The 128,771-nt window shown below is 43.0% G+C and overlaps 5 protein-coding genes and 1 non-coding gene across 6 annotated transcripts; 4 read left to right on the top strand and 2 right to left on the bottom strand.

Moving 5' to 3' along the window:
• The first annotated feature begins 7,367 nt into the window (after positions 1-7,367).
• On the top strand, positions 7,368-12,652 carry LOC131286160 (WD repeat-containing protein 19). The gene is made up of 11 exons (XM_058315052.1): positions 7,368-7,382; positions 7,481-7,638; positions 7,710-8,432; positions 8,514-8,994; positions 9,058-9,186; positions 9,252-9,828; positions 10,229-10,511; positions 10,592-11,856; positions 11,931-12,217; positions 12,285-12,361; positions 12,425-12,652. The coding sequence occupies exons 1-11, from the start codon at positions 7,368-7,370 to the stop codon at positions 12,531-12,533; spliced, it is 4,104 nt and encodes a 1,367-aa protein (XP_058171035.1). The 3' UTR covers positions 12,534-12,652.
• Positions 12,653-17,471: 4,819 nt separating this feature from the next.
• LOC131287169 (tetratricopeptide repeat protein 39B-like) lies at positions 17,472-28,348 on the top strand. The gene is made up of 9 exons (XM_058316195.1): positions 17,472-17,760; positions 23,891-23,922; positions 25,785-25,889; positions 25,976-26,317; positions 26,406-26,571; positions 26,649-26,977; positions 27,047-27,553; positions 27,620-27,760; positions 27,832-28,348. Exons 1-9 carry the CDS (start codon positions 17,680-17,682, stop codon positions 27,941-27,943), a joined length of 1,815 nt encoding a protein of 604 aa, XP_058172178.1. The 5' UTR covers positions 17,472-17,679; the 3' UTR covers positions 27,944-28,348.
• A 2,536-nt stretch (positions 28,349-30,884) lies between these two features.
• LOC131287847 (cholesterol transporter ABCA5-like) lies at positions 30,885-38,442 on the top strand. The gene is made up of 9 exons (XM_058316932.1): positions 30,885-31,786; positions 31,868-32,054; positions 32,117-35,302; positions 36,181-36,367; positions 36,461-36,735; positions 36,817-36,969; positions 37,057-37,727; positions 37,797-38,131; positions 38,201-38,442. Exons 1-9 carry the CDS (start codon positions 30,885-30,887, stop codon positions 38,305-38,307), a joined length of 6,003 nt encoding a protein of 2,000 aa, XP_058172915.1. The 3' UTR covers positions 38,308-38,442.
• Positions 38,443-41,369: 2,927 nt separating this feature from the next.
• LOC131286893 (polyserase-2-like) lies at positions 41,370-44,653 on the top strand. Its single transcript, XM_058315900.1, has 3 exons — positions 41,370-42,113; positions 43,518-43,938; positions 44,033-44,653. Exons 1-3 carry the CDS (start codon positions 41,378-41,380, stop codon positions 44,628-44,630), a joined length of 1,755 nt encoding a protein of 584 aa, XP_058171883.1. The 5' UTR covers positions 41,370-41,377; the 3' UTR covers positions 44,631-44,653.
• A 2,665-nt stretch (positions 44,654-47,318) lies between these two features.
• Positions 47,319-111,593, bottom strand: LOC131289073 (uncharacterized). Its single transcript, XM_058318271.1, has 13 exons — positions 111,429-111,593; positions 104,619-104,636; positions 68,517-68,642; positions 65,363-65,694; positions 62,910-63,078; positions 61,758-61,952; positions 61,322-61,388; positions 56,791-56,982; positions 55,391-55,922; positions 55,092-55,293; positions 53,614-55,020; positions 53,132-53,535; positions 47,319-49,667 (listed from the first exon to the last, which is right to left on the bottom strand). Exons 1-13 carry the CDS (start codon positions 111,591-111,593, stop codon positions 48,692-48,694), a joined length of 4,785 nt encoding a protein of 1,594 aa, XP_058174254.1. The 3' UTR covers positions 47,319-48,691.
• Positions 111,594-119,750: 8,157 nt separating this feature from the next.
• Positions 119,751-119,823, bottom strand: Trnak-cuu (transfer RNA lysine (anticodon CUU)). The gene has a single exon. It is a non-coding gene; the product is annotated as a tRNA-Lys (tRNA).
• Between the last annotated feature and the right edge of the window lie 8,948 nt (positions 119,824-128,771).

Here is a 128,771-nt window from a genome sequence, read left to right as displayed (position 1 = left end):
ATTAATTATGCCAGTCTTCAAGCACAGTATCTTTAACACTAGAACTACCGGACCAGTCATTTTGACTACCGGACAAGTCATCAGTACTTTTTCAATCACATTTATTTCTTAAGGCTGAACAATTCTACCATATGTTAATGCATAACTTAACAAACAACTAAACTAACCAGATATAATCAATTGTAGGCGAACATATAAATAACCATTGCATTAAGTTTGTTTAGCCACAAAAATCTTTAAAATAGGTTTTACTTTCCGAAGATAGGTGAATGGTTTATCTTAGCTTAACTATTTTTCTTTGGAACATGGTTGACAATTGAGTATTCCTTCCTGGTAGTGGAGTGTAATATCATCTGAACACATCACTAGCATACTTCCTTTAAATGTTTTAATTATATCTTTGTTTCCTCCCTTTTTGGGGAAAGTGTGGAAGACAGCTTGATGCTCAAATATCGCTTCTTATAGCTCAACCAATATTTCCAATGCTTGACTCTTCTTCGTTATCGTCATTCATCTCATCTTCCGAGAGTGCTAGAAGGTGCTGAAAATTAAAAAAAAAATCACAAGATTCGGTCACAAAATTCACTGTATATTACACCACTTACACCTGGAAGACAAATGTTTGCTAAACAACGATTGCTTGTCGATTCCTCTGGAGTGTTCTGCTAGAAGGGTATGAAACTAATTATGTAAATGCAGAATTTCTTTCTACTTATTTTTTTTTAAATAGGCATACTTACGATTGGTGCGTCGCAAGTTGTTTGAACTGCAGGTAAGTTATTCTGGCGTCATAAAACAAAAAAATGTCTTTATAGAACCGATATGATCGTGCGTAATTAGGAATACTCACAAGTGGTTTGGAATTTGATACCGTAGTTAGCTCTTCATTATGCTCATTCAACTCATCATCAGAGAGTGCTAAAAAGTGCTAAAAAATAAGGAAAATCCTGACAATTCGGCCGCAACTTTAAACTACACCACTTACATCTGGAATAGAAATATTTCCCAAACAACGATTGCTTGCCGATTCCTCGACTGTGTTGGGCTAAAAGATAAAGAGGGGTTCTATATTTATGTTAATGCTTTCACGTTGCAAGTTATAACTGAACTCAACTGCTATGAACTGGCGTCTTGCTTTTTTACATTAAAAAGGCTAACCTAAGCTTAGTATGATTTTTACAATATGGTTAATTAACTTCCTATTGTGTACGCCACAAAAATATCAAAATAATTATGCTCGCGCACAATTGCATGCAGACAAAAACACACTTACGAATGGGCTGCAAGATGTTGGATCCCCATTAGCCGAGGGTATGCTGTTGTTGTAAGTCTCATTTGCAACGTTTGTTGCAAAACGCCATGTTAATAGAATCGATTTCATTATGCAAAATGAGGAACACTTACGATTTCATTCTGTTTGGAACGTGGTACAATAATTGGCTCTTCTTCGTCATCCTCATTCATCTCATCATCAGAGAGTCGTAGGCACTAAAAAGTAAGAAAATACAGAACATATGGCCACAGCTTTCACTTTAAGTTAGACGACTCACTTCTGGAATAGATATGTTTGGTAAACTGCAATTACTTGTCGATTCCTCAGGTGTGTTGTGCTAAAAAAACATCGAATTTACTATGTACACAAATATTTTCACACAAAAAGTTAGCAAACTTACGATCGATGAGTCGCAAGATGTTGGATCCCCAGCTACCGAGAGTATGGTGTTGCCATTAGTATCAACTCCATCGTTTGTTGTTTGATCTTCAACAGGCAAACGACGATTCTGGAATAAAAAAACCATCGTATTTATAGAATCGATTTCATTATGCAAAATGAGGAACACTTACGATTTCTTTCGGTTTGGAACGTGGTACAATAATTGGCTCTTCTTCGTCATCCTCATTCATATCATCATCAGAGAGTCGTAGGCACTGAAAAGTAAGAAAATACAGAAAATATGGCCACAGCTTTCACTTTAAGTTAGACGACTCACTTCTGGAATAGATATGTTTGGTAAACTGCAATTACTTGTCGATTCCTCAGGTGTGTTGTGCTAAAACACATTTAATTTTTAAATTGCACGCACAATTTCAAACAGGAAATAGGCACACTTACGATTGATGCGTTACAAGATGTTGGATCCCCACTAGCCGAGGGTACGGTTTTGTTGTAACTCTCATTTGCAATGACTGTTGTTTGGTCCTCAACAGGCAAATTATCCTGATGTAAAATAAAAACAAAACACCGTCTCTAAAGAACTGATTTGATTATGCAAAATAAGGAACACTTACAATTTCATTCGGTTTGGAATTTGATGAAATGATTGGCTCTTCTTCGTCATGCTCATTCATCTCATCATCAGAGAATCGAAGGTGCTGGAAAGTAAGAAAATGCCCAAATTACGGCCACAACTTTCACTCAAACTTACACCACTTACATCTGAAATATAAATGTTTGCCAAACCACGATTGCTTGCCATTTCCTCAAGTGTGTTGTGCTAAAAAAACATCGAATTTACTATGCACACAAATATTTTCACACAAAAAGTTAGCAAACTTACGATCGATGAGTCGCAAGATGTTGGATCCCCAGCTACCGAGAGTATGGTGTTGCCATTAGTATCAACTGCATCGTTTGTTGTTTGATCTTCAACAGGCAAACGATTCTGGAATAAAAAAACCGCCATCTTTATAGAATCGATTTCATTATGCAAAATGAGGAACACTTACGATTTCTTTCGGTTTGGAACGTGGTACAATAATTGGCTCTTCTTCGTCATCCTCATTCATATCATCATCAGAGAGTCGTAGGCACTGAAAAGTAAGAAAATACGGAAAATATGGCCACAGCTTTCACTTTAAGTTAGTCGACTTACCTCTGGAATAGAAATGTTTGGTAAACTGCAATTGCTTGTCGATTCCCCAGGTGTGTTGTGCTAAAAACATCGAATTTACTATGTACATAAACATTTTCACACAAAAAGTTAGCAAACTTACGATCGGTGAGTGGCAAGATGTTGGATCCCCAGCAACCGAAAGTATGCTGTTAGCATTAGTATCAACTCCATCGTTTGTTGTTTGATCTTCAACAGGCAAACAATTCTGAAATGAAAAAGCGCAGTCTTTGTGGAATTGATTTCATTATGCAAAATTAGGAACACTTACGATTTCATTTGTTTTAGAATTTGGTGCAATGGTTGGCTCTTCTTCATTATCCTCGTTCATATCATCATCAGAGAGTCGAAGGCACTGTAAAGAAGGAAAATACTTTAATTACGGCCATAGCTTTCACTTAAATTTACACCACATACATCTGGATTAGAAATGTTTGCCAAACTACGATGGCTAGATTCCTCAGGTGTGTTGTGCTGAAAGGACATCGAATAAATTATACACATGCAAAGTTAAATACAGAAAATAGGCATACTTACGATCGGTGGGTCGTAGCATGTTGGATACCCTGTAGCCGAGAGTATGGTGTTGTTGTAAGTCGCATTTGCATCGTTTGTTGTTTGGTCTTCAAAAGGCAAATGGTGCTGTAGTGATTAGACAAAGCGCCGTCTTTTGTAGAACCGATTTGATTATGCATAAATAAACCCACTTACAATTTCACTTGTTTTCGAATTCGTTCCTATTTCATGCTCTTCTGCCTCATCCTCATTCACTTCGTCATCAGAGACCGTAATAATGAGCTGTAAATAAAAATAATACATTTTACAGCCACAAGCCACAAGACAGCCGAGTAGTAGCGCCGGTTAGAAAAATAGGCCCATGAGTGCCGGGGCTCACCACCTCGATGGCGTGGATTCGAATCCCAATCGAGACCGGACCCTCCCCTGTACGAGAGGACTGACTATCCACGAACACATAGGGTAAAAAGTCTCGTAAGCCCTTAACGGGGCAGGCATGACCAACAAGGTCGTTACGCCAAAAAGAAGAAGAAGCCACAAGTTTTCATTTGAAATTTCCTCATACATCATATCAGCCAGATCGGCCAGTTTGCCACAATTATGTATAAAATAGATGTTCTATACAACCAACCGATTTACCATAATTAATAACACTTACGATTTCATTAGGTTTAGATTTCGATTGCATTGTATGCTCACCTTCGTCGATCTCATCATCAGAGAGGACAATAATTTGCTGCAAAGGAGGAACGCACATATTACGTGACCTTAAGTTTTTACACACAAAATTTCCACTTACATCTGGAATAGAGACATTTGCTAAATAGCTATCGTTTATCAACTCCTCAGCCGTGTTGCTCTAAAATCACATCAAAATAATTATATACATGCAAAATTTTTGGAGTAAATAAGTGTACTTACGAAGGAAGCGACGCAAGATGCTGGAGCTTCATTAAACGAGGTTGCTGTGTTACTATTTCTACCAGCGCTATTATACTAAAATGATAAAAAGCACCGCATTATAAAACCGAATGATTACACATATTTAGAATTTGACGCAATATGTTACGCGAGTGCCGAAAGTATTGAAAAGTAGGTCTTACTTCTAGGATGGAGGTGTTGTTTGCTGGATTACATTCCTCAGATTCTGCTATTTGAGTTTCCTGGTTTTCTCTTGTATCGATATTACCATGTATAAGTTCCATGACTGATTCAAGGGGGTCGGCTTGGGAAAACTGTTTAATGGTTGCATTATAGGAAATTGAATTTTCTAGGATAATTTCTTCGATAGGAACATTTCTGGTTTGGCTAAGCTGTAGTAAGATTTCTTTAAATTGTTGTGTATTTACGTTGAGTGATTCGTTTTCCAGAAGATCATTAGGAGTGAAAGTATTAGATATTGGCGCGGAACAGTTCTGAAAAATTAAAAGTTATGAGTTTTTAAAATCATACAATTGCGCAAGTAAAGAATCGCATTTCATCCATTTTTCTACAAAGTCGGATGTACACAACATACCTCTATTTCAATGGGGATACCATCCAACATCACTGGAGATGGTTGCAGCGGAGAAACATTCGTCGATTGGGAAACAGTAGCAAGCTCATTTGGTGCCTCCCCCTCAGCCGACTCTGGCAGCTTCTCGGCACATTCTCTGCAAATGGTACCGGCGGGTTTCTTTACCTTCAACAAATACTGTTGCACTGACTCTGTCAGTGCGTACGCAGGATCTTTCACGTTGATATTGATAATTTTCTTCGCCTCTGAACTGCACCGTTTAAAAGCCTCTTGCACATCCGAATCGTATCGACCGTCCATTATGTACTTGATGAAGAGTTTATTATGCATAACGCTCGTAGCATTCGGCGGCTTTGGTCCATTATCGGTGAAATGGATTTGTACTTTGTTTAGCTTCTGTAGATAAGGATATTGTAGTCGATTTATTGTCTCTAAATCTCCCGTGTAGTTGTTCAAGTGGAATATTATGTGTCGCTTGAAGTGATTGCGTATCTCCTTCCACGGACAGGTTTCTCCAGTGCGTTCCTACGAAAAAGGTGAATATTAAAGGTCACATAAAACTTTCTCCAAAAAACGTTTTCATCAAATACTCACCATTATTTCGGTTCCAATCTTTTGCCATAGTGGGTCTTGGTTCGCGTAGTATTCCTGTAAGTTCGACGAAATTATCTGTACCACAATTCCATTAAGTTCGACCGAAAATTTGTTCGCATTCTTTGAACGACTGGAAACATAGGAAGCAAACAGAAGCATGATCATAGGATAACCTGTTAATCCCAAAACTGGGTCGGTAAGCCATATATGCATACCTTTTGGGTCCCATTTGTAATGCATCTGATAATTTCTTCTTCTTCTTCTTTCGCTATGCGAGTCGGGGTATATCCTCCTACGCTAAGTCGAACGTTTGTTCCCTTACTCGTAATCAGAGGCGTACCGACTCTGTCCGAACTCCTATGAAGGGGCTCGTCCTTTAGGACCGGCTAATAATAGCCATATGTCCACCCGCCGGCCACGGGAGGGATAATTCCTTCCGTTGTCAGGACACAAGAACTCGTGGTCCGCTTGATTGACTCAAACAGAACGAGATGTGCGGCAGCTAGGATTTTTCTGACCTGAGCTCCAGCTCGGCGTGACCACGCGGTCGTGCCGTAACCTTACTTTTCCGCTAACCCTTTCAGGAACTGCACTGCTAACCTCCGCTCTGATTCACTGCCGAACTGAAACTGTCTGATAATTTCCTACTCAAAAAGCGACTGCAAAACAATTCAAGCGTTCGCGCCTGAAATTTCTGAAAATAAACAGTATGTCAAAAACAATTTGACAGTCTTTGGCGCTGGTGATGTACACTACAGTAGAGCTCTCACGACTAGAGATGCGAGGTCGGAGTTAATCCAATAGTTTCATTGATCCAGATCCAGAAATCCAGAAATCCAGAGATTTGAACGTTTGCATGTTTTATTTTCTACACTTATATCCTAATACGGTCAATACTCAACCAACTTTAGTTCTTCTATTATTCTTCTTTTATCTTATATGTATTTTGGTGAATCAACAGCCGAAATCGAGCGTGCACGCTCACCTTTTTAGAAGAGAAAAATCAAAGACAGGAAATCCCACACGATGACAGCCTACGTTATTCGGTCTCTTTCGCTCGGACATCATTCGATCATTTCGACAGTCCAGCGAATTCACCTCGACTCCATTGGTGAACAATAAGATATCAACATAATGGTTCCATTCTTTGTCTACAAAAGGAGGGTTTTATTGATATTTCATCCATATCAATAAAAGGTTTTGCAATAAGATATGTTTAGTTCAATGGTTACTCGACATTCTGAACAGCTAAACAAAAAATATAAATTCACTAATACTTACAGCTACAGCTCATTTTCTTCTCACATGTCAGATAAAGTATGATGCACATTCAATACAACCTGCTGGTAAGAAACAAACCTGTTACCTGTTGTTTACATACTGCTTGCGTCGTTTACGTTTTTTTTAACGTCAGTGTTTGCACCTGCATTCCCGAAACGTATCGTAGCGTCGCATGTTGATCGAAATCGACTGAACTGCAAATACTACAATTTAGGAAAACGTTTTAACGTCTGGTACATTGCTTAACATATTGCTGGTGGTCTATTCAAACGAATTTCACGCCGTATCTTAAATATAAGAATCGAAGAAATCGCATGTGCGAACTGCAACCATAGCAACCGGGTTCGGTGTTAAATAGTAAACATAAATTTTTCCATTCTTTCCAATCGAATGACGAACCAATATCATATTTGTGACGATTTGATGATAGTTTGAAGTCCTTAAAAAAAAAAATATGGAACAATGGTTGGAGTGTAAAGTTAAAAAGAGTTCGTATGCTGCGTGATCGTACAACCATGGGCCAGCTCAAGTGAAGATCATTAATTGACCAGCGAATCAAGCAGCACAAGATGAGCAGCGAAAAGGTAATTACGCATCCGGTTATTTTGAGTACTAGATTATCGCCGGTAGCTTTTAGGTTCCTGCAATGGACCATTTTCATCTGTTCCTCCAATATTGTTAGGTTCTTTATCGACACGAAGAACCTCACGGTCAGGGAGATGTATACTGCCTGTGGCAAACGGGCGCCTCAGCGCAATTACTGGCCAGCACCGGTAGTGATGGAACGGTTGCTATTTTTAACCGGCAAGGCCAACTCCAAGAACGGATTGTACTTCAAGGGTATGCCAACGAAACGGTAACGTGTTTCTGGGCTTGTCTGATGCAGTTTTTCCTCCGATACATACTTACAGACTTTGCGCTGGCTTTGCATGGGATCGAGATGGCGACGTACTGGCAATCATCACAGCGAACTCGCCACAGCTTATCGTTTGGGATTCTAATTCACAGAAAAAACAGACAGTCGACATTGGTCTGAGGGACCTTCCGAGTTGCATTATCTGGTCCAAAAAGATAGCATTGCTGGCTGTGGGTACCACGCGGGGAAATCTATCGATTTACAACCACATTACTACCAAACGTATCCCCATCCTGGGGAAGCACACGAAACGCATCACTTGCGGCGCTTGGTCGACGGAGAACATTCTGGCACTCGGTAGCGAAGACAAATATCTCACGCTAAGTAACGAAGAGGGTGACACGCTGCGATCGATTCAGCTGCGCGATTGTCCGAGCGATATGTACTTTGCCGAAATGAAAACGGACGAGCGTGTGCCGGGTGAGAACACGATTAGCATGATTTTGGGCAAGCGCACCCTCTTTCTGTATCATCTTCCCGAGCCAGATTCGCCGACGGAGCTTGGGTTTCAGCAGCGCTACGGATCGCTCCTGCAGCATAAGTGGTTCGCCGATGGATACATTCTGCTCGGGTTCAGCTTGGGACACGTCGTTGCCATTTCGACGCACCCGCGCGAGGTTGGCCAGGAGCTCTGGCAGGTGAAAAATCATCGCGATTCGCTGAATAGCATTGCTGTGTGCAAGGAGCTGGAGCTCATCGCCTCCTGTGGCGATAATAAGTAAGGATTTCGCCGGCTATCAGCCTACAAGGCAGTTTTCATTTTAAAATTATCCTTTTTATCAAATTGTTTTCGCAACAGCGTTAAAATCCATTCCATGACAAACCTGCAAGAGACTGTAAAAATCCTCAGTCTACCGGATCAGGCCGCACTAAAGCACGTGGAGTGGAGTGCCGATGGCCAGCTGCTGGGGGTAACAACTTCGCAAGGGGCGATATGCGTGTTCGTAACCAAACTTCACTCATTGTACGCCGTCACACCACCGAGGATTGCCATATTATCCAGTTTGGCCGAGATCGCAATCTATCATTACACTCCCGACCGTCAGAAAGCTGCTCCAGCACTGGTAACACTCGAAATTGAACCTTCGTTTCTAGCAATAGGGCCGTACCATATGGCTTGCGGTATGAATAACCACGTGTGGTTCTACGATTTGGGTCGAACCCTCACCGATAGCCCTCTGTTGCTTGGGGATCGCGAGTACATGTCGGAAATTAAACAGGTAGCCTTAAGCTCTGAGTACTGCGCGGTTCTATGCGGTGGACAAATCATGTTGCACCCGGTAAGTCCTTCTACTACTCCGAATGTTTTAGTTCTTCATTGGGAATCCTTTTTTTATCGTCAGGTCGAATCTACAAATGAAGTCACACTACATCGAGAACCAAAAATATTTCCTGATGAAGTTCGAGGCTTGGCCGAGTCAGTGATCACGTGTCTAGGATTGACAAATGAATTTTTATGCTTCGCTACAGATGTAAGACAACTAGTTAACATCAATTCAATTTCTCGACAATGATCCTTATTTTCTCATTCCAACAGCTCGGTAATATTATTTACTTTTCGCTAGAAAATTGGTGTACCGTCGTACAGTACCGCCACCAGGCAGGCATACGCAGCATCCACCCGGACGTCGATGGTACACGGACGGTGTTTATAGACGACCATAGCCAGGGGTATCTATTTGTTTCCGCTAGCGAGGAAACACTCCGAATACCGGACTTCCCGAAGCACTGCCCCGGCATCCTGTGGGACTACTCTCAGCCGCACGTGTTTGTGGCCAACGATCGGACCACCTGCACTACGTACGTTTTCGTTCGCGGGTCCGTTCGAGGCAAGCTAGTGGAAAAGGTGGGCACGACCAGTTTGATTAGCGAACAGACACCACTGATGCTGTATGACGGTGATTTATGTCTGCACGGTAGCGGCGGCAAGCTTACCTCGATCGTGCTAGACACGCACGCCAACAAACCGGGTCGGGACGCGAAGGAACAGCTGCGGACCGCGAAGCTTCTCCGGAAGTACGCGGATGCCTGGGAGTTGTGCAAACTGATGAACGATACTGACGAGTGGAAAGCACTTGGAATGGCTGCAATTGCGGACTTGAATGTACCTTTTGGTAAGTTAAAACATAGTTCATAAAATGTTATCTTTTTAATTCATAAAATGCGTTTCAATTCGCCTATCCAACACCTTTTACCATTCATTATAAATTAGTCAGATTTAGGTAAAGGTAAACGAATTTCGTTACGAAGTTTTACCAAAACTGCTAGTAGGCTCAAGTTAATAAGTACATTATTTAAAATCCTGTGAAAACATTCGTGATTCAACTGATTTACTAGTGACCACAAGTCAAGTCGTAAGAATAACAAATCCATTACGTTATTTTGGTTTTAATCTATAACAAAACTATTTTTTATGGATTAATTGTTTAAATTATTAAACGGATTACATGAATATGAATAATATTTTTGAACACCAGCTTTACTTACATAATTGTTTATTTGCATCCTCCGCAGCGACCAAGGTGTTTCGCAACATTGGAAACGTGGCCATGGTTTACGCGCTGGAAGAGATAAGCCAGATCGAGGATATGAATACATTGGCAGGGTTTTGTGCCGTACTGCTGGACGACATTGACGAGGCGAAAACGCTGTTTGCCAAAGGAGGCAACCCGGCAGAAGCGTTGGAACTGTGTCGGGATCTCCTGCAATGGGAGCAAGCTATGGCATTGGCAAACACCCTCGCACCCGAGCAGTTGCCTTTTTTGGCCCGGGAGTATGGAGCACAGCTAGAGTTTACGTAATGAATCATTTGTTTCAAGCCTAAATGCCTAGAGTTGTAGCTAAATGAGACCTATTTTAAACATTTTTATTCGATAGTGGAAACCATGCTGAAGCGCTGATGAACTTTGAACGTGGGTTGAAAAACTTCGATGCTGTTAGTAGTGCGGCTTTGAAAAAGTCTCCACCCGACGTCAAACATCTGCAGGATGTGCATGTTAAACTTTGTAAAGCGGGTATTGCACGAACAAGCATAAAGTGTGGTGATGTGCGCCGTGGACTGCAGTTGGCCCTAGAGCTGAACGATATGCAATTGTTCAACGAATGCGGCGAGGCGATGCTAACTGCGGGCCACCTAAACGAAGCGGCCATTATGCTAGAGCGAGGTGAAAACTGGGACAAAGCAGCGGAGCTCCTGATACAGCTGAAACAGTGGAAAAAAGTGGATCACATTTTGCCGCACGTCGTCAGCCTGAAACTACACGCATCTTACGCCAAAGCGAAAGAATTAGAGGGCCACTATGCGGACGCTATCAACAGTTACCAGTTGGCCGGAGATTTAGATAGCGTAGTGCGAATCTACCTCGAGCACCTTTCCGATCCGCACTCGGCATCGGAAATTCTACTTGAAACGCGCTCGATCGAAGGTTCGAAGCTGCTGGCGAAGTACTTCGAGCAGCATGGTGACTACGAGTCCGCCATACAGTTCCTCGTCCTCTGCGGTTGCGTGACGGAAGCGTTCGCAATCGCCCAGAAGCAAAACAAAATAGTCTACTACGGGGAGGTGCTCGAGCAGAGCGCATCGGCCAAAGCGCAAGATTTCCTTCTTCTTGCCAGCTATTTCGATAGTGAAAAGTATACCATGCTTGCCGGCAAATACTACTTTCTCGGTAAAGAATACTCCAAATCGCTGAAGCTGCTGCTGAAGGCGGCCTCGGTGGGGAACGAAGAAAATGCTGCCCTCTCGCTGGCGATCGACTGCGTCGCATCGGCGGGCGATGAAAAGCTGTCCAATCAGCTAATCGAGTACTTGCTCGGGGAGTCGGACGGTGTCCCAAAAGATCCGAAGCTGCTGTTTCGCCTGTACATGGCCAAACGGCAGTTCAAAGAGGCGGCCAAGGCAGCCATGATCATCGCCAATCAGGAGCAGATCGCGGGGAACTACCGTAGCGCGCACGATTTATTATTTTCCATGTACCAGGAGCTGAAGCGGAACAATCTTGCCATTGCTACCGACATGAAAAGTACCCTAGCTTTGTTGCATCGCTATACGCTAGTAAGAATCCACGTGAAACGCGGGAATCATTTGCTAGCGGCCAAACTGCTGCTCCAGGTGGCGAACAGTATTTCACAATTTCCTTCGCGTATGTATAGGCTTTGTTTACCGCACCGTTCCTTCGCATGTTTTACCGATCATTGTGTTTATTTCTAACGATAGATGTTGTCCCGATTTTAACATCCACCGTCATTGAATGCCATCGGACGGGATTACGAAAGTCTGCTTTCGAGTACGCGGTAATGCTGATGCGTTCGGAGTTTCGTGGCCAGATCGACAGCAAGTATGCGAAGAAAGTGGAGTCAATCGTGCGCAAAGCATCACGTGGACAGTTGGAAGATGAAGGCGTTCAGGATTCCAGCCCCTGTCCAGTGTGTGAAGCACCGCTGCCGAATATGCACATAGTTTGCGGACAGTGTAAAACCACTTTACCCATCTGCGTGGCCACGGTAACAAAAGAGACACACACGTGCAACATTTGACGCAAGTTAACCAAAGAGCATTCGTCCCTTCCAGGGTCAACATATTGTTCGGGATGATATTGCTGCCTGCCCGGAGTGTGACTTCCCAGCCATGAAAGCGGAGTTTTTGAAGTAAGAAAAATTTGAAAAAAAAAACTCCCAACATTCATATTAATCAACGTGTTCTATTTTAAGGATATTGGAAACAACTAACAACCAGTGTGCAATGTGCGGCGAGGAAATCGATGCAGGACGTTTGGTTGACATCGACGACATTCAACCATACATCGATTCCGGAAGTTAAGATCTCGTAGTGGATTAGTAACGGCTCTACTGTACCTTATTGCCTTTAATTAGTATGTGTGTAAGTTGACCACAGTGCTTTAAATGTTTAATAAATTATGAAGATCCGTCCAGTTTGTGATTCCAAACTTATTCTTGGGATCGTTATTTTACTCAGAGATAATATTATTGAACATCTAAAGTTTTACCAAGACATGGCTTGTCCAATTAATTGAATTGGTCTAGTAGAGTATGTCCCATTTATTATTATGTGGCACGACATCCCCTAGTGGGACAAGGCCTCTCTCCGAAGAGAGTTTTGTTTGACCGAAAGACGGTATATTATAGATCGGTGGTCAGCCGTTCGTAATACCGGAGGGTGCCAGACTCGAGATTCGATCCCACACCTGTGGTGTGGTGTTTCCTCGCGCTACCGCTGCGCCATGGGCACCCCCCAAAATGTCCCATACATGCTGTTTAATGAATTCAATGTTTCCAGTTAATTTTTTAATTTTTTTTCTGCTATCATGTAGTTACAGCAAGAGTTCCAGCAATCTACCATGGAAAAACTTGACCGCTGCAAAAAATTTGAATTTTTGTCAACCGAGTTATGTACTCATTCCAGTCCTAGGTCACGTATTCGTTGAGATAACGAGGCTTAAACTTATTGGTGAATTAAATGGGTGACTGTACGAATAACTTCAAAAAACTCTTGCAATCCTAAATCTGTTTGGTGAATCGACTCTACATCTTGCAAGTTTTCAACAAACGGATAAAAAATTCCCTCTTGATATATAATCTCCTATTTTGATATTTTGGATTGTTTCAGTATTTATTTACAACTTTTATACAAATCTATAAATTTGATTAGAAGCCATTGCGTTTTCTTATTTAAGGATGCTATAAATGGTTGAAAATGGGGAAATTATTTGTTTAAATTGCAAAATAATTAAGTTTCATAAGAAAAAACAAACGAAAAGGTAATATAAGAGTCATGAATCGGAGGTTGAAGAGCGGTTTACACCAGGGATTGGCACACGTTTTTCGAAAAGGGCCAGATGATTAAAGAGAAACCGAAGGCGCGGGCCGGATACTTTAAACGATGCTTCAATGTTTTCAAAGTAATACCCTTTGTAATGGAGAGTGGAACTTTCTAAAACGCAAAGTTGCATAAAAAGTGGTAAAAAATAAAACATTTAAAATGTTATCGATGAACATATAACAGGAACACCTCGTTAAACAATTATCATCTTCATTTTTAGGAAGAAAATAAATCCGACATCGTGAACAAACCCTATAAAAATTGGAATGGGTTTTTAGTATGAAGCACCTAAATATTCTTACGGGCCGGATAAAATCATTTGGCGGGCCGCACTTTGCCGACCCCTGGTTTACACGATCCCTTCCCATAATACGAAAAGCGTCTTCACATATCACTGGATTGGGGATGATAAACAGAGAAATGATAAAAGCTACGTTATCAAGCATTCGTCACCTGAAGCACAAATGGAAAGAGAGAGTCTACCCATGCTACCCCAAGAGGCAAAAAACGCAAATCCTACGGGTTATGCTTCTAAGGAAGAGAAAAATACTATCTTTTAAACAGGTCTCTCGCACTCTCTTTTTGATTCTGTTACCGGCACGCGTGTTTCTCTTCCCCGTGGGAAACGTAAACAAAACAAAACATCTTTCACAATTATATCTACTATTAATCAAAGGAAAGTGCGAGGAATGACCATGGTAATTCGATTTTGAATGCAATCACATTGATTAATATCGCCTGGGAATGGCAATACTGAGATGGAAAAGTATTTGAAATCTCTCTTCTTGAACTAGGGGTAAGCGGTGGGACTCATCATCATAACTCGGGAGAGCGCTTACGTAGGAAAGAACGGACAAACAGAGAGGGCAAATTTCAAAGCAATTGCACAAACCCGTGCGGCATTATTCTACGAGATTTGGGTTGTACATGAAGCACAACACAAATGCGAAAACTAGAAACGCTACGTGTAACGCTTCTCACTCGGTCTTTGTGTGAGAATAGTCTTTGCAATTGTGACTACAGAAGTATAAAAGTCTCTAAAATTAAAAAAAAAAATTGTTGGATTTTTTACGAATAGTAACTTTAGTCTGTGGGAGGCAAAACATAAATGCAAAAGTGGCGCTTCTATACAAAGCTCGAAAACAAGTTAGTTGGAATTGACTTCTATGCATTTTATGAGGAGTTCATTGGGATTATTCACTTCTTCTTCTTCTTCAGCGAGGATTTACTCCAGTACGGCTATTGAATCCAGCTTCCTGGGCCTTCGCAAGCTAACCTAATTTTTTCATTTAATTTATTTTATATGAAAATTGTCATTAAGTTAGTTGAGTTGGATAACACTCCGATTCATTGTCAAACTTAAGGAAAGAGTAGAAATCCACTGCCTGTTACTGCATGATCTGGCGCAACTCGTTTTGCTTTGCTGTGAACACAATCGCGATGTCCGAGTACCAATTATCAAGGAGTAAGAGTAGGACTGCATTCTGTTTTAACGTTTGCTATGAGTACTGAAGAAGTGATCTCGTTCTACAGCACTGCTGCGAGAGAACACAACATGCGATCTCTAAATGTCACACAGCGCTCTCCCGGGAGAGCTGCTGAAGGAGACCAGCACGCCATCTGTTCAAGTGGGCCAGAACGGGATCGCCAACGCACAGTCATAATCTGGGAGCGAAAAATGCGGGTATTGCTAGCACACTCTTTCATTACTGATCTACTATCGTTTATCTCTTTCCGATTCATATTTTGCGACATCCAGGAAGGTGAATGCATAAAAACTTTTAAAAAATAGTAAAATTAATTTAATTTTCTTAAAATTTGAAAAATTACAGACACATTGCCGGATATGACGACCGATAAAATATCGTACGACAAAGCACTGCACTGCACAGCACTAAACCTCGTTACTGTGGTATTTTAACGATCGCTGGCAACCGCGCCGTTTAATGTTGTATGGGAAGCAGCCTGCGCGAACGAGAGAACACGAAGTGTGCATTCAACGGCAAAGAGCAGCTGATGTTGCTGATGAAAATTTTCATTTCATTATTCCCTCATTGGACGTTTGCTGCGTCGGTTGGTGGTAAATATTTACGTGTTGTGCTTCGGAAACTGAATGCTGAAAATGGTGTGGCAGTTAGTGCAGCAGTTTATTTAGAGTGCTTCCATTTCTGATGTGATCAGTTACAAAGCATAGAAAGCTTTACCGTCAGTTTTTTGTTCGTTTCTATCGGAGGAAGTGGTCAGACGTGACGAAAGAGGTGCTAAATTTTGCGAGCAGTGGATTCGTCAAACCGCGCAAACAGAGAGAAATTGGAGTAAGGCCCCGCGGGGGAAAACCAATATTTTCTGGGTGTGTAGTGTGCGTGCATGTTATTTTCACATTTTGCTTGGCCATGAATCCCACATTGGAGTATTATTGCAGCTGCGCTAGTTACATCGCCCTTACACCAAGGGACTCGTTAAAATGTACCGACAACTCAAAGATCCTCGCTTGTTTAGAAATGCGACGATTGTATCCACAAAACTATCTTCTATTGTCGCAGATTATAAGAACCATGTAGTTTCCGTGTTTTTCACGCAATGGATTTTTATAAAGTTTAAGTAACTTTAATGGGGAACAACGCAAGGAAATTATGCATCCCGAACAATGAAGCTTAGCTTTCTTTGGATACCTAAGTGGGCAGAAGGACCACACCAATATCGATTTCGGATCTCGTTTCTGACTTTGGTTGTGCATTCTGCCGAGAAATGGGCTTAGCACTGAGAAATGCTGTTGCTTAATAATGCAAAAAGGAATTCAATCATGAGAAGGACAAGGACAACCCACAATCAATATGCCACAAAACAATGTACGTAGTATTGAATAGAGGGAAGTTCTTGCTTGCCACCTTTCGAGTTTAAACTTCTTACATATATGTAATGGCTATAGCCACATTAAAAATCGATTGGAGATGAAATCATTCACATTCGTTGTCGCACAAGGAAAGGAAATGATTGATAACTATGCCGTACTCTGCTTTATTTTCTCTTATTTTTATATGTTATCTTATCAGTGCCGTTCCAAGAAAGCGAGCTAGTAATTGTCGGTTCGTTCTTTCACGCGTAAAATAACCTGGACAGCGATTTCCTCAATCGAAATTATCGCATAGAGCAGATTTTGTTTGCACACGTGTTTGAATTTTTAGATTTGTCGTTTTGTTTTTATTTTGATTACATTTTGGCTTGTTTTTTGTTCACATGCGCAGATGGAAGAATCCTATGGGAGTGAGTGTGACATAGCAAAACATTGAGTTTAATCTTCGTACATAACAGTTAATTCATTTATTTGAACGGTAATTTCAAAAAAATATATTTTTTTCAATAGAAAAGAAGAATAATTCAATAGAAAGAGAACAATTAATGTACGTGGACGGAAAAACCATGCCTAAAAGAGCAACCTTCGTGTAACGCTAACCTTCGAACTCCCCATTGACAGGGAACACCTTCTTATCAGGAACAAAACAGACAAGAAAATCCCACTAAAAGGGTTATGTTATGTTTGGAAACACGTTTTAGAGAACTTCTTGCTAGTAAGTAGTGTGGCAATGTCGGAAGTTGTTCAGTTATCTGTAGAAAAGAAACAATCTTCACCCGGGGGAGCATAAATGTTTGTTTTATCGCTATCGCGTACGTATGTCAGCGGGTGTCGGCGATTTTTATTGGTGCGAAGCTAAAAACATGTTTTGTTAAGTTGAATCACTGAGGCAGTGTTAGTTCCTAGGTCATTTTGTCAAACTTTCCCCCAACTGCATATGCTTGTAAACTCTGTTGCCCGTAATGGCACATGAATTGAAATAGCAAACAAAGCTGTAGTAAACCGGATGTATCGTATTCACATGTGCTGTATGTGTCAGCAAAAACAGATTCTTGTGCCAGTTTCAGTGCGGTCAACACCGGTCATGAGGCAGCAGCGAATGGAAACGGTAACTTCTGGTGGACTTGTTAATGTTTAAGAAAGTTACCTGGCACCAAAGGGGGTTAAAGTAACCGCCAAGAGTAAAGCGCAAAAAAAAACGATCTTCTTCCCTGTTGGTACTGCTTTGCTTATCTTGCGAAAACATTGCGGATAGTTGACGTACCGGAAACCATGGCTACAGCAACGGCTACCACGTCAACAGCAACAGCTAACAATCAGCAAGAGCTGCAAAACTACGACGACGATGATGAGGTAATTTTTATTGACTTTAAATCGAAAATTTTAGTGTTTATGCCATTGATTTACTGCAATTTACTAAAATTAGTTTTTGCATTGCACTTTTGCAATTTAATGAAATTGTTTTCAATTTTCCTTTCGAAATTTCTGGTATATAAAGTTGGGAGAATGAACAATTGCAGTTCTGTTCACTTTGTCTATGTGAAGCCATTTATGAATAAAAACATGCGGCTGCGCTTATTTATGTTGTGTATAAATTAACGTTAAAAAATTACTACTTACTACTAATGTTTTCCTATTGGACTGAAGTCAACAATTTCGCTTGAACTCATAGTAAAGTGAAAATACAAAAAAAAAACGATTATACAATTGCAAACGACCTGGATGGAAGGCCGGTCTCGTTTTTAGTTGGGTTTAATAATAAAGTAGACAGAGTTAAATGAGTGCATTTTGGTTTATCTAAAACTCAGAATGACTGATGATTATCCAACTATTGCATAGATTTCTGAGAGGCTGATTGAAAAATTATTGTATATACAAAGTAACCTACAGACAAGTTTGAAACAACTAGTAAAATCAATTCTAGAATTTTTACACACAAGATATAAGGAATAAAGTTCGATAGACATAAAGGGGCAGTTTGTTGTCTTTAATATCTCCCTTTTACCTAATGCCACCGTGTTTTCATGTAGGGTATCCTTAGTTTTGTTGTATATTTTAATCAAAACCTAAGCTAGATTTAGAAATTACTACAACATTATGAAGTGCACATATTTACATGAATTCTCAATACATGATACATTTTTTGTATATCATCATCTTTAATTTTCTGTTATTTGGAAGTTTGACAGAGTTCAATAAAAGATTTATTGTTCAGACACATGCCACTATCGCATCATAAATAAATATGAAATGCAGTTTCCCAAGACACAAAAACGAAGCGGAGGATGAATGAATAATTCAATTTACTTTCGATTTGTTTGCTCTGTCAGTGTTAATTATCTGTAAATGTAGACTAACCTCTATTTATTGCAGAACTAGGCAAAGTGCTATGTAGATATCGATATTAGCAGACACACAACACTCGCCATCATGTCTTCCAATGCACCCCATTCAAATGGTACAAGGTGTCAGTTTCGGACACGTACAAAGTTTCGACCATTCGTCTGCCGACTACATTATAGATTACGCAGCCCCGAAAGCGTACGTAGGAGGGAGAACACGTGTTTGCTTGTATCCACCCGAGCCCTCGAGGTTGGCATATTTATTGGGCAGGTTCACCACCCTTGTACCTCGTTTTGGATGCAACTCACGCGATGACAACCGACGCACACGGCACGAGTCACGTGTTTCGGAAGCCACACGAATGCCATTTCTTAGTGCTACGAATAGCCTTTGCCGTAGGATGAGAATTAAGGTCCAGGGACCGACCAACGGAGGTGAAATTGCTACGTTATTGATTAATGCTACGTAGGCAGGCCTCCTTACATTTTTCTCCCCAACAGCGTTCAGTTACTGTCTGTTGTAATATAAGTTCACCATTCTCTACTACTTTATCAAAGGTGAATTTTATTTTTGCAATTATTATCCAAGCTGTAACCGCGGTTCAGTTGTTACTTCATCGAATCTTGTAATAGTAATTCCTACTGCATCATGTCCGAGATTGCAGTCTGCTATCATGTCACGGTACATGGGTACATTACGTTCGGGGTGCATCGGACACTTGTTGCAGGGTCGGACAAACTTTCTACTGCCCCACACCCGGAACTGTCACTCTTGCAGTTGGTCTTTTGTTTGTCGACGATAATGGTGGACAAACGGGGACGGTGATCGATCGAAGAAAGAGTGTCGACCAGTATGAAGCAGAAGAAATGCATATGTTGCCACGCGGTTAGACACCACCACCAGAGTGTTCCTCTTCCAGAGTCAACAGAAATTCGGTTTGCCATTGCTCTGGTTATGGTAGCAAATTGCAATCAAAGCTATGTGGTCGGCAGTTCGCGTGTTGCTTTCTATGGAGGGACAGTTCATTTTTTTAAAGAAATGTTTTTAATTTACCCTTGAGTCAGCTGGTTGCAGAGTAAAAACCTAGCTAAAATTAGCTGTGAGTCAGCGAACGTTTCCCGCTGTTCGACTTTAATTTTTTTTTTTGACAAGTTTGCGCAGATTAATTGCACTACCTTTACTGTTCATCTCCACATAGCGAACTCATAGGAAACTCTGGTGAAACTCCTGTCAAAATTTTATGGAGTTTCGAGTTTCCCGAGTTCGCAAAGTGGACACGCATTTGTTTCGGTCTTCTTCGCTTCTTCTTAATCCGTCAGTTATTAAACGTCAGAACGAGGGGCTTTGCTAGTGCTGTCAAGAGTTTCCTACGAGTTTCCTACGAGTTTCCCAGCTGTTGCGGGAACTGAGTTCGACAGTTCGACGGAGGAGAGTTCGCTATGTGGAGATGAACAGTTAGACACATTTCTGTAAAAGGAAAGCTAATTTCGTAGTTAACATATTTTAGTCAGTGCATATCAGTTAAGTTTTTACCCTCCCATATGCTTCGTCACATTTTCGCGGCCTACTGGACGCAAATCCACAGCGAGATGAAACATGTTAGATATTGAATGTGGCTTTCTAGAACGGTAATGTTACCCTCCCATCGATGATGCATTGTTGCCATTATAGAGCGCAACTTGTCAGTTGAAACCTGGCACTTGTTAGTATTATGATGGGACTTTGTAATAAAAAGCCGGAAAATGCTGTAACACATTGAAAAAGTTGCTTGTTTGTCACATTGATTTAAACAAAATCTTAAAAAGGTTCCGAAATGGATGCAATTCAAGTATCCCTCTTCTTCTTCTTGGCCTAACGACCGTTTTTGGTCATGCCTGTCCGTTAAGGGCTTACGCGACTTTTTCTCTATGTGTACGTGGATAGTCAGTGCTCTCGTACAGGGGAGGGTCCTGTCGAGGTGGTGAGCCCCGGCGCGCATGGGCCGTTTCAATACGACGTATTCCAGTCCTTTATTTGTCCCTCTTGTCCTTTATTTGTTTCATTCGTAGCACTTCGTTTCATACAAGTGTCGAAGCATCCTTTATATCAGTTTTGTGCCAAATGATGTTGCAACTTTCTTCCTTTTTGGACAATAATTCTGCAAAAGTCTTCTTCGGTCCAGTGAACAAATGTATTCTTTCGATAAATTTTCCTTAAATTATAAATTTAGGATTAAATTCTAAGGAATTTTGGAGTTTGTTTGTTGCGGTAATTAGTTGGAACAATGTTGTTCCTATTGATGGCTGACTTTTAAGTCTGTCAACATACAGAAGTTGTAGTAATACCGTTTCGTTAGTGTAAATAATTCTTCCAAGTTAAACTGTTTCGCGAAGAACTTTCTTCACAGTTTCCATTCCTCAAAGATCATTAATACAGAGACTCCAATAGCCAAGTTTGAGCATTCTTATTTTTCGACGAATTTCCCTTTTATTGTGTTCGTATAAGATCGAAAGATGCCCAGTTTTAGTGTTATTACTAGTTCTTACATAAGAAATTCCGCAAAGTATTCATTTTATATGAAAAAAGTACTGATATGTGAAAAAAGTACTGATAAATCTATTACAGTTATTTCACATCGTTTGCAATCGTTTCAAAGCAAGTGAACGACAAATAAAATAAATGTTTTTTAAAAGTTGATATTCTGTGATGATGGTATGGTTCTTTTTTTACAAATTATATTCTTTCTATGGCGCTGCTAGTGACTGTATTTCATTTTCCACCTGATTCATTTTCCAAACGAAAACAACTATAATGTGCTGTGATGCGGGCGTCGTCGGTGTTGGTATCGGAAGTGAAGGGAACAAATCGAGTGGAAAACGAATGGTTTCCCACGTAGTGCAAAAATAAACAAGTAGCGTTAACCGATCTATTGTGTGTAGGGCCTAAATTAAAATGCAAATTTGTTTCACCCTTTGTGGAAGCTCCATTCTCTGAGGGGGTTCAAAATAACACGTTAATAGGAGAATGACGACTTGCTCAAGGATTGGAAACTTAAACCGATTTTCATCCGGCCCTTTGCACAAAGTTGATGTCATGGCGTCTACAGGATGGCATCTGCATCTGCTCTATTTGTGGTTTATTTAAATGATTGTGAATGAGATTAGTACATCAGAGTTTTTACAAGAAAGAACTCTAAAATAAGCAAATTGAAATGAGAGTTGTTTGTTTGCATTGAACATCGCCAACAACAGTGTTCGTTAGTGATCTACAGATTAGCAAACCCATCCACTTCACAGTAGTTCTATCGCGAGCTTCCTAGAACAACTAATTTTCAACGGCGCAAAGCTTTGCCATACGCTGGGACGTGTCGATCCGTAACCTTCGACCAGGGTAGGTCGCGACCACCATCCTTTCTCGATTACAAATTGCAATGTACACGACCTTAGACGTTGCACTTGAACCGCTGAGACGTAAACTGATGCAAAAAATCTCGACGCACCATTGAAACTAGCTGTGGACCGGGACCGGATCGCGCTTGGATAGGTGGTGCCGGGTTAGATGGAACGGGAGTTGCCAGAATGTGTTGATATCCACCACTCACCAACGGGTCCATTTAGCCGCGTCATATGGAACACTCGGAGGCCGCAGCCCGAGCAGTAGTAAACCTGTTGATGGTGTTGCATGAGTTGTACCTGATACCGCTCAACGATCTCCATGCTGCATTTCACTGCATTTAACAACAGGCGTCGCGGAGAGACAGTGGCGGCAGCCGCGTACTCTATCATTATCTGTGGAATGTTGTTATACTACGAACTTTAACCAACGATCATAGTTTTTGTATGTATGTGCGTTTGAATTTTCGAAACAAAGCAGAGAATTAATTAGTCAAAACCGAAACATAGCGAATCCGCGATTCTTGGTTGTTAATTCTATCGAGAATTATAAGAATATCAACGCATAATCGTTATTCCTTTTTTGTGACCGGCAGGATAAAATGTACACCCCAAGCTCATTTTTCGTACCTTGTTTTGCATTTGTTTTATAGAGGTCATTTATGAAGCAGCGAAAAAAACAGGTTAACTTTGAGAAAAAACTGTAACAAGATAAAGTGCCCATTTAAAAATAATGAGATTTTCAAAAAGTTTTCTCCCAATTGTTTATGTTTTGATAAGTTATATGGTTGTTAATAATCTCCTTGGGTATACTTGTGACATTATTTATCTTATGTTTCTTGAAACGTTTACACTTCTTTATCATTCTTTTTAGGTATCTCATTACTAGGAAATTAATTTTTCTTTTGTTTTTCAATCTCATAACATAACAATATTCTTTATAAAGCTTAAACTATAGTCAAATGTGGATATATTGTTATGACTTTTAATGCGGCACCAGTGGAGAACTGTAGAGGTTGAGACGCGCAAAACTAAGAACATCCGAAAAATGAAATAGAACGCAAAAGTAACCATCAATGACATCTCACTTCATGTCAGCTATCATTTTTCGAACGAACTTTTCGTCGCCGCCTCGTAGCACAAGGGTTGGAGACCAGATTCTGTTGGAGGCATTCTCATATTAGCAAGGCTCTCTTAACAGATCAATCAAAATGTTATTGGTAGCGGCGAGATCGTGTCGCAGATTGGGTGAGGTGCCTAACGATCGCCGATGCAAGGAAATAGAGAGGCATTTGGAACGAAATATGATGCACTCCGGCTGGTTCTCGTGGAGTGGAGTAGGAAGCTTTCTAAAATCTGATTATGTAATGACTGTCAATTTGTGTATAAACATACTGCAGGGAAATCTGAATCACTGATCCACACCCAGGCCATTGAGGAGAAGTTCATTTTTCAGCAGGACAACGTCTCAAACCATAAGAAGACGAAGTCTTTTCTGCCTGTCTTGTCGAATACAACTGCTGGAATGGTCTCCTCAGAGCCTGAATCTAAACTTCATTGAACATGTTTGTGCAATTCTGAATGCTAGGATAGACAAAAATGGCTACGAGCAAGAATGGCTATTTTGTAGCTCTGCTAATTCATAAGTGATTTTTATAAAGAATATGCAAAACAAGATACGAAAATGAACACAATGCTCAAATCGTTGCTAAACTCGTATTGGATTAACCCTTATTAAAACGAACTGTTATGTTTTTTTCTTATTACAGTTTCAAGATGCCTGTGACAGCGAATCCTCCAAGTAAGTAGCAATGCTAAGTGTCGTTGTACCTTGATTAAAACAGCTAATCGTATTGTCAAACTGATAAGTATGTTTGATGCCATCCTTTATTGTGCGGATGTGTCGGTTTCTTACCAATACTACCGAAAAATGTTGAAGTTGAGGGTTTAATTCACTGACATGTGAACACGGGTTAATACCCTTCATGTTTTGAGCTGAATTATTTAGTTTAAAGATTGGACGGTGCTAAGGTTTGTGAAGTGTTCGCTACATGTTGTGGAGTATCCTCTCAACATCCAATCCCACGATTAAAATGTTATGAAAACATGTATACAAGTTATGACTAATAATTTTTTTTTGTGTAGTTTGATCAAAATTACCCTCTGTTTCTACAAAACCTTTTAGTTGCTATTTCCACCACCAGTTTGGCATCAGTTTTGGTCACAAAAAAATGTGAAGAGTAAGTAATTCTTGACTTACTAAACCTTTTGGAACATGAGAAATGAACATGTTATGCTGGCTGTGAATAAGGTACTATCCAATCTATCAACTAAAGAAGCTCATTTATGTATTACTTTATCTCATGGACATTTTTTTGTCGCAAAAAAAAAAAATTCAAATCATTTCTTCAAATAATAATAGATATATAACCCTAACATACTTCTCCGACGACGTGGGTGCGAATCCCATCTGAGACCGGACCTTCCCCTGTGCGATAGGACTGATTTTCCACGTACACTAAGGGAAAAAAGTGTTGTAACCCCGTCATGGGGCAGGCATGACCAACAAGGTTGTTACGCCAAGAAGAAGAAGAAAAAGATACTTCTCCTTTCATTTTAAACTTTTCCAAACACACAAAAATAATATAAAATTTCATTTTCAAGTACATATTCATTATAAGAAGTTTTTTAATATTCGATAACTTTTTCATAGATCCCTCTCCTATCACTTTTTCGGAGCAAAGCCAAAACTAATTGTGGTTTAGGTTAGAATTAAATCTGTATTGTTTTTTGTAAAAAAGCATTGGATTGAAACATCTACATCACGGATTAAGTTGTTTACTTTATCAAGCAAGTTCTCTTTCGTACAGGGGAGGGTGCGGTCTCTGGTGGAATTCAAACCGACGCCGTTGAGGGGGTGAGTCCCGGCGCTTATGATTTTCTTACTGGCGCTACCGCTCCGCTGTCGCGGACCTCTTATGAATGTAACGAATTGATAAAAGTGACCACTTACTTGTTAAAGTTTACTAGTTGAGCATATTTGTCATTAGAACTAGATATATTTGATGTTTAACTTTATTCTAAATTTCCAACAGAGATTCTATTATATAATAGTTGTTGACAAGTTAATCCTGCATGCATCATTATATTATGTTGTTACGCGATACTGGGCATTTTAGTTAATTTTTAAACATTCTGTGCCTTTTTTTTCTTATATTTTACATGTCGGTGTCTTAATTAGCGGTCGGAGCTATTGTGGCTAGATCTTTGAATTGATTTAGGCTTTGTGGGATTTTTTTCATCCCATGATTACAATCGAATCGTTTTCGCGTCGGTCTGTCAGTCTCATTAAGGATCCATGTGGTTAATATCCATGTTTATGACAAATATTTCTAAAAACTGAACAAGTCTACGACATTTTGTTTTCGAGGACATAGTAGTATGTATTTACAAAAGAAGGCGCTGTTGAGTGACGAAGCAAAAGTCGGTCCAGGCCGGTATGGCGGACTGTGAAGCTTCTATAAGAAAGTCTAGTCACATAAAGCCCACATCCCCTTCGAAATTTCCATGACATTTGGGTAAATTGGTATCAAAAGCAGTGTTGGATTTGCCGTAATGTGCATAATTAGATGTTAATGTTGAGTCTATTTCTGTTCCATCTAGTGCCTGCGGTATGGATCTGGACACGGCGTTGGCGGAAGCGAAGATTGCGGTCGATCTCTTCTTCAATAATAAATTCAACGACGCGGAAGCTCTGATGAAACCCATGTGAGTGTGGCAAATTTATTTAGTAAATCGATCCCGCTAGAAGTTGACATTTACTAACGTATGTGTCCTTTTTTGCTTTTGCATAGGGCTACATCAAGCATGTACCATTCGGTGGGCCACAGTGTCTTCACGTACTTGGAAGCGATGCTCACATTCGAGCAGCAGCACATAGCGGCCGCATCGGAAGCGTTGAAACAGTGTCTGAGCGTATGTAATCGCTACCGAAAAAAGAACACTCTCACGGAGACCATCGGCAAGACCTTCAAGAAGGTGAACTACGACCAGTACACGGACCTGGAGGCGCACGCCGAACTTTGCTCGGCCGAGGCGCTTCTGCTGAAGGCGATGCTGACGTTCATCGAAGACGAAACGCTGACGAGTCTGATCAAGGGTGGCATGAAGATTAGAAATTGCTTTGCTATGTACAAGTGAGTCGCGAATTCTCTCCCACAACGAGTACCCTTCGAGGACGTTTTGGACAGCAATCTAATCGTGCATCTTCCTTGACCTTTCCAGAGAGTGCAATAACATTTTGAACCACCGACAGTGGCAATCGGAAAGCTCCAAGCTACACTTTGAAAGCGGCGTCCGAATGGGGCTGGGGACTTTTAATCTTATGATATCGCTACTTCCGGCTAGGATAATCAAGCTGCTCGAGTTCATCGGGTTCTCCGGGAACAAGGTGAGCAGAAAGCATGATGGCAATCATGCAGGAACATCAAAGTGCATCATGTGAACTAATTTATCTCCTTCGAGCAGCAATCGGGAATGCAAGATTTGATTACCGGCTCGCAAAGCGAAGGCATCCGGCAGGTGCTTTGCGTAATGACGCTGCTCGGGTACAACCTCATCGTGTGCTACGTGCTGAGCCACAAGGAGGGCGATTTACGCTTCTGTGATGAACTGCTGATGAAGCAGTTGAAACTCTACCCGAACGGTGTGTGGTTCCTGTTCTTCAAGGGCCGACTGGAGTTCATGAAAGGCAACCTGGACGAGGCCTTGATGTGGTACAAGAAGTCGTGGAAGTCGCAAACTATTTGGCCGCAGTTTCATCATCTGTGCTTTTGGGAGCTGCTATGGGTTAACTGGTTAGTATGAGTGATGTGAAAAATGTCACCATGAAACCTACATAGCCTGATGCTCCTTCTTTTCCTCAGCTTACGGTTAGACTGGCGTGAATCGCTTCTTTTCGCGACGTACCTGGTCGAGAGCAGCAAGTGGTCGCGCACGATCTACACATATCAGAAGGCGTCGATCATGTGCATGCTTAAGCCGGAAGAACTACACTCGAGCGAGGTGCGAACGATCGCGAACCTGATGAAGGAGGTGCCGAAGTACAAGCAGCGGATAGCGGGAAAATCGTTGCCGATGGAGAAGTTCGCGTGCAAGAAGACTGAACGATTTTTCGCCCAGCAATCGTTCTTGTACGTGCCAGCCCTTGAGCTGATGTACGTGTGGAATCTTTTCAAAATATTGGGAAAGCATTTCCACCTGGCGGACGGCGTTTACCGGATTGTGGAGAACAATCTCAAGCATTACGAGGAGCGCGCGAACTCGAAATCGAACCCAACGTACGGGGTATACGGGGCCGATAACAAGGCACTGCTCATGCTGCTGAAAGGTGCCTGTTTGCGTCAGATGAACAGTCCCCTGCAGGCAACTCGGTGCGTTATTTTGAAGGCTTTGCTCCGAATATCATTCTTATGGTTTTGTCATTTTTATTCTTTTAGATGCCTAGAGGAAGTGATTGCCATGTACAAAGACCTTAAAGAAGACCACTACCTGGTGCCGTACGCAATTGTCGAGCTAGCGCTTATCTTCATCGATGAAGGCAATAAAGATAAAGCTATACTAGCTCTGGAGGACGCCCGGTATGCTATAATTGCAGTGCAGTTGCTGTTGAAGAACGGTTTATGTATTTATTTCCATTTTACCGGCTTAGGAAAAACTACAGCGGTTACTCTCTCGAATCTCGGCTGCACTTCCGGATACATACGGCGTTGCTGGATTTAAAGGGCAAAAGTTACGAGAGCTTACCAGCTGGCGCCGAATGAACGGCACGACCGACGGCTGTGCATTGCCTCGAACATACCAAAACTCTTCAACGATATGTATGACAACAGCGAAAACAAAATGACCAACGAAACGTTGTACGAAACAAAATGTACAACGAAAAGCTATGAACGGGATCGGAGATCTGCCTCGGGCTCCGTAACAAACCCACAGCTACCCATGAAACCAAGAATAGGCGATAAGATGGAGGCATGTGAGCGAAAACTAGTAACATCTGCGTCCTAGGGGGATTACTTTCCTAGTCATGATGTAGCGTAGATGTATCCACCTTGTTTTGCTTTAAAAAATTCCACGCGAGCACACACGTCCAAATAGTTTGATGCAAGCACCATAACGTATACCAAGGAATGGGGTCTAAATAAGGCGTAGGTTGGGACAGGCGTTTTATTATTTGTATCGTTTTACGGTTACCGAATACCGGTGAAACCTCGGCTAGAAAAAAGTTATATTTCGCGGGTTGAAAAGATATTTTAATAGTTCCAACTATAACAAAAACCCAAAAGTTCCGGACTTTGTTGATACTCTTATTTGGTAAGATGGGATAAAAGTAATAGAAAATGGCAAAATGTACTGCAAATTGTATGTATGAAAAACGAACTTAATAAATGCGAAAATGTGGTGAGCCACTTTCACGTAAGCTTTCGTCGTTATCACATTAATTTCTGTTATAAAAGCATTTCGTCATTTTTGTTTCACGACGGTAAAACATAACCGCCGCGAATGTGTTCCATTTGTGTTTGGCGCATGCGCCCGAATCGTTCGAATAGGCTTCTTTCCGACAACTTGAAATTATCGTTTCACCGTACAATAAATAAACTGATCTAACGACTACAGTCGACTATAGACGAGTATACTCGTACGATTGTTGCATCTTTTATGTCCGATATCCGCCGGAGACAAGTTTAAACGACTGGGTAATTAGCATTCCTGATCAGTGGTGAAATTTAAAGGAGAAGAAAAGAAACGTGTAATTCAAAAAGAAAATTGCCACCAGAGTACGCCACCGTGCACCGTGTGCACCCGCGGAAGTTTTGACAAAACCGTCGTAACGGTGGTACGGGGAAAGCTAGCTTTCCCAGTGGCGGTAGGTGTGGTGATGGATGCGCCGTCACAGTGAGTCCTGCGAAGAAAAGACGGTCGGTAGTGAAAATGCACTGTACGCGAATGTTCCGTGATGTGGGAAGAGTGTTCTAGTGGTTCGATCGTCGGGCAAAGCAGTGTTTTCGACGTGCTGTGCGTCACGCCGTGCAGCTGAGCAAATGCGAGCGTTTCTTGGTTTCTATCAAGCACGGTGAGCTGCGTTGTTCGAAAGGGTAAAAAGGGTGTACGATAAAAAAAACTGCTGGACCATCCGTTTGGCATACCGTATTCTGAACACCGCCCGAGCGAACAACGGTGACTCAAGTAAAAGAATCGTGCCGTGCTGGAAGGCGACGCCAGGCAGGGGCAGATGAGCGTGCTAAATGTGTTAGCGAACGATTTGTAGCAGTGAAAAATGAAGCTCGCTGCAGCTTCAGCAGGCAGAGCCTCATATCTACGAAGGATGTAACGACGCATTGAGCAAACCTCCGTCTACAATCTACAACAAAACAGTGCATCCAAAGAGGTAAGACCGTGGATGTGAAAACCCTTTTTCCAATTAGTACTAAACCGCGGTCGGTGAATTCGGAGTGAAAAAAATGGTTCTATCCCGTGGGCGCGTTGGAGACATCCGGAAGCCGTTTGACACTTAGCGAAAAATCGATAATTTTTTCAATCACCTCATCGTTGGCACGGCTCGTACGACGAACGGGGTGACTTCGGCTTCGGCTGGTATTGGTGCGCGTGAGTGTGTGCGAATGGGGAGCGAAGAGGGTGCGTTGAATTATAGCAACTTACCGGCAGAGTCCATGGGAGCAAAAGGCACGCGCGCGGGGTGCGCCTGGGAAAGGAGCATTTTATAGCACCGCCCTCCTGCCACGTGCTTGCTCATTCCACTGACTTCCAGGACTAAACACGCTACACAACAACATATTGTGAATGTGTGTGTTTGTTTCGCTACGCTCTCGGAAAAACGAAGTGCGAACGAGAAAACAGTATGCCGCGTATTTGGAGTGTAAACAAAGTGCACGTGCACGTATCGTGTTTACTTGTTTTGGCGGTTTTTTTATGATTGCTTTGATGCGTTCTCCTTTGTGACAGAATACCAGCTTCCAGCTCATTTTTTATGTTTAATAACATTACAAAAATTTGAATATGGTAAACAAAGACTTACAAACTGACTTGATGTTTGGTTTCAACTTAATGTTATAAATAAGATTCTATGAGATCCGTTTGTCAAAAAATGGATGTTTCTGAAAATATATTAACATCTTAAAATCACAGTTACACAAGTTCTGTTAAAACCCTCGATAGCTTTACTTACCTGTGTTTTCGTAAAAAGATGTGGTACTCCATTTTCTTTGTACAAAAGTAACATTGGTTTTAAAATAAAAAAAAACTTCTCAAAAAAGTAATGCAACTTACAAACTGCTGTGATTGCAGAGCTGAGATTTCTTACTAAAAACACCTCCTCCATTGAAGGAAGAAAATATAACTAGATACAATTTTCTCTTTCCTCTTCCAGGCTCTTAAACACCACTGGAAAACGTACGCCTGTTGTTCCAAGCGTGGCGCTTTAGAGCAAAAGAACAGGCAAGCTCTGCAACACTGCACGTTGGATGTGCCTGGTTTGACTGGTGGGACATTTTTAGCGTAGCTTTCTCTATCAAAGTGACTATTTGTCACTATATACCGCAACCAGTACTAGGACATTCGCACAGTATTCCTCGGTGAACCGAAAGCAATCGTATTGTACAACTCATCAGACCTTTAAAACAGTAGCGAACTAAAAGTATCACCCGCGTATTGGGATAGAACTGAGAAGTAGAGAAAAGAGCAGCCATGGGAAAGGAGTTGTTGAACAGTAGCAACTTTTGCCAGCAGCTAGGCGCAACGCTGGTGCGCAATTTTAAGTTGAAAATCCGCGATTCTCGCAAAACGATCGCGGAAGTGTTCCTGCCCTTGTACACCCTCGGTACGCTGATCGTCCTGAAGATACTCATTCCGAACCCGAACTTCCCGGCCATCACGGAACCGCGCGGTGCAGCTACTCTGTTCGAGCACTTTCAGCATCACAAGGCGCACACTATCGCCGTGCTGCCGCAGCCCAACTCCTCCACGACGGTGCCCTTCTTGAACGAGGTGAACGAACTATGGATGTCGAACCGACGCCACCAGCCGGGCGTGCACCCGATCAAGTGGATCGTGTACGACACGCCGGAGGAGCTGCTGGCGGCGTACTGGCGCGATCCGAGCAAGATGCCGCTGGCGCTGATATTCCACTCCGACGATCCGCTGTTCGGTCCGCTGCGCTACGAGATCCGCACCAACCCATCGTTCTTCGTGACGCCCTCGACGACGGAGCTGTACGCGTCGCTGGTGACCTGCCGGCAGTCAGACAGCTACTGGTCAGCGGTGATCCCCATCGAGACGGGTGACTCCTGCCCGGTGAATCAGTACTATTACTCCGGCTTTGTCGCGCTACAGACCCTGCTCGATTACACCAAGATCCGGCTCGTGACGCAGAACGAGGAGCTGCAGATACCGCACATCACGCTGGAGATGTTCCCCAAGGCGGCCTACACCGGCAATTGGATGGTCGCCTTCCGACTGGTCATTCCCATCTACATGGTGATGGCCCTCTCTCAATTCATTACATATCTGCTAATACTGATCGTGGGCGAGAAGGAAAACCACATCAAGGAAGGGTTGAAGATAATGGGCTTACGTGATTCCGTCTTTTGGTAAGCGTCGGAACCGCTCCTCATAACATATGACTTCATGCTGTTATTTTTTGTTTTGGCTTGGATTCTTCTCCTCCTCAGGTGTGGCTGGTTCCTCATCTATGCCGTGTTTGTGACATTCTTGAGCTTTGTGTCGGTTATATTGGTGTTTTCGCTGGGGGTCTTTCAACACACCAACTACCTGCCGGTGTTTATACTGATCCTCCTGTACAGCTTCTCGGTCATCCTGATCGGTTTCATGATAACTCCATTCTTCGATAACTCACGGGTGAGCTGAGCAGTTCCCTCGCCATTTGCATGTTTCTGACCGCTTTTCATCTCCACTTTAAGACTGCCGGAATTCTTGGAAACTTTGCGGTCAACATTATGTCGCTGCTGTACTTTCTGCAAGTGTTCATCGATGATACGCATACCTCGGCCGCCCTGTGGACGGTTTCGCTCATTTCACCGACTGGGTTTGCGCTGGCGATGGACAAAATCCTCGTTCTGGACATCTCCGGGCAGGGGGTCACGCTTGACAACCTCTGGACCGGACCAGGCATCCCGATCGGAGGCTCCATCTTGATGCTTGTCGTCGACATCGTGCTGTACGCGGCGCTGGCTTTTTACTTCGACTGCGTGATCCCATCGGACCACGGTACCAAGCAACGCCCGTGTTTCTGCCTCAACCGCAACTATTGGTGTAAGAAAAAAGTGCCAAAGGTGCCCTTGCTGAACGGCGAGTCGGCCAACTCGTTTAACAATGCGCTCGAGGATCAGGCGCGCGATGTCGAGCCGGTTTCGCGGGAAATGCGCGGCAAGGAAGCGATCCGTATCGTGGACCTGTACAAGACGTTTCACTCGTGCCGCAAGCCGGCAGTCAACGCGGTCAACGGTATCAATCTGACCATCTACGAGGGCCAGATCACGGCCATCCTGGGGCATAATGGGGCGGGCAAGAGCACACTGTTCAACATACTGACCGGACTAACCTCGCCCACGTCCGGCACGATCTACATCTTTGGGTACGATGTGCGTGATCCGAACGATATGACCATGATTCGTCGAATGACCGGCGTCTGCCCACAGCACGACATCCTCTTCGAAACGCTAACGCCCAAGGAGCACCTGTACTTCTTTGCAGCCGTGCGTGGCATCCCACCGTCGCTGGTGGACAGCGAGGTGAAGAAGACGCTGCGAGACATCGACCTCTTCGATACGGCGGAGACGAGGGTCAAACATCTGAGTGGAGGGCAGAAGCGGAAGCTATCGGTTGGCATCGCTATCATCGGCGACCCGAAGATCATCATCCTGGACGAGCCAACAGCGGGCGTTGATCCGTACTCGCGCCGTCATATGTGGTCCATCCTGCAGAACCGAAAGCACGGCAAGGTGATCCTTCTGACGACGCATTTCATGGACGAGGCGGATATCTTGGCTGAGCGCAAGGCCGTTGTTTCCCGCGGTCGGCTCCGCTGCTGCGGATCGTCGCTGTTCCTAAAGAACAAGTTCGGCATCGGCTACCATCTGACGCTCGTGTTGGACACCAACTCGTGCGAAACGTCCATAACGAAGCTGGTAAACGAGCACGTCCCGCAGGCAGAGAAGGCCCGTCGTCACGGACGAGAGCTGAGCTACATCCTTCCGCACGATGCCGTGAACTCGTTCGTGTCACTATTCGATGACATCGAGAAGGAAATTCGCACCAAGCGGCTCATGCTCGGCATCTGCTCGTACGGCGTATCGATGACGACGCTGGAGGAGGTTTTCCTCCATCTGGAGACACAGCGTGAAGGAGAACAGAAGACCGAAGGTGGCGAGGGTGAGGAAGAGGATGGCGAAGGAGATGATGACGAGGAGGACGGACAGGCGGCAGGCTACCCGGTGACGGATAGCATCAGCCGAAAGGTAATGAAAAACCGTGCCCTCCCGAGGAGCCTCTCGCTGCAGGAGCGTAGCAACAGTTATCAGTCGCTGAAGAACGACACTAAAAACCTGCTGGACGAGCAGAACACCGACAATAAGGCCTCACTGCAAGATCATCGGATGGAGTTCGAGACGATCATACCGATCAATGGGCTCGGGTCAGACGGTGTCAGCCAGGGAACGGCCGGGTCGGGCATTCACCCGGCGTCGATGGGAGGTGTTGGAGGCAATTCAGCGGTCAACTCACCGCAGCGCATCCACCGCAAGAAGCACCACCGAGCGTCACGCAACGGAGTCAGCAAGAGCACCAAAAGTGTGTACGAGGAGCAGGGGCAAACGCAGGGTTCGACCTCGGCGGTGAAGCTCAACAGCCAGAACCGCACCAACTGGATGGACCTGGACGATATACAGCTTCATCCGTCGCGCTGGAGCACGATCGGGGCTCTGTTGAAGTTGCGCCTGACGATTCTCTTTCGTGATATCCAACGGTTGTACCTTCTGATAATACTGCCGCTAGCATTCACCGCTCTCGGACTCTACCTAAATTCGATACAGGTGCTCTCACCGATCATGCGCTCTATTCTGCTAGACAACACGACGTACGGGAGTAATATCACCAAAATAGCCGTGCACGACAATACCAACCCAATGGCGTGGTCTCACGCTCCCTACGTCTATCATCATCACCATCAGCAGCAGCAGCAGCAGACACATGCCGGACAGCAGACACATCCCGGACAGCAGAAACGGGAATCGCAAAAGCAGCACTACGACCCAAGCCCTCAATTCCTCCACCAAAAGCATCATCAGCAACAGCAGCAATCGAAGGAGGCATCACATCTCTACCATCGTTTCCTTTCCGAGCTGCGCCAGTCGGCCAACGTGACCGAGGAGTACAATGGGAACTTTTCTTTGCTGCTCGACATCGCTCCACACATGGCGGCGTTCAATGTGAACATCATCTCCTGGTCGAACGTGTCCATCACGACGCTGTACAACGATACCGCTCAGCACAGTCTGCCGATCATCCTGAACCTGATCAGCAACACGCTGCTCCGTGTGTACGCCGAGCTGTCACCGGCGACGCCCAACTCGCAGAGCCTCTACCAAAGGCCACCACCCAGACGTAGGAGCATTCAGTCGCCGACATCCATGCTGTTCGACTACCAGGACGACGGTAGGGAGGTGGACGGATCGGATGATATTGCGTTCCAACCGCTACCATCGAGCACCAGCACCAGTGCGACGTCTTCATCGTCCGCGTCCTCATCATCATCGTCAGCTTCCGCCGGAGTTGCGGGTGAATCGGTGCTACGCATCGAACTGTGGTCACATCCGTTCCAGCAGACGGCCCAGCCGCAGGAGTTTAACATTGGCACGTTTTCATCGGCCCTGTTCGTGGGGATGATATTTGTGCTGATTCCGGTGTCGTTGGCCGTCGACATGGTGTACGATCGCGAGATGAAGGCAAAGAATCAGCTGCGAGTTAACGGGCTTTCCTCGTCGCTCTATCTGTCGGCGTACTTTATCGTGCTTTCCGGGCTAATGCTGGTCATTTGTGCGGCTCTGCTTGGGCTGGTGTTTTTGTTCGACATTCCGTCATTCCGGCAGGTGAGTGATTTGATCATCCATACGGACTTGGCGTTCTTATTTTGTCCTGTTCTGTTCCATTTATTCTAATGAACATTTCCCAAGTTGCATCAAATAACGTTCAATGCCGTAATTCAGTAGTTGCCATCTATCTGTGCTTCTAACACACCTCATGACTGAATACCGCCTCTAACGCACCTGAGTTTGTCTCAAACTCACCAGCTTTTGTCTCGTGTTCATGTGGTTTTATCTTCTGATTTCAATGTTGTCCCTATCTTAACATTTGGTTATTTAAAATTAATGTAAATATGAAGATTATTGTTTTGTTTGTACAATATTGTTTGTATTAATAAATATTTCAAAGCAGAATACAAAAAGGAAGTGAAGGAAAATTATTTAAAAATGCAAAGATTGGTACTGGCCAAAATTAGACAAATATTTATCAACGATTAATAACAAACTAAACAAGTGACGTTTAGAAGCAATCAAAGTAAGTTTGTATCACCGAATTTACCGTTGCTGTGTTAGCAACAGACAAAAGCTGATAAGAGACAAGCAAGGATGCGTTTTGCCAGGTTTACGTTAAGCGCAAAAGATTGAAAATACACGCGCAAATATCAGTGCTGCCGTCAATTGCGTTTCGTGTAGACGTTAATCGAATTAAATCGATCAAACGCCGTGCTAAGGTATCCTCGATATCGTGTCATTGAAGCTAAGTTGTTTTCTGCCAAACATTCCACTGAGTAAAAAAGGATCACGAATAAGTAAAAAGGATCAATTTTCCTGGTATTGGGAATTATTAACGATTTGTGCCTTATGTAGCCAGGGTTTTAAAATATCGTGCTAGAAAATACCACAAAGACCTTCATTGACTCGTATATGTTTTCTCTACGTTGCAGCCACCTGCTCTCATCACCCTAGGAATGTTGGTATTTCTATACTCCCCGGCAGGAATACTTTGTTCGACGTGTTTCTCGTACTTTTTCGACCGCACTGACTCAGCGCAATCAATTTTACCAAACATTCTTACCTTCGTTGGATTAATTCCCTTCATACTGGTTGTATTTTTGGATATGCTTGGCATCGGTAAGTTGTGCGTCAGATAAAATCTGACGATCGAAAATCTTTGTCGAAATTGAATCTCAAACAATTATTTTATTTTTATCATTACCATTAAAGAGGTTAAGGCGGCGATCGCACTACATTACGTGTTCTCCTTGATCAATCCAATGTACATTCCGTACGCAACGGTCTATTTTGTCGATCGTGTGTATATTGCGTGCCGTCTCAGCTCTGCCTGTGCTGAGCTCTCGATGGCCCACTACATGACCGAGGAGGTGATCGTGATGGCCTGCGGTTGCCTGCTGCACATTCCCATCTGGGCGTTCTGTTTGCGTGTTTCGGACGTGATGAAGAGTGGCGGCCGCATGAGGGATCTGTTTCATCGATCGGCGGTAAGGGGTGGACCGAATACACCCGTGGTTGGTACACTCGGTTTACGGTTTGATGCGACTCCTCTGGTTTATCTGTTGCAGAGCGAGGAAGACGTTATGACCGAGGAGCAGTGTACCGGCGAGTATGAAGACGAGGATGTCCGCAACGAGCGTAGCAGAGTATTCCGTCTCACGGGAAACTCCCAGCAACAGCACGACGATGGCCCGCAAGTGCAGCCCGTTGTTCTAGTGAAGGTCTGTCGTGGGGGAAAGCGCTCCTTAATCACAAATTATGCATTAGTTTTTGGATTGTCAATAACAGAAAAAAAAACCCTTTCGTAGAGTCTTCGCAAGGAGTTCTCCCAGGAATCGCTCTGCGGGAACTGTTGCTGCTGTGCGGATGATGAACCACCAAGAAAGAAGATTTCAGTGCGAAGTCTTTCCATCGCAGTCGATGCCGGTGAGGTGCTGGGACTGCTCGGGCACAACGGTGCCGGTAAAACGACCACCATGAAGATCATGACGGGCGAGACGGCTCCAACGCGAGGTACTGTCCGAGTGGCGGGGCACAGTATCACCATCAACCAGGACGATGCCTTCAAAACGCTCGGCTACTGTCCGCAGCATGACGCTCTGTGGAAGAACGTCACGGTACGGGAGCATCTGGAGCTGTACGCGCGGATTCGCGGCGTCCGCGGGAAGGACCTGAATCGTCTGATCGCGACGTATCTGACGGGACTGCACATTAACGAGCATGCGAACAAGCAGACTCAGCACTGTTCGGGGGGCACACGGCGAAAGTTGAGCTACGCCATGGCGATGGTCGGAGCGCCCAAGGTGGTGCTGCTAGACGAACCGTCTACGGGAATGGATCCAAAGTCGAAACGGTTCCTTTGGGATACGATTCTTGCCAGCTTCCACGGTAAACGATGCGCGATGCTGACGACCCATTCGATGGAGGAAGCCGATGCTCTCTGCTCGCGCGTAGGCATCATGGTGAAAGGGGAACTAAGGTAATACCGGAGGGAAAGTAAGTACCCAGAGTGTCGAATGGATTGGAACGTATGTCGTACTCCTTACAGATGCCTTGGATCGACGCAGCACTTGAAGAACCTATACGGAGCCGGGTACACGCTCGAGATCAAACTGAAGCATGTCGAAAATGTGTATAGTGAGACGCCGATCGAAAGCCAACCCAGCAGCAGTCAGGAGCAGCTACAGCTCGACCAAAGCACGGACCATATCGCACCGGTTATAAGCAACTGCATCGACAACCGGTCGATGGCGTTGCGCAACTTTGTCACGGACCTGTTCCCGAGTGCCACCTTGGAAGAGAGCTTCGCCGATCGGCTGGTGTATTCAGTGCCTCAGCAGGCGGTCAGTTCCTTAGCGGAGTGTTTTTCGCGGCTTGAGAAAGGTACGTTTCTGTATGATAGCGGTTGGTGATGAGCTAGTTAATTGTGTGTTTCTTTCACTCACCTTTCAGCCAAAGTCGAACTAGACATCGAGGAGTACTCGTTCAGCCAAACCACACTGGAACAGGTGTTCCTGAAGTTCGCCCACTACGATGAGGAAACATCCAGCGTGCAGTAGTGAACCTGTAGTTATCCATTTTCTTGCGAATCATCGAACGCCGTTTTCGATCGTCCATTACGCCAACATTGCAATGCGATCTATCTTATTCTAGTCTTTGATCAGTGTCTGACGTGTACGTGAGCTGTGCACATTATGATGATGCGTGCGAGCATGTGAATGTATGATAAGTGTGTGAATGTATGAATGATAGTGTTTCGTGTTCGATCCAATCAGAAGGATCGATATAAAATATGAAGCACAGCGGGTCAATTTCACCCTGCGCTGCAATACTTTTATGTTGTTCATCTAAGCAACCATGGAAGGCGAGACTGCAACAAACCAGTTTTACAAGCATTCCATGTGAAAGTGTATTTATAAATTATGAATGAACATAATTGTTTCATAAAACCAAACCAAAAGAAAAAAAAAACTTTGCAAAAGTGAATTCGCGACGCAAGGATATCAACCACAAACTAACGAATAGATAAATGGTTGCAAAAATAAAAAAATAAACTAGGATGTGATGAACGAAATTTGGATAGCCATTAGTAACGTGGAGCGTATTATATGCATCTCATTAGACCTAGACAGAAAAAAATAAATCAGAAAAGTTAGTAACATACTACATAGACAAAGGAAATCATGACAAAGGTTAGTAAAATATTACAATAAACAAAAATCTCATGATAAACAAATGTAAACGAATGCCACTGTCTCTTGGAAGCAGTAGATGCGTCTTCTCCGTATGCAAATTTTTGCTGAGAAATCATTAAAACGTAATTGAAATAAAATAAAATTAGTCAAAACCCTAAGCGACAAACAAGCAAGCAAATAAGCATGCCAATGCAGGCAAGTGAATTATACAATAAGACTACTAAGCTGAACTTAGACTTAAGCATTTACGAAAGGATGGGGAAGTACCGGGGGGAGATAGATTCGAAGGAGGTAAGACAAAGATAGAGTGAGTACGAGATGGAACGTTTGTCGAATGAACTATGTTAAGTAAGTTAGATAAGAAATTGATAGAAGGTGAACATATTCATAGAGAGGCTATAGAGTTTTGGACAAACGTGCAGTAACTGATTGTTTTTGGAAACAAACAATTTAAAACAACAGACACAACTCAATTGTGTTGCTTAAACCATCTGGTACGAAAAGTAAGATAAAATAATGAAATTGAGCACATTATCAATGCGCGGTTATCAACATCAGTAACCACCTTTTGCAGAAAAGAGCACCAACGAAGCAGGAATCCACTTCAAAAGTTTGATTTGTAAACTGTGATTCAAATGGAAATGTGAATAAATGCAGGGGTTGAGTAAACAAAAAACTACAGCCAGATAAATTAGAACAATCCATGCAATCCTTGCCACAAATGCCGGCTGTAAATTGAGCAAAAGATGCAAATAATGCGAAAGAAACAATTTTCGGAAAGTATCCAGTCCTCAGCATCAGCAGTACATGTAGCAGGATCTTCGTATTTATGTAAGGGAAGAAAGGGAATGAAAGTAGCTTGATGACGAGTGAGAGCCGCGATTTCAAGGGTTAGAACAGATGAAACCAAAGGAAGCATTTACTTGAAGGCAATGCCCACTGACGGCCGTTAACTAAAGGAATTAAGACAATTTAAAATAAATCTTCAAAACTGAAGTAAGTAAAATGGCTTTCATTAATTTACTGAGGAAAGATAATTTTGTTTTTAAAGTAGATCGTCAATCAAAGGATAGATTTTTTATCATTTCTATACTATGCTTTTATTTCCCTTCAAAATGAGTATGTAATAATTATTACAAAACAATGAGCATGGTTAGAAATCCGACGAAACACAGACGTAAAAAAATGATTGCGACCAGTTTATTTTGTTTCCCTTCACGACTCTTAAGCCATCAAATTTATGGATGCTAAGATTAAATAAAATGGTTGTTTCAAAGACCGGAGTGCGACGTAGTATGTGTATCGTCAAATAGATATTTCCTTTGGTTTTTTCGGCATTATTTGAAAAATCCTGTGTTGCAACAAATGTAAATGTAAAAAATGTAAAACCCAAATGGAAAACATCGTTGTATTTCTTTCACTATTCATGAGTTTCTATCATATTTTTATATACCAATCATATACCAATTATATATTACCAGAATCTTTGTTGTGTGTTATCTATAGATTAGTTTTCGATGGGAAACAGTAGCAACCAATTTCAAAAATTTATGTTACGGACTCTTAAAGGCCTGAAGGGATTCAATTAGGAATGATGAATCTATGGAAATTTAAAAAGCTTAACACTGCTTCTGCAACAACACATCAATATTTCCTTGAAGTTTTTTAATCGTTCAAATAATCGTAATCCTTTCAAATTTGATTTATTTTTTATATAAGCTAATTTCAATTTATTATTTTTACAATAGCACGTAATTCCCATACGATAACGACATGGCTTCGTACAAAACTCGTTTCTAGAGGCGGTGTAAAAGTGCTGTGAATCGTCGAGATGGAAATCGCACTATCGGAATCTCCCACGAGGTCACGATGTGTTTGTCGATGATCGGCATCAAAGCTCAAAGCTAGCCAGCCCGGGGGTAAGTTCGTGGTCGCTTCAAAGTGTCAGTGTCAGTATCCCGCCCTTCCTATTCAATGCCATTCAAGGTCAGTGTACCAGGTCGACATAACTGTTTGTGGAGTAGCACGGACTAAAACTGGATTCTTGCCGCGTCCAGTTAGAGACAAAACCCCTTGCACAATTTTGTTGTTCATGTGTTAGCGGGCTTCTTGATGAACCAAAAAGATAGTAGACAACAAGAAATTTAAATGTATACAAAATATTTGAAGTTGAACTACTTTTATTTAGAGCACTCGTTTATTAATGAACTAGTATTCAATTTACATTTTTATTCTAACAGTTATAGAAAATGGAAGGAAACTTTTCGATCGCACCTGTGTGTAAAACAAGAAGATCGCCTTCACCAACACGATCGCAAACGGCGACGTATTTCCCACCATCATGGCTTGAGGTTAGCGATCGATGCGGTTAAGTTCGTTATTGGTGGGTTTTGTTTGCAGTGTGACTGCAACCGCCTTCCAGTGCGCATGCAGTATGGTGCCGCGAATCAAACTATCGCATACTGCTGTGTTAGTGTGGGTCCTTGTGGCAGTTTTCTACGCTCAGATTAGCGTCGCCCAGGATGACTTTTTGGCCAAGGACTTCAACGACGACGAGTGCGGCAAACGGCTGGCCCAACGAGAAGGGCTGGTAAAGGGAGGCTACCCGACGCGGCCAGGAGATTGGCCTTGGCATGTGGCGCTGTACCAGCGCGGTGTGAACAGTGCCGGGTTCGAGTATGCGTGCGGTGGTAGCATCGTGCACAAATTTCTCGTGCTGACGGCTGCCCACTGCGTCACGTACGCAGCTAGCCGGCGCAAGATTCCGACCGAGGATCTGCTGCTGAAGCTGGGCCGGTTCAACCTGTCGAACGAGGTGGAAGAGCACGCGGAGGAGTTCAACGTGATCGAAACGGTCGTGCACGTCGGGTTCCGGCCGACCACGTTCGAGAATGATATAGCGATTCTGCGCGTCGAAGTGCCGATCATCTTCAACGACTTCATACAGCCGGCCTGTCTGTGGAAGCGCGATGACGGCTTCGTGCTGCCCAATGTCCAGGATCAGACCGGCACGGTTGTGGGGTGGGGTCTGACGGACGGCAATGTGCATGGGTCGGTGTTGAACGAGGCTCGCATGCCCGTGGTTGACTCGCTGACGTGCCTCGCCAGTGATCGCGCGTTCTTCGGGCAACTCCTCTACGCTAAGGCGTACTGCGCAGGATTTAAAAACGGTAATTGTTGTAACATGAAAATGTGTAAATAGTCGCATAACGACGAATCAAAATTAAACCAATTTTTCTTTCACTGGATGTTCAAGTAGGCTCGTAGAAAACGGTGTTAGTCAAAGCTCTCTCTACCCGTATAATTTCATTTTGAAACTGTAACAGCAATATATTACAATAATTTTTCTATGAACTCTGTCTATCTCTTCTCAGCTTCTTTCCCAAGTGCTGATTTGTGTGCCAACTTTAAACCCCAATATTTTTTTATAAAAACATCGTTCATTGTAACTCAAGACTACCGACTGAAAACGAACACCACACTGGTTTTCCTCTTAGTCGCTGCTGCTCATTGTCACGTCAGTATAGGCAAGCTGTTGAATCAGAGTTCAGAGGCAAGGGTACGCCGAAGGCATTGCTGCTATATTGGGCAGGTAGCCAGCTATCGCGATGTGCTGCGAGTCAATACGCAGGTACCCTAGCCCCCCTCTGGGTAGCTGGGGATTCCACCCCGATTGCATGCAGGTTAAATCCACCCCGGTCTTTTGGTTATGTGATGTGAGATGCGGCAGGGGATAATCGGGAGAGTATTGTTTGTAGTTTCTCTCAAAAACGGCTTATTATATTTAAAACAAGCTTTCATTACGTTTATATTTTTTGCAATTTTATTAGATTCGCTGGGAATAAATAATTCTTTACATAATCAACTTAACCGATGGAACATTTGCTATGTTATTCAAAAACGGGACGTTGATGAAAATCTTTCTTTAATAGGTGTGCCAATAGTAGGCTTTGAAAATCAGTCAATGATCATACTCCATTTCAAACTAGATTTTAAGAGATTGACGGGTTTAACGTCTACTGTAAGAAAAATGCAGCTCGATTATCCAAATAAGGCTTACTTTCATCGTCTTAGTCCGCTATCATGTCATTAAGCGCTGTAATAATAGTCGAAACTATGTTTTCTTGGTTGATAAAATTTTTACACATTGAGAAACGAAGCTCTTTGGCACGCTTTGTTCTGTTAGAATGTGCTTAATCTAAGTTAGAATGTGCTTTAGTACTGCGGACTCCATTATTCGTAATCGGATGCGATTAACACTAGAATCCAACCACTGGTCCGTCACCCAGTGATTATGACCGTTACGCAAGTTTCGATCTTAAAATGTAGCAAACGGCAGAATATTTTTTCAACATAAAAAATGGCTCTTCTTAGAATCCATAGCTACATTGAAAAAAATTTTCAGTAAGTGTGATCAAAACTACCGATAAAAAGAATTCGTGCAAGATTCCACAAAGCAATGAATTTTAGCAATGTACACAATACTTGTGTGAAAAATAATTACATGAAGTTATTAAAATGTAGGAACAGTCGCTTAGATTTAAAACTTATTGTGTTTTACTTTCCACTAACAGGCACTGGCGTCTGCAATGGCGATAGCGGAGGGGGAATGTATTTCCAGTTTCAAAACCGATGGTACTTGAAGGGGCTGGTGTCTTTCAGCAACACGATCAGCACGACTGGAATATGCAATTTGAAAGAGTACATTGGGTTCACCGATGCGTCACAGTACATCGATTGGCTTTACGAGAACACGCCCAACAGTGGAATCGACGATCCGATCCTGGGCCATCCAAACATACGCCTCATTAATCAAGGAAACTGCGGTCGAAACAAGCAGGTCTACGGGTACGCCGAAGAGCGCAAACCCGTTTTCAACCAGTATCCGTGGATGGTGGCGATCCGGCATCCTTTCGTTGATTCCGAGTACGTGCCGTGCAATGGTGTCCTGCTGAACCGAAACTACATTCTAACAACCACCTGTGTTGATTTGCAGTGAGTATGAGTGAGGTGTTTGAACATATTATATCCTAACTTTTGTTCTTCTGATATATTTTTCTGATCCTTCTTTCAATGCTGTGGGCAAAAGGGACGAAATAAGCGTAACTCTAGGTGATTACGACACGAGCAAAACCAAGGACTGCGCCACGGTGGATGGTCAAGAGGCGTGCCGTTCTGCGTCCCAAACCGTGTCCGTTGGGCAGCTATTCCGGAAGGATAACCTGATTCTAGCACGGCTCACCATTCCGGCCGTCATCGGTCGCCGGGATCACATCGAGGCCATCTGTCTTCCGGTGACACCGGAACAGCGCAACCGCCTCTACAACAAGTACATCATGACGGGCTGGAAGGAGAGCGGGACGGACGCCCGTATCCTACAACGCGCCGTTCTCGATACCATCGATCTGAACACTTGTCGGGCCGAGTTTCAGGCCTACGAGTACGCTTCCGAAGCATCAAAGCAGATGGACGAGCGCACCATTTGTGCTCGAAATTTGGAAGATCCGACGCGATCACCACGATGCAACGACTACCAGCCCGGATCAGCCATACAGGCTATCGAGAAAAAGTCGAACCGGTACTTGCTCTACGGACTGCAGACGGACATCGGGTATTGCTCGAAACCAGAGCAGTACATTGCCATCAGCAAGTATTTGCAGTGGATCCTGGACAACATCCGTGGATGAGGATGCATTTTGCTCATAGATGGTATGATATATCGTTTGCATTAAAAAAATAGACATATTTCAACGACTTTTTATGCAAAAACGGAAAACGCTAACAACTTTCTGTTGAAAGCAAAATAAAGAGTAGCATTTCATTTTTAGAACAAGTTTAACAGCTGCACTGCAATTGAATCCACCGTAGCTAAAAATGTTAAAATATCACGTGACCAAAGATTATTTAAAGCCAGACGGCGACAAGTGGTAAAAACCCCTGGTACTTTATGTTACGTTTTAAGCTAGTTACAGTATATTGAAAATGTTTTGGGGTCCTTTAACTCCCATAGAACGCCATATCGTGGATGAAAACCAGCGAGAAGGCTATGCACAAAGTCGCTCTTTTTCCTGTCAAGACTTCCGGCATATGGAGAAGTGTATAGTGTGCCGTGCCTTCCGGAATTAAGCCTACACATGCCTGGCCACAGTAAATCATACACAAAGAGCATCGGAGGAGTTGAACGGGTCAAATATAATCGATGTACCCCACACTGATAACCCTCCTTATGCCTCTCAACTATAGCCAATCGAAAAAAACATTTACAACACTTAAAGGTAGGACCTATTCCAACATTTTAAAGTCCAAACGGAGTAGCATTTGGTCATGAATGGCTCACAACAACTGAAAAACATCCTTACATGTGTACTGGTTTAGTCGGTTATAGCTAATGTTTCGGTCAAGGACCGTAAGACTTTACTGACCGTCGGAATATTTTTTGAAAGTACTAAAAACTTTTTTTAATTTTTTTAATGCAAACGGTACGTAAATATATGCCATTTTTATCGCAATAACAACATGAACCCATTGTTTTTCTTAGTGATCTGCTTACTAAAAGCGCTTTTTATGTGGATACACAATGTAATTGATCAACTGATTGTGGAGTGTGACCTTCAACAACGATGACATCTTTCTTGAACGGTGGAGGCGCATGGTGTCCGTTGAATGGTATGATGGAGGATTCAAACCTGAAGTTGTAAAATTCAAACAATATTTTAAAAGATACATGAATTGTTTATTGGAATACATTTTATCCCTAAAAGACAATTTGTCTTGATGTTGATTACTGTGACTTAAATACGTATGAGCGAGTGAATGGCATCTATGGTTCATTACGATGGTTGATATAAATATCAACTATAAAAAAATATAGATGTTTGAGATTTCTTCGACTCAAGCTTTTTTCACGATGGGCCCTTTTTCGTGAAGCGCGCGCCGGTCCCTGGCTAAAAAGGTTTGCCAAGTTTGTTTAGCGTTTTAAACATTGTTGTAAAACCGACTCGTTCATGATAATGTAATAGGCCAGCCTGTAGGTGCGTTGACGCAGATGAATAAATCGTTCGCTACATGCATTGGTTTGGTACAATCATTAGATTGAAATTATGTTCCACATACTTACATTTTAATTCCTGTTTTGCATCTTGTATAACATAATAACGCATAACATATAATCGATGTAACTTCGGAAAACATGAAATGAGATAAATCCGTTCGAAAGGGTTTCTTTTGTCAAATGTAGTCGTTATGTACCAATATCATGTTTTATTTCAATATCATACTTATTGTGGGGAATATTCAATACAGAACTGACATATTCGTGACGATGTGTGTGTATTGTGGGGCTCGTGAAGTTGTGCCATTGTATTCGCTTCAGCGATACAGTTCTGGAAAATGCTCGGAAAGGACAACTGTGGAGGTTTTCTGTCTACGTGTTCCTTTATGCATCTAGTTTGCTGTTTTGTCGACTAATCGCTTAGCTTGAAGCTGCTCACGAACATATTTGCTCCTTTTCATCGCGGAAAGCGTTCAATACGTTACTTGATTTGGGAACGTGGAACCAACAGTCCAAAACGGAGTCTGGGTTTATCGACCATCTTTATATTCCTCCATCCTTTGTTTGTTTTTGTGTGAGGATTTTTTGCTTGCTTTTGCTATTCGATTTGATCTACTCAATTAAAAGCATAATCGTTTGGTTCTAGCGTAGAATTGGCTGTTGCTCGTGCAGGTATGTTTTCTATTATTCTGCAAAGTGAGCAAATTAGACCGCAATACTTCCCCTTCCTCCTAACCCTCGAAGACGCTGGATGCATGTTGGTTTCCGAAAACTTGAAATGAGCCTTTCACTTGTGGTTCTCCTCCTCTTCCGATACAGTTTGTGTCTTTTACCGTTGGTTAATATAAAATTTCACGACCCAGCGACTCAACCCTATGGCGACCCTAACCTTAGATTTTAGAGGAGCAGGACGTCCAACTCGCTGCACCACTGCCCACTCGCCGTTTTTCTCTGCTATAAATGTTTGTTGGATTTGGTTCGTTCATTTAAAATGGAAATTCTTCTCCCTCGCCCAATGCGGCAAGTTCGGCGTTCGTGTCCCAATACCGAGTACGGTTTTGTTTAAGCATAACTTTTCCTATTGGTATTTTGAACTAACAGTTGAAGCCAAGACGTGCGTTTGTGTGTGTATGTGATTTCGGCCGAAATGGGGCGAATAATTTATCTTTGTAGAAAATCGGCTTGCTCATTTTGGATTTTAGTTTTCTTTATGAATCATTTTTATTCTGCGTTTGTTTTCATGATAATTAGACTAAATACAATAAAACACATCGTATTGCTGCGAGATTTACTTTTCTCGTATATTGTTTCGTATTTTGGACTTTACTTACAGATGCGCGTGCGAGCAACCATTGATGATTAAATGTGGCCAATTGTTTATGCACAAGTCAGCGAGGCTGAAGGGATTCTGACGCAGAAGTGATGTTTTTGCTCAATACTTTTTCTATCTTCCTTTGCGTTCGCATCAAAATTCACTAAATGATTACATTCCTCCACTGTTGCTATTGAAGGATAGATCGCCCCTTAGACTCCGAGAACTGTGAAATTCGATTAATGATCGACGATGTTCGAAAGCTTTACATAGTATACCTGTAGACAAAACTAGCTTATCGTTATCCTAATGCTATCATTACCCTCTGTTAATGTTAAACGTACGCTGCTGTGTGCCAGCGCTTCTCCTCCGGTACAATCGCTCGCTATGATAGGGCTTGTTGTTACATTACCTTACCCTACGTTACTACTGATTTAAAACTGTTTCGGTTCTGATTGGTAAGAATAGTTAGTTTCCCTCGTGTAGCGCCTTTACTCTGCGCGGAAGTACAAAACACACTCGCGCAAATTAAAGACAACCTCGAACGTGCACAAAACGTTGTTTGTTCGGAACTGCTCAGCTACCCCAGTTCCTCTATTTTCCCTCCCACCGGCTGCAGGTGAAGGGTGTGTGGCTGGAAGAGGACGAGTGGAAGCGGATCAATTGCAAAATACAAGCCGTCTAGAGCAAACTTACAACCAAATGACTTTTTGCAGTTAGTTTAACGCACTCTAGAGACAGTTGCTCACAGGGACGACACGCCAGGGGGTGTTACGGTCACAAATGTCTTATGTACAGAACGAACTAAAATGGAGAAGTTGCACCCGGCCGATCGTCATCCGGAGCGTTGAGCACCCGAAAACGGTAAGGCAACGCAAGCCATCTCACCTTCGCGCGCATGCATTTGACTGTGTTAATTAATGTAATTAAAAGGAAAGGCGCGCGAAGGCGATAAGGATGGTCCCCGGTTGGAGTAAGAGCCTTGGCCGCTAGAACGAACGACCGGTTGGACGTACAATGATAGTGCCCAGGGCGCTGCGACACAAGACAGATAGATGACGTGCACGATACACAAGATTGACTTCGTTTTAAAACTTGTAACAGTTTTAACTCGGCCCCGTTTATCGCTAGAACTTCATGCAAGACACATCGATTAAAATCCAAACGCTTCGCATTACAAAAACTTATCTCAACGCCATTCGTCCAAGCTTACACCACACGTGAGAAGACGAATGAGTTAAAAGAAACTTTTGATACACCAGTGTGGGTTAGAGCGTGCTTAAAGTAAAATGTCCTTAAATGCTAAACTAAAGTAATGCTGCTGTGTTATTTTTACAGAATATAAACAAAACTTTGAAAGCAGCTCTCAGCTCTACCAGGGAGACCTACTGGCTGTTCATACGATTAACTTTCGGCACCGCACCAACGATTCGGACCCGCTTGCAATTCGGATTGTGGCCGAGTACCACCGAACCGCCCGGTGCCGAATGCTGATGGTGATGGTGGACATGCTGATGCTGATGCTGATGGTGCTGATGCGTATGCTGATGGGAATGGTGCGACTGAACGCTAATGCTAACACTCCCGGGGATACTTTGACTCACGGTAGCATCGCTGAACTCGGGCGGTGGCGCCAGGACCACCATTCCGGCCCCTTCGGCTAGTTGCGCGCTACCACCGGATGCCTCCAGGGGATGCGACCACGAGTCGGCTTCGTCGGAGTCGGCCTCGATCGGTGGTGGAAGCGTGGCTAGAGTTACTGCGTGCCGCTGCTGGAGGTTCTGCTGGTTAGCCTTTGCTCGGTTCGCGGCCAGCGTCGCCGCTTGCTTGCGCGTGAGCGAATTATGCCGTTGGAAGCCGGTGGCCGGCGGGCTGGGACTGTCCGTACCATCGGCATCGTCGTTCTCTTCCGGGTCGCTTCTGCGCTCCGGGGAACTATCGACAGGTTTTTCCTTTCGCCCCACGTCGGCGGTGGCTCCAAGGCGTAGGGTCACTTTCTTTGGTTCACTCATCCCAGACGCGACGGCACCAGCGGCGACAACGTTGGCGGAGGGTTTTGGTGCGGTTGCGATGATCGGTTGCTTCGGAGACGGTTGTTTCGGCGGCGGAGGGTTTACAGCGTCATTGCAGGTGATCGTCACCTCCTGATCGCTGCTTACGCCCGACGACGAGTTGTCACCTTCTTCGTTGTGGTGTGCGCCACCACCTTGTTCCGCACCTGCTGATGGCTGTTGTTGACTGTTCTGTTTGCGCAGAAAATCGTTCGGGTACGACTTGGACGATTTGAGCTTCGTGCGAATTTTCTGTATCTCCTCCACCGAGAACGAATGCGGCATGGAGCTGGACCCGGTAGAACTACCACTGTGCGAGATGAATACAATAATTAAATTAATATGGTGAAAATATCATTCCAATAAAGCCAAGCGTAGCTTCGTAGAGCTACCACTGCTCAGCATTGTGAAAAGCACATTAGTTTGCTTGCCTTGTGAGTTCATAAGATAGTTTATAATGATTTGATATTAAATATAACATGTATATATAAATGAGAACAAAAGAATAAAGTTACATCAGATTAAAAATATGACAACTATCCTCAGCACGGACTTCGGTCGAATTAATCCGATCGATCCGTTTCTTTGACGTGATATGTAGAAAATACGTACAGTCTGACAATAAAGTACCCATACAGTCACCAATTTCAACTTTAAGCCTAGTTATCTCAGCGACTACGTGACCTAGGACAACCGTTTAAACGACATATCGTAGATAAACTTCTATTCTATCCAATGAGTACTCAACATTTCGAAAAAAATACTTGTAGATCACTTTGTTCTAAAGAAACCCAAAAAAAAGGCTCAAAACCGATGACAAATAAGTATCCGTACATGATGAGTATTGATGATGTGCCATCCGTACATGATGTGCCAATATGTTGCAATCAATGCCACTTGCCTCAATAATAGCCTGTAAGTGCCAAGGCATCATTTCTACCAGTTTTTTTTTTTCGAAAGATACTGGAAATTTGTCCCGATTCCATAATAGTCTAAAGATGTCTACTAAGATCAAGATAATGTCCCGTTGATGGTAAAACTAGGCATCTTTCGACAAATGTTGTATAGAGTTCGATTCCGGACACTTTTCGAGTATCGTCAACACTTGTACGATCTCATAAAGTGGTCACTCTTGGACAATACATGGCCTATTCTTAGGATCGTTATTTTACTCAGAGAGAACATTGTAGAACATCTAAACTTTTACCTAGGGACCTAGGGTCCAAGGAATAAAATGGGCGAAGTAGACCATGTCCCACAGATGATTTATAATTAGTTCAATCTTTCCAGTTCGATTAATGGCCTCCGATTGCCATAACACATACTGTCAACTACTGTGTTTTATAGTTGTAACAACGTTGCTAGTATTGATGATTGAGTTCGACGTTTAGTCTCTATTGTTGTTCGTTTTTTTGGCCAAAATTGCTTAATTTTGTCTGTATAAAATCTGTATATAGTGTATCAAACACTGTGCCGACACGCCAATGGCATCAAAATACAGCGATTTGCAAATCCCCAGTCTTCCTTATTCGTTCCTAAGAAACGAAAAGTTTGCAACGTACAATTATGCAATGTTATTGTTATTTCCAAAAAAACTTCTTAAGAGTTGTAGTCCAAATCATATGATTGGTGATCTAGACACTTCGTTCGTCATGTTTGAGAACTCTAAGTATGGAGGACTTCATAGCTTTTCGAGCAATCACCCCCTCATAGCGATTGAATAACCACGAAAGATGTCTGTTTGCAGGGTTTAGTCTAGTTATACCCTGGTTAATTCGACAAATCATAAGCTCCTGAGACTTGACATGATATTTGCCACAGGGTTCATCAACTTGCCAAGTTAGGTTCCCTTTACATCACATAAAAAAGATAGTTGTCTATCGGTTGCAGCTGTTTGCCTAGTTTCACCGGCCATTTCACGTTAAATCTCTGTATCTATAAAAATGAATGTTTGTTTGTTCGTGATGCTAGAACTCAAAATCGGCTGGACCAATCTTGATGACGTCTTCCTATGATTTGTTCCTTTTTACCCAAGGAAGGTTTAGGAAAAAAAAGAATTTGAAAATTCCCAAGAAAAAGCCGGAAAATGGGAAAATTCGGTAAAAAAGGCTTTTTTCCATATAAAAAAAATTACCTTTTCTAACGACAACGGTAGGACTTATCCCAACAAAGTCTTCCAATGATTTGTTTCTTTTGGCTCAATAAAATCAATCCAAGTTAGAAAAATTCTTAGGAAAAGCCAGAAACCCAGAAAACTCGATAAATGCTTTTTTCCATAAAAAAATTGAAACTTATAAAAATGAGTGTTTGTTTTTAACGCTATAACTCAAAATCGGCTGAGCCAACCTTGACGATGTAATCAAATTATTTGTTCGTTTTTATTCATGGAAGTTTTAAAGAAAAGACAACTTTAATATTGTCTAAGGAAAAGCCGGAAAATGGAAAGTTTTGTGTAAAGTGCATTTTCCATACAATCAAATCAAATATACGATGTATAATTTAAACTAATAAACCGCTTGGCCAATCTTAAAGAAGTTCTGGGATTTTTTCCTTCTTACCCATACCGATTAAAATTGTGACAAATCATGAGTCCGAATTCACGGATCATCGAATAATTTCATCTCGGTTAATCAACAAGCTATCGCCTAGATCAGGTATATTTGGTTCTGATTGGCGTTGAATGTATTTTGTTAAGTGGCAGAAGAGCTTTGTTGCTAAACACATATGCATTTTGAGTATTTAAGTTCAGGGAAATCTATCAAACAAGTTTGCAAGTACGTCGCCTGATGGGATATACCGTTTTTTGGCATTGAAGGAGAGGACTAAAGTGGCTATACTTAATAGAAAGATTATATCGATGAAGCCATAAAAAGTCCCGTTGTTTGTGAGGTACGTATGAAAATGACATCTTCGAACATATTTCACATCGCTTTTGAAAAGGAAATTTTGAACAATAAAATGGAAAAACTGGAATTTTAAAAACATTCTTTGGATTTGTCGGATATGCCGCGACTTAAAGATGGATCTGTTGTTATGTGTCGACATCTTCATGCACCGAATATATGGGGCTTCCCTTGAGTTTCAATACTTTGTTATTCCAATATTAACGTATTGGTAATGTGGGACGAGGCGAAGTTCGTTCGGTCAGCTTGTGATAATATAAAATTGTTACCACCATACTTTTAGATCCTTAATAACTCGAAATTATGGCTAGGTTCATACTTTAACTACTAGAACCTCACCAAACCGGTGTTTTTCGTCAAGAAAGTCGGGTGTACGAATACTTTTTTGTCATCGATTTTGAGCCTTTTTTTGGGTAATTGGGCTGCGCAAGTACCATTGTTACCCGGTTTTATCATTAAGCATCTTTAAGCATCTAGCATCTTTATTTAAGAACTAGTTACTTTGAGAATGAATCAATGAATCACATACTTCTTCTTGGCGTAACGACCTCTTGGTCATGGCTGCTCATTAAGGCCCATAAGCGCCGGGGCTCATCACCTCGACGGCGTGGGTTCGTATCCCAACCGAGACCGGACCCTCCCCTGTACGAGAGGAATGACTATCCACGTACAGCAGGAAACAAGTCTCGTAAGCCCTTAACGGGCAGCCATGGCCAAGAGGTTGTTACGACAAGAAGAAGAAGAAGAAGTGTCACATCTATATATTTTCATCAATAAAGCTAATTCTAATAAAACAAAATAAAACTGTCAGTATGAACTCTATGATATGGCATCTTCAAGCAGCTAAACCAATCAGTTAAATTAAACCCACCTTGTATTACTGTTGCCACTGGTTTCGGCAGCCATTCCAGGATTTTGCGACGCCTTCAGATCCCCATTGGTTTTCTTCAGTGTTCGCACCAGACGCACGGAGTTGTCCTCATCCGGATCTGACTCGCTGAGACTGTAGTCTGGCTCGGGGAGTGGCGGTGCACTGTTCGGTGGTGCTTTGTACAGGGCCTGCGGTTGCGCAACTTGTTGCTGCTGTGGTTGCACGCCTCCTGCACCGGGTCGGCCAGGAAGCGCGTATTGGTTCGAAGATATGCTGCTCGCTACCACGTTTCCGCCACCAATCGTCACGGTGGTTACGTTGTTTCCAGCGCTCCCAGTGATGCTGCCGGAATTTACGCTGACCTTCGAGCTGGCATTCGAGCGAAGGGATGCCGATTTGCGGATCTACAAGGAAACCAAGGAAGGAAGATTAGCAAAAAAGAAAAAAAAAACAGAAACGAAATTCGAAGGTTATTGCAGTACCTCAACACTGGTGTTGTTAACATTGGCACCCTCCGGTGCACCGGTTGAGGCAGGTGGGGTAAGATTGTTTCCAGATGCCACGGATGCGGAAGCCCCGGTGAGGGACGGCACGGGACTGGCCGAGTTTACACTGAGCGTGCGGTAGCCAACGTTGCGAATATCCTGCGGCGAAGCATAAAGTTTCGCGTTCGAGGCCGGCTTGAAGCTGGACATTACTTCTGCCTCCAGGACCTGCGATTGGACCTTGGCTTTCTGAGCGATGTGCTTCCGCAGCGCCGTGAGACATTCGTACTCGGAGCCCCGCGAAACGTCCACCTTGACGACCTGCCCGACCGGAGGTGGCGGCGGTGGATGATTCGGTGGCGGTAGGTTCAGTCTTTGCAGCGACATGTGGAGACTGTGCATGTCGTCCTGAGATCGGTGTCCCTTGTGACCGACGGTGTTGTACCAGCCGTTGGCGTTGATCGCGAGCTGCGATCCGGCAGTGGAACCGGTTCCATGCAGCAGCGAAACCGTGCCACCGAGATTCGCTTCCGATGGCATCGTTGCAAGGTCCGGTGTGCTGTGGAACGTGCGCTTGAGGTCGGCACCGACCTGCGGTATTGGAATTGGGCGACCCTTGAGCGTGCCGACCCCCATCTTGGAGGACTTCTTGCGCTTCATCTCGGCCACGCTGGCGTACACGATCGGTCCCTTCTGTGGCGACGTAGGTGGTGTGCCGGTGCCGCTGTCGAATCCGGTCGACTGGAACCGAGAGCTGGTCATGAGCATGGAGCAGCGGTTTGCGTCAGCTCCCTGCTGGCGCTGGAACAGTTCTTCCAACTCGGCGGCCGTGATTCGACTAGACGTTGGTCGCGACTTGATGCTGGCAGTACGTGGCTGCACGGGCGTTCCGGGGCCCGCTTGCGTCGGCGTTCCCATGGCTGAGTGGGACAGCTGCTGTTGGTGCTGCAACTGCTGCTGCTGGATTGCTTGGAGTTGCGCCTGCAGTTGCGCCTGGTGAATCGATTCGGCCGAGGTGGATTTGGTCGCGTTTAGCAGCTCATCGTCATCGCCCTTTTCGCCGCCACCCTCCAGCCCGGCCACCATCGACTTGGCCCGCGCACGGCCGACACTGAGCGTCGTCTTTGGATCGCGGCGGGGAGGCATCGGAGCCGGTTGCTTGCAGCTGCTCGGTGCACCGCCATTCATACGCCGAGGCAGCGTCGAACATTGGCGGGACGATATCGGGGTGCTCATGCCTGAGCCGGACGAGTGTTGGCTAGCAATTTCCGACGATTCCAGCATCATCGAGTTGATGAGGTTCTGGGAAAGCGTCACCACGGTCATCGATACCAGTGTGCCCGAGTTCCGGATCAGATCCACCACGTGCTCGTGTGAGGCACAAGCTACATCTTCGTTATTAATCTGGCAGGAAAAAGAATAAAATATGATAAACACATTCTTTTTCATGTAAAATATACATTTTTAGAACTTACGGCCAGTAGAAAGTCGCCCGGTTTCAAGCCAGCCATGTCGGCCACACCTCCCGGATCGACGTCATCCAAGTACTGCAAAGCTGGGCACCGAGGGGATGGCTTGAGCTGCATCAACGGGGAAGATGCTTTGGCGCCACGAAGAATGAATCCGAAGCCCCGTTTGGCCCGATGTAATACCACTGTGCGTGGCTCACCGATGATTCTGCAGAAAAATATGCGTACCCATTAGTTAAAACAAACTTTCTGTTGTTTACTGCAATTATTTCTGAGTGAAACCCCAAAACTAATCTCTAACTTACGCTTTTTTCACTCGTGGAGCTGTTTGGCTGTTGTATTGCTGCTGCTGCTGTTGTTGCTGCTGCTGCTGCTGCTGCTGCTGCTGCTGCTGCTGTTGTTGATGTTGTTGTTGTTGGTGATGCTGTTGTTGTTTATCGAGAGCAGATTTTTGCTGTTGCAGCTGTTGCTGCAGATCGTGGCTGACGATTTCATTGCTGCTCGTGTTGATCAGATAGTGATGGTGCGGCGTAGAAGTGGACACGTTGATAATGCTCTTCTGCCGGAATTGCACCTCCTGCACGCAGCTGGCGGGGAAGAAGCCGGTCTTGTTCGTGCCCCGCACGAAACCCTCCAGCAGGCCGCAATCGGTCGATCCGACCACCTCAATGACGTCGCCTGGCTGTATGTGGATGTGCCCGGACAGGCCAGCGTCGTAGCCCTCCATGCAGACGACGGTCGTGCTCGGATGGCCGATCGAGCAGGCCGCACTGTCGGAGTTCGTGCCAACACCGGACGAGTCGCTGATGATGTCGCTCGTGTCTCCCAGGCTCTTATCTGTGCGGTGCGGACAATGCGGAGACGCAATATTAGTTCCACCCAAAATCCTACCATTCAACGAGCGATTGAATACGACTGCCGAATTCAGAACCGATCCCATCGCCACAGGAAACGAGCCAACGGTTCATCCGCCGGCAAACTTCGAGAATACAGGGACGCGGCCCCATCGGCGCTGTTTGGACAGTATGTTTTTATTTGATGTTTATGTTTCCAAACGTTTGCGACCATGGGTTTCAGATGGATGCAAAAATGTGTGTTTATCATTCCTATGCATGGTATTTGTTATTTGTGTGTGGGTAGGCGACAATTTGCCAGAACGAAACATTTGGTTTGCAGGCAAAGGAACAAAATATCTATATGTATGTTTTTTTGTTTAGTAAAAAAGAGCAAGGTTTTAAGAGTAGTGTTGTACTGATAAGCAGCGGCGAACGAATTAACACGTTCGAAGTAGCCAGCACAGTATGTTTGAGGAGCCGAACGAAAAACGTCCTAGAAGTGTTGCTAGAAAAACAGATCCATCTAATATAGTTATAGTAGCAAAAAACAGTTCATGCAACATGGACAAACAGTAATGATAAAGTATAAATGCCGAAAAAGTAACGAACGAACGAACGAACGTACAAAAACGCGCAAAATAGAGAACATACACAGACGTAATTATTCGGTTACAGTTCCACTAGAGTTCGTCGATCGGCTTGCGGTCACCCGAAAGCGACCGGATCTTTTATTTTCTAAACCGTTCTCTCACCTGCCACCTGCTTTGGCAAACAACCGAACCAGTCTGGAAGTGAGTCTTTTTCTCTTCTGTTTCAATCTTTCAAAGGACTGGAAGAAAGGACGCTAACGTTCTACTGGGCTACGTTACCTGTTACGATGCTGATGTCATCCTCATGGCTACGGTGGCTGGAACCCTCCGACAGACTGGAGCTGGCGGAGCTGAACGGATGCTCGGACGGGCAGGGGGACGGTGGGCCACCGTAAATGCGCGATAGCGTCGATCCCCAGCCCAGCCCGGATCGACGCCGTGGGTTATACCGTGGCGGTCCACGGAACGGGACTGTGCGAGAAGAGGTTAAGTGGGTGATTTGGGTTTTGTTCCTTCTTGGTTGGAAAACCAACAAATGCATTGCACTAGTGAAGCTTCTTTCGCAGCCTCACGGGTCTCACTAGACCATCATCATGATTGTTTTGGCAGGAGTTTTGCAAAGTTTTGCTCTAGGATACAAGTTATGGTTGGCGAAGCAATTAGCACGCAAGTGCAAACGAAGCATTGTAGGATGGTTCACAAGATGAAAGCTTTGCTTTGGGTGAAAAATAACATAGAGCGCCAAAGTGACACTCACCAGGTAAGGACATGTGTAACGGGAAACAAATCCAGTGCTTTATGATGTGCAGCTCAAAAGTAAGATTCAATGTGATTCACGTACACATGACAGTGTAGTTACATTTAAACATACGCAGATTTTTTTTTTACAATAAGTTTCAGTTAACATCAACGTTTTTCCGTTTTTTTTCCATTTCGATAGTAGCTTTTCAAACCAGTTCCAGAGTAAGCTATTTTGAGGACTATCTCGAAAAGAATAGCATCCGTTGGCTTGTCATTACCATAATGCTTCAAGGACACTTAGATACTGTACAACATATTCCTGAGAGTTTGTATTCAGGACTCCTAAAAATTTAGAATTATATGTACCCGAGATTGTGTTTTTGGTTGTAAGATAGGGCAATTTTTGATTCTTTCGAGTCAAACACGTACCATTATATATTCAAGTAGCTCAATTTATACTAAAAACATAAAACTAAGTAGTTTAGAATAAAAACGGTAGTAGCATGTTTTGCAAAAGCACACATGACGACAAATATTCAAATCGAACTCGTTAACTTACAAAGCTTCAAATGATTCACTCTTTACAATATGGAGAATTAAATTTCAGAAATGGTGTATTTTAAGTAAAGAAAATAAGTAAGAAATGTTCAGATAGAGAGCTATTGCTTCAATGGTAAGTAAAAAACTTATGAAAAAATTTCTTGTTCTAGTAAACTGACGAACTGACAATTCAAGTCCAGCAAGCTTTCAATAGGTAAGCGTGAATTGATGCGGAAATGTAGTAAAGTAGTTTGTAGTAAAATATAAGTTGCAGATAACAGTACATGTTATGTCGTAATTGATGTTTTTTTGTTATTAAAATAATACGTTAGGCATTGTTTAATACAACACCGTATACAGTTAAACCCATAGAAGCCTCCATTAGAAAGTACACACCGTGGAACTAATTTGAAATGACGATAAATAGTTCACGGCGTGGCAATTTCAGTACTTCTTTGCTTTCATTCGAAGTTCGGATGGATGCTTGTTAATTTACGCCGGCTAACCAAACGCTAACGACCACACAATTTCGATGACAATCGCTGGGAACTACCCAAAGTCGGTAATTAAATCGATTATATGGCGCTGCTGCGGTCGGACCGATTGCGAATGGTTGAACGAAAGACGGCGCATGTGGCACCGATAGACTTTTGCACTACCAGGAGGTAAGCTTGCCGACTTGCATAGGGACACTAAAATGCTTTGATTTCAATCAGTATCGCGCAGCAGGGGAACTCATAAAGATACCATAGGCAACTCCCGGCTGTTCGTGGGATGTGTTTTTTCGGCTGCAAAAACCGATTCCATTTGACTGCAGCTTACTTTTCTCCGTTTTGCTAACGTGAGACAACGGGCTTGGTGAATAATGATACAGAAGCCAGCATTTTTCGCAGAAGGAAATTGATTCGATTTCGGCACGTGCTATGAGAGAACATGTTATTAAGTGTTATGTAACAGCGATTTGTCTGACATATGTTTTTGCTAGTCGCTTCGAAACAGTATCCCCTTCGCAACACTCCATCGCGTCGCATGATCGAAAAATGTTCTTTGGTAATTTTTACAAACGCTAAGCATTTTCGAAATATTGAACATTGCTACACAAATTTACAAAAGCTTAAGTTGAGAATTAAAGGGGTTCAACACCTTTACAAGTGGAAGATATGTGGCGTTAGCTTTGATAATGGCTTTCCCATCCCTCTTTGTACCACCAAGCAAGCACCGTATTCAAGTGCAGCTTACACACAAGCTGCCACTTGTAACGTCCAACATAATCATACTGTATGCATAGAGTGCTTAATCTGATCTACTGTGGGTGATAACGAAGAACAGACCATGGCGCAACTTCAGTCAACAAACCCGCGAGCTTGAACTACGCGTTGGTTTTAACTTAACCACACTAATCTGAGCGAAAACGGATCTGCTGCTTTACCTATCCTTGATCGAGCAGTGCGATGTACCACTGTGGCTCATTTGCATCGGAACCTGGGATATTTCGGAATAAATCCCACGCAAGATGGCGGCTGCGAACTGCGGTCGCGACAGACTGTTGACGAAAATTCTAAGTAGGTGCCAGTCCGGCGTCGAAGGTCACGTAGCTCAGGTGGGAGGAAGCTCAGGCTCACCCGGCAGTGTATGTGCATACCACGAGCGTTGTGTATTCAGTTTCCCCTCAGAGCGCAACACAGCAATACCAATCCCAGCAGAGTGCAAAGGTGTTGATGTTAATGTATTAACCATCAGTGGATGTTAGAATGAGGTGACATTGGGCGGTTTTATTTTTGGTCTTCATCTTCTCGCTGAACATTGCTATACCCACTAGGTCATGGAGTTGAATAATTTGTAATGTGATCATTCCATACACGGATCGGTTTCACGAGTAACGACACACATCTTGATTACGCCCATCTTGAGCAGCACTGTTGGCATTATTTCACCACCATCACCATCAAAACAGGGTGGAGCACCCTAAATTTTGTGGAATAATTACTCATCTTGATGCGTCATCGGTTGAGGATGTGCATACGAAACCATCAACACATCATGGTACTGTGGTAGGAGAGCGGCTGGGGACTAAAAAATAGACATTGATATCCAGGTCAGCTCGTGGCAAGTATATGCTATGTAGCTGTCACTTAAAATGGTTCAAATAAGCGGGATATTAAAAAATATTAAAATATGCTAGAACATATTGTACTCAACAGAGAATTAGAGAATTCAATTAACAAAGATTAAATTACCCCGAAGCCAAATATGTATATTTTTTTTTAATATTCCGAAGACGCATGATTCGAGACAACTAAACACATATGTTTCCCAAATCTTGCCAACAAGACACATGAGAAATAAATCTTATCTATTGTGTTCAAAACACAACATATTGTGTTTTACTGCTGCTGTAACATAGAAGATCACTTGATAGATCCGTACATTATAAAGATAAATAAAAAGAGCGTGAACCAAAAAAAGTCTCTAGCAAGTAAGACACTGTAGATAAAAGAGCAAGATATATTAAAGATCTCAATAAGGGATGGAGAAGAATAAACAAATTTAAAATAAATTTAACAGTATCATTACGAACAATGAAATGTATGGGTACTGAACAAAATGTTACGCTGTATTTACCTTGTAAGTGCTTCGTTGCATAGCTTGTTTAAATGCCACACAATTTGCATATTGCTTCATAGTTTGTGGAAATCATATTCTCAACAAAAAAAATTAACACTCTATAACATAAACATGAGAGAACGACAAACAGCGAACACATAGAAAAGATGCATTCATAGAAGATGAAAGGGTGCGCACTACTTCTCGAATGTTGCTATAGTTTGATGAGTATGACTAGCGAAACAATGCATCGTTTGCAAACGAAAAGAGAATACAAGTATGCGCAATGATGGCTAGAAAAACTATATAAAAAGTATTTCTACAAATCAGAGTATTGCTGGAATGTCAATAAATGGTCGATGGGTTGGTCGATGCTGAGAATTATAATATTCTAACCATTTACAAATGAATTTTAAATATGATAAATAGGTAAGTCATTCATTAACATTCCTTCCTAAAGTTAACGTAAGTAGGTGGCATTGTAAGTCATTACATAACTGACCCGAAAAGATGGAGCGAATATGAATAAAAACAGGAACAATCATGATGATAGACTATGATGTTGATGAGGGCGAAGAACGACGAGCAGAACATGAAACTAGTACTCATACAAAGTGAAAAGAAGAGTAGTAAGAGAAATCAAACATAACAACACGAGACTAGTGTAATGTAAAGAATTGATAGTGGCCGCGCGCAGAACATGAATAAAACGGTGTGAGGTGTGCATTTGTTTAAAATGTTGTTTTATGAAGTAGGCAGATACCACTGTTATACGTTGTACAATGCCTTTTGCGAGCCGAGGAACTCTAACGTGTGCCTTTTTAAAAGTCAGAGCTTTTTGTTTGGGTTTTAATGCCCACAGCCAATGCGTTGCATTTCTTTATTCTTACTACTTCTTTTCGGTTGAATTATTTGTTCTACTTACCAATATCCTCGCTCTTGTAATTTTGTATCATCTCAGCCAGTTCTAGATTGCCGGCAATCACAGCAACCTGCGTACAAGTAGCGAAATTCGAGCAGGAAACAAAAGAAAAAATCATTAATAAAATAGAGTAGTTATAGAACATAAAACTCGTAATTATAAAATTATGTATTAAATTAAAAAAATCCTCTAGAGGGACACAAAATACATCGCAAAGAAACAAAACTAAAAACAAAAACAAACATTCAATATGTACACTAAACTGTTAAAAATGTTTAAGGATTTTCTACGATTGCATATAGTTTCTACGGTAAGTGATAAATTTTTTTTTTTTGCATAATTTGTGCTTTTTTGTACTTTATCTACGAGAAATGAATACGATCAATAAGAAATAATCGAAAACAAACACAGAAACAAAAATTTGTATATGATAGTATACCTGGTACGGTGTCTGGTTGGCATAGTTTAGTGCGCCTCGGTTGGCACCACGAAAGAGTAGCATTCTAGCGCAAGCCTCCTGATTGTTAACAGCGCAAACATGCAGCGGCGTGTTGCCGGAAGCGTTCTGACCATCCATATCCGCACCGTAGAACAGTAAATGTTCTAAATGATGTACTAACCCGTTCCGACAAGCCTACACTCACCGCAAACGCACGCACGCACACGCGTTGTTGTCATAAGGTTCAGTCGGGTCAGTGGTTGAGGGAAGGGAATGTCGAGAACCATCCAGGATCAAGGGATAGTTGTCCAGGGTCAAATGAACGAGGAGGGGTGTCGTGTGTTCGTTGTGTGGATAGTGATAGTAATCCCAGTAATGATAGTTTAAGTAGAACCAAGGATGGAATTTTTCGTGGATTATTTAGTTATGCAGAGTCCACAGTTTATTCCGAAACGAATCGAAGTATTAGTGTAAAAGGTGAAGTATGTTTTAAGTATAGTGGAGCATGTTCGTAGATATGAGTAGAATGTGAAGTAGAGCGAAAAGGAGAGAAGAAAAGAAAAAAGAGTATCATTAGAAACACGAAGAATAAAAACGTCTCATTTGCGAAAAATTTTGATGCGACACATTGTTGTTAAGAAACTAGTTTGAAAATCAAGTGAGCCTAGGCACTCTTTTTTCTTAGAAAGGGGGAAGTTACACCAAAAATATTGAAAGGTTTCAATGTAAATTACTATAATATTTCCTCGTATAATTTGACTAACCAACATATTGTATCTACTACACTTCTTCACGATATTATTTTTGATCCAACATATTGTATCTACTACACTTCTTCACGATATTATTCGACGCTGGTGAGGGTAATGAAAAAGCTACTTTAGTTTATTCTGTTTAATCCCCCATTTGTGCTACTGCAATCATCCTCGTTCAAGATGAGTCGCATCACCTGCGGTTTCATGACCTCGATGATTCATCCATATTACATCGCCCAATACCCAATCACCAGCACAAACAACAGAAGAAAGATACTACGAGGATAAACTACAATGCAAAACGCAAACAACGTCCATCGTCCCGTGGACCGTTGGATTCGTAATGTTGATTTATGAGCGGGTTTTGCTCTTCCACTCGATGCAACACTAGCCGTACCTGGTGTACTTCCTGCCATCCTTGGCTATCCTGGATGCCGAGCGTGGCATGATCATGCAGGAGAACTTCGCTGATTTTGGGGTCTGTTTTTCGCGTGACAGATAAATACACTGGCGTCAAACCTTTTGTATCCCGGTAGTTGGGAGATGCTCCAAGCTCCAAAAGAGTGCTAAAAAGAGGGGAAAGATGTATTAAATGTTTTAATTTTCATTTATGTTATACTAGTAGTATGTGTTTTGTGTATTTGTAAATTGTACACAGAACCGGTCTTAAAAAACAGTAATTATTCAACTAAACATAAGTCATTCGAAGGATATCTACAGAAAGAATTGTAAAGAGAGTGTCACCTATTGTAAAGAGAGAGTGGAACAGATCACTAGGATTAGGTGTGGGTAGAGAAAGATTTATTCAATATTGTAACTGTTCATTGATCGATTCATGGTGGTTGAGTACCGGTGGTAGAATGATTTAATTGAACCTCCTTGAATGATTCGCATCCTACGGAAGGGCAAGCATATACCCAATCGCCAGAAGAAGCGGAATCATTTATCCCATAGAAAACTTATTAATGCACATACATCTTCCGTACATCCGCCGCACACAAGCCGGAATATTCCACATCTCAGTGCGACAATCATGCAGAATGAACGATCCTTTGGAAAAATGTATAGCGCGCAAATGCAGGCGTAATAGTGGCTTAACTTGTTAAGCATTAACTACACGATCCTTAAAAAGTGCCAAAGAAAGCCGCTGAAAACGCATCTAGCTAGTTGATATGATCAGCGCTATGAATAGTCGAACAACGGGATTTGACCGTTCTACTGACCACAATAGAAAGCAACTGGTTGGACAAAGACTGTTTAAATCCAGAACGCTTAAAGTTGCTTAGATCTCGAGTGTAATGGCCTCAATCAACGCAGTGAAGATCAAACTAAAAAACATCTTGTAGATTAAACAACACGACAAGCGCGACCTGGACAGCGAACATGGATCATTTGGTACCCTAAATGGTATGGGCCAGTTTTTGCTGCTATTCGTGCGTGTCGAACTGCCGCTCGAGTTGGTTGATTATCAGCAAAATCTCTGCCACCGTCTGAGAAGCAAACGTTCTTGAACATGGATAGAAAATATGGCACAACAATTTGATGCTGGTGGGTTGGTTAAGAACTAGGCATACCAAACCGACTTGATGGTCGAAGAAGCAGACGAAAAGTAGCAACTAAAGTGCGATGAACTTGTAAACGAATCAATCGCACCATCTAAGAGCCCGCTCGTGCATTAAGGACCGGATGGGAAATAATGCAATATCGAGGAGCAAAACGAAAAATCGATTGGCCCCCTTCGCCTGATGTTCTATCGATTCTAGCAAACGCCCTATTTGGTGGTTATTTAATTTTCGACAAATTTTTTGTCGGATCCACGATAACCGAGCGGTATCGCTGGTTAGAAAATCGGACCACGAGCGCTGAGTGCCTCGACGGTGTGGGTTCGAATCGCAGTCGAGACCTGAGCCTGCCTTGTAACAGAGGCCTGACTATCGATGGACAAATGGAATAAGTCTAATAAACCCCTAACAGGGTAGGCGTTACGCCAAGTAAGAAGCAGTTAAATTTCGAGAATAAAAAATAAACTCTACGTAGTGGAAGCCCTCGATTGACGGGCACAAAATCCATCATCTACGATCCAGGAAAAGCGCATAAGATTAATCGTTCCCTTTTGCTTCCTGTGGATGCGAACAATATAGCTACATATTTTCACTCAAACAGAAATATTTTACCGGTTGCCCGATTACACGCCGCCGCCCTCTGGGTGGTATTGGATTGAATTGTGCTACAGAACACCGGCCACATTTCCGTTATCGTTAAGTGGTTTATCCTTCGGGGAGTAAAATCTAGGCTAGACCATGGGTTTGGCATCGAAATGCGGCATGCCATAACGGGTGCCGTTCGAATTAAAGGCCGTTTTTAGAAGCCCGCTTAAATCTGTGGTTTGTATTTTTGGACCACCGAGGAATACCCACCGATCGTTTGCGTGGATGCGGAGCTTTTAATTCAGCGCTAACAATAAATAAAATTATTATTTAAAGAAGCAGCTTTTAGGTTCTTTGCGTGGATTTTTAATATGCTACGCACTCGCCACGGCGGCGTGCAAGCTGTTGAGCTAAGTTTGCGGAGGAGTGACGAAGAATTCCGTTTGCCAAGACGGATAAAGTTTTGCATGAGACACCTGCGCGTTCGCACAGGACGGTCCCGAATCGTGTGTCTTATTGAATCGTCAATGAACGTGACTGGCCACTTCTTTGTCCGTCGCTGACACCTTCGAATGGCGACCCGTAGTCGAACCGGTCGGCGTAGGTGCCACTCGGCCCCCGTCCGTGTGCCCGAGAAGGAAACAGTGGGAAATTAAGACAACTGAAGATATTGTCACGGTCGACGTGGAACACGTATGCTTACCTGACCGCTTCCAGGCTGTCACGCTCAACCGCTCGATGCAGGGCCGTGGCGCCGTCGCGCGTCCGATAGTCGAGCAGCGCGCCACCGTTAACGAGCGCTATTAGCAGTTTGTTCGGCTTTTTCGCACCGGTCGCGATGGTGAGCGGCGTTTCGCCCGTTTCCTGGCAGTGGAAATTCGGGTCCAATCCTTTGGCACACATCTTGGCGATCTTTTCCACCTGCCCGCTGTTGATGCACTCGATGAAGCGGCGCAGGTTGGCTCGGGTGTGCAGCGCCTTCAGCTGGCGCTCGTCCAGGTTGAGCATCTTGTACACCCGCCGTTTGTATTTCAGCTGCAAGTGGAGTGATGGAAGCGGTGGATGTGAGAATAATTAAATTAATTAATAAAGCTAGATGGATATGATTTATGTGTTTCACTAGAAACGGTCCGCATGAAATCAGAGCTTTGGAAATCAAGGAAATATGAACTTTTGCTGCTTGATCAAGTTCCTTTGGCAACATGTAGTGTGGGTTGTTTAATTTACTTTTACTAATTTTAATTAATTACCTCAGAATGTTTTGTAACTAATTTAAACAAAAAATCTATGCATGAAATAAGGTTTTAGGGCCTTGAAAATTATTACTGAAGACTCATCTAAAATTGTTGGCAATATACATAGATTACAGCAGAAAACTTTTAGAAGTAACCTATTATGACGTTATAGCCACAAACTTAAGTGGCTTAACCGATACATTCTGACTTAAGTGATTTGATTGTTATATTGTTCTTAAACTTAGTTATTCTTTTAATGAAGTGCTCCCATGGTCCACAAATATCCACGTTCTCAAGTACATAAATTGAATCAGTGATTATTGTCTCTCCGACTTTTTATTTACCCAGTTCTAACATTGTAGGTTTGTAAAAAAAAAGTTTTTCTTTCATTAATTCATCCTGTTCTATATCTAAGTGTTCCATATGCTCATAGAGAACTTTAAATATGTGCTGAAGAGACCATTGTTATTTACCAACATTAAATTGTGTGAGACGCCAAATAAGGAGTTTTTTTTGCATTAATAAAAAGGGTTTATTTTTTTCGCACAAAATCATGCGCTCTGCTTCATAAATGCAAGCTCAACAATTTCTAAAAGATACGTTAAAATTTATACAAACGTGTTTCGTTTACTTTAAAAAAAAAAACAGTAGCGATGCTTTTTCAATGTATTTCGCTCATAAAAAAAAACGTACGCTGTCTGAAGAGACTCTTCACTTCTATTGTTGCACGGGAAGAAAAATACACTCTTTAGAATTGTATCGTACGTGACAAAAGAATGAAAGGATTCAACCCTGAACCATCATCAGATCGTTAAACACACATCAAGGATTACCAATGGGATAGAAAATGGTTGCAGTGAAATATAAAAAAAAACAGGGAACCACATACGTCACGTATGAGTATTTAAAAATGGGAATTGTACACATCATCACATGTAGAACATGCACAGCATATGTGGAAACATTGAAAAAAAACCGCTTCGTACATATTTATTTGAGCGTAAACATAAACAAAGAAATTGAGAGTAACTGTTGTTTTATGATGGCTTTGGATCTCTAATGTTGCATCGTTAGCTAAAGATGTCTCATGCACTCGTTTACGCTTTCTTAACGATGGATGAATGAAGATCGCCGATTCGCGCACACTGATATGAGATAATGTGGCGAAACGTCGATGCTCTACCGACGGGCGAGAGATTACTCTCGGATGTTGCCATTATACTTTCCACCTACGCTGCTAGGCAATTCGACTATTCGAAGGGCGCCAAGGCAAGAAAAAGTGCAGCGAAAGGTATAGCAGGAACATTTATGTTGATCTAACATGCACAACAATAAATTACATGCTTCGCATGCTCGCAGTCACGCTGCTCCGTAACTAAACAGTTTGTCGACCGTGGCGTGGTCCCGGCACGAATGGGCCGTCATTTGACGAGATGCGTGCGAGCATATGTAAATTACGGTTATTGACTTGTCCCGCGCGTCTTCCGAGCTCACTGAACCGTGAACCCGAAGACCCGATGGACCGAAGAACCGTCTCCGAGCGCGTCGGGTGGATCAGTTTCGGCTCTACGCCCCACGTCGAGGCAGGAGGCTCCGTCGCGGTGGAGACGGCGAACTCGCGGCCCTTCAATGACCAGCCTACAAGCCCATTGTTCAGCGGCTCTCAAGACAGAGAATCTTTCAAGACGATTGATATTCCGGTACGCGTGTGTGCTGCGACGAGTTGAAACACCCGGAAACAGTCGCTTAAGCTAATCAGTCAAAAATGCACACCATGAAGGGTTGAAGATTGTGTATGTTGCTATGGTTGTTTGCCAGTGTTTAGATGAAGAGAAATATTTATTATTTATCGATCTTAGACGAATCAACAATAAGATGCATTCCATGAAATTGGGGAACCGAAAACTAAAACAATTGTTGAAGTTGAATTGTGCACGAAAAAAGGAATATTGAGAATGCGGAATTGCGTACAATCTAACTTTGAAATTATTTTGTAAAATTAATTACGATAAAACCGCGATAAAACCGCGACATAACCGCGACATAACCGCTTAGCGAGATGTTTTATTGTTATTATTTGAATTAATGATAGTATTTTTGCGAAACGCAATACATATCTTAATAGTTTAAGTAAAACAGTAAAGATGCGTTTGCATTCTCGATGGTAACAAACCATTGATCCTTTTTGGCTAGTTACACACACTCAAAATTAATTACGGAAATATATGGTTGGCAAAACATTTAAACTCACAGTATTTACATAAAAGGTAGCAAAGAGTTTCGTTAACGCGTTTTATAAATAAAAATTTACCGAAATCATTGTTACAATCACAGCATGACCAAACATTTTCTTTTGTTTTAGCACTAAAAATCTAAACTTTTCGTTTGCATACGTAGAAAGATACTAAGTTTTTTTAATATTTTGTTTAAATTCGAATTCACTCCTCATCGTCCTTGTTTCTTAAAGACGCAAAACCTAGTCGAGATGATGATTAAACTAAGATCATTGATCATTTTCCTAATAGTTTGTGATAACATAAGAAAACAAAAAACATAAAATTTTTACGAAATGATACAACAAATACAATGTTTACACTCATGGCAGCAGGACGCGATACTTACCTCCAAATAACCGACTGGTCCATTAAATGGATAATCTCCTAATCGTCGTTCTTCGTCAAGAAATTTGCCTGCCTTGCCGTTCGATGGCGGGGAGAATAAACCATAGTTGAAACTTTCCTTCAGTTCCTGCAATGAAGAAGAAAAGAAATAAGTCAAGAAATAGTTGAATGCTTGAAATAAGAATAAATTATTGATGAAAGCCCAACGCTTTAGCCCACATGTGAAGGTAACAGTTTAATTTATTTTAGGCAGATTGAAAATCGATACGACCATCACGAACAAATGAAGCAACTCTAATTACAGTTCCAAAAACCTGCATCTTAGGGAGCGGAGCTCTTACGAAACGCAACGAAGGAGTAAAATGTCCTTCGAACCAAGCAAATCTCAAAGAAACCGACGGTAGGTAATGCTCGATCGGGACATTTCTGCTGGTTTGCTTGGTATGTGGTGCTGCTAAAAAATCAATCCCCAGCCCTGGCCCTTCGTTTTTACCCACGGCCACACGTTCCACTTGATTTACGACCACAGTGGATTCGTCTTGACGCATAAGGGTCCCGCCAGCATCAGAAACATTGTCCTGGAACGAAGGAGACGGCTATGTTGTTGAATGAGTGTTTGTGTGTTCTTGTGTGTGAGTGTGGAGTAGCATCAGCAGCATAGTCAAGTGTGTCTCAGTGCATGACAGTAAAAATATCGACCCATCAACTCCAGGGCTGCTGGGCCTAATGTGGCATTCGGGCGTTCGTCTTCCGTCCTACGTTCCATAAACCCAACTCCTTAGCTGGCGAGATACCAGGCGCCCCCCAGCTAGAGGCAGCCGCACCCGAGCATGTGCGCAGTATGATTGCATTAAATTCAAATTATCCAACTGACTGCATCATCGTCAACATCATGAGCCGGGGCTACATTTTCCATCAGCGCGACCGGCACCGGGAACATGTTTGGCGTATCTGCCAGGCGGAAACGCAAAGTTTGTCACTAATTTAGCATCATCGTCAAAAGTCGTCACGAGAACGAATCATTCGAAGAGCCCTGGGCAAACACCAGGGCAGACGAAACTCGGTGAATTCTGTCTAATTTGATTGCTTCCGGGTATTTTTGATTGCGCAAAAACCATTTCCGTATATTTATTTTTTTCTTTGGAAATGTGTGGCAATATTTAAACTGATGCTTGGTGGTGATAAAAAAAATTGATTGTTTAGAATACATGCTGAACTCTTATAATGCATTGTCGCAAAATAGATGCTCATCGAAACTTCATACACAACTATTTTTTTCTTTACACCTTATAGATAGTAAAAGTCCTCTCGTACAGGGGAGGGTCCGGAGTCGGTTGGGATTCGAACCCACGCCGTCGCGGCGGTGAGCCCCAACGCACGTGGGCCGATTTTCGTATAGTATAGGTCTATCGTAAAAGTATGAAATGTATAAATAATGCTGCTGACACATCGATTCGGATAAACTTAGTAGATATTAGATGATAGTGGCATTATGCGGATTCACAAACATAGCCTAGCATTTATAGAAACAAAAATCAACAAAACCCGATGCAAATAGTTTCTATTTGTTTGAGGATAATTGAGTTTCTAATGTTATGGGGCGTATCGCTACACGGCTCAACCGCAACGATTGGGAAGTTTTCCGCACTATTGTCCTATTATAATGCATTCGGATTCATTTACGGATCGTTCTGCAAAATCCTCGCTCTCGAAATTCGGTGCAGCATAAGAAAGACCGATGACAATAGGTTAGTCTGCGCCAAGGACTATGCCAACGCTTAGGCAAACCACACAAAAAAAAAACTGGCAGTTTTCGTCGAGGCATGGTTTTTTATATGCCGGTCACGTTCATCTTACCAGCGTGAGGTGCATTTTTGTTTCGGTGCACCGCAAAGTCCAGTAAAGTCGCCGTTGCCGGTCGGATGGCGCTACCCGGTATAGCATCATCGCCTTCAACACCTTCCCGCCGGATAGCAAGGTGTTTTTCGTTATGCAATGCCGTTTCGGGCAAAAGTTGGCCAGAAAACAATATCTTTTCACTGCATTTACCGTAATCAAAAGTGGACGAAGCAAGCCAGCATAACATGGGAAGCTCGATGGAACTTCTTTTTCCTTAGTTATTAGGGGTTTTGTTAAAACGTGCAAATGTGCCAACATGGGACACCAGATCAGTGTACTTGAAAATTTTAATAAGTAAGTGAGGTGGGGATGTTTTATATGGGCGTACAACTAAAAACATTTGAAAGAAGCAAACAAGAGCTAGGCGTTGCCCACCGGAAGCGTAACACCCTTGCGTAACTTTGGACCGGGCCCGGTTTGACCCAGAAACCTTCACCGTTCATCGCCGCTATTCGCACCTCGCCGGAATAGATTTAATTAAAATGTATGAGTAATCTGTCGTGAAAAAGGCCTTAATAAATTAAAATGATTCATCAGTTTCGACCATGTTGACGTTTAACAGATAATAAACAGTGTGATACATAACAAGTTAAGTTGCTAGTATGAAACAGAAAGGAAAATGTATTTTAAAACAAAAGCAAGCTTGAAAGAGAACGTTTCAAAGTAGTGCTCGGAACACTAAAATCTGTTTTGATAACAATGCGCGATGTTATGTTTGATTTGGTTAGTGGTAGTGGAGATTAAAAACCAACTAATACACCGTTTTCGAGCCCAGGTAAGCATTATCCACCTGCATCTATATCACAGTACAACCGTAAGTAAACTTTTGACGTCCAACTAAAATGCTGTTGGCTATCTGTGAATTGCCCAAACGTAAATGAATATAGTTCAACGAAACATTTCATACCTCCAAACTGATACGTTTACAAAATAAAGGTTTGACTTCGTATTGTTGCTTTTGTAACATTATAAGAATATCATACTTTCATTTGTAAAGACCATTAGAATAAAAATAAACATAATTTATAATTCAGACACATTAATATTTTATGATAAACTGTATAATGCGTAAAAATAAAATTTCGATCTACGTTGAAAGTCGTTTTACAGTCGTTGTGAGTTTTCGTGAATTTCGGGGCAATGTAAAAGTGCATTGACATCGAGGATGTCCAATGTTTAGTTGCGGTTGAATAGTGCACAGATGCAGTTGAACAATGTTTTAATGGGCTCGAAAATGTTGTATATGAAAACACCAGAGAATTGAGATATTTAATACTTATTTAATAGTTATATTCTATACACACATGACACTCAATTTTTTTTGTCGATTTTATCGATAGCGGTTAACGAACATCCGTGAACGACAGAAGTAGAATGGAATAGAAATATGAACTACCTGTGCATATATCTTGATAAATATTAAAATAGATACCACATCTAAGTATATATAATGTTTTAAAAGTTTGTTAAGGATATGACAAGAAATATAAATCGATACCTTAATAACGGCAGTGAGGCAGTGAATGAAAACCAAAACCACCGAATGCGAAATTGATTGACTAAGGTCTATAAACGTCAATCAAGACATCAAACGCCAAATCTCTGGGTTGGGCAAAAACATCCATCGATTCGCCTTGAACACAAACAAAGCCCTTCCCATATCAGCCCTTAAAGTAGTATGTTAATTGTAGAAGCACGAAAAACATCGAGCTACATGTGAAATAAAAGCATTCCAGCACGGGAGCAAACAGCCTACTTAAAATGTCCTTCCTGAACTAGAAATACCAATTGCGGGGGCACGACCTAAATGGTATCACATACGCTCATAGGATTGAAATTGGCTTGCCGTGCGCTTTGGCTTGAGGCTTGCCAGGCCCACTTTAATTGTTGCTGTACCATCAGTTCGGCACTCGTGATGCTACCAATCTGCAAACTGGGAGGCGTTGGCACCGATGGTCTTCGGGGTTGTGTTGGAGGCTGCTCTTCTTGAAGCTCACGTCCGTCCGTGTATAATGGGCAGAACTGTGCGAAAGTTTAATTTCGAGCTCGATTCGAACTGTGCACAATGTTCCGAATCACTTTGAATCGATACGGCAAAAGCGGATGCTTGATGGGCTGCGCAGTTGGATTCGCTCCTGTGATCGCTGGAATGCGAAGCGACTCGGACCGGGAACAATCGCTGTCCATGCTGCTTTCATCCCGGAGGCCCAGGTAGGGTCATTACTTTGTGTGTGAAGTTTTGCCGGACGATGTAACGCACCATTGGTTCCTTCGGTTGTCCGCGAGGTTCGCGTTCGCACAGTTTATTTTTGTTTCGTTTGAAATGAACTTGCGTGCCCAACCTCCACAGCTTAGCTCGATGATTCGAGACCAATCTGCATGCAACAACAGACTATGACCGATTGTTGGGCCCGGATGCCGATGGACTCGATCACCAGAATTTTTGCGTCGTTTTGTCTCCGACGCTGTTGGAATGTTTCTGCACGCATCATTGACCACTCGGAGGGGTATTAAGTGGCACGCGAATAGCACCGCCTGTCCACCGCTCAAGGGAACAACATCGTGTTAAATGACATGGGCAAATAAAACAGCAAACAATAAAAACGATTGCAGACACTGGTTGATTGCCCTTTTTTAGGTCCGATGCTATAAAATACATTCCGAAAATGGTGACACTACACAAGTAGCTCACGCAACAAACCAGAAACAGTAAGGTATGAAGCCATTATCTCCGGTGTAAAAAAAGAGAACAGCGGGAAATGATTGTAGTATTATGATCATGTAAGAAAAAAAGCTAATCAGTGTGATGATAAAAAAATAATAACATTTTTAGTCAACAAACACATTACTTCATCACGATTTATGATGATTGTTTTGAATGATTTAAATAACATGACCTTTTAACTGAGCGCCGGTTAGAAAATCGGCCCATGAGCGCCGGGGCTCACCACCTCGACGGCGTGGGTTCGAATCCCAACCGAGACCGGACCCTCCCCTGTACGAGAGGACTGACTATCCACGTACACATAGGGTAAAAAGTCTCGTAAGCCCTTTACAGGGCAGGCATGACCAACAAGGTCGTTACGCCAAGAAGAAGACCTTTTAACTGACCGCAATTTATACTCACATTCATATTAACCGTTAGGACAATACAAACAAGGTCACGACAGTCAAACATTTATAAACAGATAGAGATAGGTGAGTAAAAATGCACCCTCAAAGCGGTAAATATGGATTTACCATATTAAAATCATAAGAAAAAACATTATATGTAACTAGTGTTGTGCCTTATGAATCTTTAGACGAGATTCATTCATATGAATCTTTCACCTAAGATTCATTCAGAATAATTCATTAATCTTGTTCAAATGTTGATGAAACCTTAATGAATCTTCATGAGTCTTTCATGACTCTTTCTTGATGATTCTTTCATTTGCGTGGATCATGCGACCAAAAAAGAGGTCGCTCTACCCATTTTTTGGTAATTAGTTTTCTGTTCTTTTAACATTAATAAATCTTTGGGATTCATGAATCTCTCAATCAAAGATCCATGAATCTCTTAAACGGATTTAGATTGGATATGCGATTGTTCTAAAACTGTTGAATGTTAATTAATGCGCTATCATACCTGGGCATGTTAAGCCAACAATGGCGAACATGTAATAATAAATAAATAAACAAATTAAGAAATAAACACAGGTGAAAGTACATATTACATTCAAATACGGAATTGCAAATTGTTCATATTGTTTTCGCTAATAAATCTTGAGGTTTTTTTTCTGTAAAGCACAAATATCCTCGAGGAGGGCTTGGAATCACTAGGAAAAAATGTTTATGACAATCTCACGAATGTTCTAGGTGTTAGACCAGTGGCAATCAGCCAATCGTATATAGAGGTTTTTTTGTTAAGGAGTTAAGGATTCGAACCAAATTCCCATTTTATTTAAAAAAAAGTTTATAGCTTTGCAAACTTTAAGGATTTGTCAAAAAAGAAAATAAGTAATAAATCATTATTAAGTTGCACAATTTGCTCCACCGATTCACATTGCCCCACTTTCCCCTGGTATAGACTTTGTAAATGAAAATTAATAGCGTACAATTTAAGAATTATGTCTGAATGGAATTTTTCAAGAATACCCAGGTACATCGGGAATTATATACCGCTAACCGGCTAACGAAGGTGTTAAAAATGTTCCCTTGGTTTCAAAGTGCCAAACACGCAACACCACCGCGTAACACAATCGTTGGTGTTTATCACTAATCTTTCCCGCATGCCAGGTAAGAAATGACAATTGCATTGAAGAAGCTGGCAGCCATATGCTTGCATGGGGGCATATGGCCTTAGTTGCCGGTCCTTAATCCACAGAGGTCTACATCACCAGAGTAGCTGGCGAAGGCCCAGGAAGCTGGATTCAACAGCCGTACTGGTGTAAATCCTCGCAGACGAAGAAGAAGAAGAACATATGCTTGCATGTGCTTGTGCCGGTTTTCTGATTGGTCTGTGCGACGGTAAGAATGTTGCGTGCGTATGTAAATTTGTATTCAACGACTCGGCGACGCTTGCTCACGTTTGATTTGGGCGCACAATTTATCCAACCTTGTTGCCCAATGTATGTGTGTGTGTGTGTGTGTTAGTTGGATGTTGTTTGCATGACGCGATTTTCAACTCTCATCCACACCCGCCGGTGTTTATCCTCGCACGATCCTGTGAGGCAATGAATGCTCAAGTAGGCCCCAACGTTGGGCAACATTGTTGCCTCAGTCCAGGAGGCGGCGTCCGTTCTGCGTCACAAGAAACAGATCGCCGTATGTGCAAGACTGCTTTTCTCACGAACAGATCGAAATCCCTCGCACCCTTCTCTGATTATTCCGTTGAATCAGTTCCGGGCCTACTCAAGGTGTCCACTCGCACCCCGAACGGTGGTGTGACCATTTTGGGAGACGATCTGTTTTTTCCCTTTGCTTGCACTGTCTGATTTATTTGCCGGCCCGAGTTGCCATTCGGAATCGGACATCCGCGGGAGGGAAGGAGGACTGGAGAATGGCATTTTTCCACCGCGGGCGGATGTTTAACGATTACGTACGGCTGATAGTCAAACAATTCCCGCTTCTCGACATTTCTTGTGCAGCCTCTCGGTATGGCCCGGGCTACGAGGGTATTTTTTCCTTCCAACGGTACTGTAAGTGGAACCAAACCGACCACACATACCACCTTGGGCGCGAGCAGCGGAAGCATTGTGCCGCCGTTGGGCGTTTATTTCCATTTTCTCCCGAGGGTCACACCACGTCACAGGGCCACAAAAATGGCCCTTCGCGGCGTTGGCGAAAGGTGAAAACGGTTTGCCATTTGCATCGAGGCACCTCTGAAGGCTCTTGTGAGGGTTGCACTCGCGGGAAGAGTGGGTGGTTTTTGTCCCCGGATGGAGCCAAGGTTATGCGTCAAACTACAGCAAGTCGACGCCATCGGATCGGTCCTACTTGGTTAGAGAAGAAGCTCCCGAATGGAGCTGCGGAGAGTGTCGCCAAGTCCAAGGAAATAGCATGGCTAGCAGTAGTTTCTTTTTATTGTCCCTTTTCTTCGGCCATAAACGCAAAACCATGGTGACTGTTGTTGGCTGAAGCCATGGATTGCAAAGCGTTATGAGGGATATATACTAAGACTAAGAGTATTCTAAGAGACTTCAATGGTATTCTTGTTTGACCCCAACAGCAAGTGAGTGTGAAATCATGAACAGTTTATTTTAAGCAAAAACGATTTAATTCAAGTATTCATTGTATTAAAGTAGCATTTTTCTGAAATAATTTTTTGACAAATCTATGCTTCTCAAACAACAACTATGCCTTCACGCAATAGTTTTTACATGAAAAAATGGGTCATGTATACAGTCGTTGCCACTAAACTTTGTGTCGCAAGCAAGTGGTGTTGTTTCTAAGACACCAAAGTTTTCAAAAAGCTCATCAGCTGTTGTTTCTTGCCGAAAACATGAAGATAAAAAGGGTAATTGTGGTTTTCCTACATACGCGTACACTGTAACAACAATAAAAATTTATTCATTTATGCTTTAAAACTAACTTGTGCCTATTAACATGAACTGGTTTCCCGAGTACATTTCTGAATGCACATTTTGAAAGAATCATAGAAGCGGTGAATTCGGTTTTGTCTTACTTCCTTTTTTACATATATTCTGCATAAACAAAATTTTAGACCCAGGAAAACCAGGTGAACACGAGAAAACAGCTGACAGCTGGGTTAGAGACATACTCAGGTGCGTTAGAGACAGAAGTTGATGCGTTATTTCAATCATGGTTAGGTTAGAGGCAAAGATAGGCGGTAGACTTTTATTAGATTGCCAAATTTACATGTATTTTATTGATTTTTATTAATGTTTTATTTTAATGAAATGTTTTGTTTTAATAAAAAAAATCACATAAAAACGTTAAGCAACAGCTGAAACCGCTGATTTAAAATATCAGATTTTAAGTTTGGTTTACTTTAAAACATACCAGAATTATACTTCTATGTCTCTATATACCAGAATTATTCTGTTATTTGTAATCGACAATCATGTCAACATGAAACCGTTAGCCCATCAACCTAGAACCAGTCCATGTCTTAAAACAAACGATGAGTGAAAAAATAGGCGATAAAAATAACTAAATCCTTCGTTTGCATGACCCTGAAGTAAGCGAAAGCAATAACCTTTAACCTACAACAGCATGCAACTGCAGAAAAAATATGTATTCCTCTAGTTCCGCCTCCTCGACCGCGTATTCCGGCTTTTATTGTACCGAGAAGCAGCCTTACCAAGAGCATCGGGTGCCCAACGACCTGATGCGATGCTTCTGCTCTTGAATCTTCTTCGCGGAAACTTCCCAATCGACCTAAACGGAGGCCACCGATGAAAATTGGGATTTTTGTTCCACAAGCTACCAAGAACAAAGGTACTAGTTTTTTTTTTGTACATATAAAAGACGAACCAATATTATGAGCACAAAGGTAAATCAATTTTCTACACCGACCGTGAATGGTTGGCTGTGTTTGCTTCGAATGGCTTGCTGGGCTTCGATTGCCTCGAGTGGCCTCGGAAGGGAAACGGGCCCAACCTGAACGCTGACCCGCGCATTCCGGGTTTGTCGAATGGTTGTTGCCCGGTCACTCCTGCGTCAAGTGATTGATTTGGAGCACCTTGGAGCCCATCCCAAATAGCTCACGATGAAACAGATTCGGAAACATTAGAGGAAAACACCGCTCTTCGGTTTGGGATTGTTTTGCTCTAACTGACCTCACCGATATCAGTTCAATCGATAGCAGAACAGAAGAGAAAAGAAAATAAGACAGCTACTTGCGGATAAATATGTTTTAGGTTAGTAGGTGTGATTGAAAACAATTACAAGCTATTTTTATAGCTATCGTTTGGAAGATAACTATATAGACTTGTTAGGCAATATAACTGTTAAGATATTATCGTACAGATAAAGCGAATCAGGTACAATTATTAAAGAATACACTCGAACAAAATATTCATCGGGGTTAGATACCACCATTTAATAAACAGCTTGGCCCTTCCAAGTAAACACAAAACATCAATCGTTCATGAGAAGGGCGAAGGTTCCCGAATGCCACACACATACACATACCAGGGGTCAGTTGTCAGATTGTTGATTGCATAACAACGCGCTTGTTTCGTAAACCCCGCGCAGCAACGCGAATCCAAATATTGACAGTTTCCAAGGTGCTACCCGTTCGAAAGGGTGTTGATGATATGAATTGGGGTGTGCCAGCCTCGGTTGCCGCCATGTCAACCTTCCCGATCCTTCCAGCTCGTTTACATTGTAACTGCGGGAACGAACACGCGAAAAGGATGGGTTCGAGTGCCAGGAACAGGGATTGACAAGCACTCGTGGGTTCGCTGGAAGTAATCCGTTCATAGTCCGAAAAGGATGTTCCGACGGTGCATTATATCGCCGACGACGATGAGCGTGGTAAAAATACCATAAAGGTTTTTTCTTCCCCAGAGACTATTGGATAATTTTCTCCGACCGTGGTCTGAAGTGACTGTTGGACACCTTCGCTGCGTTCCACGTATAAATCATGGAATTAAACAGCGCAAAACGAGGCAAGCTTTAACTGCTGGGGAGTGAATGCCGCGTCATCGTCCGATCAGCCCGAGTGCGTAGGATGCCCGGAGGTCTGGTGGAGCTGTCTGGCGGAAGGGCAGGCCTGTGATATACGACTATCGTTGCCAACCTCGATCCTTCCCCCGGTTTCCAGTGGCCAGTTAAAGCCGGGTTGACCCGCGTGGGTGTATAAGTAATGTTCAATTTTCCCTTTCAGACCCAATTTAGTTTACTTGTTTCGTCAAGTTTAACAGCACCCTACAAAATCGGAAATGATTCAAAATGAATGTAGCGCCCGCAATAATTATGCAAAAAATAAAAGTTTTGTAAGGAAACAAAAATTACGCGAATTAACGAAAATAGAAAACATATTTCATGAATTAAAAATAAAAACCAGCTTTTTCATCGAATTTTTTGTATACTTTCACTGAATCAATTCGGTTTTATTACATGTGCTAAGAAACAACTGTCATAGAAAAAAACAGATACAAGTGGACCGGTCTTAGAAGGTCGTTGAGACAAACCTACACCTCAACATTTTTTCCAAATGCAAGACGATTTCAAGGTACATTTTATGATTCCCTGAAGAAGTATAAAACGAATCTCATTTTAACTTTTGATGAGATGAGAGTTTTGGTATTAGCTCGCAACGCCTGACGAAGTCAACCTAGAGGGTGGCTTTTATTCTGCACTTGGACAATGTCACCGAAGAACGGAGCGTATCTAAGAATTCATAGCTCATTAGAACGGCCATCGCTGAGTCCTTTTGCTATAAATTCTAGCAAATTCTCAGACGGGACGAAACGTCCGCTACCTTTACGGGAAATTTACGACACCACCCCTGGCCCTGGTCGTGATGGATATTCAATTATTAATCATAGTCTAGGGGTTTGCCTTGAAAAATATACCCTTATCAAAATTATCTTAAAACATGTTACTTTAAACAGGCTGGCCTTCTCTTGCTCTTTAATAATTTGTTCAATAACTTGGTAGCTTTGCTTGAATAAAATCGATTCCAAAACCAATTTAGTTGTATTGGAAACGCAAGTGCGATGAATTACTTCAGAGTAACGGTTACGCAGCGTAAATTTGGTAAATTTATTTCCTTTCGGTTGCTTCCTCTTTGAAGTGGAATGTTAAACCGATAGAATTGAGGGAACTGGTACACTTGACGTAAGGATAGGAAAAAGAACACACACCTACGTCGTCGGCCATGGTGTAATACTGGATGCACGCTTCGGCCCGTTTACGTATGCAAACGATACCGATTTCAATTGATTTCCATTTCTTACAGCGAATGAATGGAGCAACAGGGTGAATGAAAGGCATGGAAATCTGTTAGATGGTAATAGTCTGATATTGGCGTTTAGTTTCGAAGGAAACTGTTTTGCGCGCTGTAACTGCAATCAGTTTTCCACCCAGAGTAAATTGCCGTTTACTTTTCGATCCCGTATGCTTCGCTATGATTTTAGGTGAACATGAAGTTGTAGACCTAGGAGTATTTTAGACTTAAGTGATTAACATTTAAAGGCATTATACATTATCAGTTAAAGATATCCAAATCGGTATGATAGTAAATTAAAGCGAAAAACATAATTTATCAATATCAAATTAATCATAAATCAGCAGCAAACAATTTAACTTCAAATATTAACAAATTAACAAAGCACCGATATGAAGAGTATTTAGCTCAGATAAATTAGGAGCATGAAACAACGTGTCTAATATTGCAGAGAAAACGCAAAATACCCTAGCTGATCGCATTTGGACGGTTTTTAATTTCGAATTGCTAACTAAATATTATTCTCTGTTCGCACAACAGCACAGTCTAATGTTGCTGGATGAAAAGGTCCAATACCCGTCATGCTTGCTTAGGCTACTAACCCAGATTATAGACAAGAAGGCATCCGTAAGGATTGTACGGATTTTCATTAAACTTATAGTTTCTGTTCCGCGAGGGTCCCCCGTTCCATCGAAATCGCCAAAAGTTGTTTATCAGTGCTAATGAACTTATTGAAAATCTTGAACAACCGCTTGAGTTTGAACGAGGAATGCGATAGAGGCTGTCGTAGAAGCACGGCTGCTCTTAAAATGATAAATTGATCGTATATTTTAAGGCCCTCTCGCTTTCGCATTTGTTTGGTGGAACTTGTGAGCAGCTGTAGGGCTTCACATTTGCATGCCAGGCTTTAGGGCCAGTACCGGAATTGGGATTGGCGAGCTGTAATGTATAAGGCTTTTGGTTTGTAAATTGAGAGTGATTTATAGCCCTAGCGATTAGCACGCGAGGAAGAAACTCCGTGTCGTTAATTTCTGTCGACGATTGGGGGAGGTTGACGGAAAGCTTAGGAATGAAGTTAAAATTTACAAAACAAACTTTTAACAAAGATCAACATGGGGTTTTGATATAATTCGAGCATGATATGGTTGGTTTTTCAATGATTGTTATATTCATGTTTATGAACATTTGAACGCACTGCAATTTTGGTGCCTACAGGTTTCAGCGGTAGTAAATATTGTTGATTAAAAAAAATGAAAATCGCTTGCTATACCAGGCCAGTTGGATGAGATGTGAACGGAAGGTAAATCTCTGTTTCGCTAGCTAGGGTTGATTGAAAAGTGCAGCAGTATGGCAGGAGTTTGTAATTCCAAAAGAATTAATAGTAATAAGTTACTCATCTGGCAATATATGTTTTAAATCATGTCGGTTAAGCTTTCACCAGCGAACATCTGAGAAGAAATTTACCCTTCACGGTTAAAGGGAAACCTACCTTCACCACGAAAGTTGTTTGAAGGTATATTAAAGTTCTCCTGGAAGCGCACGTGGTGCTGCATTCCCAGTGCGCTACAGCTTGGTAAAATTTGACTATTTATCATGCTGCGTACAACCTGCTTTAATCAACACTCTTCGTGCACCATGCTCTGTGATTAATCCATCCTCCTGGACAGAAAACCGTAGCTTTTCCCTTCCGGCATTTTGTACCGTACATTTTCGCCAATCAATCTCTCGAGACTGATGGACGTGCGGCGTATTCTTTCTTGTAATCTCCCATCCATTGTAGATGTGCGGAAACAACTACTCTTTAAGCAACGGGTGCTACAGGTAATAGTAATGGTTTTGTGCATCTTTTTCGTATCGAGGGTTCACAAGTTGAATCATAATTAAAAATGCATTAATCCAGTTACCAAATCCACACCCCGTTGGGTATATTTTGCGCAACATGTACATCCGAATTCACGCGCAGGGCCACCATCGCCATTAAACACGCAATCAAACGGCAATATTATCTGTAGGTGTGACCTACCCTGGCGATGCTCGACGAGTCCTTTCACCGGCCCAATATGCGCATCATCCATATTCATCTTGACATTGTGCAGCTGCGCGCCAGCGTCAAGATTCGCATTCCATTTTACCATCTTTAGACGATCACTTCACCACTGCATAAAAGATTTTGGTTCAGTTTGTTGAACAATGCATCAAGATATTGATCCTCTTTAACTTTATTTGATAAGTCTCAACTGAAACATTCAGTTCTGACATCGCAAGGAAAAGAATACAGTTAGTTAAATGACAAGTTTACTTATGCTGCATTCAATAACTGTTTAGTTGTTTATTTAACATGACGGAAGAAGTGAAAGGATGTGTTTCTTCTTCTTCTTCTTCTTCTTGGCGTGAATGTGTTTAAAAATCCAATAATGTCCTATTTTACACGAATGACAATCTATGAATCTGAATCATTAACCTGTGATGATGTAGGTTAGACATTTTATGTACACAAAAATGTAACCTAATAATTATAGAAGAAGAGCGTCAAAAAATGAGTTCTCTTGTGCATGGCCTATAAACTTAGTACGATGAAAATTTTGTCATAGACCAACATAAGAGAAGTTCTTCACCTACGTGAAAGTTTCGTTCATCAGGTAACTTTCTTCGGCGGACAATTCCGCACCGTCGACAGGCTTAATGTCTACCACTTTCTAGTCTGTAGTTCCATACCGATGAAAAAAAAAAGAACTTGGCAGACCAAGATCTGGACCGTCTCCGTGTGTTGTCAATTAGTCACCTGACCGTATCCAACCAAAAACCCAACTCATCGCAGCTACCAGGCAAAGGGCGCAATTTGGGCCACCGCATGATAGTGCAACTGCAGGCTTCTCGGGGAATACGTTGTGCCTTTCTAGACACTCATTCCCTTTCGCACAGTTCCACGTCCCGGTGTGACGTTCGTTAAGAGATAATTTTGCCCAAGCGTACAAATACTACACGTCCGCTAAACGGCAACTCTGTCCAATGGAGAATTTTCGATGAGTCCCTGCGATCATCACCCGGTAGATAAATGTCTACACGGCTGATGTGCACGCAAACTCCGCGCTACCAGCCCGTCTCTATGGCGTTGTATCGTACCTAGAGTAATGATCGAGAAGGTGGAAACATAACACAAAACAGAAAACCGAAGGGAAAATGAAGGAAAGCCAGCACACGACCACTGGGCCCGATGCGCGCGAAAATGATGATAGTTCACACTTGGCAAGAAGGTTCCCACCGGCTAGGAGTCACCCGCGATCGTCGGCATTATCTCGTGGATGCGCCCCGCCGGCCGTCCATCGCTCGCGTGAGATTTCGTGTGGAGCGCCCGCGTATCTTGCGTTTGGGCTGCTAATCGTAATTGACGATTTTGGTAATTCGTCAGACCCAACGCGCTACGTAATTACCAAACAAGACCGAATAAGGGGGTCCGCAACTCGGGGAATGGCCACACTCATCCAAAAGCTCATCTTAGGCTGGCCTCAAACTCCCTTTTCCTTGAGGTGATGCACGAATGGTACACTACTGAGCCACACATAGCCTACCGTAGCCAACTTAAAAAAAAAAAACACACCAGTAACGTAGTGGAGAATCGCGAGGGGAGCAACTCGAATATCGCCACCGTGCGCTCCATTATGTTGCGGATCTTTACCGTTGTAGCTCGTGACCAGCATCTCGGGCACCTCGGGCACCTCGGTGTGTATATCACATGCGTTGGACGGGTTTTGCTGAACGGCGTGATAGAATATGGAATTAATTAACCCCGTCGCGGCTCGTCGAACACTGAAGACGTGAAGGTGTATGAACCGTGATTGAGCTGTGAGCCGACGACGTATGGAAAGCGCAAAGTATATACAATTTCAAAATTTTAAGGCTACCGAATTTGCGACGACAACCAACGGGTTTGGAGGGTCGACAAAAATAAACTGACACTCAATAGAAGTGGGTCGTCCATAATAGCTAGCTATCCGTTCGCTCGCGCTGCATCGATCGGCGAGATGGTGATGAGTTGTGATTGAACAATTAGGCTGAAGAGATGAACTCATACCGGCACCCCTATCCAACTCTGGTCGAACGCGATGCTCCATTGGTGTCTTTGGCACGGTAAGAAAAACCAGTAACCATAAAGTTTATACTTCGCTCGAAAATCTGCATGCCGCGACCTTCGTCTTGATCGGTTCTTCAAACCCGTATTATGCCGCACTTCAATAGATCGGCAAGACGTTATGAAAATTAGCGAATCGCGAACAAAAAACAAACAGCCATCAAAAATCTTGCCAGAGAACGAACATCGTCGGCGCGAGGCTTTTGATTGACTTTGGCCCGTTACTGCTTTACGGTGAAGCCGCCCGGTTCTGGTATGAAGAATTGCGTAAGCGAGATTTTCGAGACACCTAAGGTCGGGTGGGATTTTTCTGTTCAATTTTTACCGACCTCCCTTGCCCTTCCCACTTCATTTCTTCTAGTTTTGTTTGCCATGTGCCATGTTGTCCGTAGGTTTAGAAGTTAAACAATTACCCAACTGGGTCATCGTGAGTGGTGCCAGGGTGCGCACGCGGGAAGCAGGTATGTAAATATGAAGTTCACACTTCCAACCAGCGAGCAAAGTTTGTCGAAGAAGTACAGAAGAGTTGCATGCATTCCATTCCACCTTTCATGTGGCCGTCTGATTAGCCCAGGCTTATTGAAGATTGGGGCGAGTAATTCCTTGTACAGGCAAAAAGGCTTGTAAGAAGTAATGGTACTTAATTTAGATGTGTGAATATCTTCAATTAAAATGTCTTCCTTTGTACAAAGGAATATAGCGAAAAAACTCAGTAAGACATCGACCATTCTTGTTTGTTCACGATTTCGTGAACACATACACAACACTATGCAAAAGTTATAATTGTAGAAGATCAATACATCCATATGCTGCATGGAACCTGGGGCCACATAAATTGACGATCAGGTCTCTCAGCTCTCCCAACATAAGCACATTCTCAAGGGCAGACATACCAAATGGATCCATTGTATCCGGTAAAGAGTGAGTTCTCTTAGGGCAAAACAATATGTGATCCCTGAACAGATTGGGCACGATACCGTTTGCGAACGGTTGTGCGAAAGGAAGAAGTGCGATCCTCTAATTGAATTGGGATTCGTCCAGGATACGACGAAGGCGTTCGCGATCGTCGTGGAAGATCAACCCCGACAATTGCGAACAGACGTCCGTCTACGGTCACAGCCACCGATTCAATGTAAAGTTACAAAAACATTGGCTCAATAATGCTAATGGATGGTCAATCGAAATCGAACGGGTCTACGATGGACGGAACGCTCGTTAATCGGAAGCAAGAAACGCCCGCTTGCCATGCGAATCGCGAAAGCAGCACGAAGATGCTCGTGAAAATTGGTAACCTTCAGAGAGCCGTCCGGCGATGGTCAACCGACTCTAGCTTCCTCGGCATTAGCATACAATTGTGAGAATGCAGAGCAGGCGGAAGAGGAAAAAACGCAAACGTAATCGTTTACATCATCGACTCCAAAAGAATCGTTCTGCACAGGGCAATTGGTCGTCGCCAAGCTAGAGCTATAGCAATGTTGTCGCCTACCGGCCATCGACAGGGCGGATGGTGGTGATTGTTCTTTTCGCAAGCCGCGAGTACGCCACGATTGTCGTTCCATAACAACAAAGAGACATTTCCGACCCGCGCCACTTGAAATAACAAGAAGGTTAGCGGAAGCGAAAATCTCTAAAATGTGAACTCTCGGTAGAAGGTCGCGGGTGAACTTCTCACGGTGTCAGGAAAGCCGAACAGATTTGCCAACACTTGAGAACGCCCGTCAAAGCTGAATGAGTTGCTCTTCAGAATGTTTTAATTATGCTTATGAATAGCCGGAGGTGTGGCGGAAATGTAGAATAATCTAAACCATTCACCATTCTGCGTCAGTTTTCAATTGTTGTTAGCGATGTCGGCTTCGTTTGAAGTGTGCGGTCCGTAGTCATCGGACATTTTGGGGAATAGTGACATCTTCAAAACCGAAAAGGGAGTTAAAATCAATGAAAGCGATTCGAGATTGTGTATGTAACGGAACGTTGAGCAAAAATTAAAAAAAGCTGAACAAATAGCGAAAAAATAGGAAACATGGCTGGAACACTAATTTCCTGTGTCGGATCAAAGCTGACTATCGAGCAAGAGGAAACCAAGTAACGGCTCTTTTTTTCTAGCCGTTAAGATTCTGTATTCGACAACAACCAAATTGCTACGTGAGCATTGTTTTAATGTAAAATCTTGTGACACACTTTGAGTTCAGAGCTGGCGATGTGACGAAGAATGCACTACCATAACGAAATAGACGTCACATATCTGCCAAAACATTTGTCAACAACGGCGCAACAGACAAACGTGTTTTCCGCGATGTCTTCACAATGATCATACGGTAGCAGTGGCTTGCCTCCGCCGAAGACGTCCAACGGAGTAAGGGCAGCACTGTAGGTGGCATCTTTAGCACTGTAGGTGGCCAGGAGACAGCCTTGATATGGCTCAAAAATCAATTCGCTGGTTAGAGTTTGATGGCCCGCATTCCTTGGAATTCCAGACGGTGGGATTTATATTCACCAATCTCGATTAGTTAAAGCTACCGGTAACACAATGCAAGTCTGAAGTATATTATTTAAATTGAGGAACACCCTTACCTACTGACTTTAAAAACAAAACCAGGCGGAAAAACGTGACAAGTTAAGATATCTTTTTAATCAGCGTTATGAAACAGATTTTCTTCTCTTTCAGTATGAATTTTCATACGTAACGCAGAGAAAGAATCCACCTCGACACAAATAACATCGCTAGACTGGAGGGGGTTTGTCATCATTGGCACGCTGGAGAGCATCATCTATTCTTCTTGGAAACACTTTCGATGACCTTCCTCGTCTTTCGAATCGCTTCAGATACCACTTTTATTGGTGGCGTTTACATCTTCGCCTTCTTCTTCATCTGATTGTCTCGAGCGGTGTTTTTTATTCGTTGTCCACACGAAATCGCCTCGGTATCCAAAACGGTCATTTATTCGCGGCCCATTGAGGTACAAAATGGACACAATCGGGCCCCACTGACCGACCGTTTTGGCGGCGTTGAGTGCCCCGCCGCCGTGGGGACGTGATTGATGGTCACCATTTCAGGTGGTAATTACACCACTTTCCCAGATCGCACAATACGGTAATTATACCACGCCGTGTTTGTGGTTGTTTGTCCGTTCCGAGCAACGGTGGCGAGGTGGAAGAATTCGCAAGACGGAAAAATTCTGTCCCACCGTGCATCGATTCACTTGTCGGTTGCGTTATAGGTCAAACAGTTTTACTAATCTTTGCAGTGCACAAAGCGTTGGTTCCATAAGAAAAGTTTGATGGAGGACGTAGAGTCGAGTCAATGAAAAATGCACCAAGTAAAAGTTTTCAGCTTGCAATTTACCTCCCAAATCTCTGTTCTAGTAAGTTCAGGAATACGTCACATTCTATAGAAACACACAACTACAGCTAGCAAAATTATGCCATGACAACGTTTAGAAAGCATAGCTGGACTGGATTGACTGGTCGTGCAATCTGTGCCGAGCATCAAACATGCTGTCGTAACACCCCAAAACACATTGGGAAAACTTTACGCCAACCTGTGGGAGAAAAATATAATTAAGGATGTAGTGAACCACCCACCCGGACCTAAACCTCTTCACCGCACGTCCTCCTTATTTAGTTGGTGCACCAACGTTGGCATCAGTTTTAACGAAGGTACCATTCCGAAAACAAACACTTCAACGTTAATCTAAACTAAACATCACATCTTGCCACGGTCATCGTCGTTAGAATTAATAGAAGATGGAAAAAAACACACACATACACACAATATTAGATGAATCTACGCTCAAAACCGTTCGTCGTCTTAGTCGAGAAGCAACGCAACGCGATTGGCACGACGGCGAATAAATAATTCAAACATTTGAGCTATTGCGCGTCGCAGAATCATGTTGTTTTCAAAATCTAGTCAATCCCCCTGCTATAAATACTCCCCGTCTATACGGCGAAACGAAAGTCAACTACCGACGGAGGGATCACCGGATCCGGAGGACCGGGAGAGCGTACTGTCCCAGAGCGAAGGGTTGAGACAGGCGAACCCCACGTGGGAACTGCGAACAAGCTGTACCCCCAGCATGGCAACATCAATAATTAGTGGAAAAACAAACAAGCCCGGTTCGAAAAGCAGCAGAAATTGGAACTCTATCCTACGATGAGGTAATAAGAAAATCCCCAGCATCGGTCCGGGTCTGTTGAGAGGAAACGATACATTAAGACATGCACTCAGGCGACAGCTTCTGTCGCAGAACATAACGACCCATAAATCTATAACGATTCTTCGAGGAACGTTCTATATGAGGGGATAGATGAATAGGGGAATAATGCAAACTGCAGTACAAGGAAAGTAAACAAGAGCTAATGAAGTCTGAAACAATCCGAAAATGGCGAAACTTCTTTACCTTCAGCGAAGTAAGTGAGCAAGAACCTTAATTTGCGAGCGGTCGATGACTTGATTCTATTTGACGTTCTATTCGCAATGAATCGTTTGATTGATCGAAATCTACAACGAAAGTAGCCGAAAAGTCTGGAAGTCGTTCAAAATAACACACTGGAGAGCGTTACGGCGCACAGCGACTGCTGTGTAGACGCTTCTGGTGGTAGGCAGGAGTCAACAGAACATGAATGAAATATTTATGGTAGCTCAGTTTTACATCCTTTCTACCGCTCCACCGCAGGAAGGCGGTGTTAATCCCGTTTCCTTCGCGTTCTTAGTAGGCGATTCGAGAGAATCGAACGCTGCTCCACAGACGAGCCCACACAATTTTCCTACACCGGACAGCTACAATGAGTGAGTGGGCTGGACTTATTCTTTGTTGTGCCACAGGGTACACCAACACATGAACCGGCGAACACGACACTGTTACAAATGGAAGATTAGTGACAAACCAGTGCACACCTTCATGCCCGTTTCCGTCCATTGCTTTTGGTAGCCAACATGCGGACAAACAGGGTGCAGGTGGATTTGATGGTGGGTTTGAAGAGCGCTTCCAGGTGTTTCGATGCCGGTAGAAGGCGGACTGAGGTTAGGTTCTCAAGTTTTGTTCCTGCGGTTGTCATGGCTCAAATGACGTAAGCAACCGTAATCCGATCAAGAAATCCCGACACTAGCACGGACCAGCCAAGGGGCGGGTTGGATGTGTGTTTGCCGAAAAGTGAGCACACAGAAGCTGCGAGTGTTTCCCCAAGGCTTCAGTGTAGGCAAGATCGAGAAGTCATTCCCACAAAAGTCCAGCTGTCCAGCCCGACGCGAACTCCAGAACCGGGTGGGCTGGATAGCAACAGCCGTGTAGACGACGACGACGACGACGACGCAGAATCCAGTCGGTGTGTCGCCAATCCGACACCGGACTCTCGTGTGCCAGTTGTAGTTGGTGTTGAAACAGGTTAGCTCGCCGCGACAATAGGGGACTAGGGGCGGTTCGGTGCAGGAACGGACAGAGAACGGACAACTGTCATCGAACTGATTCTACCTCTGCACGGTCGGTCGTTGGTGGCAAGATCTGCTGATCGCGGCCGTCCGAAGCCTGATAAAATAGCCGGTCCAGGCGAGCAAGCAGCATTACCTTTTATAGCAGTCGATAGAATTCCACCAACCAGGGCTCGCGATACCAACCGTCCCGCTTCGGCCAGCCAGCCGGGATGTGTCGCAATGAATCATCCGTCACAGATTTGCGACTTCAGAATTGAGATTTGATTGATCCATTTTGCTTTCCTATCCCATATAAGGTTGGATGCGCAAAAAACCTGTCCACTCACCCGGATAGAAGTGAGTGCCCGCACGAAGAACTAGTCAAACTGTCGCCACAGCATGGATGACGCAAATTGAACTCGGCGCAAGTCTTCGTTGACTGACAGGTCGGTCATACTTCTCACAGAACTTTGCCGCTTCCTAGAGCTGCTGTATCTGCGCATATATAAGGCAACGAATTAAAACTTATACGTGTCACTTATTGCACAACCCGTGAGTTTGATTGCATGGCGGTTGATGCTCTGGTGTTAGGGAATAATTAATCACATAATGAGACGGGGTTCGGGGAAAACAGATCGGCAACAGCTGGCAAGCAGTTTCTTGGCATTGGACATCACTAGTTGTACTGTTCATACCTGCGTGATGCGCCAATTGGCAATAAAGTATTACCTATGTTCCAGGCAGTGCTATATACAAGTGTCGTGAACTATCCCAGAAATAAACGAAATACTTGTTGAGTCTATTATAGGATGTTAAGTAGCAAACGGACAATCGCCAGCGCTGGATAAACAAAATATCCGTGTTTAAGAAATGACGCATCAACGGATTGAAGATCAATCAATCCCAAAGTCCGCTACTGCTATTTGATATCGAACGAAAAGCAAACAGCCACACAGCAGTATACCCTGCGCCTTCAGATGTTGATGCAGTGACTGTCGCATTATGTCACGGTACGGCTTGATGACGGTGACGCGCGAAGTTTGGGCGGAACATTCGAGGGTTGAAACAAACATCGAGCGGCGGCGGAAAAGACAGATTGCGAAACTCCCCGGTCTGACTGTAAATCAACCACCATCGAAAAAGGCGACTCCGACTTTTTTGTTTTTTTGATATCGTCCTATGTTTGGCTTGGCTCTCTGCACTGCACATCCCATGCAGCGGCCTATCGAAAGGCCCTTGCGGACACTTGCCGGTTGGTCAGAGACTCGTGCGCGCACCGCCGCGCCCAATCCCCTTTCGTGTCGCTCGTCGTGTGAGACACCGTAGTGGGCACCTGTGCGATAAATTATGTTGTAGCAATGTTTAAATTGAAAAGCATTAGGCCACATTAGCTCGGCCAAGAATTGAATGGGCCCATTGTTGTGGAAGTGGTCGAGGTGGTGGCACGAAATCAAGAAGATAATAAAGAAATCGTGCGAAATCCCACGGCTGGCCTTCTCAAGGTGGTCGGCAGGGTTGGTGTGGATAGTTTCTCCATTCCGCTCTCGAGCTCCGCAGTCGAAACGGTTTGCCTTTGGCTTACACGACAGATATCCCCACCGGCCCGGGAGGCGTGATTACCAAATCAGCTGTCCCGACTCGGCGAGTGGCGCGTAGTACGGCGTTCCTAAAGTGCACTACATTGAATGGCGTCGTCATAACAGTCGTGGCAAGCGCCTAACGAGATGCATTATGATGCCAGCTGCGTGTTAAACGTCCACACGAGCTATTAAACGCCAACATCCAATTCGTGGAAAGTGGATAAAGGTTTGCGAAATCCTTACCTTAGCCATTTCCAAACTTTAACAACCTGGGTGATTTACCGAGGTGCAATATTTCCCTGACGCAAGTTGAATCATTCAATAAGATAATTAATCGCTCATCAGCTCCTATGTAGCGAACTAATACATCCGATGTCACCATCACCGTTCGCACAACGGAACATTCCCAAACGTCGGCACATGGCCAGTGAAAGTTGGCTATGCACCTCCTCAGAGCCGACACGGTTCATCAGGCACTGCTCAACATACATCAGCTTTTGGCACGGTGCCCAAAAATCGGTGGCATCTTTCCGATCGAACGTCAATTTGGATGCCATCCATTCGCTCCAACGACCCGGAAGACGGTAATCCGATGCAATATGGAAATGTGAGCAGCGCTAGCAGCAAAAACACGGATTCAACAGTCCTTACCGGACGAGTAAGGAAGCTGGTTCTGTCATGCACATCATCTTGAAACCCAGCTGTCGTTTTACTGGCGTGCGACTTTTAATGTGCTTCCGTGTCGTGAACTGTGCTTTGTTTGAAGCCAAACACAAAACTATTCCAGTTTATTAAATGTACAGTCCTTGTTCAACTTAATGGAACTCAAGATATAGATGAGTACATAATAAAATCACACGTCACGTTTTCATCCGTCTAAACCATGCAATTAAACCAAACACCATTGATGATCAACTCAAGTTTGTTTTCAACGCTCCAATGTTTAGTAGCTGTGCCTTACGTTATGTAAGGCTCGCTTGCTCTGAAATTATTTGTTGCTAATCTTATGAAGGCCGTTGCCTCCCAAGGGTGTTAATTAGAAAAGGTAAGGTGATCATTAGACTGGCAAATAAAGCAGAAGGTTGGAAGAATGGTACACTTCAAACCAGCGCCGCCAATATAGCGGGTCTCCTTTGGAGTGATGGTGCCGAGCTGCAACGCAATAGCTTAGCTTCACGCGTTTGTCATCGTTTGCGGCCAATAATTACACCAATCAACGAACAATTATCTTCCACTTTTGAAACACTTAAACCAGTGCGAGAAAAAAAAAACCGGACCACGAAATAAGAAACGTTCTTTGAGCGGCCTCAAGCGGCAGCTGTGTGCTCTGGATTCTGACGACCACAACCAAATTTAGAATGTGGTCGCGTTATTAATATTCTTACCACCATAAGGTTGCATGAATTAGCACCATATCGGGTGACATTACCCGCTGCGGCATGTGACGGTTTGTTTTTACTCCGAAAAGGGCAGATCACAGGCATTCGCTAATTGACTTCTCACTTCTCGAGTCCTCGGATTTGATTGTTTTCGATTGGTTTCGCTTGTTGTTCCTTTTCCACACATGAACTATGCCAAAAACTCTCCAGCGGTGACTCGTGGCCGTGCCGTACACATGTGGACAACGGATTACCGCCGCTGAACACGGAACTAACATTAATTCACGAATAGCTATCGATAATGACATCCAGGACAGTTTGCCGATGAGATTAACATTCGCAATCGTATGCGGAATCTCACCCTATCCCTCTCGGATCTTGCTGACGTTGATGATGGTGTAAACCGGGACTTACCTGGAACGAGAACAGAAAAGAACGAAAATGGAAATTTAATGTCAGCACGGTATCGACAGTTCGAAAAAGGTTGACTCGGCACGTGGTCGCTTCACGTGTACGTTTTAAGTGGAAAGGAGATGTGAGGAGGGGGTTGGTTCATATGTTCTGCTCTTCTGTGCTTTAAAAAACGCTCCAAGCTCCGATGCAGTAACGACATCCGAACCGTTTGTTTTAAATATTACACCCAGTTCGAAACGCACGTTTTGCTTCCTTTGCTAAGCCGCTTATCAAACTGATTGCTGATCATGACCCACTTTTTCTCGACTTAGCGGAAGGAAAAGCGTCCACTCACTCGACAAATTGTGTGTAGCATATGGTACACCAATACGCTGGCTAGCAGTCATGTCCCCGTGGTGGCACTGTGGCATTCAGAGAGAATTTAAAAATGAAAATGGAAAACTGAATGTGGCTCGATAAAAAGATATCCACCGACGACGACGACGACAAACGACTTTTTGCTTCACTCAACTTCCGCCGGGAAAACGGTTGTCCAAAGACGCGAAAAAGTACAAAAAAAGACACAAACGGCAAACATTACTTATTCATGCAGCTCCTACGTATGCATGTGGTCCGTATTTTCCTAGCGCTTCACATGTGGCTCCAGCGTTGGCCCACATTTCACCTCGACGTCGCAGATGGCGCGCGACTAAGTTGAACTCGTTGCTCGGTGGAAGTCGTGGTCGCCGAGTCGAAAATTGCAAATGCGAAAGATAGACGCGAACTCTTTGCCCAATGGCGAGGAAAATGTTCGAATTTCCCGTAGCCGTCCCCGTTCGCCGAGGGTTTGCTTATTCATGATGATACCGTGCGGATGTGTTTGATTTGGAATACGTTTTTTCTTCACCAGCCGGTGACTGCTTGACGAGTGTACTGTGGGTTCAACATTTGCATGTGGACTTTGATTCTCCGAAGAAGTTCTCCTCTCAGGTTTTGGTCGTTTCTATTCGAGTAAAAACGGACGACGGTCTGTTGTTTGAATGTTCACAGGGAACTTTTACCGGTGGATGCATTCACGTCATCGAGCATCGTGACAAATTGTTCTTGCTCTCGGCTCAACAGATCTAGTGGATAAGGATCTGCTGGAAGTCTCTTCGAGTAAGATTCTTTTTCGCATATTCTTACCTTTTTGAGTTCAGAGCTTAATGATTTCCAACTGTTAATAGCACAGCTAGATCCTTACCTCAACCAACCCGGATGTGGGATTAGCCAAGAATCACCGTTTGCTAACGGTCGGCTAAAGCTCTGGTGACCATGGCATCCAGAGTCCAACGGTGCAGTTGAGCTACAGGAAAGTAGTGATCCCCTATCGCCCAAACACGTGCTCGCTTAATGCGCGCCCAAAAGCGAAGGAGAGCAGCCAGCTTTGCCCCTTTGCTGCTAGGCGATAAAATCGCCTGACCCTGCGCAGTGTGCCGCCTATTAGTAAGACCGCGGCAGCGGCACATGTATCAAGATCAATAATTCAAAGCCAGCTAACGATTAATTAACAATCGCCGATGGACGCACGGGTAGACAAATTAACCATCGAAGCGCACAAAGCCGCTGGGATACATAGCGAGAAAGGAAGAAGTCGCACCGAGGCGGGGGTTGAACGATAGTTTCCTTTTCTTAATTCTCCGCACTCTTTAACGGCCTCTAATTATTGGTACCCCTGCCGAAAGGGTTGGATCTGGTGGGATTTACTTCTCCAAGCGCCTACTTGTTTTCGTCGTCGACACGATTGAAGATCGACCGATCGGTTAAATTTCTTCCCCTGCTACGGTGCACTATGGAACACACGGGCAAAGACCCAAACCTGCCACCATTTTGTCATAAACATAATACAAAAAAAACGCGAGCGGGAAACTGTAGGAAAAGTCGAGTTATAAAAGGCGTAAACATAAAACGTTTACCAGTTTAACCGAGCTCGAGCTGAACTAGAGTCGCCGGAACTGACCACCAAATTGCGACCGGCCGATTTATAACGGTTATTGTGAGTTCGAGCTCTAAGAGTAATTACATTCAGCGAAACTGTAAGCCTATCCTCTGTGGCCGTTGTGTCTAATCGTACGGCACCATAGCGGTATAAACTTTCGTTTGCAACTATTTGCACCGTACTTTCTCTCCCTCGCGCTTTTTTTCGTGTACTTCTTTCCTTCCGCCAACCATTGCAGTTTTAGTGCATGGTCGTTTGATCTTTATCGGGGCGACGAGAAGCATCGTTCCCGCTGCTGCTTGAATGGGCGGTTCATCTTGATCGTTTTGATCGTGATGGTAGTTAACAATACAACAATTGCCGAGTATTGTTACGCTTTACCGAGGAGCCACACGTAAGCGAACGAACGCGTATAACGAATTTTTTGGCCCGAGCTTTTTGCGGCAATCGCTGTATACCATATTTATAACAGTTGGTCTGTTTTTTTTACCCGTACATGGAAGGGGAAGAATGCCCAAATAATTCGCTCGACTTTTTCTGTGCGCTAGCGAACGTTCGCTCGAATTCTGAGCACCGAACGTGAACCGAAGGAAGGAAAGAGAAATCTATCATTAGAGCGAGAGGCATTGCTGACACACGGTAAGCTCCAGCCGCTCGAAAAAACGTTCGTTCGGTGTAAAAAGCTTCACGTGAGGCTCCTCGGTTACAGATATATCGAGCTTACAACGAAAACAAGACCCAGCCTAACGCTTTTACTATAGCGCTAGTTCAAAACAATGTGTAAAACCTTTGGAAGCGATGAGCTGGCGAGGTCGAGAGTAAAGAGTAGAAAAGATGTGTAGGATTCAAAATTCATAAAACTATCAGATTTAGTCAAAACAACTATAAAATTAGAGTATGATGATATCAGCCGTTGAATTCGCTTGAATTAATTAGTTGAAGTTGAACGCATTGCTTGAAACCTTATGCAGGGTGCATACCAAGCATAACTCCGTATTTCATAACCATTTTTACTAGACGAAATATACGAAAATGAATTGAATTAACAATGACGGGAATTATCCACCGATTAATATGGGATACACACAGACAGTATGTGTTGGAAAACAGTTGTCGTACCCGTAGCATAATTTAACTTTTTCCGTAAGACTACAAACATTTGATGATCAACACCGCCAACAATGGAAGTTATAATCATCATAGTAAACCAATCTCCAAACATTATTCTCAGTACAAGCAGTATCAGAAGATAAAGCAGGAGACAACATATTCCAGGCATTCCATTCCGTAGCACAAAACAACATTTTGAACAGGATATACTCAATTGTACCTTCTTCAGCCGTGTGGTAGAGGTAAGGTAATTCCCATAGCAGTTGTTGATACAATCGTTACCCACACGAGGAAGGCAGTAGTTAGAACGAGACTAGGGTTGAAATCAGCCAGACAAATAGTACCTGGAAACAAATTACTTTAATGAAAGTATTGAAATTTCGCAATGAACGATACTGAGAAACCAATTCAATGCCGGATGAAGAACGGAAACAAGTGAGTTTAACATATCTTTGACGGCTCCACAATGGTAATTGTGGGCTGAAAACTCTGCCGCAGCAGAAAAGCTAGGAGGGCTACAGAGCCTTCCGTATCCGTTAGGAACAGTCACACGTTAGAAGCAATTGAGCTTCACATGTGGTTGAAGAAACGGCGGCAAATGCATCAGAAGGGTGATGAAAAAACGACTTTATCAATTGGATGGAGAGTTCCTCTTTTGCACCAAATTGCTTCAAGGCTAGCGTATATGAAAAGGGTCTGGTCGTTGGAAATGGGTATTAACGATTTGTTTTGTTTCTTCACCCATGAAGTGTTTTGTAAGCAGTATCGGCATGTATTAGAAAATACAACACCTATTAAAAAGTTTCAGTTCGTTCAATTTTTGTAAGCTTTTGATGAGCTATGGCCTAATAAACCTCAAATTGGTATTTACATTTGCTAAATAATGTCGAATATTATTCGTTTGTACACAATTTGTAACATATACATTTTACATTTTTCATAGCTCAATATAGCTTACTCCATAAATTTTACTCAGTGATAAATTATCATTGTTTTCGGATTCGCGGTTTAAAGAAGATAAAACATTGCACATTCCCTTTCCATTCCACCTTGTTCATTTCGGAACCGTATCTGTCAAATTGTAGGTGCCATCATGACATTAGATTGAAACCATTTCGACATATGACGGGATTAATAAACGCGACTTGCGGATGACATTGGCGCGCTGGGCAATTGTGGTCCACCCACCCTACGTTCAATGTGCGCATTTAGAGCTTGCGGTCTTTTACTGGGTGCTCCACACAGATTAGACTTCGTAAATGCAATTATTTCACCACAACGGAAAACGAGGGCTTCACTGGAGGGAACTATGTATATCAATCTGCATTGTGCACACAGTAGCGGAAATGAAATGATTGAAATATTTACTGTCCCACGGTGTGGTCTGGTACGTCAACGGGTATTTGTTGTTTGAACTCTACCGATATGAACGATCCCGGTAAAGGGCGAGCTGATGTTGATGAATCCCAGTCCCGTCTCGAACGGTGTGTGTTACCGAAACCACAAATTGGGTTTCCTGGAACTGTGGGGTACGAATAGTCCATCAGAGGAAGCCCGACTGCTGGTGTCCGAGCTGGATCCGGTGCGAAGGAAGTCTTTGTTTATAACGTTACGGTCAATACCGGGTGGTGCGCAAAGTGGAACCCTCGATGTAAAAGGGTCGACTTCGAAACCACAAACGTATATCAGGAAGTAAAATTGCAAATTGAATACATTTGATCTGTAAGTCATCACCATTACAGAGACCAAGAGCGATATGAGTTAAGCCGTTTAAACCTTGACCATTGGCTCATCGTAATCTTTAAAAAGATTTGACATAAGCAGAATATCAAAACAATTCGGGCCCTCTTCAAAAGCTCATAATTTTACAAAGCTGATATCTGTTTTAGTGTAGGTCTTTATATATTAAAAAAGAGATTAAACCTACAAATTCAAACGTCGTAATTCCTGACGAGAATAGTTAGATCAACTATACAGTTTGTGTTTCATCATACATCACAGCATATCAGTTACAAATTGAACATTGAGGTTTCAACCCTAACCAGAGCTGAATTATTTTCTCATTGTTTGTTCCAGAAACGATCCCTTCATAACTTAACACCATCTTCATTATCGCGCCCTGCTTCGCAAACTTCCCGAAAAGCGAAAGCAAAACCACAATGACTATCACGAATCCACGTAAGCCGGAGAACTAGCGCACGGCAGTAGCTGATCGTAGCACACTTAGCCACCTCCGTAAGGCTGCACACATTCGATGAGAAGCGTACGCAAAATTAGACCCCTAACACTGCAGTTAGCCTAGTTTAATCTGTCTTTCGAGGTCATATCGTGTACGCCTGACAACGGACTAAAGAGAAGCGCGAGGGGGAGAAAGAAGTCGCGTGGATAAATGGCGGCAAAAAAGGGCAAATAAAAGGAAGAACAAAGCGAATCATGATCAAAACCCCGGCATCATTTCTTAACAGACCGCCATCGACATATAACGCATTTCACTCTTATTAAATTAACCTTCTCGTTCGTGATAATAGCCGCCGGTTGCGCCATTACAGCGTGTGGTTTCTGCTGACCGTATTTTCCTTTTCTTCCTCGTTTTGACCCAACTAAAGTTTGAAGTAACATGCAAGGCTTACTATTTGACCGCAATGTCGCCTTCTTCCTGCCAGGGGTCATTAGTGTTCAACCATCCAACCCACAGCCCCTGACTGTGAACCACAGGTCTAGGGGACGTCGGCGGTTGCAAGTGACGAGGGCCGAGCCCACCGCACCGTTTTCCTTGGGAAGGACAATTCTTAGAGCTCTTAATCGCTTTTCTGGTGTCAGATGTCACTGTTTGTGGTACGGAAATTGAATTAACACGTTCGTATACACACGTGAATAGTGTTTTGTCCCACTTTCGATTTTTGCGCGACATGCGCGAAAGAAAACATACCATAAAGAAGCGAGTATCAGATAAGCAGGTATTGGAAGTTTTACATTAAGAAAACTTACTCTGCATGTGCATCCAACCTCTGTTCAATTTAAATCAACTGTAACGACTCTGGATTGTTACTTAGTTAGGCATCAAATTCCCTAGTTCTTACCATGAAAGCGAATCATGCATTAAAGGTAAAGACGCATTGGAAGTTATAATTAGAGCTAAAACGAATAGTTGGCAATATCACATATAAATGTGTATCTTTAAGTAGGTACAGATAAGTCACATTCTTTAATCATTCGATCAATTCACCATGTAACACTGGCATTACCATATGAGAGTGTTGTTCTACTTGGGGTATGTCCCCAAGAAAAAGTTCAGCAAACTCAATATTCTCAGAAATTGGCGCAAACATAACACTTTCATAAGGATTAAAAAAAACCGGATACCACCTTTGCTCAACGGTTCTTGTTTTTATTCAAACAAACGTCCGCCATTAATGTATGGACACGGCTTGTGTCTGCAACAAACTGAAAACGGAAAACAGTTTGAACCACGCTAAAGGTGAGGTGAGGTGAGCCAATTGCACCAAGCACAGGACTTAAGCACCGTCGAGGGGTCAATGTCATCCGAACGAAGATTGCACCGGCTTGGAAAATGGTACTCCTGCAGCGGCGAAGAAGCAGCGTATGCTGATGACACGGCGATTACCTTTCTGCAAAAACCGCCTCGGCGAGCAGTACCTGCTGCGGCGCAATGGCGACCATTAGCTGTAGCAGCGAGTGCATCACAAGTCCTCTCCATCTGACTTTGTATGTTATTATGCACCAATCAGCAACTACCATATTAATGATTACTCATATGTTATAATAAATCTTCTTGGTTGCTAACGAAATGTTTCATCACCTAAGAACATCACGGATGTACCTCACATTGCCCTATGCGGGTTGCGAGTGTGTAGCCTAAAAATTAAAGGACATTATTATCATGATGATTTACAATTTGCCGGCTACCCCCGGCTAAGTGAGGTATTACAGAATTGTAACATGGTTGAAATGTGAACTGTTGTAAAACTGTTGGATACTCAAACTGGTAGATGGTATTCCGCGTCTATCCAACGCGAATGAATCGAACTGTTGAGTGGAGGAAATTCCTCCATCGAGGCAACATGCAAAATACTTCAACCTCCCGTCGGTGGTTCAGACGGACGTCAGAATCATTCATGATTTATTGATCGTCTAGTATCGATTATTCTCGTACGTCTATCTTAGCAGCCATTCTCCCCTCCGTTCCCTCTGAGTTGCACACATCCGTTCGGTCACTCACAGTTTGTTTGCCCCGACACTGGTTATACCGCTCCGGCAAAGGTCATAAATTTTCATCCGAAACACACTCGGAACCACCGACATCCACCGATGATGTGTCGACCGGTACCCCGATGGGTTAAAAAAGTGGTACGTGTCCTCTTGTGACTTGTACACGGCCGTCGTCCTTCTGCCGTTTCGTCGAAAAACCACTTCGGGCGCGTCACGGTTACGCACCGTTTTGAGTTGGGATTTTCCTTTAGCCGACTCGTGTCTGTTCCCTCATCGGACGTGGCGAAACGGTGGCCGCATGGCTAAGTGGAGAAGTCTGAAGTTCACGAATGGCCTTATGCACCCGGGGGGGTTGCGTGATGCAACGCCGGCACTCGGCATGATGCACGTGCGAAATGTTCGCGCGTCGTCTGGCGACCCTTTGATATTCGTCTGATTGGATACTTGGCAACAGCGTTTGCATGCAGAAGCAATGGTACGTGGAGCTAAACGCATAAGATACAATACGTAAAATAATGCGAACCGAACAAAGTTTTATTTCATTTCAGTAGGTCTTTTACCAAAAACTCTTTCAAATAGAATTCAGTACATATACTGATTCTGCCTCTTTCTTAGAACTTCCGTCGTAAACCATGGAAAAGGAATATTGCGAACAGAAGTTATCGACGCAAATCTTTAACATTCTAACACCTACATAAAACATTCGTATACCCGTAGCCAAAGGAGGTACGGCGGCAAGAAATACACAGTAATGATATCCATTTGCATGGACATACTTCAAAACATGCCGCCCAGAGATTGTAGCGTTTGCCGTAGAGAAGCGACGGGGGATGGATTCGCAATGGTAGGTCGATTTAACCAATCTAGCAAAGGCGTATAGCATAGGAGAGCATTAGTGTGCATTGCTCAACCGCCCTTATGCCTTTGCTCTTGTCGCTTTGGCTGTACTTGCACGTATGATGATGCACATTCAAGCTCGCTGGGCTGCTCAGGAGCACGTTGCTGCTCACCGCTAATTTGCGGGATTAGTTCCACTCAGTCAGCGGCTTAAATGCAGCATGCTAGAGATCACCTCAATACAGCGTACTTTTTGCATTCGCAGCTCGCAGGACAGGAACATCTCTGAATGGAAAGTAAAATGTTGCTTCCATCGCAAGTGCGATTATCGTTATGGCTAGTCGTTTTTGCGAACCATTCTTCAGCATCCAAGGTTGCAATTGTTTCTCGAATGAGCAAAAAGGAGAAGAAATTATGTTTATAAGTTGTGGAAATTAAGCAACTGTTATAAAAATTGCTCAAAATATGTATACGTATATGAAGGAAGCACAATTCAAACAGCTAATTGTCGATGAACTGTTTTGTTATTTCGCAAGTAAACAATTTAAGATACAATTTACATTGAGTGAAATTTTCTCTCCCGATAACGATGTTTCTTTTTCTTTTTACACGAGCAATGTGATAAATACTTCTGACGGCACTTAACCAAAAAGAAGAAGTGTGGGTATATTAAACCGCAGCCTGGTCGTGGGAAGTTGTAATTGTTTCGTGATAACAAACTTCACTCGTTTACGCTTTTAGACACCCTCACAGAAACTGTGAGCGATTGTCAGTTGAATGTAATAGAAATCGTGAGATAATGACATAAGACAATCATGCTCATGATATGGTTTCTTTAACTTTGTACCGGTTCGGTAACATGTCTGTAACCATAGAAATGTCAATATATTCTTAAAGCTAGTCGTAGGCAAGCAAAATATTTGTTCCTTACTAGTCCCTCATAAGATGGTTGTAGAAACAACAAACAATCTCACCTGGCATCTGCCACCAATGATATATCTTACTTTCGATTAAATTAAAGAGAATAGGAAACAAACGACATATTGATTGTATTGTCATTATCAAGAAACATTCATGATTGCATTGCCAACTGAAACTGAACTGAGTCTAGAAACTCGTTGATATATTGGTAGCGTCAAATAAAAAAGAGCATGTGCCTCAATTATATCCCACACCAGGTACAAATTATAGCTCGTCGCAAGTAACACTCGCCACGCTGTGATCGATCAACACACTTTGATAATTGGCACAAATGAATCATCAAAGCAACAGGAACACTATAAACGATTGAATATTGTCATGAAAAGTTTGTTTTGTTCTCATAAAAAAAGTATTGACAAACATCGCTACTTCCAACCACTGAAGTCAAACATGCAATCCACGTGCTTCTTTGATGTGATAAGAAAAACACGTGTGTAAATAGCAGACCTCCACGTTACATTGGTGCTGTTCATAACAGTTTCCTATATATGAAATTCGAAATGTAAGCGAGTGAAACATTTGAGCTATAACAAGTTGATATCGATTTAACTTATGAAACATGTTTTACAAAAGAATGTCAATTGGAATTTTACTATATAAAGTTTTTTATGCATACTGGGCTAGGCGGATATGACGATGGCAAGTTAGATGATCAAACACTGTTGATATTTTCAATCAACGCTCACCCTAACCCCGTTTACCTTGATCCATTTCCCCAGTTCCGTGGTTTATGGCATTATCCAAACATTTCATCGCAACAGACCATAAAAAGTTGATGTCAATAGGATTGTTGTTGGGAAGGGTTAAGAGAAGCGGAAAAAATTCCCCACAAAACAGGGCAACGGTCGCAAAAAGGGTTAATTTAACATAATAAACAGTTGAATTGTCAATAACAGGCTATTCGGGAAGTTTATATTTGCAGTTGCCTTCGTCGAGTTTTTCGACAACTTTTAAAACTTCCACCAACAACTACACTCAATGCCGTTTCCAGTGGCTGGTTTGACTGGTTGAAAACTATCTCTAATATGCGAAAAAGCTTTCGTCTCGACGCCCCGCAGGCATAGAGACGGTTGCCACGTGAAAGATACACACGTTGAACGCTGGATAAAATTCCCAGGTCAATCAAGGGGACTTAACATGGCCGTTCGCTCAGTCGACGCGCAAACCGGCGGCTTTACGTTGATCTGATTGAATGCATCCGGCATTGGGAGCTAAGGGAATGTGTGAGATTTTGTTGAGCTCTCAAACCCAATTCGCAGGCAGGAGCATGTTACGGCAGTTCACAGTGGTTTACATGGGTGGTGTTATTTTATCACTCCACAAACTATTTGCTTTCCATTGCGGGGTCTTATAATTCGCCGCGACCGTTGACAACGCAGTTGAAAGAGGCTGGTTACATTAGGTAGCGGTGACACAGCTCCGCATTCAAAACTTTTCTAGACCTTGGACAGTAAATGAATACCGTTTAACATTGACCTGTGGTTAACAACAAACGTTCAACCTCATCATAAACTTTATGTTAAACGATTTTGTCATTTGAAATAAATTCTAACATGCACTTTAGCGTTTGCCAGGAGTTGTAGTCATTTAGCGTCTAGCACAACTTGTGTCCATTTTGATGACGTCTGTGTTCACATTCACAGAATGTCATCAAATAGGAAAGGGAAACTGATGGTACTTTCAATCATCTCAATCTTCTTGTATTTCTTAGTCTCAATAGCATACGTCTTGTATTCATGAACTTACCTTCAACAAATAGGTACTTATATATTGTTAGTATGTAAGATAAGCCGTGGGTCTTTCATATTACTCACTTTAGAATGTTGACAACTATAGTTTTGGAAAACTATTAGGATAATAGTTATTTTACCTAATAATTTGTTTAAAAATTATTTCCACTTAGTTTAATTAACATTTAAAGCTTTGTAAACGGGGCTGTCTATTATCAGAAACATATATAGACCAAAATAATTTGTCAAACCAGACGAAAAAAGGAGATTTATTTCAACCAATCGACAAAAATGAACTAAAAGTTAAAAGTTTTTAGTACGAAGGGAAAAACGATAATTCCAATTCGAAAATAATGTGTATACTCGAGAATTACTACCATAACGACAAGTAACAAGAAGGGAGAAGTTTACAATGAAGTTAGGTGATTTGGAGAGGAGAAATTGATGTACACAGAGTATACCTATAACTATTTTACTGGATAGACGTGCGTTATTGTATTATTCATGATATTGGAAAATAATATTTTGACACAACAAAAAATGTCTGTAATGGAAGCGATTACAAAAGAAGGCGACGACAAATGAACAGATGTTTTCAGTATGTTCTTTTAGGGTCACACATAGGGCATGACACACTGCGTTGCCCCTGCGAAGGTCAGACCATGCGCACCATTGGTGAATGATGGCTGATGATGCTAATGATGATGCTGGGGATACCTGGCATTTGTAAAATGGACCGACCCCAAAACATGAATGAACTTTGGAAAGGTTACCTACACCGCAGAGAGCAATCCGATCGCGGAATAGGCCCAGTAACCAAATTGTGACTGACAGCCGTTACAGGCTATGGTGGAGGTTTTCGGAAGAGATCCGACGGTACGCACCTGACGAGAAGGTTGGTCCGAATCACCGGCCGATCTCGAGCATGCACAATGGAAGATTCCACCGATGAGGCAATGTATTTGGTTCTACCTTTAGGGCACAAGTGAGTTTCTTAGCGCTAGACTGCATGCAGCATTCCGAGAGTGAATGGAAAGTTTCTCTTACCCAAAACCAATAGGCAACCTTCGTATTGTGGTCGGCAAAGTTGACGTGTGGTGTATTCGATGGTGTCATGTTGGACGATTTGGCCCGTGCCGTGGAATTCATTTGCAGTCAATCGAAACGGAACAAGTTGTTGATCAAAGTTTGCGGCTCGCGCATTGATCGACGCGGTTTTGCCCGTACCACCATCAAATTTAATAGACAATTTTCCGGGCCACGAATCAAATGTTTTTATAAAAAAAACGAAATAGAACGAAATAAGAAGATAAAACAAAATTAACAATAATAACGCCATCTATCAGCATTTGAATCAGCATTAAATGATACGTTACTTGTAACTCAATGCAAGGCTAGATAGAAGTTTCAAAGCGTCATATCACGTGCAATCGTGAATCGTTCATTCAAAAATCATAATTATGTTCGAGGCATGCATATCGCCAGCAAATGAAAGTAAAACTTATTGAGGTTAGAGAATGAAAGAAAAAAAACTCCTGAATAATAATTACAAATGATTTAGCAATAAGCGGCATTTAATCATAGAAGATGAAGGGAAGAAACCGACGCATGACGATGGAAATAACGATGGTGTTAATGATGATGTTGAGGGCGCAATGTTGATATTGCAGTAATTTATTATATCGTAAAAAACACTCACGTTACAATTTGGAAACGAAAAAGATCCACACTGGGAAGGAATGGTTGATCGCATTAGCGCAAACGATTTTTTTCATGCCTTTCTGCGGGATTTGGGCCGAAAAATTGTTAAGATGTGATGGAATACGTTAAGAGTCGACCAATCAGGTGGTGATGAGGAGGTTTAACGTTATGCAATACACGACGCTTGAAATAAAAGTCTAATTTTTCGACACATACAATCACACACAAGCACTGCACAACAGTACCGGTACGTCACGGAGGGAAAACAGAGGGAAAAACGGCGTCTTCGGACACCATTAGCAATCATTTTCCCCACGCCGAAAACACACGCGCACGAGCCGGAACAAAAGATGCCGCTATTTTTAGGCCTGGTATCTACGGAAACGGTACGGAAGAGCGAGGAGGGATTATATTAATTTTGCCTTTTGCACATTTTCTGCACACTTGCCCGGATGATGGCTCGCGTGAAAAACGGTGCAACGGTCAGCGAGGATAAAACGGTGCTCTAAGATAAACCGAGCTACGATAATCCCGACCGTTATCGACCGGGTCGAGGTATGTTTTAGCTGGGTTTCTTAGTCGGGCGTTTCTGAGCTAAGCGCAAATGCTACTTTTCTTGCAAGTAGGTCAACAGATCTAGCTAGGCCACACGTTTCTGGGAATGCTCTATCGCGAAGGGACATTGCTTGATCGACGATCGAAGCAGGGACTTACTTGTGAAAAGATTTTTATGATTTTAAAAAAAGAGAGCAAAAGCAGAAAGATACCGAATGAAACGCAAATAAAATGAAACTTTAGGGATATAAAACCATACGATAGTAGTGCGTTCCAAGGCTGCTTCGGCGAAGATAGATTTCTTATCGAATTCCACAAAAACACCAATAAAAAAGGGCGCCATTTAAATGCCTTTCCGGCTCGCAGCCTCATGATGGATCCGCTGTTGTAAAATGGAACACGCGAGCGGCGTGGCGTACTCAGCGCATTGCCTCAAATTTGCCAACAGCGCGCAGCAATCGTAGGGCAAGAATGCGGGACCATAAATCTTATCGGTTATACTTCAATTATTCTTCCGATACCCTCTTTAGGATTCGCTTTTATTGATGGACGCAAGATTTATTGGATCGCAAGTACCGAAAGACGGCGAATTGAATTGAACTTGGCAAAGAGAGAGAGACCTCCTTCGGGACCGGGAAGATAGGCAGGAGATAGGCTGGCGTCACAACGCACATCGATGTACATAAATGGCGAACAACCCGGGGCAGCAAATGTGATGTCCGAACACGCTGGTCTACGTTTCCGTTAGACTCGGACTCAATTTCCGCATCGCGGTTCTGGACCGTGCGCGCCAGAAAACAATATCCGAACCGTTACACGCTAAGCACAACAGCAAATGGCGTGGCGCGGCGACGACATTCGACACACAACCATCTGGAAACAACAGAACGCTGCCTCGGCCATGCAGCGCTCGAGGCTATACGGTGGTTAAGACTCCAGGGAAATTTATGTCGACGCAGGATTGAGAGGTATCCCCCGGGGGTTTGGCGGGCGGGAAGAAAGACCCACCAGAGAAAGGCTGCTAATCGATTGATGGCAGCAGCGGGTAAGAATGCCACAACAGCCGGGTGGGTGATGGTTTGGCTTTCTTTCGCGGCAGATTGACGGACCTGCGCTAGAAAGAAAAGCTTTCGCCTGCAGCAGGAAAGGCTAACACCAGAAATCCATTGCGCTAGAAGATGGAGCAGGCGACGGCCTTCTCTGACAGTCTGGAAAGGTCTAATCTGGCCCGATTAAGCTGCCATTGGATGTTGACCCAGTAATCTGCACCGATTCCGAGCTCGGCAATATCCTACGGACGATTATTTGGGTGACTAAAAGCGACTAGCACAAAATCCTCTACATATAGTGGATAAACGCAAGGTTTCCAAGTGCCATTATGATCCACAAATCGTTGGAATGTAGTTTTCAACAGAAATTATTTGCCTGCTGTTCGATTTCGTGTTGTGGCTTTTAACTTCTACCAGGACAAGCTGAGGGTCCATCGGAAATTCCGCAGCAAATTGGCAGTGCCAGCGCCTGAGAGGAGTTGTCTGATGGTTATCCAACAAACACACGCTCAAGCACGAGACTTTTTTATTTATTTCAAACGATCCAAACGTTCGTCCGATGTGGTTCCCGAATTCCAGACCCGTTACCAAACACACATACACGCGCCCGTGCGCACTTGCCCATACAAGCCACAAACGCTATAGCCACACATTCGGAAGATAGTCCCGAGTAGCTTAACCCATTTCTTTTTTCCGCGTGCGCGCAGCAGCAGCAACAGCCTCACATACGTCTAAGCGCTACATGACCAACGGCCATCGATTGGACACGGCGTCCGCGAGATGGCGAGTTTGCGCGGCGTTGGATTTAAAACGAAAAAGGTACCACACAACTTCTACCAGGCCCGAAACCGGTTTTAAAAAGGCACTTTCAGCAAACGTGTTCCGTGGACCGAGGGGTAGGGCAGACGAGGGAGAGACTGGGCTTCGCGGAGTGGTTGGCAGGCGCGAAACTTAAAGCTCTCCAGAGGGTCGGTTGGCTCTGGTTGGAGCGATTCTGCTGGCGAGCGAAGTCCACCGGCCCTCAACAACAGCCGTCCTGTGGCACCATCATGCTGAGTTGGTTGTGTTCGTCGACCCGCTGTCCCCCAGACGAGTTAGTATTGGTGCATTTGGTTGGTGGCTGCATTCCAAGCCGGTTTTGGTATGGAGAACGCGACGCTCTGGACGACGATGACGACGAGGCCCGCGTCGATTACGTTTTTACGCTCCACCAGCCAGATCAATGGAGATAGGCAAAAGACTCGAGCAGCGCAGTCCAAACGACGGTTGGATATTGCAGGCATCTTGGTGCCTGAGGAGTTATTTCAAACATTTTGAGCAAGAAACGGGGATGCATGGGCCAGTGGGGACGAAACTGGGCAACGGGTTTCCTTTTTTGCCTGCTTCGTACTGCCAGCAAACCGGATGGAGATAGATTAACCTTGATCAACTGTTGGATACCTTTAACGAAACTTTAAACAACATTTTAAGGATCAATAACTTGGAGTTACTGTAGACATTATTTTATCAAAAGCACAAGGTATCCAACCGCCAACAATGTGTTTCTGACTTTTCTTTCGAACCATCAAACAATCCCTTAATAAAACTTTTACTCTAAAAGCATGATACCAAAAATACCTTCAAGAACAAGCACTGTAACCTCCCAAAAACTCAATACCACCTTCGTCCCAAAGATTGAATCAGATACATCTAGATACATCATATAAATCTCATAGACATAGGATTATTGGGCTTCTGTGCTTCTTATTTTAGAGTTTTCATCTTAAGATCGCGAGAAGAAATCGTTGAAAGATAAATTTCTATAGTACTGGGAACCAAAGCGCACTAAGCGGAACTAACAGCGCATCAGGTACTTCGCGCGATCATGTTCACGGATTGCAATATAAGCGATAAACCTGCCTAAAACAAGATTTAAGCTTGATATCTGCATTAAGATAATGCATACTAAATGTATCTTCCGTATGAAATGACTTACTAAAGGACGAATATAAAAACTGAAAAAGGACTGTTACACTTGACATGATTCATCTGTAGCCTAATGCAGATCAAACCGCCAAGAATTTAAAAACATTATTAGTTTTCTAAAGTTTATATGGAAGCATCAAACCTATTACACTATATGCCCCATTTCATGGCTGAGTACTTCTTATTGCCTTCGTTTAGAGAGCCACAATTTGTAGAAACACTCGACACAATTATAGCTGCATAAACCGTAATAAAGTGTGCCTTAAAATTCTTTGTGCGTTCCTCTAAAATCGCAGGCGCTCGCGTACAGCCCCATCCTCTGAAGCTATTTGTTTTCTCATCATAAACTCTGATCAACCATTTGCGCGGTACAGTTACTTCTGGGCGGAAGAAAAAGAAGCCGCTACCGGGAGGGGTTCCCGGTGAAATGCAGTGCTTCCGTTCCTTAATTCAGCTGATCGGTGCTTAAATGCAGCCCTTCCCGGCCCACCACTTGAAAGGGACCGATGGAAATAGAAATAACAATAAAAATATCTGAAATTTTTCCGGCACTGAGTGGTGTGCAGCGATAGTTTCTGAGCCTCGATGCAAACGGTTTCCCTCTGCGCCCGATTCCCATATGTGAGCATCATTCGCACCACATTTTGTGACCCTTTTCCTGTTTGTCGGCTCGCCAACATTTCTAAGACTTCCCTCTTCCGTTCCCGGACCGTGCGCTGGAGCACTGGATGCATTTGAGTCGTCAGTCCATCACGTCTTTCCCTCCACCATATCATCCAGCACACCTGAACTCACACTCACACAATCCGGGGTGTGCATACGCGCCATGATGACCGCAATTCTCGGGCATGCTGCATTCCGCCACTTCCACGCCGTGCTCTTGACGATGATGGGAAGCGATCGGCGGAATGAACAAAAGCGGAAAACGTGCCAGAGACCAGAAATAGATCCACGGAATCAATGCCGCAGAACACATGCAATGTGCCACCCTCCGGCGGCGATCGGTGATACCGGATCTCTCCGCGTGCACTCATCACGGGACATGGCGGGACTCGGTGACACGAGGCTGTGGATGCGCTTTCTTACCGCAGGGGAAGTGGCCCTTCGTCGCGGCAGATACCTCGTCACACCTTTCCAACTTCTTCCAGCATGCGGCGGAAAGAAAGAGCATCATGGAAGCGCTTGTGGAAAGGCTCTTTCTGCACTCACAACAAACAACTAACGACGGTTCGTTGTGATCGCGGATGGACGGCTGGAAACAACGTGTCACAACGTGCCTACCTCGCTTCTGTACGCCTTCCCCACCGGAGGACCTAAACTAGTTCAGGTTCGTTTCAGCTTTTTATTATCGTATATCGCCGACAGGCGACGTTGTTTTCATTTGAGTTTGAAAAAGAAAAAAAAGATAACCAGCACACAACGCCGTCACCTGTATCCATTCATTCGATTTTTCATGGTTATGCTTCCTCTCCGCACGGTCACTATCACCGGTGGTTCAGGCGTCGAGCAAACATTAGACCTACTTTTGACGGCAGCACGACGCACCGATGCGTTTTCATTGTTCTTCGACGACGGATCGCACATGTCCCACCGTAAGATCGGTGTTCTTGGTTTTAGTCTGAGGTATTACGACTTTGGAGTTAGAGGTTCCCCCAAGGCAAGGGTCCCATACCTGACATGCGATAATTTGTCGGATAAGTTGAGCTTTTCGGGAGAGCTTGAAGGAATGAACTTTTAGAACATAGACAAACAATGGCTTGAGCAGCAAACTATTAGCTTATCCGATATAGCTCAGAAAACACAAAAGTGCGATTACAAACAGTCGATATCGATAAGTCATCTCAGGCAAACAATTGTAATGGAAGCGTGATCAGAGAAATTGTTTGGATCGAAGTAATATACTATCGAACATTATGGCATTATAGCTCCCAACTCCGCCTTTGCAAAACTTTATTTTTGAACCTCGCAACACCTTGCACAATTGATTAGCTCGCCGTTTCGGGTTTTCAACGGCGGCACCAGAAAGACGAGACCCTTAACCACACATCATCCATCCATATCGTCGGCGTAGGAGCAGTGCTAATGACTAGTTGAGTATATTTGAGTGATTGATGGTAAAACATTACGATGTGTCTTTCCGTTCGAGCGGGACCGATAACATGTAGATTCTTTCTTCGTACGCTGATGGATTGGCGGAAGAAAAAATAAACAAGCACGTCTTCTAGGCCGGGGGTAAAAGCATTCGCTTATCAATGAGCGCTCTCGGGACGAACAGTGGTACACCTCCTGCACACCTGTGGTAATCGGCGGCGACCTACAAGGTCATTCGGAGCGATAATTGAACACGCCAGTCCGTACATGCGTGACGCGCCCAGAAAGTACGAGCCCTATCGGGCCAAGATTCACATGCCAACGCAGGCCAGAGGAACGAGCGGCATACACAGCCAGAGGAACGAGACAGGTAGGCATGGCGGAGGAAGAAAATACATAGCAACATGCACTGATTGCTCTGGAGCGGAGAACATTCGATGAGCATACGACTAAGGTAGACGGATTTTGGGGAGCCATGTTTGACGTTGTCACTCACCTTGGGCAACGACGCTAGGCACTGCTGCTTCACATCCCACACGATCTTGTCCGACGGAAACTGGAGACACTTGTGGACGTTCAGCTCGGGCACAAACACGCGCACCAGCAGCCAGCCATCGCGCGGTTCGGGCGGTGGCTCGTCGTCGAACGTGATGGTGTCCATTTTGCTTGCGGACGCCGTGAGCGTTGATGGCAGTTGAGGCGCTAGTTCTGGCCTCGGTTCAGCTTCCTGTCGAAAGACACTGGCTTCACGCTTGCACGGAAGTTGGTTTAAAGCATGATGGACCCGGACACAGAACTCCCTTCAGCCAAAATAGTACATAGGTTCTGAAAAGATAAAATAAGTAGGATGTTAGTAATTGATCTAAATCAATTGAAATGATAAATCTAAACAGTCAACATTCGTGTGCAAATATCTACCATACTTAGAACACTTGATATGAAATGGGTAAACTTGACGAAATTGGATCATCGCCACCACACCTTCTACCTTCGGGCGATTTATCCCAGAAAGGAAATGGAATCGTCTTTGGGATGAAATTGAATTTGCTAAAATTGTCATCAGATTCAAAACTGAGTTCGACATCTAGAGGCTGTCCTCTTACTGCAAACAAGGACCGATGCAGCTAGACGAGAGCGGAAATTGCGATATGGAAATTGTATCCGCCGTTCGGAACGCTTCAGGATAAAACCGGGTTCGGAAGGCATGGTTTTACTATCATTTGTGAAAGAGTTCTTCATTGAAGGAGGCACGCACGGAAGTCGCTACGATAAAAGTCATAATTTGAAAAAATTAGCCTCACAAAATGCTTGTAAAGTTGACATCGCTAGAGACTAAGGGCAATGAAAAAAAAGTACAATAACCATCAGTATGGTCCTACCAGTTTCATTACGATCCGCTACATCCCATAAAGCATCCGAACCGAGTGATTATGTTGAAAGATTTACGAGGGTACGTTCGAGAATTTCTAATCGTAGGACCATGGACCTCTAGTAGTTTCTTCACTTTCATGGTCTAATCTAACAGTCCTGGCGAAGAGACGCCCGCTAAAACACTGCAATAAATAATTACATATTGCTCCACAAGGTAACCGCAGGACACCGCCAGATGCATCAACTATCGGGGACCGGGGCAACGACACCACCGTCGTGTGGACTGAGCTAGGAATCTTCAAGATCAGCAGATTCTTGCTGGAGTCGACTTAAGGGCGGTAAAAATAGAACGTAGAACCGGAACGTAGCTGCGTACCGGTTCTACGTTCTATTTTTACTACTAACGTCAATCTCACTGGCACGTGCCTGAGGGATCCATAAGTAAGAATATCCATTTCACGGAACACTTTCCAGTGTGGAGCGGGATTTAGATTTGAGACCCTGAAGGGCTCAATCAGGCTCGGCGGCAGCCTGATGGACCGACGACTGATGCAGTCGGCTGATAGCGATGGCAGTGGGAAAGCAGGACGCTACCCTATGCTTACGGTCGTATTTTTCCAACAGACCACAGCTATGCTGTAATTACCGGCAATCCCGCGTGCTCTCGGCGTGTTCGACCATTTGCAGTTCGCGTACCGCGCGAAGGACGCGCACGTTCTGAACCAAATTAAATCCGCTTCGCTGGCACATTCCTTCCTCCGGTGCCACGACTAACTATCAACACAGCAGCAACACCGGAGCGACGTTTCGGTCTCAAGAACCACCTCCGGCTCCACGCTGCGTCGACGGTGGAAGACGCACAGCACTTAAATCACTCCGAACTCCATCTTCCATCTTCCCCATAGCCGTAGTATGGCGCTCTCCTCTGATCAGCCCATCGTATCTCGATCCATATGGATTCCGAGTGGCGAATGACGACGGTAGGGGTGATTTGAATACCGTTGGTTACCCCCGAGAGCAAACCAAGAGCGCATCATCACAGTGCACGCTAGGCCACCGACACCGGCGAGCGCGCACATTCCGCTGAGGACGGGACAGGCAGAACCGGTGTCGCATCACCGGAGAAAAGCGACTACTTTTGGCGTATACCTTCTTCTACACGGGGGATGTGATGTCAATGCACTTTGCGCGAAGGTGCGTACAGCATGTAGCAAGCGAGCGGCTGGCTAATCTCTCGCAACGGCTATTTTGAGCCCGATCTATGGTCAGATTCTAGGAAGTTCATTAATCAAAGCAATTTACACACCGAACAAGATCGAACGAAACAGAGCTTAATTGATGGCAAAAAGCACCTGTTACTGTCATGATTGAAATTGTAATGTGCACATTTAATATTCAGTTTCATTTACGTGAATGTGAACCAATTGTAATAGCAAAATAATAATTTATTCATGGTGCCTTTAAGAAGTTATTACAATAGAAGCAATATCAATAACATACAAATGGATGCACAGATCGTGTCTATTAATAAAGCTGTTAAATAGATACATATCGTAAGAAATGTTAGGTGCACAGACATTTTCACATTTTTCTTCTACGTGTAGCTTGAACAAAATGGTTCAACTTAGTCCTAGACCTAGTGTAGGTCTTATAAACAAATTAAAAAATAGGTATAGAAAAAGCCATCAATACTTTTAAAATAGTAAAGAAGAATGTTATGTATACATCGTTTAAAAAAAAAAGAAAAGATTTAAAAAAGAGGGAGACATTTTTAAAAGAACTTCTTCTACTTCACAAACCATTTAAACAAATTGATATCGCCATTTTTTGAGACGACGACGCCATTTTTACAAGGACGACATTACTTTGGATTTTTTAAACAACAACGAGTCATTTGCTGTGGAATCGCAATGCCAGAACTTTTTATACTACACAATATAGTTCCTGTTTAACCATAGGAAAATGTGTTTGAGTGTAAGAAAATTGTATTCAGTTCATGTAAAACTAGAAATTTAAAGTTTCCATAACATAAGAAAAGTTATTCAAACTTGAAAAAACAAATAAACTAGAAACAACGCGAAAAGCATGAAGAATTATTACAGGTTTGAATCTAATTTTACTGTTGTAACTAATCCGATAGGGTTTTTGTCGAAACTATATTTCTTAACCATTTTGAAAGTGGTTTGTGCACAAAAAAAACCCAAAAAAGCTTTCCCACGTGATTAATTTCCCATAAAATTCGAATGTTCTCGCTTGACACGTTTAGCATCGGGAAGGTGACATTTGGTTTTGCAGACTGTCCAGGTGACGATAGTAAAACAACGAAATGTCAAGTCCAATATTTTCGTAACAGATCATTAGAACCGTACCGAAATATTTACTTGGTTCAAACAGATTCACTCGCATCGCACATGTATAAATCAGCAGTTTGCTCCGTAAGCCGTAGGAAAATCCTTTCATGCTCATGCTCGGTTTCTGCTGACCATGGCGACGATTGTTGATTTAATCGAGGCCACCCACTGGTGCCGCTCGTCGGATCAAATAACGGGCCGTAGCGCTATCAATTCTAAGGAACCAATCCGATGTCACGGCATGGAATGAAAAGGGCTCGTTTACCCGTCGAAGTGTGGCTCGCGGACCAATACGGCACTACTTCAGGTGCTTCCCTTTCAAGGTACAGTCGTGTTCGCGGTTGGAGTGGACACTAACTAGTACGTCCAAGTCCCCATGGGCTCCAAACAAAGTCACCACAGAGAAGCAAAAAGAAACCATCGACATAAAGCTCCTTCGAACACGTGGAAAATTCGAAACCAATCGTCGGCTTTCACATGACTGTCGTAGGTTTTGGCCGCTAGAAGCGCGTCTTCGTGTGTCGGGAAAACAACGGAAAGCCCCGGCAACCGGTTCTAATCGACTTCGACACGGTCAAAGGTTAGGAAGCGATCGTGAAGCACACTACGGGGTGGGTAAAAGTCTCCTTCCTTCAGCGTCAGGTAAAGCGTGCTGGTTCAATTTCAAGGGCTCGGAAAAAGCAAACTATTCCACAAGTGATCCCGTTGCTAGTCGTTGGGGAAGGAATTATTTTTGGAGCCGCACGTTCACGTTCCGTGCAGTTGCAGGGTTTCAGCAGTTCTCGGCAATTGCTTGTTTAGGTTCAACTTGGCAGACATACGACACTCCCTCCAGAACTACGAACGTACTTTCTTATGTTTCATACAGCGAAGGACCGCAAGATCAGCCTTTTTTCAGCGTAGTATTAAACGTATAACTGTTTACATGCAGGGCAAATTAGCTTACTTTGCAGATATTTAAAGGAAGGTACCACGGTAGGTTATCGTTGTTTCTACTTTTTAGTCCCTTTGACTTCCAAAGCTGTATCCGTTCCCCGGTTGTATTATTCTACAATGTTTCTCTGCTTAGAATTACTTTCAAGTTAGTCAAACATGTGACGCTATGCTTTCGCCATATAACTGTAATAGAATGCAAGCTTGCGAATTTGGTGTAAGTATGTTCAAACACCACAGGGCTGCTTCCCCTTCGGAAACGGCAGCCCGATCAAACCAGCTAGCGGGAGAAATAAATAATACTGATCGCGTTCAATTTAACTTGCCTCGCAGCAGCACCGTTAGACCCCGTGCGGCGTGTTTGGGCCGTTTCGTGGCGATTCGCCTGGTTTAAAATAGGAAAAAAAAGAACAGCCATGAAATAGCGCTGGGATCGGGAAATCAACTTGATCTGCGCGCCACAACATATCACGACGAGCGAAGCGCCCACAAAACAGCACCACCACCATCTGTGACTTCCTGTGGGAGAGGAGTACGGCTCATGCCGATGCTTCAGAGCGGCAGGTTTTTGGTGGTTGGGCGCATTTTATTTCTTGTACTCTCTTTTGCTTCCTGTTTCCTTCCACTCTAGGTCGGTGGTAGTACCCTGGTGGGGGGGGAGCCCTCGATTACGGACGCTGTCGAAATCAAGAAGCCCCAGAAAAGATGCTTCCTATTCAATATACCCCCCCCCCCCCCCCCCCCTCTCCCCATCCCTTCTGCTCGCCTACGCTAACCGCCACGGGAATCCACAAGTAATTAACCCTTACACGAGCAACTTAAATCAATAACTTGCAGATAAATAACCACTCGATCGCAGTACAATCCGACGATGTACCCACGTTTTGCCACTGAAAGCGGCCGCGAGACGCGGGGTTTTTGGGTGGTGGCACTGGTATCCGGGAACACGTTCGAAAGGTGTTGATGGAGGTGGGTAGATCGAATCTGCCAAATGGAATCAGCAGCGTCCCAGCCCGACTCTTGCCTCTTCAGGGAAGGAAGTACAAATTGGAACGATTTACAAGGCAAAATAAATTATTACACTTACAGAAACAGCCGGCAAGCAGCCGAACTCGATAACAGAACCGAAATTGATTTTCCACACATTCGCATGCGTGTTGTAGCACGTACAGAATGCTACCGTGCTTCGCAAGGTAGCAACCGGATGAGAAAATGTAGAATGAAATATTTTCTTATTTATAGTTGAGGAACGAAATTAATTTTTTTCGCAAAACAAGTACTGTTGAGGATAAGTCAAAATATAAGATAAATATTGCGAAATCGTTATTTAGAGCACTTAATCCTACTGGAATCTTCTGAAACTTTCATCTTCGTCTTAAAATTAATATTGATGAATTGAATTGATTCAATTAAACAATCTTTCAATTTTATTTCAAAGATATAACATGTTTTGCAGACTTCCAAACGTACTCAGACAGCAAACCGTTACAAACCAGTATGTTGGTAGTAGTTTAACAAACATCATGAACTGTAGCTCGGGGTGTAGGTGTACAAAGAACCCTATGAATGTTTGCTTTAAGCTATTTACATAAATGAGTCAGGTCTTTTACGGATATCTGGATAGCCGTGAGCGTACGCCGGTTTGAACACAACCCACGAGTTTTGGAGCGTAGGTTCGAATCTCATTTAAAAAAGAGAAAATCTTTTAGAGTGTAGTAAGAGAAAAAACAGTTCAACAAACTCAGTTTAGTCATTTTCATTATCACATGAATATCTTGCTTAGTGGAATAAGCACTTTTCCAATTGGATGCTTGAAAATAATGAATACAAAAATAAATGTTCACTTAATTCTATATGTTCATTGATTTCGATGAAACTATCCCTCAATGACGATGAAACTATCCCTTTCTGGAACATGCTTATATTATCATTATTTTGCGAATCAAAAATATATTATCTTATTGCATCCTTGACATTCGCCATAACTTGTGGAAAGCAATAATTTAACACTTTAATACAACGTACGCTTTGTTCCGGGGCAAAATCGATCAAAGTCAAAACAAGTGTGCAGAAAAATGGTGTCCGACGCTTGGCAAGCCTCGTCGTCGCTCAGTGGACATCCCGACCCGGCACTCCCATCCGACGACGACTTGACCACTTTGCAGCATAACAAATGACCTAATTAAGACGCGCCACACTGGCTCCAAATTGTTACTCCTCAATCAGCGAAGATCGCCCCCATGGCGGAAGTAAACAAGTCATCAATTTAACCTACTCGCACCCCACGGTCGGTGGGAAACTACGGTGGAGTTCGCAAACGCAAGGAACCGTGCACGTCATCATCACCATTAGCGCAGGGAGGAAGAGAAGAAAAACAAAACCCCAACACTCCACAACACTCAACACCTTATGCGAAACGAAAAAATGCTACTACGGTACTGTTCATTACAGGAAGGTTCCGCACGTACGGCTTCGGGTGCCGATCTTTTCCCTTGTCAACGGCAACATTCGTCCGATTTGTTAAATCTCGCCATCGGCGCCAAAAAGCAGGACGCGCGAGATCAGGTGCGAGGAAGAGTCAGATTTCGAAAATGACAACTCTCACTTGATGAGTGCTTCCTTCGCGACCGCGTTCGTCGAGACGGTTGCAAATGTAAACCCTACCTTGTTCACCGTGGACAAACACACACACGCGCGTGCGCTCGGGACACGGGTCTGGATTTGCCTCGACATCGACCAGCCAGTCAAGCGAACAGGTCAAGAGCTTGGTCAAGCAGAGAAAAATGAAAATAGCAGGAGAGACGTTAAAAAAACACGCACACAACACTTGTCCACCTTTCCAAATGATCTCCCCGCGGTTTCGGTGGAAAAAAGCCGCACACTTGGAGGGCAGCCTTAAATTCAGCAACAGGTTTCTGGGCGGTTTCCTTTCCATTTCGCTGAGTTTCGGCGATCGGCACACGGCCTCTGTTGCGGAGTCCAATGCAGCGGCGGACCAACAACAGCAGCAACAGACGTCCATTTTTCGTGTCCGTACCGCGACTTCAGATGATAGCCGCACCGGCAAAGATCCCTTTCCATCTCCATTGACGTAGCTTCACCAAATTTAGGCCACAAAGCGCCGCTCCAAAAGCACTGCTACGCTGCAGCGTTCGGGGAGACCCGGCGGTTCGGGTACATTCCAAAACGAAATTGTTGGGTCGAGGAAACATTGATTTTTGATTACGGAAAAAACATACATACACGCATTTTTCATTTCGTAGACATCCTCTCAACGGGATGGTCGGCCTTGCGGAAGTGCGGCACAATAGTTTGTGAGGAGTTTAAATATTTCTGATGTTCATATTAAACGGATTTGTATAAAGCGTATACCACAGAATGTTAATAGCTGTTTAGACGAATTAATGATCAATGAACGTGGTTTACGCCGAACTTGTGAATCAATTGACCTTATCTCGCAACCAAGCGAATAAATGCGCCCACTGTTGACTGTTACTGAAGACACACCAAAACCCCATGGCCACCCTGACTTCATAGTCATACATAGCCGAACCAGCGCGTGCCGTTATGCACGATGGTTCGCGAGCGTAGAAGCGCCCAGGTGCTCATCAGCACCGAAATACGTGCGAATGTGGCCACAACCGGTGCGACAAGTGATGCACAAAAAAGTTAGCCACAAAATTAGAATGACAATAAACGCCGGCATTAATTAGCCTTCATTCGGCGTGGACGATAGGTGAAGGAGATCAGGATTTATGGTAGGGTGTCGTCTGTGGCGGTGAAACCAGTTGAACACAAACACGACACGGAACAGACAAACACTTAACATAAATGCCTTGTACTTGCTCTTGGATCATATTCAAGTCATAATATGTTAGCCTTGTACTTCTTTGGTTATTTGGAAGACTGCTTTTTGCTTTGGTATCACCTGATGGAGTTTAATCTTTACTACGAGGTAATACGAAACATGCGCATATGCGCAAGCAAGCGAAATATACGCATTAGCAGTCGTGTCTCTATTGCATGATACAAGCAGAACTGTATGAGCCAACTTATACGGTGGCACACGTTCGATGTAATATGTCTGTAAACAAGGAACTATAGCACGATTTGTATAATTCCATGTAAGCAAAACAAAAAGTGAAGAGAAAAAAAGAAGCACGCGCCCAACGTGGGGCTCGAACCCACGACCCTGAGATTAAGAGTCTCATGCTCTACCGACTGAGCTAGCCGGGCACATGTGAGAGGAGCGAGACGATTTCTGTTTGTATCTCATCGGCAAGGATTGTTTCGATAAGATCTGATCAGTGATTAGAATGTTATCACAATTCTTGAAAGTATTGAGTATTGAATAACTGTAACGAGAAGCAAATTAAATACGAAAGTCAATGCAATGAAGAGTGTAACAGAAGTAAGTCATGATGGTCCATCAACAGATAATGATCTTTGACAAGCTCACTTCACTTGATCAAAGCATTTCTCGATCATGTACACTTGATCTGATCTTCGAAAATCTGATAAGCTTGTCTAGCTTGTCATAACTATGAAAAACTGCGACCGCCTATGACACCATCTAACAAAAAATAGCATATTTAAACCTTGAGCTCGTCCAGCGTGAAGACAAATATCTGATTGTCGTCCTCTTATAGTTTCCGTGATTCAAACGAATAGATGACCTTAAGAATTAACTTTAATATAAAAGTCGACTGAATGTCTGTGAAAAAAGGGACTAGATTGCAGTGTAATTAAAATAACCACGATGATGGCAAAACAAAAACAGGAATGGATTCGATAATTTCAAGCTACTTAAATATCTTGCATTGGGAGATCAAGGATCTAGCGAATAAAACGTGTATTAAAATCAGTAAACACCGACCGGGAAAAGTATGAACTTTCATAAAAAGGCAACCAACAAATGCGGTAACCAAAATCCAATTACAGTAACTGACGCAGTTGATGAATAATCGAGGTGAACAAACGAAACAATTTCACGATTATTTAAGCACCATAATTGCGAACTAACCAGTCTAGTGCTGTTACTCCCTCAAAGGAAGATACGCGCATGTCGTGGCGGTTTAACCTACGGTCAGGTTTCGATTGGTCGGCCAGAGTGACGATGCTGTTCACTTTGTCGGCGGATGAACGAATTATGCTGAAGCTTTTTTCTCCCTCTTGGAAGTTGTATCTTTAATGCTCACAAAATGCCCACTCTAAGCGCGCACCTCCGGTGAAATGGTAGAGAAAGGTATTTACGCCTGCGGTTGGAATGTTCAACTTTCAAACTGTTTTGTCGTTTTTTTTTATCTAATGTTGAGAAATTGAACCTCTCACCGAAATGCGAGTCCCATGGATTTGGGATTCTTGCATCGTTAGATTGGCTGCAGTAAACTGCGCAACACGACGAACGAACGGCACCGTCAAAATAGCTACGAAAAATACTGTAAACGTAACCATTTCCTGCATACTAACCTGAAATTGATGGTTCGTTCCAACAACCATTTCGTATATTTTTCAAAAACAACGCAATATTTTTATACGAGATGAATATAAGCATTTTTACACTCACTAGAGTAGTGATATTTAAAAAAAAGTTGATCAGTTGATCCAATTCCCTTGTTTGATTTATAAAAGTTAATTTTTGTAAGGGACACAATTTGTTAACAGTAAACCACTGAAGAATACAAATCTAAAGATTGCACTAAATACAATATTAATCTTTTAATTCTAGAATTTTAAAATATTATATGTGTTTAAATTACGGGAGATAAATAACAATGGAACATTTAATTCCAAAATGAACTATGCAGAACTTTAGAAGAAGACCCCCTTCTCTTTTCGACATGCTTCATGGTTAGCATGCTACCGAATTAGAAACGGGCCAAACTTTCAGAATGTTTGATGATTTTTTTTACACATAGTTTACCATCGTTATGACCTTGACCTTACGAAGGATGGAAACGGAAGTAAACGAACGTCCAGAACAGTCCCCAGCAAGGCAGCAGAGAGAAAAACAATACTTCTTATCGTCCATCGTTCTAATACACCGAAATACAGTATTATAGGAACCTAGAAGAACCTCACTAGTTTATATGCGACGCTACAACAGAGGCAAAACACAAACAGGAAAAGCTCACGCGGCGACTAACGGCTTTTCACACCGTGATGGATGATCGAAATTCTACTGATGACCCGTAACATTTGAAACAAACTACGTCGCTATGGTGATAAACAACTAAGACCGGATGGACCTATCGAGGTATACAGTTATTTTCGCAGCATTTTAGTAAAAGAATCAAATACGGATTAAGCACTGATGGTAGTTACAGAATACAGAAAAGTTTGTACAATTTATTGTATCAATGTATTTTATGTATTTTATGAATCAAATACGGATTAAGCACTGATGGTAGTTACAGAATACAGAAAAGTTTGTACAAGTATTTGTACAATTGAAATCAGTTCAAGTTATAAAAGAAATAAGGAGAACCAATTAGTATTTATTACAATAATTCACGGCAAATCAAAACGCCTGATTTCATATATTATTGTTTTCGGTCCAAGGGACATGAACCTTGATACTACACTACTCCCTTTCTACAGCACGGACTTTAATGGTTCACATACTTTGCATCGTCACTTACCCGCGTCTACTTGACGATTTTACAAAATCGTTGGTTTGCATAACATATTTTTTACCTTCAAGTTAGATGGTTCATCTATAAGCATTCGTACTCAAGTACATTTTTGCATCTTTTAAGAACTTACAAAAAATATTAAAGTAACAAATTCTGAGGGCCTAATAAGATTAGGACTGCGCTGCTGGAATGAGGTATCTTAACCCTTTTTTATAGATAACTCTTAAGTGCACAAGTGAAGAGCGCAATCCGTACACCATTCTGCTTAAGATCATCTTCACCCATCGTCACTATAATTATCAGCATCATCATTAAAAGTATAATTACTTCCAGCGCTAAAAATACCCCTAGCCGCTTGGGGTTTACGAGTGTTAGTGGGTGAACCTTGAATTCTGCTACACAGATATTTGAAGAGGAAAACAAAAACGTACGTATAATGGAAGACTCAAGGTCAATAAATTTTCAACCCGAAAGATTCCCGCGAATCGCTCCTATAAAAAACAATCCACCCGAGCGCTTCTCGGTGATACAAATCACGAAAAAGGAAATCCCGTGGTTTGCGGGAAGAAAGAAACATGACGTATGTCGGAAACAAATTCAGATAAGCAAAAAAAAAACGCCTACTCTTGGCACTTGTGAGTAGCTGCTCTTTTAATTAAAAATCATACCATTGACACTTGCCCATTCGGAAACTCTTCAACACGCTCGATGGGACGGTCTGTAATAAGTGGACAAGAGTCCACCCTAAACTATCATTATGCCACAGCGCAAACTACCACACATGAGGTCATTTTTTTCCTTCAACTGTGCAAATTATGCTTTTTTGCTTTCGTTTCATCCACCGTTATTAGATGCTAAAAGTGATAGTCTGCCTTAGAAAACTATTAGCTTCATGGTGCTTCGATCTGATGATGGCACGTCTTTGCATTTCGTCGATGATCATCGGTACATTTTCAATTTTGAACCATGTTTGATTACCAACATCGAACAAAACTATTTATAGTGATTTGCAACAATATCCGTATTATGTTTCAGAAAATTAAAGAGCTGTCTTCCATGATTCGATTATGTGAAATTCAACATTAGAAATGTAATCTATCATTGAAATCAGTTCTCTTTTTCTAAGCTTAAAAGCCATTTTAAATTTTTCTACGCTGGTTTTTTATGAAAAATGAACAATTTTTTTCTCTTTTCTCTTTTAGAGGGATTAAATATTCCCAACTAGCTAGATGTTCCGGTGATGATGCTAGGTAAAGAAGGTGGAGGAAAGAGTAATGTTTTTTACTCTTCACTCGAGGGTTGTGTTTCTACAGTTATTCAAAAGTTATGCTTTCAACTTTCTGAAAAACTTTATTTGAACGACCGATCGAAATCTAGTTCTGGGCATAACTTTCTTTTTTAAACTATTTATTTGGTTTGAGAAGGCTAATTTAATTGTTATAATTAAATATGAAAATGTTTAAAATGATTGATATTTATTTAATTGATTCTCCCATGCTGTGTTAATGCTGCTGTATAACTTTTGATGAAAACACCTTAGCATATGGCGCGGTCATTGGCATACAGTACCAGCCAGCGATGCACACACAAGCGGGTTGAGAGTTTTTTTTTTATTAGAACCGTGTATGAGCCTAAATTTTGGTTAAGATTAATAAAAATACAGAAATTACTACGAATAATAACTGTTTTACGTAAAAACTATAGAAAGACAATCTTTTGTTTGTGCAACACAAATAAAGATTTTATGATGTGTTGTTTTTTTGTCAACAATTATAGAGGTCATGTATACTTGTTTAGTTTGTTTAAGAAGAAACTGAGTTTCAAATTTAAAATTAAGATGATTATATAAAAAAAAACAGGAAACAAACAAATCTTCATCGGAATCTTAAACTTAATGGGTAATGGGGTACAGAAAATTTCATACAAAAAAAAGCTAAAATATATAATAATTTCCATTAAGTGTTATTTGAATAAGTTGCTGCTGTTTGTTATTAACTTCATTGCCCAAATCTTTTAATGTGTAAATCTAGCATTTATTTCAATTGCAAGTATTCGCCGAAGCTTTAATAAAAACATAATTATAATAAAAATCCTCAATTCCAACCTTCTCCTAGCAGAACATTTAACCCACCAACATCAATTGCATAACATAAATTATTTTTTAAAGACGCAAATTCATCCAAAAAGGGATTCCTAAGCAATCAGATTTTCTTCAGCCTACATTCGCTTGAACCTGTTTTCACGACGATTTGGTTCAATTTATTGGTTGAACGACAGGGCAATAACTTTCCTATTTGTCATCCACCTACCACCGGCTGCTGCATACTTGGGGGCAGGGTCTAGCATAGATGTAACTGCAGGCGCATGCAATGACGGGCTAGGCAAATTAGCAGTCTGGTTGCATTTCCAAGCATACCTTTTTAAATCCGCCCACTCACATCCAGGTAGCACAGAGCTGGTGCATAACGAATGTGTGTATGTGTGTCTAAAAGTTGATGCACCATATGTGAAGACCCGTTTCTAATGCCAGCCTAACAGAGTTTCTGATGCCACTGAAGATAGTAAAGATACAGTAAGGTTGGAATTAGATTTTTACTTTAATCTACAATTTTTCATTCACAACGGCGAAAATTAAAGTTAGCCACATATTTAATGTCGTCGCTTTGGATAAAACTAGCCGTACAGTAACCGGTGATACTTTATGCACACAATCTAATTTACAACACCTGTGTTTATTATTACACCTTTCGGAATAGTTCTGGATATTATTATCAGCGTCTTTCCAACTATATTTTTTGTGTGAAATAGTGCACACCAAGCTAACAAGAGATGCAATTTGAAGTATGATATAAACAAAATGATCTGATTATTTCCATCGCATAATTTTGTTAACTAGAAACATTGTATAACCTTTGTACCTCCCTCACATCACTAGCTGAGCAGCATTTTTGCCAATATCTTCAAGGCATGGGCAAAGGTCAACGACCAACAGCCGTGCTAAACATTAAACATTCCCTCTTCTCTCTTCATTCATCCATGCTACGCCAATAGATTGCACGACACGTTCTGGGCTCTTAGACCGCAGAGCGTCGGGAAAGGTATCAAAAGAAGAATTGAGAAAAATGCCGACTGAGGAGCGTTCCACCTATCGGGCGAGGCCGAGATCCTTTTGCTTACTTTTCTTTTCCCCCTCCGGCCAGGGGTTGACGGATTCAAACTGATATTTTGCTTTGACGGGAGCAGCAGAGAAGACACTTCGGGGGGCAGCATTTATTGGTAGTGGACGGCAACGTGTGAAGAATATCTTCTCGATGCATGGGGCGGCATTAGTGCGCTATTCTTAAGATTTCCCCCTCGGGAGGCAACGAAAGCAAACATTTTTAGTGCTCGCGGTGGTTGTATGTGGCACCTTTCACGGGAGCAAATTTAGAACGATTTGGATTTTTTCGTTCCATTAAAAGGGCACCTATCGGGCGGCGATACAATAAGCATGGTGAAGGTGCTATAAATCTGAATGTATCAAGTCATTCTCACCTCAATTAAATCTACTGTCTGGTATCAACCAGAATGAAGGATTAGCGGTTTTCAATTTGGATGCAGCAGGCTGAAGAATTTCATATGAAGAACGAAAAACCTATATAAAGAAGTGAATAATATCCTGCTTTATATCTACCCAGACCATTCCCTATTTTCAGCATGCATTAACATAAAATAGGCTCTTTCCCGTAGCCGGAAAATTCCCGTTCCCCCAACCAGAGCACGCTGCTATCACTCCTGGCGGACCGTTTATAAGCACAGAGCCGCACAGAACATACAATACATAAATGCTTCCAGAACCCAGCATCCTCCCTGCGTTTTTCTTCTATCCCCGGTCGATGCCAGGGTCGGTGCTCTCGGGCTCAAAGCAGGCGCCACATTGGGCGGTAACACCATGACCGAACCGACAGCCCACAGCCTCCACTATTCGGTTCCTCCCGTTTTGCGGGACGTCGTGACGTGGCGCCGTGATTCGTCCGAAGATGCCACTACATACTTTCGCTTCTATACCGTGAGCATCATTGCAGAAGGAACGTTCTTTCGGTGGGCAGTGAAAAGGGGCAGCAGCAGGGAAGGAGGCAGCCACCATCGGTAGCAGAAGGTCGGCTTCATCAGAAAATGAGCAAACAATGGTGAAGATAAAATCCACCGAGAAGGACATTGGGCTGCGTGATTGGAGTAATATTGTTTGCGGGGAAAAAGAAACTACAAACCAACTTAGAATGAGCACGAAATCGACATGGAACCAAATGCAAACCATGTCCAACGAAATTTGTTTCGTGTTGTTGCTGCTGCCAGCCACGAAACCATCCTGCTTTTTGCTGTATCATTTCGGATGATTTTCATATTTCTAGCTAGCCAGCTTACGGGACCATCGAATCGGGAGTTCTTTATCGCTTTGGATCTAGCAGAGTCGAAGAAATTAACTTCAATAAGATCACGCAATATCGTCGGTCAAAAGAACACTATTGCTAGATTTTATAAGGCCAATAGAAAGTCGAACTTTTGGATAGTGGAGAAGAAAAATCGACCACACATATTTCTACTATCTATTCAGAAATTCCATAGGTCCATAGAAAACATAATTCTTATTTCAAGTTCTAAAGATTCCAACATAATGCGTTGTTATTTTTCGATACACTAAGCCTATCGCAAAAGATAGCAGTTTAAACGATGGCATACTTTAAATTCCCTCAAGTCGGCATAACTAAAACACAAAACAAAACGTGGAATGTGGTTGCTTACATCTTCGGCCCAGACAATCCCCAAAATTCCATCCGAAGGGGCACGGAAAAGTCAAACCCTAAATCGTGTATAAATAGGAAAACCTCGCCGGAAATTCTCTCCGCCAGCAGCACATAAACATTATTGCAGCAATGCGAACGGGCCCGCTCTGTTCCAACCCAGTTTCGTTCCCATTTTCAGAAGGTGTCCTCTCTAGAGGGAACGTAATGAAAGCCACCCGTTTCGCCCTACAATGTTCGGCAAGTTACGGCGAGAACGCTGAGGGAATAAATGCAAACACACACTCCGACGAGCGACCATCACAGCGCAGACGCATCCTTATCGACTGACTTGTGCACCGTCGTCTCGGACGTACCGACACAATTGGCAAGGGCCACAATCCGGCATGCACTGGTGTTTGTGTGAAAGGACTCCCGAAACCCCCCAAACGGATGATGTCGGATTTTCCTAAACTCCACGCATAAAAAAAAAAAATACCCCCGCAAGCGTTTCAGTGTGTTTGTTTTGTTTACACTTTTCGCGACCGAACCAACACCAGCGCGAAGAAAAACCGCTCCGGCGAGCCTCCGGTCCGGTAAACATTCGCAGGCATCCAAGCTGGTGACCATCGACAAACAAAAGGATATGCTTTGGGATGACTTTTCCTCTGGGATGCACGAAATGGTGGAAAAATTTGGGAGTCACCTCAGCCTGTGCACATTTTCACTTTACAGGCACTTTTCCTTTTTCCTCGTAGAAAAAGAAAACCGTTACAGCGTAAGTTTGGTTATTGATCAAATACACGATAACGACTGTGGACGAAAACGGGAGCAGACTCCAAGGAATTACGTGACAATACTCCATGGATTCTTTCATTCCCAAAACATGTTCGCCAAACAGAAATGGCTGTGAAAGTGAGTAAACGAGAAAAGAATATTTGATATTTGGTTACTACAATAAAAGATCCCTTAATTTAAGTTTACCTTACTGTGGCATTTTAATGTTGTTTGATAACTGGTATATTCTATTTGTATCTATCTTTCACTGAATGAAATAAACTAGAATTCTGCGCACTCTAAATTAGGCCATTGAAAAATAAAATAAACATGTTTATAAGGAAGTTCTAACCATTGCCACTTATAAGGGAGTGTGTATCCGATTACTTAATAACTTTTAAACCTTAAAAAATACGGATAATCAAAAGAATGTCTGCGAGCAGAAACACAAAAAATCATTAAGGAGCTTTACGATTCTAAATTTGATTATTTACCAAGGGTAATTATTCAAAGTTAAAAATTTAAATTTGAGTAAAATTTAGAACATTGAGTGAACTTTGTAACGTGATATCAAGTTTAAATTAAATGGTTGTGGCGTGTGGCTACCATTTCCGGTAGGGGCCACTCAATGTGTCTAGTTGTCGGCAATTGATTTATTGTGATTTAACTGTGTGCTTGACTATAAAACGGTTGGAAAGTCTTATTTGTAATCAATGAATGACATTTTTATTTCATTTTTTCAAACTTCTTGCATGGTGGCGTGGTGGCCAAAAAATCACCGATTTCTGATTTAAAACGTACTACCGCTATAAAAGCATATGATAAGGGCTTTTGCAATGTCCGGATGGCAGTAGTGAGTCATCTGCAGGTGATACATATTGATAAACGAATCCGGTATTTTTGTTAGCAAATCTAACGTTCAGTATGATATCATTGACTCAAGCACCTACTCGATTACAGCAAAACATGTTTTTGTGACGATAAGTTTAGACAGTGTCATGTGTGTCTAGAC

Source organism: Anopheles ziemanni, chromosome 3 (genome assembly GCF_943734765.1).
Source record: "Anopheles ziemanni chromosome 3, idAnoZiCoDA_A2_x.2, whole genome shotgun sequence".
NCBI lineage: Eukaryota > Metazoa > Arthropoda > Insecta > Diptera > Culicidae > Anopheles > Anopheles ziemanni.
Note: the sequence above shows the minus strand (reverse complement) of the source record. Positions and strands in the feature narration are given on the sequence as shown.

Bases quoted from the DNA above. Each gene is read 5' to 3' on its own strand.
- LOC131287847 (XM_058316932.1), top strand. From the start codon at position 30,885: ATGGGAAAGGAGTTGTTGAACAGTAGCAACTTTTGCCAGCAGCTAGGC. The intron at 36,368-36,460 runs GTAAGTTGTGCG...TTACCATTAAAG, and splicing joins TTTGGATATGCTTGGCATCG to AGGTTAAGGCGGCGATCGCA. The intron at 36,736-36,816 runs GTAAGGGGTGGA...TATCTGTTGCAG, and splicing joins ATCTGTTTCATCGATCGGCG to AGCGAGGAAGACGTTATGAC.
- LOC131289073 (XM_058318271.1), bottom strand. From the start codon at position 111,593: ATGGACACCATCACGTTCGACGACGAGCCACCGCCCGAACCGCGCGAT. The intron at 61,953-62,909 runs GTACGGCTAGTG...CGGTGAGTGTAG, and splicing joins GATGGCAGGAAGTACACCAG to GCTTGTCGGAACGGGTTAGT. The intron at 49,668-53,131 runs GTGGGTTTAATT...CATCTCGCACAG, and splicing joins AGTGGCAACAGTAATACAAG to TGGTAGTTCTACCGGGTCCA.
- LOC131286160 (XM_058315052.1), top strand. The intron at 7,639-7,709 runs GTATGCCAACGA...ACATACTTACAG, and splicing joins GAACGGATTGTACTTCAAGG to ACTTTGCGCTGGCTTTGCAT. The intron at 10,512-10,591 runs GTAATGAATCAT...TTTATTCGATAG, and splicing joins GGAGCACAGCTAGAGTTTAC to TGGAAACCATGCTGAAGCGC.
- LOC131287169 (XM_058316195.1), top strand. From the start codon at position 17,680: ATGGCTACAGCAACGGCTACCACGTCAACAGCAACAGCTAACAATCAG. The intron at 23,923-25,784 runs GTAAGTAGCAAT...TGTTCCATCTAG, and splicing joins TGTGACAGCGAATCCTCCAA to TGCCTGCGGTATGGATCTGG. The intron at 26,572-26,648 runs GTGAGCAGAAAG...TCCTTCGAGCAG, and splicing joins TCGGGTTCTCCGGGAACAAG to CAATCGGGAATGCAAGATTT.
- LOC131286893 (XM_058315900.1), top strand. From the start codon at position 41,378: ATGGTGCCGCGAATCAAACTATCGCATACTGCTGTGTTAGTGTGGGTC. The intron at 42,114-43,517 runs GTAATTGTTGTA...TTCCACTAACAG, and splicing joins CTGCGCAGGATTTAAAAACG to GCACTGGCGTCTGCAATGGC. The intron at 43,939-44,032 runs GTGAGTATGAGT...TGTGGGCAAAAG, and splicing joins ACCACCTGTGTTGATTTGCA to GGACGAAATAAGCGTAACTC.